The sequence below is a fragment of the Toxotes jaculatrix genome, chromosome 5, assembly GCF_017976425.1.
Source record: "Toxotes jaculatrix isolate fToxJac2 chromosome 5, fToxJac2.pri, whole genome shotgun sequence".
NCBI lineage: Eukaryota > Metazoa > Chordata > Actinopteri > Toxotidae > Toxotes > Toxotes jaculatrix.
In genome coordinates, this window is record NC_054398.1 from 14,976,970 (window position 1) to 15,099,626 (window position 122,657).

The following is a 122,657-nucleotide window of genomic DNA, read 5'->3' on the forward strand; positions in this document are numbered from 1 at the left end:
GGATGGATTGTCCTAAAATTTTATTGAGGAGTAGACCCATGATAATAATAAAATTACATAGGACTGCCAATTCATATTACAAATAAAACCTACTTTACTGCACAGATATTAGTAGGATTGACTCCAAACTTTTACATCCAATAATGGCCATATTTGCCAGAAATAATGACAATTTAAAAGGAATTAGTGTATTAAAATGTGAAATGGAGCGAGTTGTGGGATTGGTAGGAGCAGCTGGCTCAGCTGGGAAACTTTAAAGTCAATGTGTGTGGTCAAAGTAATAAAGAAAGAGAGCTAGAAGCAACTGGGGCTAAAGATGACCCATGAAAAACTTGCTAGCAAGCAGTACCATAATGCTGACGGGTCACTGGTTAGATTGGTTAGGAATCAATTTTATTTGTGTCTTTTTGGAATTAGCCTTGTAATGTTTTCCACAAGCAAAATGTGAGTTGACGTATGTGATAAAAATTAAAGGGTCTGCTTGTAGGAGGCAACAGCAAAAGCTACATGCATCAGATTTCCTGTGCAGCTTGAGAATAAATGCCTGACCACTGTTTCCCCACTGCTGCCAGTGCATGAAAGCTGCAAAGAGATTTCGGGCCCCCATAATTTGTTTGCACCTGCAAAAACTTGAGCTTTTTGCCTCAGCTATTGTGACACGATGGGACAAAACGAGGGGCAGGATGTAGCCCCTGCAGCTGTGCATACAGGACAACACTGCAGGACACTAGTAAAGTTCAACAACCAAGCAGATAGAAGCCAAGACATAAAAGGGCTGTGAAGAATCCAGACTGGCTGCTTATTTTCCAACACCCAAACACTGGCAGGCATTCACCTTTAAACGCACATAACGCAAATAATTGGACAAAGACTGTGAATCAGCTTGTTGTGATTACATTCTCTCTGTGCTTGTGTGTTATCATCACCCTGCATTTACACAGGTCAAGGATGGATAACCAGAGTTTGGATGGAGGGAAAACATTGGTTCAGATAGGAAGCTATTCCAAGACACAGAGAGTCTTGTGTTGTACCTCTGCCACAGAGAGATACAGCATTTCAGCTAAAAGCATACTAAACAGAGTGGTGCTAACACAGCAGTAACAGTGATGAATATAATGAGTTTTCTAATACAGAAGTGGTAGCTTAAACATTATTACATTAATCCACATACTCCTAAGAAAATGAAAATAAATGTGATTCATACAATTTTATAATTTTAAGTTTACTTAGAGACAAAACTGGAGTACTTATTTCCATTATTTGAATAAAATGCAAAACAAAAAAAAAATGCAATAATTGTTTTTATGACAGTGAATGCAAATATAAGGCATAAAGTCAACATTTTCATTGTTTCAGAGTCTGATTAGTTGTAAATTACAATAAATTAAACTGCCAAAAAGGCATTTCACATATTGTGGAGTTAAACCTTATCTAATTTCATATTCATAAACTGAATATTTAGATAGACCTCTTCTTTTTGTGCAGAATTTCAGAAGCAGGAAATTAAAACGGCAGCTGTTTTATTGAGATAAGCCTCAGTTGTTGTTTTTTTCATGCATTTATGACATCTCGCATGCTAATGGAGTCATGGCTGTTCACCAACATGTTGTCTTAAACCCTGTCAGGTGCAAAATTGTGATGAACGTTCATGGTCTAAAACAGTTATTCATTCACAAATGTTCCTCCCTGAAATTTGGCTTGATGTGCTGTGTCCTTCACTGAGATCAGTTCTGTTTAGCAGCAGAGCTAATTATTTGTCTCGCAGTCTGCACACACACTGTCTAGTTTGGTCCATGTCTGGAATTAAACAGTGTGCATAATTCTCACTGGATTGCAGTCTGGCTGAAAGAAAAAAATAATAATAAATGGAAGAAACTCACCTTCTCTGCTTAAAATGAGAAAGGAGATTCTGTAATGAGGGTTTACACATTCAAGTCCAGTCCTCTGTGTGCATGAACAGGCCAATTTGCAGGCTTCCTGCATTCATATTGTTACTGACTGTAATGCCACAGTGTGTCTGAGCCCCACATATCACCTCTTAATAGAATTTTTTGAATTCATGCTCACACCTTACAAAGACAGTGCTGCCGGATGCACCTCCCCCCTCTTTTTAAATGCCAAGCATGTACATGAAACACAAATCTTAGTCTAATTGTGTTTTTACTGAGTACCGTGGGACTCTTACTGGTTAACTGTGTAACATTTCTCTCCTTGTATAGCCTTTCATTGAATACAAGTTAAACCTGGGGCAGTAGCAGAAGTTCCGTTTTTAACACTAAACAATGCACAACAGTAAACAATCTTAATTCATTTTCGATGCAGCCAGTGAAATCAGCTACATGTGTTTCAGGTCAAAATACCACATCAACAAGACAAGTCCACACTGAAGGATATGCATATGGCGTATATGAATTCTTAAATGGATATTAGTTATTATTTCAGCCAGGTGATGCCTGGCTGAAATAATGTCTTATGGCATGTGGAGAGTACAATAAGAGGGCTGTCTCGTTCAAAGAAGCAGATAGACATTAGTATTTGTTACAGCTGGTAGTTGTCCATCATGTCTCAAGTCAACATAGCAGAACCAAAGCAGCACATGAACTACAGTTTGTTATGGAACAATTACAAGAGCATATATACAGCTGAGAACATACTGTATACTGCCATATATCTGAATTTAATCTATCAGTTTAAAGCTAAATAACTTCCTTTGTTCTTTTAGGGAGAATTTGTGAAGAAAAAACAATTAAGAACATGGTTCCTTTCAACTCAAACGTAGTCACCTGTTATAATTGCATATTAGGACAATGCATTATTTTCTCAATTAATCCTTTCTGTTTGATCTAAAACTAAAAGTCTGGTTATGTCTGACCAAAAGTCTGAAACCTAAAGATGCTCAGGGTATTATCACATGAGGCAAAGAAAAGCCTCACATCTGACAGGATTAACAACAGGGAATGTTTTGTATTTTTGCCTGAAAAATGATTCCACAACAGTCAACTCCACCTGACAAAGGACAAGACAAAATACAATTAGCAGAAAAATTGCCATGTCTCTTTCAGGTGATACAAGATCACAGGGGGAAACTGCCCTGTCAAATCTTTCTGAGGCGGCCAAACACAATGCAGTGTGACACCTCGGAAATAAGATGCAGGGCTCGCTGGGACGAGCTAATTGTTATGCTGCAAGAGTTCAAAAGGCAACTGGAAGGTCAGCAACAGCATATGATGTTTACTAATCTGTGTCTGACTCAGAAATACTGCAATTGCTGACTAGTTTCCCAGATTTCTTTCATGATATCATCCACTCCCCACATGTGGTCAGTTATTGAGAACCATTTAAGGATGAAGGATCTTTATGAACGTATGTCCAGAGGAGAAAAGAAAAAAAGAAAAAAAAAAGGCCTCAAGTCATTATCATCCACACAAACCTGAACTGACCTGAGAAACAAAACTTTGAGAATAAAAACACACAGGTAGTGAAACTTAGTCACTGCAGCTGAAATTACGATTGTCCTTTAACAAGAAGGCAACAGTGAACTTTTGATCCTATAGAGGGGAAGTACAGCATGTGATAATGTGATGAAATCACCAGTAAGTGAAGCAAGATTTGAATGACCCCTCCGCATCCGCTGAACTTACAGTTAATCATGTTGCAGAAATCTTGCAGCAATTTACCAGTAACTCTGTGACCTGAAAGTCTGAATAAATCAATCAGTTTTTCTGTATATATATTTATTCTTTTTTTATTCTTTCTTTATTGCAATGTTTTTTTCTGCCGATATATAATTTGGGTTTTATTTGCTGAGGCAGGCTGAATTTAACAGAATTTTATAATGGACTAAATGGCAGAGAGCCCCAAGGGCTGGCATTAATGAATGCCTCTTTCATTTGTTGCTAAAATAGTTACATGGCTGACTGTCACTGGTTTGATCTGTGAAATGCAGAAACTGAACTGCCACACGCACGCACACACACACGCAGAAGAAATCAAAGTGTTTTATTAATCCAGTGATATGTAAAGCAGATCTGTTGTGATAACTCGCCATAATACCTCAGCAAGGCAGCGTCTACACCAGCTGTGTTTGAGATGGGGCCTGCATCCGGCACCTCTAAAACCATTCTTTTCACAATGGGGTGTCACTCTTTCATGTTCTTCTGTTACATCAATGTAAAATATGCTGCCTCTCAGTGGCCATCTGGAGAGGGCAAGTCTGAGCTGTGATAGTAAACGAGTGGATTACAGGGGTCAGTTTCTTGCTGGATGCACAGGGGGATGATGTAATGTGACAGCTCTGTCCGGTAGCTGTGTGAAAATAACATCAACTGCACCAGCGTTTAATAGGAGGTGAAATCACAGGCTCACTTTAAGAGGTTTTAACTATCAGCTCTGCATTTCTGCTGGCCTGTCAGACTAAACTGGTCATTCTGCTGCTTCAGTCAGATACTGTAAGTTCCCTGCCCTCCCTGGTGTGACGGATTTTCTTGATCAGAGGGGAACTGGAGCAGAGAGAGAACCAGTCATGTTGTAAAGAGTGGAGGCTTGAGAAGCTGGAGAGGAAGGGGTGGCAGTATTTTCCTGCATGCAGTCTGATCCTAAAACACAGGTGCAGCCTCCATGCCTTTGAGCATAACCCCCCCCCCCCCCCCCCCCCCCCCTCTCCCTGCTGCAAAGTGTTTGTCCATTTGATCCTCCATTAAATCCAGATTATTATGGATTTGTCTTTTTCCAACCTGTGATTTGCAAAGATGGGGAACAGATAAAGGTTATCTGGTGAGGGTGCAGCTCTGACAGTGGGGCTATTAGTTGTCAATCAGTGTCAGAAATGAATAAAACAATGTGCACATGGAGCTGCAATTCAATTCGGTTTTTAAATCGTATTTCTTTTATCAAAATGTGCAGAAACAAAACGCAACACCCTGAGATAAGGGCAGAAAAGGAGGTAGGAAACATATCTTTCACTGCCTATCAAGAAAATGACACTTGTTTCAAAGCAATGCTGAGAATGCATGGGTTTAGTTTCACTGGCTTTACAAAAATAAGAGTCTGCAACAGTCAGTTTTGGCTTTGGTTTTATGTGCAGCTGCGACCTACTCGCACTCTTATATCTCTGAAAGCCTCGGAGAAAGAGAGGGGGGAAAAAAAGAACTGGTATAAATGATGGGGGTTCATAGCTGAGATTTGAGGCTCCCAGCGGCGTCATGCAGAGCCGATCATTGTCTCTCTCACACTTTCTAACTAGCCATTTCACAACATCCAGACAGCGGATCGGGCCGTACGCAGCAGCAGCAGCGGCAGCAGCAGCGGCAGCAGCAGCAGTTTTGCCCTCAGGGCTTTTTTCTCCCCGACGTCGACCATAACTAACAATTTGGATTCAACGCGCGGATGAGGGCAATTACCTACTGGACGTAATCTATCATAATGTCTCCATTTCCGATCGACTGATAGTCAAACGAGTTAAGCAATGGCTGAAGAGATCTGAGTCCGCCGGGTGGCTGTTTAAATGAAGCCCAACTAAAGAGAGAGAGAGAAAAAAAAGAACACACTTTCATTTCATTGCAGAGCAGACTTGGAGAAGCCGATCGGTGGACATCATGTACAGATTGGCGGATTTTACCCTCAGAAAACCACTGAGTGGGTTTGATTTCGGATTACTGTGACACACAGGACGCGTTTTTTTAAGGGGGAGATTTTTTTTTAAGGAGTCTGCTTCCTCTCGCTCCTGTTCGCTGTCCTCCGGGTTCCTGCAGGACTCCAGAGTCGCGGAGAGCCCATGCAGTCGCCAAGGTTGGTTTATCCTATTTGTTCGAGACTTCTTTTGAATTTTAACCAACATTGTTTTAGTTTATTTTTACGCGAGAGTCTTATCATATCTTGCTTTGCTTGCTGGGTTGCCAAACTATATCTGTATGTCCTAAAAATGTCTATTTGTCAGATCTGTACAGTCAGATGAGCTGAATTTCTGCATTGTTAAGAACTTGATCTTTTTGCTGCTGTCACGCGAGAAACTGGTAGAAAGCTGAATTTGTAAATGCAGTTTATTATAAAAACTGCTTTCACTTGACTCTTGCCTGTTTAAGGTGAAAGCATAGAGAGTTCACGCCATGCAGCGCAGTTTTATTTATCGTATTATCCACATTAATTGCATTTATTCCCAACTAAAATTACCACTGAGGCTACTTTGATCTAACATGACATAAACGGTGATCTTCCTCAGAGCAGCGCAACAGGGCAAACGAGCCTGCAGAATGGCTGCAGAATTTCACCTTTTAAATCCTAATTGCATGACAGCTGTAATTAGACCAATAACCGAGCTGTCCATAAAGCTCAAATTTAATGACAGGTTTGGTTGTCCTCATAATGCCATGTGCGTTTGTGTCATGATTTGAGGTTTCATATCAGAGCTTCACACCAAGCGCCATCTGTTGGAAAAGAGGATCAGTCCTCTAGCTGTGACTGTCAAGACAGCCGCACAGAAAAAAAAAATGCAGGCTGGTGCACACAGTTCAACACTGCGCGGAAGCGATGGAGCAGTCCACCAATATTTTACTTACATTACACGTCTGTTGTAATCTCTGCTATCACTGGGTGATAGCAGAGATTTAAAACAGCACACAATAAAACGTGATTGGATTATACCTGCTGGATTTATGGGCATGTTTTATTGTCGCCTTTACCTGTTACAGCATGTGGAACACATGGTCTGCCTGATGTGTCTCTATATCGTTTCTATGCAAATATTTTCTCACTTAAAAATGATTTGTCATTTCACTACCTGGCCATGTAAAAATCCCACAGGTAAAACTCAAGCAGTTAAAAGCAATCAAACAATTTGTTGAAACATCAGACACTAATACCATTATCCAAAAGCCAAAAATATAGACCTAACATAGACCAAAGGCCTGATGAGAGAAGGCTTTTGAAGAGAAGAGCTCCTAAAACCTAATCTGGATTGGAGGTCAAAATGGTAATAGGTAAAATTGTAGCCCTTCTGATTAGGGCTACAATAAGGGGGCTGCAGCTAATGATTGTTTTCACTAATGATGGTAAAATGGTTAAAGAAAAAAAAAAAAAACGGTCCATTACAATTTATCATAACTCAAGCTGACATGTTCAAATTGCTCCTTTTGTCCACCAAACAGCCCAAACCCAAGGACATCATTCAATTTGCAGTGATGTAAAACTGAGAAAAACAATGAATCCTTGCATTAGAGAAGCTGGAACCAGACAATGTTCGACATTTCTGCCTGATAAATGACCGAGCTGGTGCAATTGATTATCAAAATAGCTGATGAACAATTTTATATTGATCGACCATCAATCGACTAATCATTTTAAACACTAATTAGAATAATTCGATATTTCTGATGCGGGATAAGGAGTAAATAGGACTGCTCTGACTAAAGAAATGGGTCATGGACTTTAAAATAATTATCCACTGACATATATGAAGAATCTGTCAAATTATTTGTTTTTCCAGTTTTACTGTCATTTTGCAGATGAATGCAGTCATGCATAAGTATCTCTAAACATCTTGAGCTTATCAAAGACAAAAGCTTAATTGTGACTATCATGATATCGGAGATGTTATTATCATTTAACAATTAACTATTGTTAAACGATAATAACATTAATTCAACAATTAATTATTAGCTTATTGCTCATGTACGTGCCACAAAAATGACTAATAGTTTACCAAATACTTAACAACCACTTAGTGGACTAATTGGGGGCAAACATATTAATGTACGGAACATGTGTAAACATATTGTACCTTTGTGTGCAAAGTCACTGCAACAGGTGAACACATTTGGTCTACAAGCTATCTGCACCATCTATTTTTCAGATATGACATACAGACACCGTGACTCTGAGGTTTTTCTACCAACAATCGACCAACACTAGAACCAGTCACACTTAGGGAGTATCTACATCTAAGCCTAGTCTTGTGTTATTACGACATTTTGATTCCTGACTTTGCTTCTCCATCCACACTGTCGCTGCTAAAAGCCAAAAATGTTCCACAATTCATCAAAACATATCACCGAGCAGCTTATACCTTTCAGCTGCAGTCATTCATTTCATATACGAGTGCCTGGTAGATTGGAGCTGGAAATCAGTCTGCACAGGGCCACCCTTGTTGAAAACATGCGCAGGCTCAGACCTCATTGTACACGAACGTATCCATCATCCATGAGAGGGACAGCAATCACAAAGACATTCACCGCTCAATGGAAAACTACTGTATAGCCAGCCACAACCCGAGTACGCGGCCATCTGTGTGGTAGTATTTTGGTTTAAATGGCAGTAAAAGACACCAGTAATGTGCCATTTGTACAGCTCAAAGGCAGTCAAAAGAGGGGGTATTATGCCTTTTAGAGGAGGGGATCACCGCCCGCATTCAAGTCATTTAAAGCAACATGCAAAAAATACTCTCATTACATGTAAAATGTCTACTCTCTAGTATTAAAAAACGGACTTAAGAATCAAAAGTGAGAGGACTTCTTGTGGTAATTTTCTCTTCATTGATGTGTTAACCTGTAAGAATGTACTTTGGTTTTGACTTTGGTTAATTCACATACTGTTGGGTGCTTTAAACTACAGCAGGGCATCATATTTTATGATTCACATGAGTATTTTGCTCGTTTAACAACCTGACGATGAGTTTACATTATATAATTACAGGCATACTACACATAACAGTTCTTAAATGCCTATTCTGATATTCTTTACACCTAATATCTTTAAATGTGGTGGAACAGCATATAGACCATCACGTAGCGAGACATTTACAGAAAATATAATTGAAGACTTTAGTGAATAAATGCTCTATAATGCAAGTTTTCATTTGGTGTCTAGTCAAACATTTTGCAGGGAGGTGGGGGTGAGCTGGGGACTTGTCACTGTCACTATTTCTAAAATTATTGCTGAGGCCCTGATTCTGTCTGAAGTGTAGGTGGCAAAAGCACTCCACAAAGTCTCCAAAAATGGGAAAGAGAGATTCATTTAGCCTATGTTTAAAATCATACTTACGAAGCCTAGCTGTTTGCTGGTTTCACAGTGTTAAAAGAAAGGATTTGATGCTTGTCTTTGTTATGTACGACAACAAATGGAATATCTTTTGGTTTTGAACTGTTGTTTTGGACAAAACAACTAATTGAGAAAATAATTGGCAAATTAATTGATAATGACAGTAATCATTAATTGCAGTTCTCATCATATCTAAACTATATTTTCAGCTTCTTCCATGAGGCCATTTACACTGGGTGAAACACTCAGACTCAAGACTCCATGTTTTTGTGGCTGCGCCATTTCACCAAATGAAAATACTGTTGCTGGTCATTTTGTATAGTTTATCCAACATTCAGCCTGATATATTTGGAAACTGGAAAAAGACTGTTGGGGTGCACGGCATAAGTTTGACCCAGCAAGTAGTTGTAGAGTTTGAAGAGGTTAACTTGGCTTGTAGCCACCATTTTAGATTCATGTAAATATGTCATAGCAGTTTTAAACATGGCAGTGAATAGTAATACAAAGAGGAAAAAGTTGGTGATTGACAGCTCCCTGAGAATTAAAGTGGTGTTTGTTTTTATTGCTGGTTGTTTTCCTCCTCTTTGCTCTGCATTAATCCCCTGACACATACTCTGTGAAGGGAGGACGCTGGTTTCCTTTTCAGGTTGTGCCTCCACATTGAGGTGACTGTTGTGATCCTAGCAGCAAATCAAACCTCTCTTATATGGCGCTGCGTACCGCCACTTTGTGGGTCGTGAAGACTCGGTCGTCGTCGAACAAGTCTGCACATTGAGGTGTAATTTGAAACTTTGGAGAGGGGGGTTTAAGGGCAGAACAGGCAGCCGTGATTGGTTCCGTGCTCTCCGCTGCCCCACAGAGGCTGCACCTTCTCGACACTCCCTAAAAAGATAGGTTGCCTGGCTGCCTTCAGCCGTTTGCCCCGCACTGAGTGTTAGCTAGCTAACTCGGCTGCAGGCATTGAGTTAACTCTCATACCGAACAGGGCAAAAAGAAAAAAAAAAACAAAACAACAACAACAACAATAACAACTTCTTACCTGGTAGTGATGAGAGGACGGGACAAACTTCTTTTATGGACTTTTTTGAGTTTTCTCAACCAGGACTTAGTGGCTCTAACTCTTCTCCTGTGTCTTTCCTCGATTCGGTTTGACCAGGGAGAGGAGTGAAGTGCGACCCCGAGCTGGATGGATGGTTATGGGGAAAAGAGGAAGACCCTCGGCGCTTGAAGTGTGCAGAGTCCTCGCCGTGTTTCTCTCACTCTTCCCATCCGGTAAGAAACTACGTTTTACTGTTTAGGTTAAACAGTCGACCAGCTTGCATGTTTTACATAGATGCGGTTCACATACTACGGGGTTGAAGTTTATAAATCGGAGCGTAGAGTCCCCCACAAGTTACTGGCGTTCACCAACAGCAAGCGTCTTTTTCACGTTGGGCAGCAAAGTTGCCAGGTCCGGTCACTATTTATCAGCCGGCCGAAATATTTCAAGGGATGTTATAATTTAACATTTACGTAGTGCAAATAAATATAACGAAGTGTGCGCTAAAGTCCTTACGTTGTCATAAACATAGCTAAATATTTATAATTTGCTGTAGTTATCTGTTAGAATTCCACCAAACTCAGTACAAAAAGACAGATAAAAATGTATGGGGAAGTGTTTTCTTGCAGACGTGTGGAAAAAGGTTGAAGGTTTGGAAAATATGACAACAGGCGTGAAAGTGAACAAGCTTGCCATTACATCATTAAAAAAATGTGACTAATCTCGGTCGGTTTAGTCCGGGGGTTTTTATTTTATTTTACTAGAGAAAGACAAAGAACACTCAGAGGTGTTCTTGGTGCTGCTGCAGCTCTCAGACCTTGTTTTCTTTGGGGGATGGGGCATGCCTCAGTATTTCACATTAGCCTCTTGAAAGTAACTGTTTTGTTCCAACCTTTAGTTTGGTCAAGCCAGGAGAACTGTTTTTTTTTTAATTAGTTTTATTTATTACCAGTGAAACTTGAAGAAAAAGTGTGTTTGTAGAGATTGTGATGGTTTGGAATGTGTGTTACAATGTTTTAAAGCCCACTAATACTGCTATTTTTGAGAAGAAAAGCTCCAGTGAGCAAAAAAAAAACAAAAAACACAAGAACATTCCCATTCAAATGTAGCACTGCTGAGCCACTGTAATATTATAGGCAGCCCGGTTGTTGTGTTTAAATTGACTTAATATCCTTGTAATGTGTCAACAACATGACTGCACTGGGTCACTTTTTGCAGTGGAGACACCTCATTCACTGACCGTTCACGTTTGCCAAACCCTTATCAGTTTCCCTCTTAACTCACTTACCTTCAAACAACAACGTGATAATGCACTGATAGTTGAGATCAAGATTAGTTTATTGCCATCTATCAAATGGGTGGTAAATGGAGAGGCGGTGTGGGGGTTGGAGAGAGCTGCGGTGAAGCTTTGAGGAAGGATATTGTTTAAAGTGTGACTTCAAAGTGTTGATATGGCTTCTCCCCTCCAGACGCACTGGGAGAAACTTCTCACAGCCTATTCAAATAAATGCTCTGTTAGTCGATAGTAATACTAGTCAAACATGGTGTCGCAACAGGGCATCCTGAGAAATATTTGAAGAACATTTGTGTAAAGAGTTGGCCGGATGTGGCATTAAAGCTGGAGACAACAATCTACAGTCAGGCAGCGGTTATTATCACTAAAGGTTTAGATTAGGATCCCAGTAGTTTTGCTTGTACATAAACCAAAAGCCTTTGGGTGTGAAAGAGAAGTACACAACAAACAGAGAGGTTACCTTATATCCAGGCTGACCTGAGGGAGGTTCACACCTGTTTACTTCCTACTAAAAGGCATTGTTTCCTGGGGTAGAATGTATAGATTTGTATAAAAAAATAGATGTTATTTGAAAATGTTCATGGTGCTTGAACAACACACTAAAGCAACATACAAAGATTGTTTTGGTATTTTTTTAGTTTTCATATGCAAGAAAAGTAGGAAGACATTTGGCACTGCAGCCTTTAAGAGAAACAACAATGCGTGTGAGGCTATTAGACATAAGTTGGAATTCAAGTTATTTTAGATTCACTGTTATGTAAATTTGTAGTTTCAAACCATCATAAGTAAGTGTATTTATAGCTTGTGTCTGTATACTTGTGTCATGGCAGCCTCTGGTTTGTTTCTTTTGTTCACATGGTGTCTGGTTTCTCCCTGACAGTGAGTCTGCAGTGCAAGATCCTCAAGTGTAACTCAGAATTTTGGGCCTCCACTTCGAACTCTGGACCGGAGGAGGAGTTTTGCACAGCGCTGCGAGCATATAACAGTTGCGTACGCCGGACCGCACGCACCTGCAGGGGCGACTTGGCGTACCACTCCGCCCAGCATGGCATAGAGGATCTAATGACCCAACACAACTGCTCCAAGGAGGGGCCGACATCCCAACCACGTGCCCGGGTGCCGCTTCCTCCTCCACCTCCTCCGCTCCTGCCCGACAGCCAGGAGCGTTCCGATGGCCCGGAAGTGTGCCACTATGAGCGCAGTCTTCCACGCAACACATCGCCGCCCAACTACACTCACTGTGGCTTCTTCGGCGACCCGCACCTCCGAACCTTTGGAGATGACTTCCAGACGTGTAAGGTGGAAGGAGCCTGGCCGCTCATCCACAACAAATACCTGTCTGTCCAGGTGACCAACACTCCTGTAGTCCCGGGGTCTTTGGCCACCGCCACAAGCAAGGTGAGGATCTTCTCTGTTCATCTTGTGAGCATGTTTGGGTCAGAAACTATAAATCTTATGTCACTGTTTTGTCTACAAGGGCTATATGCTGGTTCTAGCTTCTCTAATGTGAAGTTTATCTGTATTTTGTATCACTATATTGAATATGTATGGTATTTGGACTGTTGATCTGACCTAAAAAAGCAGTTCAAAGACTTGTGCTCTGTGAAACTGGGAAAAATTGGCATTTTTTAAAAAAAACATTTAATGACATTTTCCAGGCTAAACTGTTAAAAAAAAACGAGAGACAAATTCATCTGTAATGAAAATAATGTTTAGTTGGTATAAAGCTGTAGTGATATTACTTTAGCTGTCAGTGACAAAAAAAAAAAATCACACTTTTTTGTTAGTTTTAGGTCCTTGAGTGTCACTGCTACAGCAGAATATCAAGCTGTTCATATTTTTGTATGCATGAGCCTCCTCTTTCATGTGGTCAGACTGTGAGAGCTGCTGTGGGGCTGGTTTTCTGTCAGACTGTGGACTCTGGTTAGTGTTTGGATGAGTTCCATAATGACAGATGAAGAAGCTCAGCCCAGCACAATTGCTAAGATCTTGATAAGCTTTATAAATGATATGTTAGTGTTATAGCGGCAGTGCTGCATCAAATGTTAACACGAGGCTCCATTTTCACTTTTCACTGTGGACAGCTCAGACTGATGTTTGGCCTACTTTAGGGTATATCCATACGGAGAACAGTCAAATGCTGTGTCTGCACAGAACTGTTGGATATTTTTCTTTACATCATGAGATATTTTTCTTCTATGGCTTTATCAGCAGTGCGTAGCTCATTATTGTTATTTTGTTTAATGGTACGTTGGTTTGTTTGGGTGGCTGTCCCTAAAAAAGGCTTTCAGTAGAACTTTAGGTCAAAAACAAAGGAGTAGGAGTATTTGTAGTTGGCAAATTCCCTTAGAGTTGGTCCAGTTTTGGCAAAGTTTTGACAGCAATGATTGTGGTCCTCAGTCACTTTGCAGAGTATCATAACTCGAGTGTTTAGACTAGGGTATAAGAGGACTTTGTCCTTAATCACATTTGTAGAAAGTATAATTTTCTGTAATCAAGGTTTCTTAATGATACTCTATTAAGCATTCATGTGTTGCTTTAGCTTTTAAAGTAATGACATTTTTATATTGCTGTTCTTGGAAGCAAATGAGACAGCTTTTTTAAGATCTTGATTCTGGACAAAGGGAAAACAAGGCAGGAGCCAGTGCCACCTGTGCAAACAAGGCCCTTCTGGTAAAAGATCTGCATTTGCAGAGCTCTTGTGTTGGTACATTGCTCTCGCTACAGCAAATAAAACTGTCTGGTTATTTCCATCTTCATTCTGATGGAGGGATAATAGAGGCATTTTTTCTTTTGTTTGTTTTCATTAAAAGCTCAAAAAATTATCCAGGGGAAAAAAAAAAAAAAAAACAGAAGCTGATGTAGGTGGGAAATGTTAGCCGAAGGTAAAGGAAATCGAGGCAGAACTGGTGCAACAGATGAATTGTCAAGCTAAGAGAGTATTCTGTAGACTCCCCCTGTCCCCTCTGTCCCAAGCGAGCAGACATCAGAGTCCCTAGGCTGTCCTGTGTATCGCTGCTCTGACAATGGCTCATTGGTGTCCTGATGAAACCAAGCTTGCAGAGTCCTGACCAGTCTCACTTAATTAGCTACAGAGTATATCGCTTCGTCCTGGCCCGACGCCACTCCCTGGAGCATAGTTCTGGGGTTCACAGGCAGGTTTTTCAGCGCCATGAATGGATCGTCTTTGTGTCTGCAAACTGAGGCCTGATTTTACATGGCCGAGACTCATGTTTTTTGAGGGCGTTTACCTTGGCCTCCCCCATGTTGAGCCAACGCTGAAATGTGACACTTAAGTTGGATAGATGGCACATATTGCACAAACTTTCTCTTAATGCAAACATATTTTTAAAGCTGATGTGTACATTCACTGGAGTGTACTAGTTTTATGCATCAGAGCGCAGCAGCTAACGACTGCATATGCGCCTCTCTGAGAAGCTTTACGTCAGAGAGACATGATCATGTTTGTAAATTTTTTTAAATGTCATTTCTCTTGTGCCTTTCGTCCTGCAGCTGACAATCATCTTTAAGAACTTCCAAGAATGTGTGGACCAGAAGATGTACCACGCAGAGACAGATGAACTGCCAGCTGCCTTTGCAGATGGCTCCAAGAACGGAGGGGATCGGCACGGAGCGAACACCCTGCGCGTGGTGGAGAAGGTTCCCGGGCAGCACGTGGAGATTCAGGCCAGGTACATCGGAACAACCATCGTGGTCCGGCAGGTAGGCCGCTACCTGACCTTTGCTGTGAGGATGCCAGAGGAAGTTGTGAATTCGGTGGAGGAAGGCGATAACCAGGACTTGTACCTGTGTCTTCACGGCTGTCCTGCCAACCAGCGCATCGACTTCAGGAACTTCAGGGCTCGAGCAGCGGAGGCTCACAGCGCAGGCAGGACCAGGAGTGGCACCACGGCGCACGGCTTCACCTACCAGTCTGCAAAGGCCAAGTGCAAAGAGCGACTCCCAGTGGAGGATCTGTATTTTCAGTCCTGCGTGTTTGACCTCCTGTCCTCTGGAGACATTAACTTCACCATGGCAGCCTACTACGCCTTTGAGGATGTAAAAATGCTCCATTCAAACAGCAACAGATACCACATCTTTGAAAAGGATGCTTTTACAAGTAATGCAGCACCGAGGGGCAAAGATTTACTTTCTCTCTTCCTCATCAACCTCCTCGCTGTCTTATTGTGGATTGAGTGTTGCACAGTTCATCTATAGTCCCTTTACAACAGTATCCTCATGGTGTATCCGTCAGTGAGTGTTAGAGTACCATCGCTGTGTCGTACATCGGCTCCTCTCTTCTGCTCTGGTTCTGCGTCGTGACCTGGGCCTTGCCAGTAAGGTCACCCCAGCCCTAAGTCTCATTTTAGTTGTATTGTCATGTCTTGACTTCAGTCTAATGACAAGGGGAGTCCACCTATCATCACGTGTATTTAGCTGGTTCATGGGACTGGTCTTTGAAGAGAGCAGCGGTGAGAGAGCCCAGCTACTCCAAAGCTCAGGATATCCACCTGGGATTAAATCCCACATTCTCACCGGGGCCGCATGCCTATGGGAAGCCGGACAAGATGATCTTTTGCAGAAAGAGGAGTTTGCTGATCCTCCCTCCCCCCCGATCCCCCTCATTGGTGCCAAGCCAGTGAAGCTCTCTGTGGCTCATGTGGCGAAGCTAGAGGACCTGACAGGGGCTTTTGTTAACCTAAGGCCAGAAGCAGCTCTATGTTTGATTAGTTTCCAGCTTTGGAAAAGCCTGAGCCTTGTGGAGGAAGCACTCAGCCAAAAGGATGTCAGAGCAGCGTCTCCAGTTGTCTGCTGTGGAGATTAATGGGTCATATTGTTAGGTTATATGTACGCGCGTGTGTGTACGTGTGTGAGTGCATTAGTAAAATATGTGTGCAGAATTCAGTGTCTGTGGTTAATTTTGTGTGTGTTTGCGGGTGCAGGAGTTCCCAGAAATGAGATAACAAACCTCCAAGTGGGAGAAATCCGTCCCCATGTCTTTTTGTCGCACCCAAAATTTCTACAGCAGCAGAGGAGACGAGGCGCTCCGCAGTCTGTTCAAATGGACGCTATCTGCCAAGTAGCAAATCCCAAAAGGGAACCGATAAAAATAATCTCTTTTCATCTGTACGTCCCTTCCAGTGTCATACAGCCTTTCCCTCCATTGTTTGAGCTGACACGTTGATCAGACAGTGTTTGTGTTTTAAGTCTGTAATGTGAATGTAGCTAAAAAGAAAGCAAAAGAACAAACTTAGTTAAGGGGCACTCAGTGTTTACACAGTGTAGATCAACCGGTCAAACTATGACACCTCTTTGAGAGAGTTTTGTGAATTTAACTCTCCATTTCAAGTAACAGTGGTGTAGATACTGTTAGTACTAACTGTAAAGACGTCACCTCTCGTCAGTTTAGCATTTTATAGACTACCAGTGTGCTGACCTGACTGTGGCTTATTGAGTAAATGATAAGCAGATGTCTGTAGACGTGATTTCATGGCTTAAGTCATTGCCAAAGAACAAGCCCTTGTGCCAACATTTCCTCAACAACTGAATTTTCATCTTACAGTCTTAAACAGTTCACATTAGGGGGATTCTTAATTGTATATAAGTCGTGTTTGTGGGTGAATTTGCGGTACGCTGAAAAGTCACACACACACTGTAAAAGCAGCATTTGTCTCTTTTTTGCAGTCTCACCTTTCTTTTCTCTTTTGCTTGTGTTTCATGATAACACTCCTCACTACGAGAGGTTTCCATATGAACTTTGGCTCTCGGCTGCAGTGTCTGCTAATGTGTAAGTCGTCCCTGTAGATACTGTTACTACTCGGGCACAGTTTGACGGTCATTTATCCTTTACACTGAAGTATTTGGCAGGCCTTACTACTGCTATTTGGAATATGTATTGGTGCAGTTTGACAGCTACACAAAAAAAATCACACAAAAATGATTGTAATGTTGAATCTTGTGTTAATAGATGTAATTTGTATTGTGAGTTTTACAGTATATGGTTCTACATGTGTAATGTGAGATTGTACATATGTTTTGTGAGTTGACGAGTTTAAAATTTGTATATTACCAGTTGTGTTTTGAATTTATCACTCAAGTTTTTGTACATCTGATGCTTTGGTGAATGTGAAATTTTTTTTTTTTTTTTTTGAAAAGGGATTCTTGCAAAAACATGAACACCACAGAACAGAATATTCTAAAACAGCATTTACACTTTAGTCTTTGTAGAGATGTTGGTTGTCATCACTTTTTGCTTACTTGGTCGCAGATGAAGTACAAACACCTTGAATAAACCGTGAATGCAAGGGAATGTAGAAAGTGTTCTGGGGCGTTCATGTTTTTGAGTTTAAAGCACTTTATGTTTATTTTTTTCTTTTATTTAGCTCTTATTTTGTTTGGAATTCTGTGTCAGACTTGTAATGGTTAAAAAGAATTACAAAAAAAAAACATAGCTGAATGGGAAATGCCAGAAAGATCAAACTGTGTTTGTATGTAAAGCAGATGTGGTGCCACACGCCAGCTGTTTATAATGTAAATTATTTATTGAATAAAAGAAAACGTCTTGTTAATGAGGTGCCCTTCTGTCTCGTTCCCTGTTGGTGTGAGCATTTTTTGAAAAGTCACCCTGTGTGTTGTCTTGCCATGATTAGCGGTGTGTGACTGCCCCCTGCTGCAGAGATGTTGAGGTGAACGTGAGCAGATGTTAAATCTTAAAACTTTGACTTAAGAGGCAAAAACCTCATAGTAAAAAGTCAATTCCAAAAGTTGGAATTGAGTTTTGAAAATGCCCTCAGTCAGTCATTGAATCAGTCAATAGCAAACCTCCAAAGCTGTCATCTCAGGTTCATCCACACCTTATCATGATTAAGTTATTATATCCAAGATTATAGAACAGTTTCTACAAGATGTTGGAAACATTCCTTTGGGATTGTGGTCCACAGTGAATTATCATGTGGGAAGCAGACATTAGAAGATGGTAAGTTGTGGCCATAAAAAGATGCACATGGTCAGCAACAATACTCCGACTGTGGCATTCAAACCATGATTCACTGGTATTAAGGAGCTTAACATGTGCCAAGAAAACATTCCCCACACCATTACACCACCACCACCATTAGCCTGGACTGTTGGGTTACCAAATTCTGAGCTTACTATGTGTGTGACTCAGCACAAAATCCAGACTCACCAGACCAGGCTACGTTTCTCCAGTCTGCAGCTGTCCAGTTTTTGGTGAGCCATTGTCCTCTGACCTCTCTCATCAACAAGGCGTTTCCGTCCACGGTCAAAGTCACTGAGATCACTTTTTTTTTTTCCCCAGTCTGATGTGACATGAGCATTAACTGAAGCTGCTGACCTGTATCTGCGTGACTTCAGGCTTTGCACTGCTGCCACATGAATGGATGATCAGATAATTGTGAACAGGTGTTTCTAATGAAGTGCTCGGTGAGTGTGTGCTTTGTGTGAACAGGACACGAACATGTTGTATTCATGCAATGTTACTTCATTCCTTTTTTTTAAATGTAGGACGTGTGAGTATTTGAACAGACTTTTTATCTTCTATCAGTTTACCATCATTTGTTTTATAAATATGTGAAGCTGCTGCCTCTCCTTGTCTCTCCTAACTTACTTACTGATGGAGACCCCCTCGTGCCATCAAAGCTGGTTAATTCTGACATATAAAAGATTTTTTAAAATTGTTACACACACCAGCCCTGAAAATCGATTGCCTTTCTGTCTTTGCAGAAAATATTATACAATGATGCATTTATGAAAGTTTAAATGTATTTATCAGATATTTTTAATCAGTTCAGCCACAAGGAGACGCAAATAGACAAACTTTCATTGTGTAACAAAGTTTATTACATATGTCCAAACATATGTACAGCACATTTCTCACGAAGAGTGGTTTTGTCACAAATATAAATTATTTAGACTTTCTTAAAGAACATATGATACAGGAACTGTAGCTTGCTTAATGTGGAAGAAAAGATGTGCTGGCTGATCACTGCAACAGGTCGGCTAAGTGCCCCGGACACAAAACGCACATGATTTCTTTTATATCAATGTTTGTAGTTTCCCCTCAAATCATCGACTCTTTCAGAAATCACAGAACCACATTATAAATTACCAGAATACGTGGTCCCTTCAAGGAGATTTCACTGAATTATATTTTTAGCCTTTCAAAGCAATTTCCTTAAAATGCAACTGTTGAATACTACATCGTGCCTGTCTTAGACCCCAGTACTGTCCATGAACCAATGTACAGTATGATAATACACACATAAATAAGGCACAAATGGAGAAGCATTAAAAAAAAAAAACAAAAACAAAAACAAATGAGGGCCAGAGCAGGACCAGATTTGGCACAGGAAAAGAGTGACCAAAGGTAATAAACATAATGACATATCATCAGTGACTTCCTGATAACCCTTTAACAACCTGCCAGCGCCCGCACAACCGTCAGTGAATCAAAAATATTGCAGAACCATAGATTAGGACAGAAAATGTTTTTTTTATCACGTAGTATTTTCAGACATGTTTGAGTACTTACATAGGAGGAAAGATGGGTGAATTAATGAAACTACACTGAAGTACCATCATAATACTGAGAGGCAAAAAATAAAGGATTTTTCTAAGTTATAGTGTTATGAACCTTTCTACAAGTTGTTGCAATAAATACTGCTAACAAAGCTTCCATTTCATTGGGCCTACTAAGAGGAAAGTGATTAAAGTGAACAAAGCAAGAAGACTGCAATGATTTATATAGATGCACAGTTAAAGAAATAATGATTATTTGTACACGTGAGAAATGTGAATTTGTTAAAACCTTTTTTTTTTCCCTCAAACTATCTGCTGAGTGTTTCGAGGAAACATACTGGCTTGATTGATCATTCAAATTTCATAAAGAACTAGGCCGCCCCCCGTCACGCCATCATTTTAACCTGCATGGTGAAACCCCATGATTCGGTTCAGCTACATGTTCAAGATAAACGTTTAAAGGTGCAGATGATAACACATTACACATTCTTTTGTACTGAAATCTTCTAATGACATCATTTGCAAGACTTAAAGCTAAACACAAGAAAAAAAAAAAGTCCATGTCATGGTTCCTTTGGGAATAATCCCATACATTTACCATTCAAAAAGGCCAAAACCTTCAGGCACTTTTAGGATTAAGATCAGTCATCAGTTTGTGCATCCTAAATTCTCCTTAGAAAATAGTCCATGGGACTAAGCATCCATAAGCATTCCACTCAGTCTTACCATGACTGACTGATCGAGTCAATTCATTTAAATAAAGATGCTTGTTTTAGTATTTTTCCATCGTGAAGATGAGAGGAGGAAACAAAGTTCTTCCTTCAGGGCACAAATCATTCACAGCCACAGTCACTGGGGGGGTATCAGGGCGAGCAAAATAGTTTGGCTTTGCTGGTAAAGAGGGTACATGTTGATTCCCTTTCCAACTGTGAGCTTATGATTGGCGAGTCCAGACTTGTCCATCAGCAGCAATATGTGGCTTTGACCCTGGACGAAACACCCAGATCACTTTCTTAGCCAGCACTGGCAGACTTTATGTTTTCCTATTGTTCCAGTTTGGGTCTGCGGCAACGTTCGGCTCTACGGGTCGCTCGAGTGGCGAGCGGGAGTCCTGGGGAGACTTCTGAGTCTGCGGGGATCGAGGGTCCAACAGCGGAGGAGGTTTGTCAGGGTGGAAGGGCCTGCTGTAGTGCTCCGACCCAGGTGGACCTGCTGGCCTGTGCTCCGGCATCCTCCTGAAGTCCTGCAGGGGGCCATCTCGTCCCTGGTGGTAGTTGGGACGGAATTCATCAGGACGTCTTCTTTTGGGGTCTGGATGTCTGAAATATTCATCACAAGTTTTTTTTTTTTTTTTTTAAAACCATAAACAACAACAACAACAACTACAAAACTAAACACAAATATATCCCCAGGTTTGAATAACCCTCACCTGTCGTAGTAGGGTCTGTGACCCCTGTGGTCCCGGTCGTTGCTGTACTGCTCATATGGCCTTTTTCGAGGGGAGCTGTTGTTGCGGTAACTGCCTGAGCTGCGATACGTGTCCCCGTGCGGACGACGGTCACCATAGTGATCCTTGTAGCGATGCGGGTCATATGGATGATGTCGGTCTCCCTGCCATGACTGGTTGCTGTTCCCGGGGTAACTGTATTTACGGTCCCTCTGCCAGTCTCCTCGATCTGTAATGAAACATGAATAAGTTCATATTAACTGACCAATTTTTGTTTTTTCTTATTGAAAATGTTTCACTGTTCAGAAAATGACACCTAAGCCTCAAGCAAAGCAAATCTATTCACGCTTACCATCACTGCCAAAGTGCCGTTTACTAGAATTGTATGGTTCTCTGTGGTGCCCGTGGGGACCTGGCTGAGTCGGGTGAGGTGTGGGTTTGGAGGATGGCTGTGTACCCATGGAGTCTCGACTAGAACCAGAGGGTTCTGGTCTGAAAGATTTTACCCTCCCTGCGGGATCATCCTTCTTCTTCTGCTCCTTCTGGAAATGTCACGGGATGAGTTCAGTGTTGGTGACATACAAGAGGTCACGTTGACTTCAGAAGTCTTAATAAACCAGTGAGTTAACAACTTGAGACAGAAGCATCTTACCTCCTCCTCGTGCAATCGCTTCTTCTGTGCCATTTTATAAAGCTTGTGAAGCTTCCTTGCACCAAACTCTGTAAACTTAGACACAAAAATCCAGAGGTTTCTGCCAAAAAAAGACACAAAATAATCATTAGCTTAGAGTTGTACAGGTCGGGCATCGTGGTTCATTTCACAAAGATCATATCCTATCATCTTACCTTCGCCATATTTTGACATGTTCTGGGTCACTGTAGGCTTTAAGGCACTCTGTGATTCGGTCTCCAATCTTCAGTAGGCATGTGCGTGTGTGCTGGAGCTGCTCCTGGTCGGAGAGACCCTCGTCTGGTTTATCCAGCTGCTTCAGGGCCTTTTTCACCGGCCTCATGCGCTCTTTACACTACACGCATACACAAATTGGTTGGGTTACTGAAATGCACTGCTTGTTGGACTCCATGAATTAAAGAAAAAAACAAAATATACACAAGTCTGCAGCCATGGTCTTCTTACTTATTACTGATTGAACTCTGTGGGCTTAATCTTTAAATGAGAAATTAAAAAAAAACAAAGAAAGAGAAACTCACAATACTGAAAGTTTCCTGGTCGAGCTCATCATCCTCCTTTCCTTCAATGGGAATGGGCTCAGACCCAGCTGTGATGTGAACTGGACCTTGAGTCTTCTTCCCTTTGGCTCCTTTGGCCTGACAGACAAAAATACCAGACATCAGGACAATTAATCCACATCAGCTATTCACATCTTTAATAGATTATTCACAGGGTGGGGATACAAAGGCAGAAGGCCTCGACTTTCGAACCACATTCCTTTAACTATGTTAAATTTTAATGCTATAATGATGTGCAGCGTACCAAAGATTACCATACATTATTATTAATATATATATATATGAATAACCTCACATCCATGTAAACTTAAAACACTTATCTTTAATACCTTTTCTTTTCTGGGCTTGGTGCCCCTCTTTTCTTTGTCCCCGTCCTTCTCCTTTTTAGGAGTTCCCTGTTTTTCTTTGTTCTCTTTGTTATCCTTTTTCTTTTGTCTTTTCTTGGTGGGGGACTTCTCTGTTCCATCATCCTGCTCAAACATGAAAAAAAAAAAAGACAATGCAAGTTCAGCACTATACTGAATGTACTACTACTCTAGAAATAAGGCTGAATTTTACTTCTCTGTTGTGGCGTTGCAGTGATTACTTTGTAGTTTCCCCACTTCACAGGATCTGATTTATAGTTTGGTGTGTAATTCATCCACTGACTGTTGTAGCATTAATGCAACACTAGATGGAAACATGGTGCACTTTAAGGCAATTTTGTGTATTTTAGGTACCTGAAGTAATGCCTATTTTTATTTCTCCTACCTACAGCGGGGATGGGAAATAAAAAGTTTCCACATAGCCCCTTTTTGTAGTGACATTTTTAGGAGGAGCGCAGATGCTTCAGTGGGATCCTACTCATACTACAGAGCCATCACATGTACTTTAGACACCGCAAAACCTGGACACAGAGGTATAACTCAGCCTATACCCAACCAGGTGACATTCATGGCTGACCTTGACCTCGCCCTCTTCTGATGGGTTGTCGGACAGGCGGGGGGAGGAGATGTCGTTGCCCTGCTCATCCTTGAGAATCTTGTTCTCCTTTTTCACCCGGGGCTTCCTCTTCTTCACTTTGACCTTTAGAGGAAGAGATTGCATGAGCGACGTGGGAGGTTTAGCAGCTTTGTGCACAGATCAAAGACAAACTTCATGTGGTGCAAACAGTATGGATGAGCGGCTCCGTTATTAATAGCGGCATACCTCCTCCCCTGTTTTAGACACGTCTGTATTGTCTTGTTCTTTTTTCAGCAGCTTGAGAAGATACTCAGCTCTCGCCTGCAACTGCTTGGCCTGAGGCTTCTTGCTTGGGTCGTCTGGGAGAATCTGCACAGAGGGTAGCAAATGTTAGACTGTTTCATTCATCTTCTCATAGATACACCCGATTTAAAGAGGTGCTGAGAATGTCAGTGCCAGTTCTAATGAAGATGAATAGAGGAATCAAACTGCATACACATTTTTGAAGCAACTTTTTTTTTTTAAGGTGTTTTTCAAAGCTTTTACAATAACTCCACAAGCTAGTTCTGGTGCTTTTATATTTCTATTTTCCTTCATTATTCCTCATTATTGAACAACTACCTCCTATTATGTGTTTACGGTAGATTTTAGAGATTTACCTTATCAGCCAGTTTAAGGTCAGGATCTGTCTTTATCAGATCCCAGTTGCCGAAGCCGTGCTCGTAGATTCCAAGCAGGAGCTGAATGTCATCCTGCAGATCCCAGTCCACATCAAAGTGGGCTACCTTGACTCTGCATGTCAGCTTGAATCTGTGGGAAACAGAGTGTTGTCAAATTTACTCTGGAACACAGATTCACCTTTCCTCAACATCTTATCTTGAGCATAACACAAAGCCCACGCGCTCCTTTATATTTGGAGTGGTATCTTACTTATTTCTCTCTGCAGGGTTGGAGGGCACTGCTTTGTGCAGTGGCTCAAACTCTTCCTCGTGCTGGATGATGGACTTGGCATTGACCTGCACTCCTGAGATCTTGATATTAATCCCTCGCCGCTTCCCAGGACCTTTGGCTGGAATAATAACAGGCGTCATTTCTGTGCCTGGAAAATACTTTGATCTGAAAGAACTCTAAACAAGTAAAAAAACCAACATACCTTCAACTGGGTTCTCTTTGAGGTGTTCCTCGTGCTCCTGCACTGCAGTCACACAGCTAGTATGAATCAGTTCACCAAGTCTCTTTAGGTCTGCTATGGATTTATCCACCAGCTCGGAGTCTCGGGCGATGGCCTCTAACCTGAATACAAAAACGATGGTTCATCAGAGAACTTAACTGGTCATACACAGGGAATCGATTGATCTAGGCATACACTGATTAATAATATAATTTAATAGCATGTTTACCTTTCAAGTGGAGACCCAAATTTCTTGTATGCCTTAATGAACCTGTTAACAATATTATTATGAATACATTATTCATTTTGATCACAAAAAGACACACAAATGCATCTGAACTTCACTATAATACAAAAAAAAAACAAAAAAACAGTTTGCAGAATAGTTTACCTGCGGATCTCGGCATCAGTGAAGCCCTCTACGTTGTTTTTGCGGGCTCGAGGTCTGCCCCTCTTCTTTGGCTTCTTGTCGTCATCACTATCATCCGTCTCGCTCTCAGAGCCTGAAGATCGGTGCTTCAGCTTGGAGCCAACGTCACTATCACTGTCATTGGCCTGAGCCTGAAAGACACAACGACCAAAGTGTGACTTAAGGAGTGACCTGAATCAAAACCTGAGAAGTTGGTTGGCACATCTCTTAAATACTGGTGTTATCAGTGCTGGAAAACAGGCAAAAAATTAATACATTTGTAAATTCTCCTCTAACCCTCTTGTTGGAGCTCCTGCTCCTGGGCAGCATGAAGATGTCCTCCATCTCCCGCTGCTTCTCCTCCTCCTCGATTTTGCGTCGCTGCTCCTCAGGGATGATTTCCTCCCAATCCCGCACAGACTTCTCCTCAAACTCTGGAGTACTCTCTTCCATGCTGGAGAAATTGGCCACCTGTAGCAACAAGCAAGAGAGAAAAGAATCAGTTGAAAGGGAGGGGTTTCAGATTTTGGATTTTAGATCAGGGTCTGAAATTAGGTCTTGAGGTACTGAACTATAATTTAACAAAGAAAACATCTTGATACCTTGAACTGAGAAAGAAGTTCATCTGTAGCACTTGAGCCCTGGTCACTTTCTCTTGTTTCAGCCAACCTCAGGATCTCTTCAATATCCATCTCCTACAGAAACCAAGAAAGTCTGGTTTAAGTTTCAAAATATACAACAAGTATCTCTAATGCAGGATTATTCACTTGTTGTGATACCTGTGGTTCAGACTCCTCTCCTTCTGCCTCTTTGAAAAGATCCTCTGCACCAAACTTGAGAATAGCAGTCAGTTCTTCTTTATTGAATGGGTTCGAACTGTGCAAAAAATAAAGTGGCATTGTTGAACACACTTCAGCCTCTCAACATTAAATGAAATCAGTATGTGAAAAACCGTAATTCATTTTTTACATCTTACTTAGTGTTTCCTGAGTTGCTGTCCAGTACAGTTCGACCAGTGGTGTCCATTCTCTGAATGACAAGATGGTCCAAAACCATCTTCTTCTTCGCCCTCTCAATGATGTCCTCCTCCACTGTTCCTTTGGTGACCAGTCGGTATATATTCACCTATACAGGGAGCGCACAGATATATATTTACACAATTATCTTACTAATTATGCGGCATATCTATAATGACAGTCATGGATTTGAGCCGTGGATTACCTGTTTCTTCTGGCCGATCCTGTGAGCCCTGGCTTGTGCCTGCAGGTCGTTTTGAGGGTTCCAGTCAGAGTCAAAGATGACTACAGTGTCTGCTGAGGCCAAGTTAATCCCCAAACCTCCAGCTCTGGTGGACAACAGGAAGCAGAAGTCCTACAAAGAAGATGAAACTGTTACTATAGATCTCAAATTCCTCCATGTAATCATGTTATGAGACCCTTTTTGCATCATACACCACATCTGCTACTGCTTTCAAATCAAGTCATACCCAAAAAAAAAAAAAAAAAAATTGGCATTTGACAATTTTAATGCAAATAAATAAAACACAAAAAACGCTAAAGTATTTTATTTCCTGCAGAATGGACAAATATTTAGAGTCAAATCAAGTTTCCAGACTTGCAATATCTCTGTTAGTATCAGTTAGTAGCATTAAATTAGAATACATACCTCTGAGCCTTCGGCATTAAAGTGGTCGAGTGCTTGCTTTCGGATTTCTCCCTTTATGGAACCGTCCAATCGCTGAAGAGGAGAGAGGCAAAACAGAGAGCTTTAACCTTTGAATATTTCCTGGCCATCTATCTGCTATCTGCTTGGCATCACTCTTGCTTTACATGTCATTGTACCCCGTCTATATGCTCAGACTGTTCGCAGCAGTATACTGCACAGACTAAGTCAGCAAAAACAACCCGAGTCGAGTGACTTGCAGGAGTCCGGCTGGTCTTCAGTAGAAAATAACTTGTTGATATAAATAACCACATGAACTCTCAGCCAGGCGGAGTATGTGTGCAACAACACTGACATCTGATACCCGACCGAGTCAAACCCGCCCAACACAACCACCCCACAAGCCCCTTCGCTGTAAACACCAATATATACCTGTCAAGTCAAAACCTGAAGTCTGATTTCTGTCACCTTAGATGCAAGTGATTACACTTATTAGAGAAATAGAACCAAATGGAAGTATGATTATCATCAACAAGGTGACAGCACCATACTGTGCATCTATGGGGAAGTTGTGGTCAACAACAGGCCACACAGACTGCCTTGTTTCATGCTCCATTACATACTTCCTTTTGTGCACCAGACCAGCAACCACAAAATCATGTCAGGTGGTACTGATTTTTAGGTGTTGATTCAGACCACAGCCTCACTCAGGCCAACTATAATGGCACAGAGTGGACCCAACTGTCCCCTAACACAACATATGGTTGAGCAAAATCTGAATTCAACCCAAAAACTGTGCAAATCGGACCTGGAATGGGTAGCGGTTCTTGGCAAGGTATTCAGCCAGAATGTCCAACATCCTGACCATCTGGGAGAAGATCAGGACTCGGTTGCCTCTTTCTCTGAGTCTGGTCAGCAGCTTGTCCAGCAGCACCAGCTTCCCACTGCCCCTCACTAGACTCTGTGACACACAAAGTTATGGAATTAACACTGTAAATCATGAATAACAAACTAACACTGAGGTATCTGTTGGGACGGTTCTGTTTTCTTTTATGCTAAGTCACAACTAGTTTCCTTTATAGAGCAGAGTTATCCTGAGGTAATGCTCGGAGCTATAAAGAGGGTTCATAAAGGGACTCACCTGCAGGTGTTCCTGTTGTGATTCAGTTTCACCTTCCTCGGGCTGTTTAATGAGGAAACAATGGTTGCAGCATTTTTTGAGCTCCATTACGATGTTCAGGAAGCCGGCGGAGCTGCCCCGGGTGCCTTTGGCAAGAGCTTTGTAATTCCTTGTTAAAATCCACCTGGAAATATTCAGGAACAAATTAAGTTAATGGAGAGAAGAAATGCAGCTACTGTACGATGTGAAAGACAGATGCAATAAAAAGGTTAAAAAAAATAAACAGAAATAAAATCATACTTGTAAAATTGCTTCTGCTGTGCAGTCATGTCTACGCGGAGGATTTGTTCCACTTTGGCAGGCAGAGATTTTTCCACATCCTTCTTGACACGTCGGAGAAGGAAGGGCTCGAGGACTTTGTGAAGACTCTGATAGCCATTTTCCCTTCCTTTCCCGTGTTCGTCCTCAAAATCCTCCCAGGAATCAAACCTGCAGTGCACAACAGAGATAATAAATATCACTCATCTCTGGCTGGGAATTCAAACTGATGCTTTTGTTTGGTATCGTATTCATCGTACAAACCGGGACGTACTTGTCGGGCATGAGGAAGTGCAACAGTGACCAGAGCTCTTTGAGGGAGTTCTGCAGCGGCGTGCCAGTAATGAGGAGTCTGTGGTTGGACCTGAACTCCATTAATGTTTTGTACAGCAGGGAGTCATCATTCTTCAGCCTGTGAGCTTCATCCACACCAAGGAACGCCCAGTTAATGTTCCCAAGCACACCCTGGAGACAAGTATTAAGACGTCGTAAGTTATGATTCTGATTCTCTCCATGTAAACTGTGTAGTAAAAATATACTGCAAACATAACACCTACCTTGTCTTTAAGTAGAATTTCATAAGTGGTTAATAGTGCATTGAAACGGATTCTTTTCGTCTGATGGTTCACCCACTCGTAGTCTCGGATCTACACAAAACAGAAGTAAGTTAATGTAACTAAGTCTGGAAATACCACTAAGTTAAAAAACCCCTCCAGATTAATCCAACCTACCGTTTTCCTGCTCATGACGTCACCGAGGTAGACCACCACATTCATGTCAGGGGCCCAGGTCTCAAACTCCCTCTGCCAGGAAGTGAGTGTGGACAGAGGCACCACCAATAAGAAGGGTCCGTACAGCTGATGCTGGTGGAACAGGTAGGACAGGAAGGAGATGGTCTGGATGGTCTTTCCTAGTCCCATCTCATCGGCGAGAATAACACTATTACACCTGAGGTGGAAGAAGAACATAAGCGGATGTTTTTTTTTTCCTTTTCCCTTCTCATTTTCACTGAGTCTTTTTCAAATAAGGTAACTCTAACTAACACACATTATTTTGCAGTACCTGCACCAGGAGTGAGCCAGCCAGTTCAACCCATCCAGCTGATAATCTCTCAGCTCCAGGTTCTCATCTCCAATATATGAAGGTTGTTTCTTCAGAGCAACAAACCTTGGCCTTTGTTTTAACACCTGAAATAACAGTTAGAAGCAGATATCTTCAGTCATGAGCAAAAAAATCTCACTATGTCATATTTAGCTTTTAATAATTCAATGTTAAAAGTAAAGACAGGACAGTTTTGATTCTTACTTTGCAGTCTTTAGAGGGGACAGTTTTGCTGGAGTTTCGGTTCATGAAGCTGTCTATGCAGTGCTGAAACTTCTTTCTGACCAAAGCTCCATCTTCCCAGCTGCACTCTGAATAGGGTAACCCCATCCACTTACACAGATACTCTGGCTCATTGGAGGATGGTGTCTTGTGACTATGAGCTGTTCAAAATGCAGACAAATCATTAGATTATAAATGATTGCAACAAAAAGTAATGCGAGTTGAGGTGAAATAGAAGAAACAGGACTTACAGGGAAAGTCAGAGGATCCTGGCGTCTTTCCTGTTTTTGTTGCTGTTGATAATAAAATTCATTTTAATAAAGGTTAGGCGCAACATGCATATTGTATATTTAAAAAAATATCCATGCACCACTAACAGCAAATACATTTCATGATGACGTCTTACCGATGACTCGCTCCACAATCTGAAACTGCTTGTTCAAGTCAGCGGTGAGCTCCTGTTGGCAGTTATGAAATTCTACATCTTCAGGAGACGCCCTCCTCAACCTACAAACAAGCAGAACATAAACAGTGAAACTTTCTAAAAAGAAGTACATTTGCAAATAAGATGTTAATGCCAAGACAAAGATTTTCACCATGAATTGAGCTCTTCGCTTTTCTTTTTGTAGTTGTCCAGTTTCTTTAGTCCCTTAACCTTTTGCTGTGTCAGAGAGTCCATGCTCTCCCATGTGTTGTGGATGTAGGACCAGCCCTTCCACTTAATGAGATACTGAGTCTCCCCCTCATCTTTCTCTTGGTCAAAGCCCTCACATGGGTCCCCATTTTCCTCTATAGCATAGACAGTAGTGGAAGCTCCCGTGGCTAGAAGAACACACAAAAAATGTTAGACTGTGCTAGGGTGGATTTGGATGAGAAACAACATGGCTTTCAAACTAGTGAGAGACAAGTGAAAATGCATCACCTCCTTTTTTGCCTGTCCTGGTGTCCATGACCTTCTCGATGGTCTCACTGTCATCGTCCTGCTGCTCTTCACCTGCGTCTCCTGTCATTTCTATCAGGTCATCGGAGTCTGTTTCAAAGTCGTGTTGGTCCTCTTTATAACTGTAACACAACAGAAAGATAGGGGATGACTATTGATGTACAGGTGACAGTCATATCAATAAAGCAGCTTTTTACTACTTGTTGTGATGGAAAACTAAAACTAAATGTTCCTGTCTAACACTTCAATGGAAAGGGAAACTTAGAAACCCAAAAAAAAAAATCTTTGGAAGGAACAAAAAATATCAGAAGGTTAAGAAATGCACCTTTTGACTTTTGTTGCACCCCTTCTTCGAGTCTGTCTCTTTGGAGTGTCTTCCTCATCGTCATCATCATCGTCGTCGTCGTCATCGTCATCATCTTCTTCAGCTGACGACTCTGGTTTCCTGGACTTTCTTCCTTTCTGAGAGAGCTGCTTTTTGACTGTTGATGATTTGGTCTGAGGTCTGTAAAACACAGAGTTAAGCAGACAAGCATGCAAACCACTTAGAGATAAGGAACTAATCTCCTGTATCACTGTCAAAGTGATTAGTTTTAAGATTAGATTGAGTTTCAAATTTTAAGTTTTATATTTTAGACCAGATGTTTAGAACATCAGGCTGAAGGATTCAGGTATATACTTCACACCAGAGTAAGGGGAAAATATATAATCAAACAACTGTTCACACAATATGGAATGATTTCGAGATGACCAGTGGGTAGCTGTCTGATGGCCAGGCTTCGCTACACTCTTACCTTCTAGCAGGAAGTCGTCTGGATCTAACTTTTTTCTCTTCCTGCTCACTGTCTGTACTGTCGGAAGCCTCCTCCTCCTCCTCCTCCTCTTCATCATTTGAGTCATCATCTTTCCAGATATTTCTTACAACAAAGAAATGCCACAAGTTCACCCTCAAGGCCCATCACTGCTACAACCAATTTATAATTTCATGAAATCCTGGCCATGGGGTGTTTAGCACAACCCAATTTGATCAGGGATAAGCCACTGATCTGACCAATCAAATTTGATGCAAATGTTTAAATATCACCTGGCTGGCTGAAACTAGCTGAGCCCATTCTAAACCAAACAGATACCCATTTACAAATAAGCATTAAATGATAAGAATCACAATATGAACACGCACCGTCCAACATAATGACACAAACAGACATGAACCGTGAAAAAACTACAGTATGGATCGGGTGTTAAATAACAAAAAATCTTGTTAACAAAAAAGTTCTGCAGAAGTGTTTCAACATGGCAGAATTCAAAAGGATTTATAAGAATATGGTGCTTTACTATAAAATAAATTATAAATAATAATAATAATAAATAATAATAAAACAATATAAATCCCCCAAAAATGTTCACACTCTTCATACTTACTCCTTTTTCTTAGACCGTGATGTTTTTCTCTTGGGGCTTTCACCCTCTGAATCACTGCTACCCTGTAAACACAGTCAACACAGCAGACGCACATTTCGTGAAGACCTGTTTCCATATGAAATGTATAAGCATTTCCACATAATATCCACTAGATGGCACAAGCAGCTGATGCGTACAGAGATAACTGTGCACAGCCAGGCCAGGCCGCAAATTGTCTGTTATTGTTTCATTGTTCATCTTCAAGCTATCATTCACATCTGCTTACCCCAGCGCCAATGTTTAAACGAGCCGGCTCCTGTCTACTGCGATTTGATCTCCTGACCCCATACACATCTGGATGTTCTTCCCACATCTGTAATCAAAGAAAAGCTGCTGTCATAAAGCCACAGACTTTCTGGTGCACTATGCAAATACATTGTGGCCCAGTTTCATTCTAATTTGTAAGTATGCGCTTTAGGGCTACAGTTAACGATTACTTTCATTATCACTTATGCTGCTGATTATTGTCTTAATTATGGGACAAACCGTTTAGTCTATGAAATACCAAGAAATAGTGGCAAAAGTCCCAGGTTCCCAGAACCTAAGGCAATGTTTCGAGAGATGTCTTATTTTGTAACTGAAACCACAACTGAAATTACTGCAATTATAAATCAGTTAACATAATAGTTGCAAGTAATTTTTCTGTTGGTCATTATTCATTTTCAGTTCTAATGTGTTCTTGTATTATACCGTTTTGCAGTATACAATATTTGCAGTTTTGCTGTTTTAGCATACAAAATTAACATACTTTCAGGGTAAAAGGGAATGTGTGTAATGAATGTAAATCAAAACTACAATTTCAGAATACCATAAAGATTTTACAGAAAATATCTAATGCTTATTTTTTCTGTTTTCCTGGGTGTTATCTTACCACCACCCACAATTTACTATATTTTTTTTTTTTGCCTTGCTGTCTTGCTATTTTTTTTTTTTTTTTTAATGTAATTCTGTCAGTTCTCCTTACTAATATGAACACACTACAGACTTGTACATATTATTATAATTGTGATCTAGTTTGGACCTGGGACACAGCTACAGTCTAACACAAATAAAAAGATAATATAGCTGAAGTAAAACTTGCATAACTAAGGAAGCTACTACAACTGTCCAACACAGCAAACCCTCATAATCACATTATGAGCCTAATTACACAAATAAAGTTAACCGCTATTAGAGGACAGGAACCATAATCTGCTTTAGAAACAGTACACCGCACAAGACTTAAGTATGTCTCTAAAGTTCAGTGACCTTTACCTTCTTCACATCTGCCAGACGCTCCTTCTTTCTAACTGGCTTGTCTTTGACTTCTGAAGTGGTTTGCTGGGATTTGGACTCTGCGGATTCGCTCTCTGACTCTGAGTGACTCTCTGACTCAGAGGAGCTGTTTGACTCAGAGTTGTGGGATCTCCTCCTCTCACTGCCATGCTCGCTCTCTGACTGACTTCCGGACTCCGACGCAGAGTGGTTGGATTCTTCTGAAGCTGAATTGCTACAGGAACAAAAAAATGTTCATTCTTTCGATTTTTCTGTGCATTTGTATGCTGGACTAATGCTTAATAAAATGCTGTACACCCAACTACAATATGGCAAAAATGTGAGTGGATAGTCACAGCAACTTGAAAGTGTCTTAAAATTCAAAACACAAAGGGCACATGCTCTCACTTGGACATGGAGAAACTGGAAAAGCCTGATACATGAGTAAATAGTGACTCCTAGCCGAGAGACCTCATTACATCATGCACCGTGTTCCTTACTCAGCTAACAGTCTTATAATAACCTCATTCTAAGTCACACAAATCCTCTTACAGTAATTTTGAAAAACCTCAGTTCACAGACTTGCTTTCAACTCTAAAATAACGAGTTAAAACTGGGACAAACTGGAATTTGACAAGGCGTCACTTATCTGAGTGGTTACCCTCTATTAACCAGCAAATTAAGTAAAAAACAAAATACTACATTGATCATAATCGCTTAATTGCCTAGAAACATTAAGATTAAATTTTCTGAAAGACTCAGAATCATGGTTGATAAATAAATATGTATCAATGAGTCCAGTACCCACACTACTATTTCCAAAGTTTTTTAGCTTTACAATGATGATATAATGACGGCCAAATTTGATACATATGCATGAATTTTGCATACAATAAATACTAAAAGCTAAAATACTACAAAAATAAACTGGAAGAAATGTCTATGGTGACCTCTCCTGTCTGGATTTATCTACATGCAATATTTAATCTGGACACACGGGGGAGCTACACCCATTCACAATAAATCTCCAACAATCACTGCTTTACATTTGTTTTGCAAAGACATGTGGCCTTATGTCTTACAAAGATTAAAATTTGGATATGGGTTTTATTCCTTATTTCATGCATTAGGTAGCTTTTTATTAACAGTATCACTCTTATTTTGAAATCTAAAAGGACTAAATGAGTAAAGAATAACCGTATATGTATTTTATAATTTATACAACTACGGGAATGATAATGAAAGGAAACATGAATAAACGGATGTGAACTAAATCATTCCTACATAACCTTTTTTTTTTTTTTTAAAGAGTTCACAACCTGTCCTTTTCACAGCGTCAATGACCAAACTCGGAAGTGCATGGCTCCTTCCGCTTTAAGTGAGGTCAAACATGGGTGGGACAAAAACATAATCTCGAATTACTATTGGCTGACGTGTTGCTAGGTGGAAATCTAGCCTATAGCAGCGCGGTGTGCAGGCTTTCCCAAGGTCTGAACTGTTCCTGTTCCTCCTCCATGTAGTTCAGAGCTGAGTTTTAATACAGATAGTTGAGCAAGCTGGGCACACAAAGCAAGGGCCATTTTGTGACTCAGGAGAGCATGTATACACCACTTTACTAAGCTATAATGTTACATAAAGTCACCAGATTTTCTGTTGCTTATTCTGCTCTGCATACCCGTAGTGATCATCTGTCTGTATGAAGAAGTTGGGCTGTCATCAGCAGCAGAGGACATATTTCACTCACACCTAAAAATACTAAAATGGCTGCCACCAGATCACACACACACAAAAAAAAACTACAAGTGTGATGTAACCTGCTGCAGTGTACAGTCAGTAAATGTTATGAGGGTGATAACCTGCATTTAGCATCCAAACTTCTCTTGTGTCTTCATCTAAAAAATATATTGCTATCCGGCTGTATTATTTATTGTGTAAACATGGCAATTCTAAAAGTAAGAACCTAAGCTGAGATACAGCACTGTTGCAATTAATACAACCAATCTTTTTTTGAATAATGGCTAGCCACTTGTTGTTTCTGCATTCCTGAATTGTCCTGACACCATGCAAATGATCTGATATTAGTTTTTAAAATCATCTTTATTGATCAAAATGTAATGTTTCCACTGATCGTGATATATGAAGAAGAATTACCTGAGGATGATAAATACACACTTGCAAATGTTGACACTTTATAATAAGAAAAGCAGAAAATGTTATAAAAACCGTCACCATATTTAGGTGTCCAAACTTTTGACCATAGGGCCTTTGTAATCTACCTGATAAGTAATACAAATAAAGCCATTTAAATAGAAATTAACATTTGTTAGCTGTAACATTCAAAAGCATCAGACAAGATCAAAACAGATGCTTCAATTAAAACACCAAACACTATATAGCAGATTAACATCTGATTTATATAGAAGGCCTTTTAAACTTATCTGATACTGAAAAAATGACAGTAAATGTATGTGATAGGTGCCATCAGTGGATAAAATAAGTAATCAATCAATAATTCTAATTGTAAACAATCAATCATTCTGTCTCAGAGAAACATTTAAATTGAAACTGTCCATTCACAAAAGGCCCCGAAAACCAAAGTAAAAATAGCCCTCTCCTGAAAACAAATATAAAGCTGAGGGTTAAAATAGTATTACATAAGCATGTGAACACTGACATAACTTTATAAGAGTTAAGTAGGAGTAGTTTTCAGAGAATTTTACTGACCATCTAAAACAAAATTTGTTTACAAGGCATTAAGATCTTGATTAATCTTGATTTTAATGAGAAGAAATAACCAGGCACAAACAAACTTGGATTTCCTGTCACTTGGTCAAAACTTTAAGTACAGGTTCAAATAAAAACTATAGATCTGTATAAAAATGAAAACTGTAGCCACATGCATACTGATTTCAGGTCAAAGAGCTAACGACAAAGTACGATATCTTTAACACATCAAAAAGTCTGAGGATATTAATGACCACAAGTAACACCAAAACATTGTGTCTGAAATGAGTAAAAACGAAACAACAACGTTGTTAAAATGGTGCATTGCAGTACCAACTAGTAAGACAAGGTCATATTACATTATAGCGACAGGACATCAAACATTTGTGACAAATCATTTGCTACATTATACAGGACAAATGAGTTTTCCTGTGGTCTAACACATTCATCTTGAGGGCAATGATCTCTTAACACAGGCCTGAAACCTCAGTATTGAGTTAAGAAATGGTAGGAAAATCAGGGTGTGGCTATTAAACAATAGCAAGGTCATTCATGACACTGGTGCACTTCATCAAAACCACGTCGCAAATGTATACACAGGTGATCAACCATGCTTGACAAGGTAAACAATCAAACCAGATATGGGAAAGGTAAAAAGTATAAGGATCATACCTTGATGCATTGCTTTGAGTCGATCCTTCATCTTCTTGTTTTTTACTTTTATTCTTCATCATCGTAGTATCCTAAAAATCGTTGATAGGATGATCTTTTGTCCTGGTATTTACTGTCAAAAAGTTACAGGAAGCATGAAGTATCATACAAGTCCCACAAGACTGCCTTTGCTCAGATGGCAGTTAAAACCCAGGCGGTGCGACACGAGGACAGAAAAGGGTATTAAATCGAAAGATTTGAGGATCATTACTTACATCGCTAATTTAAATACAAGTAAGAAAAATGACAGGTGCTGTTACAATTAGTTAAATATCCAACGCATGTCTGTCAATATAGTCCACGGATCAAGCCGCATGCAATTAATTCTAACTGCGTCATCAGATGAAGGATTAGAAAAATAAGATTTCAGGATGAGAAAATCAGTAAATTAAGGACTACACAATGTAAACATACCAATTCAATGTGGAGAAAGGTGGTAGCCTAAAAATGAACTATTAGATTCACGTTCGCTCTATCACAGGGTTTAAATATTTATCCGACTCGAATAAGAATAACGAATTGTAAAAATAATAACTTAACAATAAATTGCCAAAAAAGAGCTTTGTTTCAAAAAGCTTGTAGGCCTGTACAGTCTTCATCTACTGTCAGACTCAGAGCGACAGAGGCGAGCAGCACACTAAAAATGGAGGCGCGCCATGGCTGCCAGAGCCCAGTATGGAAAACAACGACAAGCACTCCCCCAGCACAGACGGCTCCTACGGCTCGACAAATCAACCCAAAAAACCACACAAATTGCCAAAATTTCCGTTAAAACATCGATCGCACGATCACAGCCCTCAAATTTTCATCAAAATCAAGCGGTCTCGATCGAAAAACGGCAAGAGAAACGGTCTGACGAAAGCCCATGGCACCCTTCCCAAGGCTCAGCCGCCATCTAGAGCTCCTTCCTAGCTCTGAAAGCTTTGCCTTTGATTGACGTTATTTCCATTTACCCCACACTCAGGTGATGTTTAAGTCCCACCCCTTTTATTATGTTTAAATTTTGCTTTTATATAAACTTACATACATTCTCAGCCCCAGGACACAAGCCTAACAATTAAATCTTTCTCCCCACTTCATAGAAAGATAAAAATACTGAGAGGCTGTAAAAGTATATAATTTTTTTCCTTTGCAGCAATTGCATCACTTCCTGCTCAGACAGGAAGGAGAACAACCAGGAGCCATTTTAGAGAGCCCTTGGAGACCATTTCTGGTCAGACCAAAACTCTTTTATGTATCTTACACAAATGAGTGTATTCTCCCACTGTTTTAAATGAATCAATAAAAGATTTTACAAAGGGCCTAATTACAGCGTAAAGGTGGATTTTCAGTGACAGTTTTCCCTTTATCTCGTCAATTGAGGTGATAATTTCCTTTGTGGTGAAATACCAGACATTACTACAGGAGATTCATCAACCCAGTACAAAACGTAAACACTAACGCTAGCTCATAATTTCATGGGCGAACCTAAATGATTAGTGACACAAAGTCAATGCAATCCAAAAGCATTTGCTGCCTGGATTAACTGAAATATTAAAACCAACTGCCAAGCTAAAGGACGTCAACGTTATCAAGATATTACGCCAAATATCCTCTTTGATATTCTGGTGAATTAGCTAATGAAACAAAGCCAAGAAAAAAAATACGAGGACATACACTTTATTTAAAAACAACATTTGAATATCAAATGTACAAATGCTGGTTTTGTTTCCCAGAAACAACAGTGTAACTTTTCAACAAGTCCACTATACAGCCAGCAACGGTGTTCCAGTGTCCACGTTGTTGTAAAAAATAAAAATCCAAACGTCAAAGTCCGGTCAGAAAAAAAGGTTTCATCTTGTCAAAATTTGGCTAACTGCCAAATCCCTTGCCATCTTCACGTTAAACAACGCTGTCTCCACTTCAGCAATATCCAGTTGAATGGGGTCTTGATAGGATAAAAAAAGAAGGAACAGTTGTAAGCCCACAATGCAACTGAAACGAGTGTCCAGCAGATAGAGAAGGCATGCTAAACTTGACTAAAATGTAGATAGTTAAGTAACATACGTGGCTAGCTTTCAGTTGCGTTAGCTAGCATTGTGCAAGCGCTTATGTTACTCTGAAATACAAACACTTGTAAGACTACACAATTGTCAAAAAATTAAAAAAAATAATAACTTCCTCCTCTCTTAAAATTTTATTAAAAGTTTCCATATTAACGATGTATAGAACGCAAACTACAGAATAGAGTGGGTTCATTTTAAAATGGTATTCATTTTAGTGTCTAGTGTCTAACAGCCAAACTTTGATATACTTAATTCCACTTAAACATACACAATACAACCTTTTAATTCATCACATGGAAATCAATAAATTGGTTTGGCTGAAGCTCCCACAACTGGGATTTGCTAGCATGAAGTTTTACAGTGAGAAGTGCAACAAGCTACACTGATAATGTAGTTGCTATCAAAATTTTGTAGGGCTCTGCATTGATGTATTGTTTGGTGAATTCTTAGTAATCGGCAAAATGAAGTCTGAGTTGAGCAAATGTTCCTAGAATTTGCAAAAAAAAATTCATCAGCTGACCACCAGGGGCATGAGTCTGGAGTTAGCCTAATTCACATCATGCGTTATGCGTAAAAAATTAATTACGCAACAGCTGTGACGTTCAAACAAATTAAGATCAAAACAACAAAACACTGGAATGTGAGCACACAATGCTGTATGCAAAATAAAATCCACTGCCTGAATTGACAGAATGATTACCAGAGTCGCCCAAAGCAAAGACATGACTGACCCAAAGATGGACAATATAATAGCATCCAATAACTAATAAAGCAACCCTTGAAACAATGGTACATTACTTACATCCCAAAAAAAAGTCCCTCATATCTCTTAAAGCACTGAAATATGGCAGTAAAATGAAAATAATTGTGACACGACATTCCTCATGTTGTATCAGGTTTTCAATATAGGCCAAAAACCTTGGTTTTCCACATAGGCCAAAAATGGATAATATAGCAACTCCTGGAGGAATGTGTCTTTTTCTATAAAGTGCCTACCAACTCAGCCAATGTCCACATAAAGCCACAGTAAAAAAAAAAAGCTTATATTTTAGTTAATAATGAAAGTAGCAAGTAAGGAAAATTGTTATACACGTACTACCTTAAAGTTACTTTTACAAACTTATGCTTCGTTTATCTAAGTCTTTTGCTAGCCTTTAGAACTAAAAGTGAATGACAGCAATAAATATTCCAGATAAATACGTCATTAAGGTCATCTTAAAATAGGAGGGAGGTATCCTCAACCTCTTTAAAAATCCGGACGGGATACAGAGAACATTTAATCTCTAATAAGTTAAATTTTCTATTCATATGTTCATGAGCTCAGAAAGCAGGTGAATAAATGCTCAGGTCAAACATGAAAAACTTACAGAGCTGTCTTCTTTTTCTTCAAAATTCGAAAACCTTCACACCAGTCCATGTCCCCGCTGTAGAAGAGATAAGGAACATACATGGATTAACATACATCAGACCCACGCTAAAATAGCAAATGAGTGGACCACTCTATTTGGCTGGCTTTAACTGGTTTGAAGCATTTGGGTCTTCTGATTTTACATGTTGACTGCAACTGACAAAGATGACTGACAAGAACAACTTTTTCCAGCAAACAATCTTTCAAAGTGAGGAATGTGTTGATCTCAGAGAGAAAATCCACAACCCTCTCATTCTCCAACCTTCACAGTAATAACAATTACTGATTAATAGCTCATGCTCTATACAATGAATTCTGGAAACTGATTGAGGGCCAACACAATGTAAAGCTTTGTAAGCTAATGTAAAGCTAATTTATAGCTGTGTTTTAAAATAAAATACTTTAATATCAGTAAGGGTTTTTTCAATATTTCTTTTTAGTTTTGTGTTCATTTTCAAGGACCCCATTTTCACAAATCCCTAAAGCTGAAATAACGCATCTTTTCATGCCTCTTTGCAACTTGTTATGCTTGTTTGAGGCCTACAATTCAAAATTACTATCTTCCCAATCACTGTTACTAAAAAGACTTTTGTCAGCCAACTGTTGTGATGGTTAAATCCATACTTACAACTGATTATGTGGATTATTACCTTAATAGTTATACTTGATCCTAAAGTCTTTTGAAAGGATTTGTAGCAAACTGACTCCAATGCTTTTCTTTTTTTTCCCAGGGCAGAAAAAGTAACACATGTGGTGCAGGTAGAGCATGGTCAGCGCAGCATCCAATATTTTTAACCTAAGCATGTGCGGACGTGAACAAAACATACATGGATGACAATTCCTGCACTCTATGGTTCATTCACATACTCTTGAGAAACACATGCATTTTGGAGTTGCCAATAACGAGAAAACTTTTTTTTCTTGACATTCTCTTAAAAACGTACTAAATTCATTCATATTACCCAAGTAAGCAATTAATACAGTTAACTGAATGGTTTGCCTTTCTGTTTATTTTAGCAGACTTCTAGCCTTATGCTTCTTGCTGTAAGGATTCCTGTCTATTTATATATCTACTTCTTACAAAGTAAACTACATTTGAAGATTTGAAAAAAACTACTCTTCTGTGTTCAAAGCAACCTAAGAGTTTAGAGCTATGTGAGTTTTATTTGGTTAGGCAATGTCAATGGAAAATATCCAATGATCCATCTACTAGATTGCATTTTACTCATTAACCATAGGCTGTGAATTTGTGTAAATGTTTTGAAGGTGCTAAATGGTCACAGTATTGACTATATGTATTGATCACAACAAGTAGAAATTGTTTTTCTCTTGCAAGGTAAGAAAGTTCTCATATTTTGCATATTTCCTTGGTGGAATTAAGTTAATCTCACCTTACTTCAAACTGGCCTTTAAATTCATGTTTTGTTACACACGTATCCATAGTGATATTCTTTTGGGAGCAAATAAAATTACAGCTGCCAATAAAGGCCGTGCTCTAACCATATTCGGCTGAAAGTTAGGGGTTATCTGAGAATTTTTTTTTCCAGGTGTCAAACAAAAAATGTGAGGTATGAGGACATAATGAACAATGCAGATCAAACGAAACACATGGAGCCTAATATTGGACCTGAACAAACGGATAGTGATTTCATTTGGCATTACTCTTCATAATGCCCTCTGCAGGCCATGACTACAATTGTATTTATAGAAGCTACTCTTTAGCCAATTGTACAATTACCCTTACAATGTGTAGCCATTTTACTAACTTACAAAATGGAATCAAAAAATGTAAATGTGATCAAATTTGGAAATGTTTGCAAGGGTTGTCGAATACCTGACACATGGCAGAACACGTGAAAAATGTGCTCAGTGTGACTTCGGGTCTATATACCTCTATAATATAAAACTCTAAAGAGAAAACACAACATCCACGTCTCAAGTAGTGAAATGGCATAAAAACAGCGATGAGTGAAGCTGTACAAGTCTCCTCACACCATAAAAACTGAGGCACAATCTGACGTATCTTTAGGGATTGAAACCCCCCCCGCCCCATTCACTTCTTCTAATTCAAGTCCTAGCAGCCATCTAGTGTTGCAAAATTTCATTGTTTTTAATTATGATATGTTACGAGTAAAACGTAATGAATGTCAGTTGTTTTTGATACACTGGACACCGTTATCTCAAAAAGCAAAAATCATAAAGTCTGCACGTACTTCATCAGTAAGGTAGCTAGTGGAACATGGACATACTACAAACATGAATGTTCATTAAAAATCACTGTTACAATAAAACGTAAGAAGAAATTTGTCTTTCAATATTTAAAGTGGTTAGCTCTAAAGCTATATCATTAATGTCACCATTTATACTATAGATAAAAATACTGCCAGGTGAGATATTCACACTGAAGACACCTTCTGGGCACATACTACAATTTTAGTCATGTTTCAGCATGACTAAAACTATTTTCACGATATGTCAAAGAGTACGATCGGATAAGATGGTCTTTCCCTTTCCTTTCCTTTCCCTTCTTTGTAGGAAAATTTATATGAGTTGAATTTACATATATAGTTCTGTCAAAAGGATATTTATTTGAATCTAATCAGAAAGTGTCTCTTACACAGTCAGGTATTTGATCGCCTACATATATTCCTCGTTGACATGGATAATCCCTACCAAGTCATACACTAGGGGGCAGAACTATGTTTCAGATGTGACTGTCATTGCTTCTAGTCAAAACAAACTAAGTACGAACTAATAAATAATGCACAGAAACTATATAAGAAACTGTGTTTTTCTCTATATTTTCTAGCAATAACATCAATAAGGAAGTGAAAAAATGCACTGCTCATTTAACTTTTTATTCAGTTATGTTTGTGTGGTCAGTAAAACAGTTGGTTTGATTTGACACATTTGAAGAGTTCAATGCAAAGATAACATGCAAGGAATCTTATGAAAACATTTAATCTATCTTAAGAATGATACTTACAAATCCTCATTGCAGAGCGAATCACCCAAATTCTTCAATTCACGACTCCTTGATGACAAAATGTCAACCCTTTAAAACAGAAAAATAAACATTCAGAGAGGAAATGTGACAACAGCACACCCTACTGGCTACATATATGTGGCAGTACAGACAGGGAAGCTAGTACGATCAAAAAACCCACTGAAAGGCTCGATTGGTTAATAAAAACATACCATTTAGCTCGGGTAAGATGATCTCCTTTCTTCTTTTACGCAATTTGTAAAACATCAAGAGGAATCCCTGCAAAAATACAAAACACGATTATGATTATTTTTGTAGTCACAACCAACGAAATCGCAACTTGCACTGGCATAAAAAAACAGACAGAAATGCAATATTTGGTCATTTTAAGATTATTTTCGAGGATGTTTCACAGCTCATTAACATATTAAGAAAATCATAAATAAGTCACTGCATATTTAGTCGGGAAAATGCTTCATCTTTGCGTGTCTTGGTGGCTCAAATTGCAACTAAACTTGTCTTCCAGAGTAACATCCTACTGAGGATAGCTTAGAGAGGACATTTTGTTATGTGGAGGGTGGTACTAATCCTTTGGATTTAACAATATAGTTTAAGATACAAATTTCTATTATAAAAGATTGTACAGTATCTTGTTTTATGTGTAGTATTTGCCCTCACATGTGGATAAAACAACAACCTTGTCCGTGACATCTTGATATTAAGGTGATTTTATTTCTTTATTTAATTTTAATACAGTATTTAGAGTTTCATCAAATTGATACTTGTAATGAAGCTTTTTAACAAAATCTTTCTTTACATGTCTTGCAGGTGTAATGTAACATGGAACAACAAAATTAATGTACATATTTAAATTACTTTTCCATTCAGTACCTCAAAGGGTTAAAAGCCAACACCCTATTTTGTATTTCGAAGTATATCTAAGCTTTTATAACATATAGAACCTTTATTTGACAAAGAAATCAAGTATAGTTTAAATGTAGTGCCTGGAAAGCAAGAATAGTCATCAATAGTCATTTTCTGAGCTTTTTGTTAACTTGTCACAATTTATTTAACTATTTTAAATAATAAGTTTTAAGCATCTAACACTTACTTAAATCTTGTCATAAACTACATTTGTACACACTGTGGTAAGATGAGGTGAAAAACTGTCGATTTTTTAAGATTTTTTTGATTTATAATTCGATGAAAAACCTCAAAAAACGAATATACTGAAAATAAACAAAAATATGCACAAGCTTGTTGTATTGATGTCAATCATTCTCAATACAACATTTAAAAAACGAAACATTTGCTTATTTTTGTCGTTTTTGTCGAGCAAATTCAGACAAGGGCATTTGCCCTTTCAAGGACAAAGCAAATTTTAAATGCGTAGGTTGAAATAACTCGAAACAGGTCGAGAACAAATGTGCTTGTCCAAATATGAACTAAGTTAACTTGAAACAAAGCTGACAAACATGTAAATTCCGTCAACTAAATCACAATTAAATGCAGTTTAGACTCTGTAGACCGTTTTCTTTATTCTTCGCTAACAACACACCATGGCCATTTTTACAACACTGCGTCTAACTGTCGTTCTTTCCACCATATTGCCATACACCCCTGACTCGTATTTTACAGCTATTAATGTACGATTACTCGCAAGTTCTTACCCATTATCCAGGCCGTGTCTATCCCCCGTCGTCTGCCACGGCCAGTGTCGCATTTTTGGCCGATTTTGGTCGTTTTGGTGGGTCTTTTGGCCGCATCGTTCCGCCCTCCCCGCTCTTCGTTCTCGACGCCTTGCTCCTCTGTTGTGTATGTCCTCCTCTCCGCCTCTGCCTGAGCTGATATCCTAAAACGGCTCAGCCCACTTTCCTCTCAACGTAAGCCAAACTCCACTTCCTCTCCAGCCCCATCTAGCTAGCGTTAGCAGCCCACTGAAAAAACACCGAAACTCTTCTTGCCGGAACCCGAAGTCACGGCAACACATTTGAAACCTTTGTTGTTGTTGTTTTGGAGAACACTACATGTTAAGAAAAACACGTTTTATATTTTTATTCTAAAGGAATACAATATGCTGGCTTAGCTGTTAAATCAAATCGAGCTAAAATAGATGTTTGTAAATGTGAATGGGCACTGTAAACAAGTAAGCCGTGTGACCTTTTTAACATATTAAATTTTTAGGGAAAATATGTATGGTTTTGTAAAAACATACTGGTACCTGTGTGCTATGGTAAGTGGTACTACACTACTGTAAATATACAGATAGGCCTACATGTTTGTTAAGGGGTAGAAAAAACATATCCTCACCAGTGTGTCTGCCTCCAGCCTTCCCTCTCATTTGTATGGTACATGCCAGTGCTCAAAACACAATTATCCCCAGGTACATCATATATTGTGTGTAATAACCAGTGTCTTGCCAGGAACACAAGCCTTCTTTGAACTTTTTCCTTCACTAGGACCTTGCCAGGTAGTGCATTTATGTGCTGTCAATAACATGTTAATTCAGTAGTTTATGTATAACAAAGTAGAGACATCAGACTTACAGCTTCCAAGTAAAAATGCAGGCTTCCTGATTGCCGCAATTTACAGTGCTGACAGAATGACTGAGGCCAAGCACCACTCCATTTTGGAGTAAAATGCCATGCACAGAGGGATTTTCCCCCCATTGTTTGTTTGTTTTTAATGGTTTTGTACTTAACTAAAAATGTATTTTTACAGATATGGTATGTGATAGTGTGACTGGAAATCTGCTTCAGGGTTAAGACTTGACCGAATTAATGAAATGAATCTTAATATTTATCTTGCCTGGAAAAGTTTGGAAAGAATAGAATCAAAAGTCTAACGGGGACAACCAAACTTGGCAAAATTTGGCTCTTTAGTCTCTGCAGCTTTTGTTGGACAATCTGTGGGGTCTGTGGTATGCACTCCACCCCCATCACTGGCCAATGAGGTGTTCGCCACGACAGCGCATGCTCTTTGCTGTGGAAGATTTCTTTAAAAAGATCCTCAGCCTAGCAACAGGAGTGCCCAGCGAGTGTATTACAAGCCCACACGTTACCAGTGAAGTGAGCGATCACAGCTTTACATTGACTGACTGGCTGGAGGAGTTTGAATAGGGAAGTCTTTATCCAACAAATTAGTTTGTTCACAAGTCACATGAATATTGTAATATGATTGTGTTTTTAGAGATGTAGAATTGGACACTTTGAACACCTAGTCAAAATCTCCCCACTTAGAGCACCAGTTTGGTTTCAGCAAAGGCAGATTATTAATTATGTTGATCAAATTGTTGGAGCACAGATTTACGCTGGTAGCCCGCAGGGACAGCTTTTACAGAATATGGGCTTCATGTTTACAATAATATGACTAGTATCACTTTCTATAACACATGAACACACTATGAACTCACACTAACCTGCAGCAAAGATCAAGATAGGAGCAAGGAGTTATCATAAAGCATTTCTTTGTCAGAAGGGGAAGGCCGAAATGCAGCCACTTCTTTGATAAAGACAAAAGCAGTTAACACTTGCAGAAGGGTGTGGCTTAACACATTGCAGCAACAGGCAGGATTGCACTCATGGGTGTTGAATTTCAGATTAAAGCATACACGTCATGTTAAACTGCAAATAATCTTTGACAGTTGACATAAGAACAGGTAGGCTGTGTTATTATGTTTACTTTTCTCTTAGCAAGACAAATGACTCTGTTTGCCGGTGTGGTTATGGTGTTCAACAAAGAGCTTATGAGAGTTAAATGGTCAAATTGTGGAGGTTAATGGTAAAGTATGTCCTCAGAAATGTGCCACTCTTGTCCTTTGGAGGAACAAGAGTGGCACATATCAGAATATCCAACAGAATCTCTCAATTCTGTAACTATTTTGTTGTGTTAATTCAGTTTTGACAGCTAACCCAAAAATGAAACACAAAACCCACCATACTGTGTTGTAGGCCATTTTAAAGCAGTGTAACACGATCCTGTAGTCACAGTCTGAGCTGCTTCTCTGTGCAAAGTTCAGGCCGTCCTCTCAGAATGTGACAACCCCCTTCAGCTAAAGATTTGTATCACCCTTTTAGTGGAAACAAAATCATGCATCACAGAGGGAAAATTTCCTTGATGAGCAGCAAATCTGCATGCAGAGGTATTTTGTGGTAGACTGTGACAGTGGTTTTGTGTGCATGTCAGTCTACAGTTTGTACCTCCCTTGGAAGCTCATCTGAAATCTTAATAGGGCAACAAATCTATTTTAAAACAAATTTCAGCTACCGTCTTATTAACTGAGTAATGTTACAGATCCTAAAGGCCTGCTCAAACCAGTCTGAGCTGAATTTCGACCTTTGTGCTAAAGGAAAATGCAGGCTCCCTTGTTATTTTGTGCTGCCATCTGGTGGCCTTTGATCAAACCAAATAGCTCTCACATGCATGAGTGAAGAAGAAGGCCAGCAGTCCCAGTAGTGGGTGTACAGAACTGAGACCAGACATCAAAACAGACTTAACTAGACAGTCTTTCTTTTGTCTTTGTTTTCAAATAAAGGGAAGACCTACAGGTTTGCACACTGCAAGAAATGCTCAATGACTCTAATGCTGTTAAAATAAATCAGATATTGTGTCCTGTTTGTCTAAGAGAGAGACAAAGACAGAGATGGATTTTGTGTTTTCTTTAAGTCGGTGGATTTGTGTAATTATTTTCACCGTCACTGATCAAGTGACTGCTTATCACTTTATTGTCTCGTCAAGATTTTTCCTTTTTCCTGTAGTCTGTGCTGCCCTTGGAAAATTGTGTCTGCCCTGGCCCATGCGTAAACGGAGAAATGCTGCCTTCATAGTTGTCGGACATTTCTCAACTACCCTCAAATGTAACTCTAACTGGTCAGAGATGTTAACATGGTCTGTGACACCAAAGCCTTGAAGATGTGTCAACCTACTGTTCAACCTTAGACGCTCTGTCAAAAACAGTAAAGTAGAATTGTATTCTATTTTGTTTAAAGTTTTATGTAGACTACAGTACCATTTTCAGTGTTTTGTTATGTTTTGTTAGACATCATTGTTTTAATGCTGATATAGGCACACCTGTAGCACGTGTCCTCCTCTATATTTTGCTGCATTCATAAAAAAAGAATGGACCATAGGACCTAATATCGAAGAAAAATGCAGTGCAATCATATGCCATGAGCAATTATTCAACCTCCCGAGCAAGATGAAGTTTAGTGCAATACTACACATCATGTGTGTATTACCAACAGGTCATATCCCTCAGTCACTCTTGTTATTCTACTTTTGAGCTGCTATAAAAAGTCAATTTCCAACATAGGCATTAGGAAATACGAGGCTGTCCTGAAGGCAACACAAGCCCACATAATGCTCCTCTTCAGCACCAGGAACAGTGGGCTAGCCTGCAGAGCTGTTCCTGAGGCGGATAATCCCTATCTCTACACGAAGTCCTAATGCAATCAGGAAGGAGCTGCTGTAACTCACCTAAACGAAAACAGGTTTGGGGAGCAAATGCGAGTCACGGCCTAGACGTCCACCGCTGCGAAAAGCTCGGACGGAGCACAGAGATGGATATTTGCGCTTCACATTTTCTTTATTGTGTACATAGCAAAATCTGACGTTGTTAAGCCGCTTCTCTATAATGTGACAGCTGCTGTCACGTTTCATCTAAGTTTGGAGAAAATACTTACTGAAAATCCATCTGGAGTTTTATTTTTTTATTTATATATATATATATATTTTCTTTTCAACACAATGGTTACATTCAATCTGGCTCTAACTTTTATTATTGCGGCTCTTTGGCGGGTCAGTGGCGAACCACAAACTATTTCTGCGCCCGCGATGCAGTTAAATTCAACAACAGCATCCATCATCAGCGAAGATGAACTGACGAATAATGCCACAGATGCTGCCGTGGGATCCCGGATTTCATCTCTAATGACGCATCTTCCAACTCTGAAAAACATTGTTATTTTCATCTGCGTGCTAACAGCTGCTCTCATCTCATGCCTGGTCATCAAAGTGGTCAGGTAGGCAGGCTGACACAAATGTTTCTCTTAGATGACCTCTAATAAACAGGCTTACAGTATAAATGTCGCTTTGTGAATTAAGTGCTCCTGGTAAATTAATCGATGAGGAGCATGTGGTTGTGTTAGGCTCCCTGTGACGGTGGAAGCCAAGAGGAAAGCTGTGGGGCCTATTAATAATGTTCCTACTAATAATGTTCTGTCATTTGAATAGTTGTTTCAGTAGTATTTTATCTGAAGACAATATGAGGCTAGTAAAACTATACTAACAGCCAGTTTGAACATAAATATGGCTATAAAAACTCAAAATTGATCAATTTAATCTACTCCAGCTGGAAAAACTAAAGTAGGTTTACAGCCAAAGTTGTACGCTCGGTCAGCTCGTAAGGTGTGATTGCATTTCTCGTGCTCATCTCATGTTTTACACGTTTCCCTTCCCACAGATCCGGGAGACGAATCAGAAAAACACGAAAATATGATATTATAACGACACCTGCAGAGCGCGTTGAGATGGCCCCGCTTAATGAAGAGAATGATGATGAAGATGACTCAACTCTCTTTGATGTCAAATACAGGTTTGTTCTTTTTAAATCCCGTAAGCAATAAGACGTCCCTGCAACAGATATTCATGTAAATCTAAGACCAAAGAAAACCTTTCCTTTATTTCTTCTGTTTCTTTTGCCCAAATGAGAACGATTGTGGACGTCTACTCATTGAGAATGTAATGTAATGTAATTTAAACTGCTCTGTCCCTAAAGAAATATTGTAGTGTATCTTAAGGGTATGAACCCATCCAACATATTAAACTTTAAATATCAGTGCAGATTTTTTTTTTAAATGGACCTATTAAAAATATGCTGTCCTGGTATTACTGATCCTACAGTTTCGCCTTTTTCTCAATGGCTCTACTTATCTCATGTGTTATCATTTTAGTCATAAAGCATTTTAACCTTGATTTGCCTATGCAAAGAAACTTGTAACATTTAGTTGTGGCAAAGTTAATTTGCCTGTGTTCCTGAAGCAGCTGCTCTTACTACTGCTTAGGTCTGAAGCATTGAGATGCAATACAAAAACACATTGATAGAATGGAAATAATTGCATGAAAATATTCATTTAAAACAGGTATTTGAACTGCTTTTTTTTCTTGATGAAACACTATTATAAAGGAACAGTTTTTAAGTTGAAATCCATTGTTGACATTAGGTTTCACCCTTCCGTCCATTCGATTGTTCTTTAGCACACAACCACTTCCTCAAAGGAAGATATGACGTCCTGTTTACCTGTTTCTTGACTTCTGAGTCAGACAGGACTCTGTAGGCGAGCATGTTTCCTCCTCTACATGTGGACCCCTTTCTAAACTAACTGAGAGTTTTCACTTGTTATTTTTTAATTTTTTGTTTGTTTGCAGGTGAATTTCAGTGTGGACATCAATATTTGATGACTCCTGTTTTGCCCGGGACAACTCAAGTGATTTCTTTCTTTTTTTTTTTTTTTGTTGTCAAGTCTTACCAAATCAGCAACTTCATATGCTGCCTGTGCATGGCTTTTATCTGTCTTTCAAGGAGTGGAGCCGCATGGATATCATTGTTTGCTGCTTTACTAATGCTTCTGTCATGTTGTCCAAATAACCTGCCCAATTCTTTCCAGTTTTAAAGAAGGTATGACCCACCCGCATACGAATGCAGGGTTAATCACACCTTTTTGTGATTTACTATGAAGAATCTAGTTATATACACAGTAATTGATATTTTTAACTAAACATTAATACCAAATATATCTCTATCTACTAACTACTTTCTTGTGCATATATACTGTTGAAGGATTTCTGCCATTATGTACGGAGTAAGCGTATATATTTTTTTACTGTGTGTTGTTGAGACATTCCTATTTTGCTGCTATCTCAGCTGAAATTTTAAGTTTTCAAATTTAATTAGAAGCTCAAAGAATATCATCAATATATATTTGTAAGGTGTTTATGGAATACATCCATATGCTGTGAATGTGAACGCTGTTGTAATCAGGTGTGTTCAATCATGTGACGTTGTCAAAGTATCTAACCCAGTGTCTTACCTAATGAATCAAAACAATGTTATATCATCATATAATGTCAAGTTGCTCACAGTTATCCTCAAAATCTGGTATCTCTTGTTTGAGATAGTACATGAAAAGCTAGTCCAGTATTATGTAAAATCTCCCACAATCATGTCTATTAATGGTTCACTGACTGTTGTAATGTTTAACTTTAAGGTCATTTGTTTCCTGAAGAGTTGCCTCCTTGTGCCATACGGACTCTGGTAGAGAGGGTCTCTGTTGCTTCAGTTGGGTGTAATATTTTTCATAAATGGGTCACATCGTGTAAGCCATTCTCATCAAATGTGATTTTCCTGGGCTCTGGATTTATCAAATGTACTAGTTTGGCTGCAGTGGAAGCTGGCTGAGCCAAATCAGTACAAACACCAGCCAAGTATCTCAGTACATTAAGTAAAACCAAAGTAAATAAGTAAAGGCAACATTCATAGGCTTTTACAGAGTTCGTACAACATTGGCATTGACCTTTGATGGACATATTTTTTTAGATTTGGCTGGAAAATTGAGGTTAGTATGAAAAATGAACAATAGTTGGTTTGTCATGTTTGTTATATCTTTAATTCAAATACAAAATTATTAACCAAACGTCTGATCAAAATAAAGAGAGGAATAGCAGAGGACTCCACAAACCTTCCTTATATACACCTGCACCCCAAAATGTAATTACAATAATGCAGAGTGCACCTAGATTAGGTTTCTGCAGCAAATAATGTGAGTGAGGGTGTTGTAGGTGACCTTCTGTTTTAATCCAAACTGTTATTTGATAGTGCACCATGGCCTACAGGTGCAGCTGTTTTCAAATGACCTCCATTCCTGGTTAAAGGAAAAAAAAGAAAAGAAAATGTATTGGCCAATCTTGTAAAACCAATTCAGCCTGTTCTTTCCAGGAGGAAAGAACAATGAGTGTTTCTCTTTTGTTAAAAACAAACGTTATTGACATCCACAGAAGACTGGATACACGTATTGTCACTGTTTAATATACAAGTGGTAAGCAGGAGTGTGTGTGTGATAATGTCTGATAAGGTTCTTGAATCATTCATCGAGTCAGATGTGAATCAAACTTTCATCCATATTTTTGATAGAATGTTCTTCTGTTCTGTTGTGTACCTTTAGTAGACTGTTGGCTATTTCATGTGCTTTTCCACCACTGTTCGTTTCAGTACTGTGTCATATTTAACTTCAGTCTTTCACTGTCCATGCAGAGGAGAACTGCAGCTCCATTTATGTGCCTCTGCTTAATTTGTCTCAGCCGTGTGTGTCACCCTTGTCGTGTTATCATTTTTCCATCTTGGCAACATCTTTTATTTCATCTTTGGTTGTGTGTGGTGAAATTGTGGAAAAACCCTGCTCATTTTAAGATGCTAATTCTGGACTACTAGTAGAACTGAATCATCTGCTGCATAAAGTTTCTCTTGTAAAATGAATCAAAGTCAGCGTGGTAGTTATTTGAAAATTGTAGCTAATTTAAACAAAAAAAAAAAGTGTTTAAATTGTTTTGGAAGTTTATTGAAAACAAGCCGCTGCTTGGTTTCTGTGTTATGTGTACCCACGGCTGTTTCCTCAGTTTCCATTTCTTTGAAACACTACTGAAATAAAACCACTTCCTTTGAAGAGTTAAATCGTTTTAAGGAAAAGCTTTGAAGTGTTATTTTTTTTTTTCCATTCTGATTCTTTGTGTATTTTCTGCCACAGAAAAGTACATTCACCTTGTCATAACTGCACAATTTGAGTGTCTTTGAGTCATTCAGAATATTTTCAAAACAAAATTTGAAAGGTACTCAAGTTGTATGCATTAAGACAAGACAAATATGCAAAAGCTAACATTTGTTTGCTGGAATTTTGACCTTCAACACAAGTTAACAACAGTACACATGAGAAAAAGTAAGATAAAACTATACAACACAATCCTCATAGTCTCACAGCACAACTACCATGTCAGTAGAATGTTTTCTAAACTGAGGCAAATTGCAGGCTCTGGGTCAATTAACTTAATAGTGTTGGTCACAGAATGCATCTATTTTTGCCGAGAGCTCAGATGGGCTTTCACAAATAAACCTTTCATTGCTTCAAACTGCTGACGTCTCTAGTACAACTTTCAAGTCTATTCTTAACTTAATTGGCAACTTAATAAGGCCAACATGCAAGTCAACAGGCGCATCCTGTCAAAACAGCACTTTTTTGGACAAATCACATGTCTGGGAGCACACTGAGAGGCTACTTGTTTAGCCGCTGAGCTCTTGGAATATTTCACATACTTCGGTTAATTTTTATTAACGGAGGCATTTAGCTGCAGAAAAAATACCCAAAGAGTTTGGCATAAGATCCAGTGTCAGGACAACTACTAAAAAAAACAAAACAAAAAAATAAAAACACAACAACTGAACTTTGAGACCTTTACTTGATAGTACAAAAAAGTAATCTAAACTAGCATTAAACTGATGTAGAGTATTGGTATTGTATAGGAGTTTCATCCCTGACTATAACTACATACAAACAAATCTGCAATAAAATGTACTTTTTTGCACATTCTGTTTAGGTTTTTTGTGTGTCTATTCATATCTGGGTTTCAGAAGTGAATAACACTATTAAGACAATCATGTAACTATTTTTCCATATATCCCATGCTGTCATGTAACTCGGATAAACCCTGGATTTTTTTTAAATAGTCAAATTTATTGATCATAGGCACAAATACTGGCAGCTTCATCAAATCCACAAATACCTGCATCAACGTATATTGGTTGAACACTAACCTAAAACACACTATACAAGTATAATTCATATATCATTTCAAGTGAATGAAGGCATACAATTTACCAGCTCTTCCTCCGCTCAGTGTTATTGCACTGAAACCATTGCTAACTGTGACTAGAAACTTATTTAAAGCACATTGTGGGACTCATTTCTTACAGTATTTGTAAGAATATCACCAATACATTCATTACAAAAGGAACAAAAAAAAGGCAAAGCACCTCTTTCTACCACCATACATTTACAGTCTGACGCCACTACTTACATTTTCAGTGCAGAATAGGGCTGGTGTTCTTTGAGAAAAGTTTACAGAGTGGGTTTACTAAGTCTGTGTAAACATTCTTATGTGAACAGCTGCTACACTCCATTCTTTATCCTCACAGAAGCTGAGAACAATTCAGCATGCTTCCATTTCTTCATTTGGCTCTCGAGGTAACCTAACATTATCACACGGGCAGTTCTGGTCTGAACTGTGAATTTTTGCTTATGAATGACCTGTTTTAATATGATAAGAAGCTACAAAAGCATATATTTAAAATGTTCTCTATCAGAAGTTATCACAAGTCAAATATCATGGCAGCTCTTGTAAAAAGAGCCTAATCAAAAGGGTTCATCATATTAAAAACACATCTGAACATTTTTTTTCTCTTATCATCACTCTCCCTCAGTATTAAGTGCTTCCATCTTGTGGCCCAACCAGTGACTCACATGAACCATTAACTCAGTAGCTCCTTCATGCTGTTGGCATTCTGGGTAAATCGCAATGCCCTCTTGCAATTTACCCAAGAGGGTGTTGTAGATTTTATATGATAGGGCTCTTAGTGGAGCCCTATCATATCATGAAGTGGGAATATTAGTTTATGGCTTCTAATGGCTACTTTAAAAATGTTTTGAATCCTTAATTCATAACTTATAACCATACTGGGAACTTACTTTAAAACTGTCTGTTTAAGGAAAACAAGGGTTCAACAGATGGACATGACAGTATCTCTATGAGGAGTTGGGCTTCACCAGCAAAAGGGAGCTAGACAAAAGTCTCATTATTTTAAAGGTTGCCATAGAAACCTCATTAAAAGGTGAAACACACCAGTGAATCGAGTCACTAAAAGGGCTTGAAATAGAAAAAAGTTCATTCCAATTACTGAAAATAAGTTAATTCAAGTTTCATAAAAGTACAGTTACAAGAAAACTGTTTGTAACAACATCTTCTCAGTCAAGACAGTGGTTTCCATGGTGATCTGACATCGGCTATTTGCTCTGGAGCTCCTTCTGTGGTCCCCTCTCAGGAACACAGGCCCCAGTGTGGAGCCGCAGCGCCCCCTGTCTGTGCAATGTGCTCAGGGTCCTGAACTCCAAAGGCATGGTGTGAGGACTAGAGCTGGAGGTGTACTCATATTTTAGAGTATCGTAGTAATGGTACTTAACTGGTTTGCCCTGTGGGTCGAGTGGAAAGGGCCAGAAGCCGTAAAGATGGATCTCCTCACAGAAGCGAGTGGCCATCGTGTACATGAGGAGGCCAGTGGTCGGACGCTTGATGTGGACATTGTTGGTCAGCCAATACCTGTTGACAAAGACACACAGTATGTCATTAGCTAAAACAGAAAAAACGGTAAGAGCAAGAATATGTTCTCTAGTTAGCACCGTGATGACAGTATTCACTAGGAAGCAACACTTATCTCCTTCTGTAAGACCTTCTTCCCTCTGGGTTTTTATATTAAGCCAGATATACAGTATGCTGGAGAACACACACACACAGAGGAGCTGAATTCTAAAAATGTCACACAAGTAAAAATTCAGAGTTTGTTGGATATGTTTCTCTGTAGTGGACCAGTGAATTGCCCTTTCAAAGAACTGTCTCCTCACAGATAATCAATAAGTGACCTTTCCTTTTCTTCTTCTTTTTCCTCAGTGGATGTACTGCAAAAAAATCTCAGCCATCTCAATCATTTAGTCTTGTAGTCCTAAAATCTTACTTCTCAACTCATGCTGAAGCAGCTGGTAGAGTACTTCATAGTAAATTTTGATGAAAAAGTTGAGTTTAAATCAGTTACCACAAAAAAACAAAAACAAACAACAAACACCAAATAGTCTCTGGTTGTAGCTTGTGCATTTTTTTAAAACCATTTTTTGGTTTAAGTCATTTTTTGACTCACTTGAAGCCCTGCTCTTAACACAGTAAAACAAAGTTATCCCACACATTTCCAGTTCAAAACATACTGGCACAAGATTATTGAATCTAGTGTAATTTCCCAGATACCAGTGCAGCCATCTGCACAGGAAACAAATCAACTCTTTTGGTCTAGTAGTAAGACAAAGACACAGCTGAAGTAATGGAAACTGTGCAGTGTAAAATGATTTATCTCACCACACTGGCAGAGCGTTAACTCTTAACTGAAACAACTCCTGAAGGCTGAATTTGAGATTAGCTCAGGTGGATATTTTATTTTTTGCAAAGTGCACATATGTTCTTTTACTGCAGCAGACAAAACTGAACACAGCACACACTACAGCTGCTGAGCACAATTATTTTCCTGCACTTTAGGTGACCTATGAGCTCCTGTGACAGCGAGATGCCACATGCTGCCCTCGGGAGCAGCTTCAGGGGCAGGTGGTTCACCGCCCCAGCTTCGTTTTCCTTTCCAGTCACTAGCCCATTATCCCAGCCTTGACGCTCTTGCTGCCTTCTCCAGCTCACCTAACGCTCTGTGTGGTTAGTGTGGAAGGTCGTGTTGAGATGCAGAGGTTGTACTATTTAAAGCAGTTCGTGTGTCGCGAAGGGCAAACAGTGGGCAAGTTTACAATCCAACCAAACGCTAGAGCAGGTGAGAAGCATCCCAAAGACGATCTAATTATCAGTGAAATCAGTGATATGGCATCTGGTTATAATGAACATAAGAGAACCTTTGTTTTCTACTGTACTGTGATGGGGATTTAAAGTTCTTCTTACTGAGAAAAGGACAAGGTCAGAGGGAGCATTTATAAGACACCACTATAAAAAGGACAAAGGCAGACGTTTGATCTGCAAGAAAAATTCAGGCAAATAATTTCCGCTGATCTCGCAGACTCTTAGCTTCTAAAAATCATGTCCCAGGGTTAGAGTTAGCCCTTTGCAATACCGAGTGTTATTTGGGGCATACAAAATGGCATAATTTGGACACTGACCAGCGGTTTTTAGGCTTTTAACAAGGCACGAAAGATCCGGAGCAGAGTCTGGTTGTGATGAGAGAGAGAGCCAAGGACAGCAAAAAAAAAAAAATTGCAGAGCGGGATTTTATAAAAGCCTGAAGGCAGTGGAGGTTGTATATGACAGATATGCAAAAAGCACTGCTCAAAAAAAGATCCTTGACCTGCTCTAAAATTAATCATCACAAATAATAAGGATTAACTAAATGTACACACTAAACAAGTCGTGTTACACCACAGTACAACAGCTTTGCTTATTATCAGTGCTATTCCTGAGCCCCTGCAGAGACCTTTCAACAACGGAGTCTAAATAAGTTTGGAGCTAACAAATGGAAAGTGGCACAAATTGATCTCTTCACAAATTAATATATTCACTGAAAACCATTTTAATAAATGTTGACTGTAAATCAGTGTCAACATCTGTGTAAAAGATCAAGGATGAACACCTGTTCAAACAGTGAGAAATAAGCCTCAATTAAAGGACATTTTGAGAAATACGCCAATTTGCTTTCTTGATGAGAGTCAGATGAGAAGATCAGTAGCATGAGGAACAGTTTATCCATCCAGCAAACGTCATGGTGAAGTCACTGCACCCGGCTGTTGTTCACCCAGAAATAGTTAAAGCAAGTCCCAGTCAGTGTAAATACAAACTGTGGTTTTTAGTCACACCAGTGGCATGGTTCTAGTCTGTCTGTAAGGCGGTTAGTCCAAGACTGAAATATCTCAACATGCTAAATATCAGTATGTTAGCATTATCACTGATGTTAGTAGTTACATTTAACGCCTCACAGAGCTGCAAGAAGGATGTAGGCTACTAGTTGTATTACATTTCTGCTCAAGTGTGGATCAAACAAACAAGACATAACAGTAATCAGGGAGCGTCTGGGATGTAGGTATAATTTCACACTTAGCACATAGTCAGGTGAACTTCATCCCTGGTCCCAGTCTTTAAGCTAAGCTACTGGAGTGGTATCTAATTGTGTACAAGAAAGCAAATAAATGTACTTTCCAAAATATCCAACTATTCCCTTACAAGAGACAAAACTGATCCAAGTCTACAAATAAAATCTAAACTGTGTCATTCATTTTAGAATCAAACACACATTTCACACTTAATTAAGATAGATTTGGTGAGACACCTCGAGTGAGGAGACAAAAGCTTTCTCACACTGACTGCCCCCAGTGATCAGTTTTAATCCTCCTTTTAAAAATAGCCACCTGGGCTGCAGATTAGAGTTTGCCAACCCCTTGATTATGCTGCTCACAGGTGTTCTTATGAGACACAGCACACCGGGAGCACGAGGCTAAGAGACTGAGCTGTATCTTACCCTCTGACAGCATGGAGAAGGCGCAGCGAGGGGAAGGCGGTGCGTACGTCCACAGTGTGCAGCAGGATGAGGCGAAGGGCCCACTCCACGCGCTCCTCTCCCCCCTTGGCCATAAAGGCCGGGATCCACAGCACGCTGCCGCTGAGGCTTCGAAGCCGCTGCAAGAAGCGATCCCTCCATTCTTCACTGACCAGGTCCTGGAAGGCCCGCTGGACCACTGAGGGGTTCATGGTCACCAAGTTGGTCTTCCACCCCACGTCCCAAGAGTACTCCTCCACTGGTGCCAGGTTACACCTTAGGAAAAGCAACTCAGTGTCAGTGGCAGCAGTGACAATATTTCCTATCTTATAGGAGTACACGGTTTATCAATGAATAAACAGCATGAAGAGCAGCCAACACAGCCTGTATTTCATTAGCAGGGACAGGTCGATTGTCTAGTTAACACTCCTACAAGTTTCTCTTTCAATTTACATTTAGTGACTGATAAAAGCTATGACAGAGTGAGCACTCACAAATTCCCCTCTTACATTTTTCTTTTTTTTTGAAACACATGCTGAGGAAAGCAGAGATCAAGATGTCTCTGTGCATGTAATGAGTTAATGTAAAAAAATCAAATAAATAAGAGTAAAATTTGTAGGCATCCTAAATCATCCTGATTTCAATGGACTTTTGCTCCTGGCTGTAGAATTTCAAGAGACTTGATACAAAGACATCGAGGACAGCCTGGTCCTTTGTTTTGTTTAAACTAGGACATGTGAAGGTGGGTGACAAGTTAAAGGAAAACCCTGAATAAAGGATTGGAGAAAAATTAATTCTTCCAAATATGAAAACGATGAGAAACATATGCAGTTCAGAGTTTGCCATTCTGGAAAGTTTGGACTTAAAAGCCAAGAATGTTCACTTTACAATGATACCAATCATACTATAATCAAACATTAAGAAACGCTGAAAAGTGCCAATAAGTGGAATTTGGGGAGCTGACTACAGGGTATGCTGTTCTAGTGCCTCATGGTGGCCCAGTACTATAAGCTGCTTTTATTTTATTTTATTTTCCTTATGATTTATCATCCATCTGTATGTCCCCCAAGTCAAGGCATTTGCCCAGCAGAAACTTGTATCAGCAGTGAAACAGAGCAGAAACACAAGTGAAATTCAGCAGAACAGCAGAATTTTTTTTTATTAACATTAACCTCATCCTCTAAGTAAATGCCAGGAAACACAAAGCTGTTAATTATCCTCGTGGTGAAGCATCTCTGTTCTCTAGAGCGTGGCAGGAAAGCACACCATGAGTGCTTTTTGCAAAATATCTTAGCATACACTAATTCACACGTTGGTGTCAACTTGGCCTCGTGTTCCAATGCAAAGCACACATCTCCAACACATTGGCTTTTTCAACTTTGCGACAAAGCATTTTTTCCTTTTGTTTAGTTTAAGAAGCAGGATAATTTTCTCGGCCCTTAAAGGGACAGTTCAGTCTTCAGTTTATCTGCACAATCCAAAACCACCAATATTTGGACATACATGGCTTTCACCAGACAGTAGGGGTTTTGATCCAGTACCAAGAAATACCAGGGCCAGAATCACCAATATCCATATGGATAATGATACTTTTTATTATTAAAAGAAGCTAATGGATTGTCACGTGGGGGAGAAACACGATTTACGAGCAGAACACATCATTAATAGGCTACCTCCGGATAGATTTGAATTACCTCCAGATAATTAGCAAACACAGACGTTTCATTTCACAATTAACTGTTAAATACTTAATCACATGCCTGTTAAAACACAAGACAGTTTCCAATAGTAAATAACAAATATTTCTTGTGCGAATTCTCAGAAATAAGGGGGCTGATTGATGTGTGCTTGCACACAACGGCAGCAGAGAAGCAAAGAGTACATGCACTAACTTATGTTTCCAGAATGTTAATGTAACATGATCCATTTTTTATTTGGCATCAGTCCTATTGACGCCAGTATCACTATTCAAAACAGCTGTGCTCTTATACAGCTTAATGGAAAATGTCAGTATAGCATGTCTGTTAATATACCTACTTGAGGAAACACTGAGCTAAAATCATTGATAACTAGTAACCCCAAACACTGTCAACCTACTTTGCGGAAACCAAACACAGGGGAGAGAACTATATTTAGCTGAGACCTATCTGATCCGTGAATGCCAGAGTAAATTCCTCAGCTTCCCAAAATGCCACATTTCCTGTTGTGTGCCTTCAGCCAACCATTACCGCCATGCCCCGGCATTATTATCATGCTGCTACAGTCTAGAAATCATGACCTCTCCTCTCCTCATCAGCATAACTTTGCAGCAAGACAAGATAGAAGAAGACAACAGAATCAATTTCAGCATTAAAAAAAAAGGGACATGGAGACATTTTGAGGCCAATTCAGCTATCGATCAATCAGCTCAGTGAGGTGCAACCACAGACAGCTACTTCCTGCTCTGTTTATACAACAGCACTGATTTACGAGAGGATGTTTTTTCACAATAGACACCTCTGCAGGTAGTGCGTGTTTTGTTAGACGGTTTTAGTTGTACACAGAATCCCAACCAGAACACTTAGACAGATTTAGCTTTCGTCCAATGACAAGTATGAATAGTCATAAACAACCCACTCCATGACTCTTTTGCTTACACCCAAAACAGAGCCGGCTGATGGCTTCACAAACAGAGTTCTTCTGTAAATGAGGGCAGGACCCCTGAGAGTACCGGTGTGTATCTCTGAAAAGCACAATACGTTGTTGCCTGGTGCAAAAGCTTTTCAAAATGTCAATTTCATGTATAATCATGCATTTAATTGCTCTCATTCTGACGGTTTGTTTCCAACTTAAAATAATTAAAAAGCTTTGACAGCTTTTTCAAAAGTGGAATTAATATATTTCCAACTGTGTGGGCACCGACTCCAAACCTGAATTAAACTAAGAACTCGAGACAGTCATTATCATTCCAATGTGAATAATGCTCTCAGTAAAAGTGAGATAAACCAAAAAACTGAAACTAATTTGCTAATCCATTTCAATTACAGTCCACTTTTTGACTTGCAGGTTTAAGGATTTTTTTTTTCCAAGTGGAAGATTTCCAACCCTGAAATCACTTATGCTGTTTCTGTGAGGGGGGAAAAAAAAATACCTGATAACAAAGTCATGAGAGTCAATCTCAGGCCCACAGCTGCTGTTCAGCAGGATCCCAGAGTTCCCCACAATGGCACAGCGCCTGTGATGTTGGTTCTTCATGGGGGATACAGTTGGCAAAAGACGGTAGAGATTTTCTGAGATGTTTGTAGTGCTGTGGCGATCAAAAACATAGTGGATGATATCCCCTGGTTTCAGAGTGCCCTTCAGAATCGAGATATCTCTCTCCGGATCGAGGAATCTCAAAATATTCTTCCTGTAAAAAGAGAAGATATAGACTAGGTATGAAGGACTCTGCTTGGTCAAGTGTAAAAACCTTGACAACAGAGATAATTGGGGAGAATTCTGAACCTGCCTGATGAGTTTGGAGAGGGTCTTGTTGAAGGTCCAGTGGTTTGACGAGAGGTTGGCAGTGTTATTGTACCCGGGACGATGATGGTTTATATCTATGCTCAGTCTTGTCAAAGCAGTCGGATCCACGTGTGCAGCAGCCTTTCTAAATGAGGATAAAAAGTCATGTTATTGACACACAATGCTGATCTTTAACATTCTGATCAAACAGGAGCAAGAGGAGTGTTATTTGTGTGAAATTCTGCCTGTCTTCCACCAATGAAAGGATTTTAATGTAGAGTTTTTCCTACCCGAATCTAGGCTGTCTTTTTTTGGACAGATTTAAAGCCCTCTGAGACAAATTTGGAACTTTGGGATTGTAATTAAGCACATTTATGAAGTACCGTGCTTACATAAATGCAAATTTAACTTAGTATTACTATTTTATTCTTTATACCTTTTCTCCAGTGTGTTTCAGAGAGAAATATTGTACTTTTTACCGCACTACACTTATTTTACTGCTTTAGTAGTCACTTATACTGAATATTAAGATTTTACATACAAAGATCAACTTAATATTAACTTAAATATAATGCACTGCTACAGATTAATGTATGACTAATCTGACAGTATAATAAAGTAGATCGAATCAGCTCCACCTCAGCTACAAGTAAATACTATTTACACTAATTTACTGCATCAGTAAGAGGGATTTAATGATAAAATAACACCCACAGGTGCCATTTTCTCTAGTTTTCTGTACTTTTGATACTTTAAATATGTTTTATTGACAATCATTCAAGCAAGGCTTTTTCTCGTAAGGGAGCATTTCTGCACAGAGGTGCTACTGCTTCTGTTTCAGAATCTGAATACTCGCTCCACCACTGTATGTAAACAAAAGTGACTTTCCCGGACGAAGTTTAGAATAATGTGAATGCAATGAAGTGACATTAAACACGGCTTTTTCAAAAACCTTTAGTTTGGATTTATCATCATGGCAGATGTTGCCCCTATCACACGGGTACCACCACATCGATGGGTATTTATAGCAAAAGTAACGAGACACTCACTGTGAATGACTCACTGTTTTTTCAAGGCTGCAAAGGCAGCAAATGACCTGATAACTGAAAATTATACGGATGCAGCAGTTAGTTCCCCACTGGTGGTCTATAACTATATGTGTATATGTATGCGTATGTGTCTGTGTGTAAAGATAATTGGATTTCAGACCGTTTGGGTTTAGGAATGAGCCTCTGCAAGTTCATTTTCTTTGAATGTCCAGTATTCCTAGGAAAAAAAAAAGGGATTTAGTTTGAATTATGAATCATACACTGCAGCCTGTATTCCTAGTTGTTAATGGACAGATGCTTCAAATCCTTTCTGTAATCATTTCTTGTAACAACAATGCACCCACTGTATTCACTACCAGGCGTGCTTTACGTCCTTCTTTTAACATAGAATGAAGGTGAAAGGCACACATCAAGGTATTTTTAGAGCAATCCACTGTGGGCCCATTTGCTGATGTAATGAGGAGAAATGTGGCCTTAATGGAGCCCCATTATACGGAAAGGAGGTTTTTCTTTTCACAGGGAAGTGAGCAATCTTTCCACAGGGATGTTGAATGCGCCAGGCAAGATGCATTTACAGCAAACATACTGTATATAAATTTAGATTTTTCAGCATCAGACCTATTTTGCAATCATGACCTTGGCCACATCTGATCAAATTATGACAAGCTGCCAGCAGCTGCCTGAAACTGAAGCAGGAGAGTGCTGCTCTGACGGACAGGCTGGCTGTTCGCACTCATTTTACAAACCTGGCGATCTTTAGATATATTGTTATAAATACATTAAGCTGCATTTATGCAGAGGTGCAATTGGTTCTGGTTCTTCTCCCACGGCAAATCACAAACCAATATGACCTCATTACAGCGCAAGCCACAGCCGGGTAATTGCATTCAAAACAAAGTGTTCTTGCTGAAAGGGAAATGTGAGAATCCAAAAAGATTCAGAGAGAAAATAAAGTATTCAGGTAACACCACATCTTTACAGCTGTGAGAATAATAATGAGAACAAGTGTGGCACTGTTGGGGTCTGGTTTGGTTTTTACATGTGACAGAAGTGTTCTGATGCTAAATTAAGAAGGTGTTTTTCTTGCAGGTCAAATGCAAGTGGGGCATGTGTGTGACTTGGAAGATTTTTTTGCTGCACTGCTCAACATTTCAAAGTCTGAAAAATGAAAAAGAAAAGAAGAGGAAAACCTCTTTTGTTCTCAATCTGTTGCCCCCCCCCCCCCCCCCCCCCCCACAATTCTCCTCCTGCCTGTCTTTCTCTCTCACACAAACTCAACACACACACACACACACACACACACACACACACACACACACACTCACTCCCTCTTATAGTGTAAATGTATCCTATCCCGCATGCAGGCTGCTGCAAGACAAATAGCCTAATCCTTGGAGACCCAGGCAGGCTGCTGTCGGAACAGCTGCTACTACTGCACCCAAGTGTTACAAATGAAGAAACAAACCAACCACACACACACACACACACACAATCCACATTTAACTGCAAACTTCAATTCATATCCAATAAACTCATTTTTTCCACTCGTTTACTCCTTTTTCTCCACTTCATGGATTAAATCCTCTAAGAAATCCTGAAAGAAATAAGGTGCTGGACAAGATAACAAGACAGACCACACTAAACACAAACGCACACACTCACACGCACACACATACATACTCTCTCTCTCTCTCTCTCTCTCTCTCTCTCTCTCTTCCTCACACAAACATAATGTATGGATAAATTACGTTGGGTTACTTACGCAGTTTCTTCCTCCACTTCTGCAATATCATCAATTATCAAAACCACAACCAGCAGCGTTACAAAGCCGAACAACAGCGTGCGGAATACAAGCGGCATGGCTGAGGGGGAGGCTGCAGCCGGGAGTCCCTCCTTTCAGCAGACACCGTGTCACATTAACCCTCTTGTGTTTTCCATTTATAAATCGAAAATCCGCTCAGTCATCTTTCCCTTTGTTCTTATCGCCGGAGTCGGACACTCCCAGGCAAGCTGCGGTCCTCTCTCCCCCCCTGCCAACTACCCTCCTCCACCACCAACCACCACCACCACCTTCTGATGATTGCCGTGTGTCTGTTTCCCGACGGGGCGACGCTGCTGCCTTCTCCACTGTTACCCCTATTCCCCAGTCAAACTTTGAAAGCGTGCACTTGCAGAGCCTGCCATGGGAACAGCGTGATGTAGCCCACATGCAGCCTTAAAGGCGTAGGGGCCAACTCAACCTCCGATCCCCCACCCCCAGCGACTTTGATTGCACTCTCCAGGTGTTGTTGCCTCTCAGAGAGGAGGTGCAAGACTGCGGTGTATGCACACAGCCAGACAGGTGTGTGTGAGGCAGGTTTGCACCAAGTAGGATACTCACGTCCAAGCGCAGGGGGGTGGAGGAATCAGCAGAGTGCAGCTTTTATCGGCTGGGGATGTTTGGCCTGATGTAGCCTACATTTTAACATAGAGGTCAAAGCTTCAACGAAGCTTATGTGGTCACTAAACACACTGAGGGTAATGGGGACATCTTTTTATAGCGCTGGTTAGGTGGAAAACTAACAAAGTTCATTACTTTACACTTATACTTTCCACTCCACTTCAGAGGGTAATATTACTCCAACACATTTATTTCACAGCTTTGGTTACTGGTTTCTTTGCAGATAAAGACTGTTGAAGATTAAACCAGTGGTCATCATCTCTTTTGGGTTGTGACTCCTTCCAAAAAAAAAAAAAAAAAGACATGCAGTGTGTAGTTGGGGCATGGTGTTACATTTCAGATGAGTTGTGAGCAGTTTCCTCTTTGCATTTGTTTGATGAACTGGAGGTGTAAAATAAGTCATTATTGCCCCCCATCATGATATTTGTATTTTTATTTGAGTAGGATTTTGAATTTAGGACTTTTATAATGTGACTGGTATTTATACTTAAATGACGAATCTGAATACTGATGCAGAGTAATACTGATGCAGAGTACTGATGCAAATCAGTCAGACCACACTGCAGGATGTCTAGGGAGAGGTTTGATAGTCATTTTCAGATTCTGTAGCTGTTAAAATGTGAGCTGTTAACTTCAGTTATTGGGAGGAAGTTGGGATGAAAGTAACATGGCTTCCTTTTTTCTTCCATTATGAGGTGAAATATTCCCAAAAAACAATAAATGTTGGGCACTGCTGTGGTTTCAAAAAATGTTTTTGAAGCTCACATTTCTCAGTTCATTTGCATTGCTGAGGGAATTTCATTTTTAATTTTTTCATGTAGAAAATGGCAGGACTGCTGATCGTGGAAAAAGAAATGCATCAGGCCATATGTCTTTGTGTTACTCTTACTACCACTGGCTCTGCTGTGTCTAGACTTTTCTTTGAGCATATACAAGTACATTTTTTTTTTTAAAAGCTTATGTTTATCCTGAAACGGCTGGTGGGGCATGTTTGCTCTTTCTTACAGTTTGTTGCTAAGATGCTTGCTTCACCTTAAGCAGATAAAATGTTGGAGTTACACCAAAGACCCATTTCACTTAGAGCAACAGTTTACGCCACAGTTCACTAACCGCAGCTTAATTAACTAGTGACTGAGCACTGAATAAACCCATGTTAACATTTTAATTATGTATAAGCTACAAATGTTTGTCCAAAGGCCATTCTGATTATAGGAGCCACATCAGTTACATTGAAGTCTATCAGTTTAAGTAATTACAATTCACCCACATTTAGGCGGTTGTTGTTTCAGTACTTTCTTCATAAAGAACTAAAATGTTAAATAAAATTGATCTTTGCAGTATGTCATAGTTAAACTGACTACAGTTTATACATTTGTTCATCATCGGCATCATTGTCATCTTTCCGGACTTTCCCATCATCCTTCTTGCTTGTTGGACATTGTATTGGCTTTTTGTATTATTATCTATTTGCTGACTATGAGTGAAACATACTTGATAGTTAATGGCATGCATGACACGTGGGTAGTTGGTGTTTAATTGCAAATGAAGTATCAACTGGTCAAAGCAAATCTTAAGCGTTAGCTCTGTCTGTTTTTAAATTTCATGCATACATTATCTGCACAATTGTATTTCATAGACGCGAATAAAGGGCTAATTTACATAAAGTGAAAAGTGCAGCTGGAGCCTTGAGAGCACACATAATGACAAGAATAATCATAATCATATTTACCCTGGTAATAATATCTAATGCTGATTCATTATTCACATTTTGCGTTTTGCATTTACATTTTAAATTGGCCACACTGATTTGACACTTCATGTGTTTTCTTAAATGCATCCCACATTTACATTCATCTTCTGTGTTGTTGTTGAAAAATCTGTGTCCAAGCATGAAAATCTAAATGTCAGCAGGCTGAATTCAGTCACTCTAGCAGATTCATACCCACAGAAACATATAGAGTGCGTCGCTGAACATAAGTCAAAGTTGTCCACTGAGGATTTATTGCTTTAATTTTTCTGATAGTTTGTTGTGTAACAGTTCATCCTACTAAGGCACCCATTAGGCTAATTGTCGCCTCTTGATTAAAGGAGAAAACTCATGCCTGCAGCAGCTTCTATTTCGAGGTTGGTGGCTTTTTGTGAGCGAGTGTGTCTGTGTGTGTTTTGACTTTCAACAAGGACACTTTCCCAGAGACTCGCAGTTGTACCTTGCGGTTCTTTGATGTGACGAGCATCAGGAGTGAGGTGTGTATCAGAGAGTATTGTTAACTGAGGCAGATGCTGCTGATACCGTAGCTGTTGTCATGCACAAGCTTTTTTGTCTTGTTGAAGAGTGTCATTGTGCTATTGTTAGACTTTACAACCACCTGACAACTACACACGCACACTGACACCATCAAACACACTATACACTTAGTTTTCAAAGCATGCTATATTTACATTTACAAGAGCTTAGAAATAGTGATAGTGATTATGACATGTTTTGATAAGAGGCTGTTTCTGTGGGTGCGTACAGTACAAACGTTAAAATTTTGAATAAAGTTGTAATTTATTATTTATTGTTTACATGGTATAAATTATTTATTTAAGCCCAGTGAGATATTTGATTTAATGAAAATTTTGAGATTCATTTCAGTCCAGCAGAATAATATTTTTCTGTATTTGTTAAAGCTTGAAGATGACAAGGAAATTGCACTTTGGTAAATATTTGTGCTGCTTTTGTGGGTGTTTTGCAAAAAAAAAAAAAAAAAAAAAGCCTTCTTTCTGGCTCAGTTGTTAGAACTGCAGAGGGGCTTCATCTTTTTTTGCCTCTGAATGTCTACACCCCTTATTGGATTGAATTTCTGTCTTTTTTCATTCTATCTTCTTTGGCTTGTAAATATATTGACAGGTGTGTTTTGTATAGGTTTTTTGAGAGAATAAAAACCAAACCAAATATCCTGCAAGAACACTGGAGGTGGCAGCTTTCCTGAAAATGACAAAGTCTATAAAAAGAAAGCAAAAAATATTCACACTTAAACTCATTTTCTGAAAAATTATTTATTTCCAGAGTAAAATAAATGATATGTTGCCATACAAAAAGTGTAAGAAAAGGGACAATGTCAAAACTGTAACTGCAGAGAGATGAGAAGAGTAGCAGGTCGTATGTGTTGAGTCGCGTTAAAGAGTTCTTCAGATACACGTCCAGGAATAAATTCAGTGTTGTTCACTTTGTTTGACCTTGCGCACACAGCCTCCTGTAGCATTTCTGCAGCCTTTATCCCAAATAGTACAGGCCTAGCTTGAAGACACAGACTGTTTTGTTTCCCCGCCCCCCCCCACTGATGTACCATTCTACTTTCATTGCTATGAATTGTCCCAAATCTTTTGTGACATCAGACACACACATCTCAGACAATTAGATTATATATAATTTATACCATCCTTTCAAACACAATCTAATAAAACATTCTGGGCCTAATGAAATAAATATATTACTCCTAATTTTTTTTACTTGAATGTCAAAACACATAAAAATATTACTCTTGATTTTTGTCTTTGCTCTTTCACCACTAGGTGCAAAAGTTAAAAGAACATATAATTAACATTCTTTATTGAATAATCCCTTATTAAGACATATTAGGCTGAATACGCTCTGCAGATGTAAAAAAAATGTGGAAATGAAACAAACTGCTATAATGAAAAACAAACCTGCAGTCTGACAAGACTAGTAATAAACATGGACGTATCAGATATGAATTGCACATTTGCACCTATGAGACAAGACTTCAGTCTAGTCTAAGCAGTATCAAAAACCCTATGATCCAGCAAGAGAACAAGAAACCGAACAGTGCATGATGACATGAAAACACTATCTTGTTTAAAGTTATTAAACTTGATTTTATGACAGTTAAAACATCTAATAGGCCACTATAATAACCGCCTCAAAGTGTTTCTGTTCTCTTTTTACAAGAAACCTTCCTGGATCAAAATAAAATGCATGAACTGATTAACTATTAGTCTGTAAACACTTGGCAACTTTTAAATATGTATAACTGAAGAACCACCCAAACTTTAATTTTTTTTTTTAAATCATAAAAATCTCACTTTCGAGAGTGACAGACAGAACACACAGTGCACTGACTGGAAGGAAACTGTCATTTTTCACACAGATCACTGGGATCATGACAGACCTAAAACAATATGGCAACTATAGTTGTAGTAGCATCATTTTCACTCACTAATAATCAACTAGGACTGCGCCAGACAGTACTGTAGAGGTCTTCTACCACCAAGTCAACACAGGAATTCACCAGCAACACTGGACAACACCTCGCTGATAACGTAAACGACTAAAAATGGACCCTTTCGAAAGTTTGCTGAGGACATGGAGCAAAGTGGAGCGCAGCGTCTCCTATGACCTGAACGGGCCGTTAAATAGATCGCCTTTATGAAAAACGTTTTGTTCCATTCCTTTCAGGAAAAGAAGAATAAAATCATAAAATATTCCTTTGAGGGAATATGAATGTCCTTTTCTTACTTTACTAACTATAAAACGGACTCCATATTTTCACAAAACTCGTGGTCCTCTAGGTTATATATAAACTTTGTCCTGTCCACTAGTTTGGGGCCGTCTGTGAGAGAGGGGTAAAACTCAGTCGGTGTCATGTGGCCCTCGTGACTTTTGATGTACTTCTTGTAGTTCCTGCGTAAGCAATACCACGTGGTGGTGTAGAGGAGGAAGGCAACGCCCTTCAGGATGATGGCAAGGCTCACGTACAGATGCCTGTAGGCTACATTGTCGTAAAGCAGGCAAGCACCCTTATCGCCGCAGTCTGAACTCCAGAAAAGGCAAGTAGAGTCGATCCCAGCACCAAAGATCAGAGGAGGGGGGATGAATCCTGTAAAACAATGACCCCACAAACTCATTCTGTTTCCATTAAAATGACTTTACTCAGTTCTGGGTTAAGGTGAAATGATTAGTTGGCCCTTTTTTTCTTTTACTGATTCTTCTATTTCTTTTCATGATTTCATCTCTATACCCAAACACAGTATACTTGTGCCAACAGCCTTAGTGGATCACTTCTCGAATTTAAGACCACTGCTCACCTGACCAATTCTCAAGGCTGTTTAACCCCAGGGGTAAATGTTGAACTTGGGATGTCTCCCAGTAATTTGCACCTTGTAAAGGGAATAAATTACTATAATTATTCTAAATTAAAGGATTTTTAGATTTGAATGTCTCATCCCTCTGCGCAGTTTTAAACTTTATATGTTCATTTGATTTTGTTGGCAAGAGTGGCTTCTTATTTACCTTACAGATATAATAATGATACACAGAAATAGCTCAGAAAACAGGAGCAACAGCAGAAGAGTTATAGAGCCTGTCCTAATACCAACACTTCTCATAAAGAAGTTTATGACATGATGAATTTAGCTTGAATATTATTATTAAAATCCAAACACTACACAGTTATGGCAGAACCTCCACAGCTGGTTATTGCTTTACATCTAAATCTATTCTTCATGATATCTCATATCAGACACTGTCAACATAAATATTAAATATAATATCCTTTTGTCAGTGATGTCAGTTAGAAAAATGTTCTTTCCCATAACACTTCCCAAACACAGAAATCCTTCAAAATAATATCACACTACGTCTCTTTAACGTACAGTATGCCTATGTGCTTCTTGATAACTCGATTTAGATTTTCTTAGCCCCATTTCTACTCCAACCATCCTAACCTGTACGTAATGTAATGCTGTACGGTTAATCCAGTTTATTTGTTCTCAGTGTGGAAATAAACAAAACCAATAAAGCATCTGAGGCTGATCGAGCCATGTATGTGTGTGAGCGGCGAGATTATCTCAGCGTGTCCCAGTGAGGCCTGGTAAACCTCTGCACACTGTGGCAAGTACTGCAAGTGTGAGTACAGACCCAGAGTGTCTGAAATTAATGTGTTATCTGATAAAAGCTGTTAAACAGTTCTTACCGAGGAGTCGTAGCAAAAGAAACAACACTCCAAGTGCATATGATTTCAGTTCCGGGCTCACGGTCCTCCAAGAGAAACAGACAGAATAAATTATTATGTTTTATTTTGAAAATGCATTCTGTGAATGATCAAACGTGTTCATGTGTTCTTCACAAACACTGCACCCTCATATGTTTATATCCACATACCTGATTAGGATGATGACAGAGGGGGTCTGGGCCATGGCTCCGACCAGGCTGCAGGCGCAGATCACGCACAGGAAGATGAGGAAAGCCTCCTGACAGCCTGGCATCGGACATTTCCCCGGAACCGCTGTGGCGAATTTGTTTTCAGAGGATATACAAGCACATCCAGTCAGGTTCTGTGAATGAAATTACAGGGAACACATGTTATATCTGGTGCACACTTAGACGAAAGTCTGGTATCAATGCAGTGGAACTAAATGATCTGCACTTAAAAAAGAAAAACAACATTGGTGCTAAGACTACTGCAGTGAGACAGCAGTAATAGTGAAATTTTGCACTGCTGAGCTGAAAGCAATTCTCTCCGCATGTGATTTGAAAACAGGAGACATTAATCTGCAGTCGGCATCTGATCTCAGAGCAGCCACAGTACCAGTTCATTGCCCAGCGAGTGCTAGCTGATGACAGATCTATGAAATACTGGGACTTCTTTTTTTTTTTTACTTTGAACAAAAAAACGTGTATTTTTAATGATTTCAAAGAAAAGTTTGCATCATCTGCAATTAAAATGGTAGTTTCTCTGCAGTACAATCAGGTAGATTCCATTTTTCTTATGCGAGATTACTCTTAGTGATCACAAAGCAATCATAGGGTGAAGACCTGAGAGATATTTGACGTAGTTTGAGCCCTCCCTGTTCGGGAACAGCCGGCAAAGCAGGAGGACAGGTAGGTGACACCGTTGGAGCCGCACACAGGGCTGATGGAGGAGGTGAAGCAGTTGCAGTGACTGATGCACTGAGCTTCAGGTTTCTCGCCCACCCGCAGAGTCCTGAACGAAGACACAGAAAAACCTGAGCATTTTTTCCCACTGTAAGTACCAACTCTATCTGTACAAGGTACAAACAAAATCCCTTTAATCCCCTTATCAGTGATACTATGGGTCTCTGGTTCACTTTTAACATCTCCATGGAAACAGCACTGCACAGCTGTACCTGCAGCTGGAGCAGACTGGGTTCAGGCTATCAAACCGAAAAGTAGTAAAAACCAAAAGTCAATATTTCTACATGACCACCATATGGACAAAAATCCTGCTTTCACATTGAAGAAAAAATAAATAAAGGCAACAATAAACCTGGGTATCATACCTTTATACTTCTTTGGTACAGACAAAAATGTGTCTTTTGTTGTTGGGCAAAAACATTGATACTATTTAAATGGATCCATGCAAATCGTCCCCTAACGCAAGAACTGTCTGAGTTTTTCCTGTGAAGAAGATCAACACCAAAATAAAAGAAAATGACAACAGCTTTCTGGATCAATAGTAGCCTCTGATGATATAATCTGGACTGGAGGGCGCCTGATGTTTCTACGCAACACACAACACAAGTTGATTTGCTTGTGCACAATATTAAGTGAGGGATTGATTATTCCCTTCTTTATTTCTGTTGTTTTTCCTATAATACAGTTGTTTGAACATTGTTGTGATGAAATAAAATAATTATTAAAAAAACCTGTCAAGTATTAAAAGCTGGCACCGAATGTCTGCTTGTTAGTCTTGTTTACTTCTTTGTTAACCAGACATTTACTGATTTAAATCATAATTGTACTCATTTTATTTCGTTATTTTATATGTGATCTGTTTGTTTAGTCATTGTGTTAAGACAACATTTATACAAAGCATCATTCTGGTATAAGTACTAAAACTTAAACCCTATATCAGCGCTAATATATTGTGTTTCTTGTCTATTATTATTATTATTGTTATTGTTATTAATATTATTATTATTATTATTATTGTTTGTCTATTTATATATATAAAGAGAGGGTGATCCATCTTAACTAATGAAATATAATAAATGTGTCTGTAAAACAAGAGCAAGTAGTTACAGTTGACCAGTGAGTTAAGACAAATGACCAGCTGCATGATAATTTTGCTCTGAAACTCTTTGGTCAGACTGGTGACTAGTCCAGTGAAGGCTGCTGAATTCACATTCAGTCTGTACAGCAACACAAGGCCACTTTCTGCATAGAAAATCTTTTTTATGGACTCGATGACATGACACAAAGTTGTCAGAATAAAAAGTAAGCCTACTGTGACTAGCAGTGATAGGAATTTTTATTTACACTTTTAGACTCTCAGTAAAGTCCTCTAACCTTGGCTGCAGTGTTACTTTTCACTGCTATGATGTTGTTAACTTCTCATATTAATTTATTAGGATAACTGTGTCCTTATGATGGGACGCAAATGCTAAGAATGCTTTTATTTCACAACCTGGGGCATTAAAACACTGTAATCATCAGGTTTGTACAACAGTATATAATTACACATCATCTATAGTTTGTTAATTATCATCTAAAGTGTATCCCCCTCTGCTGATCCTTTTTGGCTTGTAAGCCTCTTAAAATGAAGAAATGTGGTTCTCTCTTACTCGTTGCCGTACGTGACCGTCACTCCTGCGACGGGGCCGGTGTCACAGCCCAGGAAGAGGAAAGAGACGTAGCAGGCAGTGGATATCAGGTTGACCAACATGGCCATGCGGATAGCTCCCAGTGCAGACAGGTTCAGCTTCTTCACCAGCAAACCACCCATGAAGATCCCCAGACATGCGCACGGAATAGCTGTCATACCTTAAAAAGAAAATGTCCCCAAACCGGTTTATTATGCTGGTAAACTACAGTGCATGACTAAGCATGTGTGAGCTTGTGCCTCTTTGCTCTGAATACAAACCTAACAGCTGGTTAGCTGAGGTGGTGGTGAGGTTGAACTGCTGCTCGAGGTATTTCCCCAGAAAGGCTGCAAAGCCAGCCACAACAGCGATCTCCATGCAGGCCGCCAGGATGATGCAGGTGAAGACTGGGTTCGACAGGAGGTGCTTGGTAACCTTGGGAATCACTAGTCAGACAGAAATAATAAGGAATGATGACCATTAATATACTAGGGTACTTGTAGCAGGACAGACAGGATTCTTTGGTTGTTTTTTGTTTTGTGATTTTTGGCACCTGTTCTGATCTCATTTGCCTAAGTTTGTTTGCCAATAAATTATAAACCAACAAAATCTCAATGGATAAAATGCAGAGTTCTAAAAACATTTTTCTCCTTTTTTTTCTACATTTGTACAAAACAGACACATCTGAGCTAACTATGTAACAGCAAATGTTCATTATGTTGAGTGCCTCTACCTCTAAAACATGAAAGCAGCTTCAGTAGAGGAAAAACTGCAACTAAGTACATTTACTCAAGTACAAGTACTTTTGTGGTACTTTTTGAGTACTTCTACTTGACACAACTATTACAGATATCAGAAGGAAACATTATACTTTTTTCTTTTTAACTACACTGCATTTATTTCACAGATGACATGACAAGCTACTTTGGATGATTTTACACACACATGTGTCAAGTCAATAAAATATGATGCCGTTTTATAGATTAAACTACCAAACATGATAAAAAAAATAGACAGGGAAAACTATGCAAAATGTGTGAGTACGTTTTCCTGATAGAATTTTAAATTTGCAGAATTGTTACTTGTGATAGAGTATTTTTACACTTTTACTTAATTAAAGGAGCTGAACACTTCTTCCTCTTAAACTAATCAATATAGGATATGTATTATAAATCTGAATTGAAATTTGAATGATGTGAATGTTCCTTTCATAAAAACACTTCAGTAATGCAGTGGATCTTGTGTGCTCACCCCTGAGTTGCTGACAGCAGGTGGGGCTGTTGGCAGGCTCGTGGTTGCGTACAACCCCATTGCTGGGCTTTGGAGTCTCATAGTCTGGATTCAGAGGGGGAGGAAGCATAACCTGCTCGCTGTCTGCCCCCTCCTCTTTCTCCTTGGTCGGCAGCGACTGAGGGAAGCCGAACATCAAGAGAGCTGAGCAAAAGAGTAAGGCACCGCACAGGAGGAAGCCTGCCCACCAGGCCCCGATCCACCGCGGGTCGTCTGGAGTGATGCCCAGCTTACCTGTGGAGAGGCACAGCAGAAGTCAATAAACTACATGCACAGAGAAATAATGCAACACTGGAGAAATATTAAACTCACTGGTGTCTATGAAGATAGCATCCACATAGAATTTGGTGCAGAGGGAGCCAAGGATGAAGCCACAGGCAGGTCCAAACACCAGCGTAGAAAAGAGGATTCCTGCACAGAAAGGACAAGCATATACCAACTTTGGTTTGGTCTAATTTCATTCATCTGTCTCTTTCAGAAATATGTTTCTAGAGACAAAAACAAGCAGTACAATTTTGTTAGAACAGCAATGACTATTGTACGGCATATATCACCAACTAAAATCACTGGATGCTGGTGCGACAAAGACAAACTTCCTGCTCTGTTGGGACAGGTGTTATTTTATTTTAAAAATGCATTAATACCTTCAAATCAACATTTTATCATGAATGAAGAGCAAAGAGCCTATTTTATAAAGTAACCAACATCATTCAAAGGCCAGGTGATGTTTGAGACATAATGTGAGTTTCTAACTTGCAAGTCTTCCTTGCTTTTATGTAGCTTTTCCAGAAGGCAGAGGGTGAAGCACGACAGCAAACAGGGAAACCTTTTGGCTGTCATGAAAGATCAAATCAGCCCGTTAAAACCACAAGGCAAGTGCAGCAGTGGTTGCAGCACACACTGTGACTGTGCTCGTTATGATCACATGGTTAGGCCTTCTCACCCTCGCTGGGTAACACACTGAACAAACAAACATAAACACACACTGTGAGGAAGACACCTGACAACAGAAACCAGTGATTTTTGCCCCAGTCTGCTCTGGTGGGCAGCTGGAGATAAAAATGTTGAGCTTGATCAAAAATCCTCATTAGAGTGCTGTCAGCGGGGTGAAAGTCTGGCACTGTGACTCAGACTGCAGGCAGATAATGAAGACTCAAAGCTCAATTTGGGAGACAAATTTCTCCCTGTCTGTATGTCCTGTGATTTGTGTTATTATTAGACTGCAGTACCAGAGTGGTGGACTGTATCTTGGCGCACAATGACAAACCAGATCTCCGTCTAAGTTTGACCAATCACAAGAACTGGCGATGCTAGCTTCGAATTAACATCAAAATAAAACACAATTTTCTCTGCTAACGCAGCTTCCTCCTCCCACTTTGCAGCATCAGTAACATCCCTTTTTACTGGCTGCAGGTTGGTCTGATCATCGCTGCTATCAGCACGGCGTCTCCAGTAAGATGTTGTTCGACTGCCAGGAGCAGCCACTTAATGAACAAGCGTGGAAACTGTGACTAAGCTCTGTATGTCTCTGCAAGTGCCCAGAGTGAATGCACAGCCTGCTTCCTGCCTTGACCACCCACATAGGAAGGGAGTCAACACATTCACATAATTGTAGCCTCATTCGCATCATAGTTTATCCTTCATATAAAGGAAATGGTTCACAGATTCGTTAGGTGCGGCTCACTACCTATAAAGTGGTATAAACAGGCTCATTTAGGCAAGGAGAGGAGTGAAACAAAAGAAAGGGGGTTTTCAAAGCGGGATGGGGATATAATGTGTTGTTCTCTTTTTCACACAACTGAAACATATTTGCGGTTAACAGTCGGACCAGCACGGAAATGAACAAAGATACAGATGTGCGTTCACAAGACGTCAGAGCATGACAGCTTCCTTCTGCTAGCTTCTATGGTTTTGTAATATGTAAAGAAGGGAGGTAGCAGGCTAAAGCTAATTTCCTCTGCTAACAGTGTGAAAGCAAGACTGCCACAACTGAAATTACAATTTAAAACAAACTGAAACAACAGCGTTTAACCACATCCAGCATACAGTATACAGAAAGAGGGATTCATATACCCTGCCAAAAAAACACACACGCAACACAGAAAGGTGTTGTTGTGGCACATCAGGGAGTGTTTACTAGACGACAGTGCAAATGTGCAGTTTAACAGCACTTTCATGAAACAAGGCTGCAGTCGCTGTGTGACTAGCAAATTTGCCTGTGGTGTTGCAAATGAGGCCTGTGCACTCGCTGGTTTGAGTGTTTCCTTAGAAACTGAGTGTTGTCTTCTCATAGCAACAACATCACAACCACTTTCACCACAGGAAACCTCAAAGAGGAAATTCAGTTAGAGAAAACACCTTCCAGGAGATGACGGCTAAGCAATAGCCCACAAGTCCAGGACCATGGAGGGGATAAATGTTTCCACTGAGATCAATGCCTCCCTCCCCCAGTTGCTTTAAGAAACGCTGTCTCCTTGATGATAACATTGTGCCACAGTGCGTGTCTCACATGTGGAAGAGATCCCTAATCTAAGAAAGACCATGCCTCCTTATCAATCTGCTGCAAATGAGCAAGATAGGAGGGCGAGTACGGTTTTGAAGTTGGTGATAATGTCCTCATGAACGATTAATTAAAATATTTTTGATAGCTTTTTTATTTTTTTGTCTTAAGGTCAAAGCCAGCAGAGGAAAAGAATGCAGCAAGCTGAGTCTTTCACAATGGGATTAAGCTGGCATGAACAGGAACTGGATCTTGTAGTCAAAACATAATCAAAGTATCAAAGTACAACACTGCTTCAGTATGGTCACCCCCCCCCCCCCCAATTCCACAAGAACCTAATCTACTTAATGAAATATTTTTTTTTTTCACAAGTTGCTACATGGACAAACAGAGAGACCGGATCTTAAATATCACAAAGTTCTGTCTTTAACTGTCCAGTCTGACTTAAGGAAATAGCTTTTTCATTATATTTCAGAGACTAGATGCAAAGAAGGATAAGATTAGCCTAGCTTAAAAAATGGAAGCGAGGGGAACAGCTAAAGCATGAAGACTGAAAGTTCAGGCTTCATGCTAAGCTAAGCTATAGCTAGCAGCTGGTTAGCTTATCTTACCAAAAAGACTGTTAACAGAAATCCACCCATATAGCTCAATCATTAACACATCTTGTTTGTTTAAGTTGTAGTTTTGTGTGGGTGTTATGTGGTTGACTATTTCATGGCACAAAAACTTTTTTGGATATATATGTTTTGGATAGATTCGACTGCAAACGGAAATCCACCCATAAAGCTCGATCATTAACGATCATCAATTAACTTTATTTAAAGACAGAAAAAGCAAGCTGTCAAGTTGTTAATTTGTGTGGGTATTTTGTGGTTGACTATCAGTTTGTTAAATTAACATGGCACAAAACTTTTGTGCCATGTTAATTTAACAAACTGATTTGACACGAGATATAACTAATTATGACGTAGTTATTATAGTGTTTTGCTTTGGATATATTCGTCTATGTAGACACCTGTGGGTACAAGAGCAGAGCAGATGAGGTAAATGGCATGTGACCATAAATCTGAGCTAGGCTTCATTCCCCTGGGCACATATTGACAAGCTTGGTTACTTTTATTACAAACTTCTCTTTCTCGTCAACCTTGGTGCTTCCTCCTAATCTCATTTCAAATAGCCAACTGTCAATGTAGTTGGAGACCCTTGCTCTCAGGTCAAAAATAAAAAGACAACTGTGTCTGCACAAGCTGTAATGGTGCACATTTCAGGTTTTTCATGAGAGGATTAAAAAGAAAAAATCTACGTTAAGCACATTAAATCTCCATGAAGGACAATACACGACCATAGCCGAGGGTAATCTTTGTAATACACTACTTTTCCAAACTGCCTCTAAATCCCTTTTCCCTTCCAGCAGCCCTGTTCCGAGATAAGTACAAAACAAACTAATTTGTCCATGTTGTAGTTTGCCTGAGCCTTTTAGGATCCTGTGAATTATACTCTCAGGGGAGCATGTCAGATGTAATTCAATAACAAAGCTGGGCTCCAGTGTTTTTGTCTCTCACTAATTTGTTTAGAGACCGAGAGAAAAGACTGGGAAAGCTACTGTCCACGAGGCCTGTCCTTTTCCAGATATTAATTAACCCACAGATGCATCCCATAACCTACACGCAACCATTTGGAAAGTTGACTTTAAATAAGCGCTGGATACACAAATGCCCATGCCCTTCAAAGAACATGGAGGGCTGTTTTGGTATCTTGTGCAAACTGTAGATCATATGTGCCTCCTATCTTCACACATTTCCACATAACCATGTGACCTCATAAAAGCACCTGCATCTTATAGACTTGTAATGGCTGAGCTGAAACACTGTGCAAGGATTAATCTACAACTGAGGAGATGATAACATTGGTAGGCTGGGCTGCACTCTTCATAACATCATTCCTGAGATTAACGTGGAGACAGGTGAAACCAAGTTAGAGGCTGATTTAATGCCATTCGAAACAGATACAAAGACCTGCACAAAGCTAACAGGCCCCCCGTCGCAACGTTTTGTCTCTTTTGTCCCTGTAAACCAAATGTTTGAGATTATAAACCAACACAGTGTGAGGTTAAACAGAAAAGCTCATGGCAATCAAAATGTCAGATGCAGTACAGCTGCACCGTCCTCAGTTCATTTCCTGCTCTCACTGTACAAAGGGAATTCCTTCTCCTCCTCCATTAATCCTGCTCAAGTTGGCTCAGTAATCCCCTGAGCTAAATAAGAGCAGAGGGACATTGCGACGTGGGAGGCCAAACAACAGCTTGTGCCACTTTTACGTGGGGCCAGACTGAAACTGAGAGTGAGCTAAATGATTACTAAAGATAAAGCCAAGTCCCAGTGTCTCAGCTTTCCACCTCTGGGGCCTAAATGTGAATTTATGTCAGAAGGTGAATCGAGAGCAGGGACAAAAAGGAGTTTTGGGGACAGAGGAACTGCATAGAGCAGGCACAAGATTTTAAGGCTGTTTTAAAAGTAAGCATACAAACTTTAAGACTATGAGATTTATAGAGCTTTCAAACAAAAGCCCTCTCTTCCTCCCCTGCTGTACATCAGGTCATAACTTCCTCTGTGCTGAAGTGTAAAAAACATTTTTATGATTGAAGAGACTCAGGAGAAGGACTGACTCAAACAGGCCAGAGATGTCAGAACTAGCACAGGCTACATCCTGCATGTTCACTGAAGCAGGCTGGCATCACTCACACTGACAGTTACAAAAAAGATTCACGCAATTTACTACAACACCTTAAATCAGACCTTAGATTAGACATCACACCTTACAACTAGCCATTTGCTTTCTGGTAAAACGCTTCCTCCGCTCTCAACAACAGATAATTATAGCAGGAGGCTAAAGAGTGTAGAAAAGACAAACCAAAGAAGGAAATGTGTAGTGGTCGGGTTTCTTTAGCAATCAGCTAACGTCATCTCATATTTCAGCTCAAACGAACCACGGTGTGAAAAGAAACCGTCATCTTCCACGCTAGTGAATTGTAGGTAAAAAAAAAATCTCTAAATGTCTAGGATTTGCAGTTTCTACGTGCTATCACAGTGACATCAACTTATGTCTTAGTACTCCATTCATAAGTAAATAGCTATTCAAGCTAGCCATTACATAATCTCTCTGGTTCTCAAATTACTGTTTGTTAAATCTGCTAATAACAAAGACAGACTCTGCTAAACATATTGTACGATGATCATAGTGCTCAGTTTACCAGTACCAACTGTGTCAATTTCATGAAAAATGAATAAAATAAAACTTGAAATACTCAGGGAGTATTTTATCTGCTTGTCCAGTTTCTGTAAAGTTTTGTCTCTTCCCGTTTCTTCATTGTACTTTTTTTTGCTGTCACGTCTGATCTCCATCTCAAAGTCATTTGTCTTCAGGCACTCTGAGGGGAACTGACAAAATTCTTATCTCACATTTCTTAAAGAATATCTATCTGAGGCACCACTTCTCCTATCTTTGGACAATACTACTGACACTCTAATCTGGCACTCTTGCTCAGTGGCATGATCAGAGAATAACTTCAGTTTGTGCAGATAGCTGTTATGCAATGTCAGTGCCTTTCACGGCGACAGGATTAATAACAAACAGGTAAAAGTCATGCAAAAGTCGCCTCTAAGGTGAAGCCTATTTTGATGAGGTACAGAGGAGATTAATGGCTACCAAATCTTCAGTGATCCATAAGTAAGCACTAACAGCATTAGACAGCAGCTCTCACCCCAGGAAGTGGAGCCTCAGCCCACCTGAGTGGCTTTTAGTATCAACGTCAACATGAGTTGTCAAGGAAAAAAATATTCACAGTGAAGTCAGGAAGTAGTACAGGGTATATGTAAAAACCCTATAGAACAAACATCTGTACCATTATACATTGTGTGTGTGTGTGTGTGCGTGTGTGATGCATTAAGATTCGATCAATGGACAAAATCCCAAAATTTATTATCATATATGACAAAGAAAAGGACTAAAATAATTATGAACAGATGGTGATAATTTCTGTGTTGATGAACTAATTGACTACCAACTTATTGGTCCAGCTCTGCATTGAGTGAGAAAAGAAAAAAACAAAACAAAACAGTGGTTGGTTTGTTGGTCAGCTGTACCCTATAGTAACCTTGTTGACTCTACACAGCCATGACCTAAATAACACACCAAAGCTTAAAGTAGGCTTTCAACTCACATTCAAATGCCATTACATCAGGATCATCCTACTTTAACTTCCGCTTACGTCAAAACATCTAAAATTTGAAACTGGCCCTCTGCACACGTCCGCCTGTGATGTGACATCAAAACATAGAAAACAGTGACTTCTAACTTGCACTGGAGCAGACGAATGCTGAACCGGTTTCACTGAGGCCATATGGTTGCTATATAAAAAGTGCAGCTTACAGACACGTTTAAAACTATTAGCATTTTGACCCTGAGGATGAGCGGCGGGGTTACTGCAGAGCGTCGTCCAGGCTACGGCTGACCGACACACCGGCTTCTCAGCGGCTCACTTCCCCTCAACACCCTGTCATGTTAAGCCGAGCTCTGGCTCAATCTAAGCCTCTGAGAGGTCGCGGCCTGAAATGGGAGGTCAATGTCGGGCCTTGCTGAAGGCTTCACTCCCTCATATCAGCAGCCTATTTTAACAGACTCCTGATATAAGTCTAGACTGCTGATAACAGATTATTTTTACGTAGCAGCACAATCAAGTGACTTTCACTGAGAAGACTGTACATGCCTTTGGTGTTCTACTACATCATCTTCTGTAATTTAACATCAAACAGCACTGTTTTATGCAGACACCTGCAATGCCACTGCATTACAACTAACTGAATAATCAAAATTCTTATGAACTGTTTTATATCGGATGTAAGAAAAAAACTGTAAATGCTGACTGAAGATCTGCTGTGCCCAACAGATCTCTGTCCTGTTTTATAATTCAAGGGCTGTGACAACCGAGCTGCCACATCCCATGACTCTTTGGATGACAATACACGGAAAAATCACTTAAGTAAAAATACACTGCCTCGGGATGGGAAGAAGAAAAAATGTTCTCTGAAACAGTCCTGTCACGGCAATAAATGCTTTTTTTAATCCAAACAAACAAAAAAAAAAATCCATGTCCGGCCATCTTACATTATGTAAGACGAAGTAAGGCCAGCTTATTAAATTTGGGGGAAAGAACGCAGTATGAGTGTGTTTATTTATGGTGCGTCTAATTAGAGATAAATACTAGATCCTGATAATAAATGCAGAGAAAAGGTCAGGTCAACAAATGGACGTGAGGGAAATTAAAAGTTGTAATGATTGTTTTAAAAGCATCTGTTGCATTTAGTCTAAACCAAACTCTTTAAATTAAAACAAGGCAGGTTCACAAAACTCCCACATGGAGGAAGACCTGCCAACCTCACACTTTTCCATTTCTCGCACTTGCATGAACAGTTCAATATTTCGGTGCCGCTTTTATTTTACAGGTCCAGTGTTTTTCTGCTAATTTCTTGGAAGCTCAGATTTCACTCAGTAATTACTCATATTCCCAAGAAAGGCTCACACAATTTTGTACTAATTACTCATTATATTCAAGTTTTTAAGAAAAAAATAGGACATTATGTAGTAGGTAAGTGCAAGATAGTTCAAAAAGAGAGGTCAGTATCTTTCAGAGTTTTCCAGACTATCAAAAACTGGTCAAATTTAATAAAAGCACCCGCAAGGCTGCATTAAAATACTAGTTATAATACTAATGCTAGTTATAGTTGCTTATATTATTTTCAAATTATTTTTTTTGTCAAGTGTTGAGGTGTATTGTTTCTAATCCTACTTTCTGTAAACTTTCTTACTCTAAAGAAGTAGTAAGCGTTTCTTGTGTGTATATACATTCTTCTTCTACCTTGTAGGTCAGTAGCATTAGGCTACTTTAACCTGACATGCAGTAACTTAATCTTTGAGTCCAATTAACCTTGTGTCATCACACTTCAACTATTCCAGGAAGCAGTAAAAGCCCTAATTAACCTAAATGGCATCAGTATTAGTTTGCACTGTCTGGAGTTCATTTGTTTTTGTTTAATGTCCTATGGATTTAAATCCACACTCCTAATTAATGAGCTGATCGTCATTGTTGGTAACACAACGATAAACGCTTCTCTGTCTCTATGAGTCAACAGTGCCAGGTCTTTTCTGTGCAAGGCTAACGATTTTCAAATATTACAGTAATGCAAGCTTCAGCTGCTGTTGCAATAATAATGATGGTCTTTCTGTGCCATAAAATTACATAAACAGAGCAGCTATGTTTTCAAACAGGGCACTGATGTGATGTTGGAAGCTCAGAGGACTCGGTCAGTCTGCCAACTTGTGAACACCGGGTCAGCGAAGCAGAGACAAAGACACACACGCACAGAGACAGAGAGAGACAGAAGGACGGATAGATAGTGGGTAGGAGTTAATGTAACAGAGCAAAGGCCTGTCATTCTGCCTGTCTACAGTGATCTGTTTGTAATACTGCTTTAGATGTTTGCTTGGAGCTGGGACGGAGCTACACACAGTCTCCATTGTTGGGCAGTTGGGTGGTAGGATGAGGGCATGGAGGAGAAAGGCCACAAGACCAGAGCGTATACGTCTCTCCACTGGAGAGCCGCAGCTGCTCTATTGAAGACAAGGAGCTCAGAGAGGTTTGGGACTGTCTGACAGCAGCTGGTAACAGCTTCTACAGCGGGTGGCTTGGCCTAATTATCAGGATAGAGATGCCAACAGCCTGTTTCCCTGCTTTCTCCAGGAACATGTGAGAAGCAGGCGCACAATATACAGCTGATTGTACAACACCATGTCCGCCACCGACTATAATGGAGCACTAACTGCACTTCATTCTGAGGAAGAGGAGAATCAAGCCAAATCGAGGCCAAATGTGGGAGGTGTTTCGAGGAGGAGAAAAAGCTGAATGAGAAGTAAACACCCATAAGCCTGGGTGATATGGCTGAAATCAGAATAGAGAAATTAAAATTATTTTTTTTCTGATATTCATTGATATCACAATATGGCAAATAATGGAAAAAAAACACAAAAATTAATTTACAGTCTACTTAGGTTTAGCTTCAACGTTTTTAAGTAACTAAAGAACTAGAACTCAAAGATTCATCTCACATCTACAATCACCATTTGTTTGTTACACTATGAGTTCACAACACACAGCTGCAACCTGAAAATCACATAAACAGCAGACAATACAGTATGTAAGTAAGTGTTGATTAAACAGGCACATGACACACTGCAATTACAGCAGCTTAATTACTTTGCACATCTTCAGTCACTAGCTACTCTTTTCAGATACTGCAGGTTCAGATTCAGAACATGTGAACTTAAATTGTTTTTATGATATGCATAAAAGTTCAACTGGGAGATTATGACTACTGGAATTTATAAGACAGGATTAATTTGACATTTTTTTCCCTCTGTTCTGCAAAAACACATATCCGTGTGCAAATGTTGTGCTAAAGCACTGTGCTTATTGTCTAATCTTTGACAGAGTACAGACACCAACACCAAATCACAATTAGTCATCCCTTTTTGAATCCTGTGAATATTTTCTACAGTGATCTTTGCTGAGAAAAAAAAAAAAGACTGTGAAAAATATTCAATGAGATATTTGTTTGCCACAGGGCCTAGTGAATACAGGCATTTTACTGAGTGAGGACCAGGCCCTAAACAAAAACCAACTATTTGAAATGCATCTCTATTCGTATATCCATACTCTTCACATATTTAAAACTAGAAGATGAAGAGAGAACAGCCATGCTAGCTAAATACTAACACCAGCAAGCTAACATGCTCGCAACAACAATGCTGACATGTTGTTTAGCAAAAGCATTACTTTACCATGTCTACTCTCTTAGTTCAGTGTCTTAGTATGCTAACGTTTGCTAAATAGCACTAAACAAAAATACACCTAAGGCTGATGGGAATTCAGTGGGATTTATATCTACAATTGTTTGATTTTCGACGTGGTCAGACGGCACGTTGGAAGAACTAGTTTGGACAGACCATAAACCAACCCTTAGTTTTGCAGATATTTGGTCATTAACCAAAGACCTGGACAAACTGAAATGTTGACCTCATTGTGGTGCTAGAGAAAAAGTCAGGGGATCACCAAAGTCAGTTTTCACACATTGCTAACATGGCTAAAAACATCAGTAACTTATTTGGTAACACAACAACGTTATTTTAATCATATCATCACAATGTGAATCGTGTAAAAGTCACCATAAATTAGTATTTGGTTATTGCCAACAACCCAAAAACTGGGGATTCACATTATACAATAAAAAAAATCCCACTGGATAACAGTTCAATTTACAATTTTAAGGTTTCTGTAACACTGAAAAACGAGCTGTACTGTGGCAGGAAAAACATTTAACTCTATTATCAAATGGAGCATGACATGGCTGGATTAAAGTTAAGACTCACTTCTGTTTGCTGAGTAAATAAAAGTCGACTGCATCAAATATTTTATTATAATTACTGCCCACCTATTGATCACTGTCCGTTCAATTAGGCACTGTTATCCTCACTCTCTGCCATCAGTGATATGGGGATTAAATGCTGAACATGCTTCTGAGTAATCCTAGGAGCCCACAGAGCAACCACTTACACACCACTCAATCAATGAGGCTTGGGATTTGTGGTAAAGCCATGGGTGCTGTGTGAATTTGTATTTCCTGAGCAAAGTCCTTGTCCAAGGTCAGGACTGCTCATTTTTCAGAATAAAAAAATGAGCAGTTAAGTGTAGGCAAGTGCATGATGGGAGCTGACCAGCAGAGTCTTCATCCGTGTGAAGACCCGGCCAAGCAGAGAAACAGCTGCATCCTCCAGCACATGAGCAGAGGAAGGACTAAGCATCTCAATCCAATAGTAATGGAAAAAAAAAAGTCTAACAAACAACCGTTTCTGTGGTAACAGCTTGCTGGTGCCACTGTATCTATGATTTGTCTCCTCCCATCTCTTATCCCCATGCTCCTCCCCCAGTGGATGACAAAAAAAATCCCCTTTTTAATCAGCAGTGACAGAGCCTGACCCAGATTGCCTCGAGAAGGCTGCATCGTGGTGTGGTGAGGTTTACCGAGGCCACATGGATTCATGATGGAGAGGAAAAGGTGCCACAAGCATGTTTACGCCAAAATACAAGCCACGATTATGCAGGGCGATACACAGAGCACCTTTCAGGCTACTGAGCCTCATCTCCACTGCTGCAGATGGCAATCTGGGAAAAAAAAAAAACAAGAAACATGCTTGTGGCAATAGCCAGAAGCTTCAACATACGGCTCCACAGGCTCTGGTGAGTTGGCCTGAGGGTCTTGTATCTGATTTCCAATGCTGATCCGTTTCATACAGAGGTCTGACCTATTTACTGGTTTCCAAACTCACACTTTTTCATTTCCCTGGTGGTCCAGAGAAGCTGGCCTCCATCATCAGTGGAACTTTAAAAATGAGGGTCAACTTCTCCAGACGGACCAGTGCTGGGGCCGGTTTCTCAAAGATATTTCAGACTGGTCTGTAGTGTTAGATCAGCCTTGATTTTGCTCTTAGATTAGTTTAATGCAGACTGACTTGTTTTAAGCCAAAAAAAGCTACCCACCCTTTCCCCAGGCTAACTCACAGTTAGGAGCTATGTTTCCATGGTAACAATCAATAACACCTGCTGACCAGTGGCACCAAGGGCAAAAAAAAATCCTACTCAAGATAGTTAAGAACTAGACAGCTTTGCACAACTGATGAATATGGGCCTCAGTTTGAAGTCTGACTTATTAGTTTGATCTAAGCCAGAGTAAAAATCTGTCTTTGTCGGCTGACATGAAGCAGCACGATTAAAGCTGCTCTCCGCTGCTTGTGGACAACAGGCTGTCAGGGTCCCTCCAGCTACACTCTGCTAAGTTAACCAGTGCACGTCAAGAAATGGCCACACTTATGGGAAATATGCCAGGGTGAAAAACACCGGAATTTTCCTTAAAGTCATTTTAGTAGAGGCTGCAGATTTCATCAGAGTTCATTTCAACACCTGGAACACAGGTGTCCACAGCTGAGCAATATATACAAAATTAATGTTGCTACAATTAAAAGAAATAAAGACGTGAAAAGATAAGTATCTGATACATATAAAAAAATGACATAATAAAAGATGTAGGGCTGCAATAACCATTTATTTGCATAGTTGATTGATATATATTATATTCATATAGTGTTTTTATCCAGAGGGCTTTGCCTCTCATTCCGGCACATACACACTCACCAGTGGCTACCCTTCAAGACACTGGGTAAGCCATGAGCATCTTGCTCAGGGACACTTTGTCACGAAAACAGCCAGGGATCGACCCCCACACACGTTACTGGATGACCCAGTCTACCTCCTGAGTCACAGTTTCTCTAACTGTACCCTCTTTTTCACATCTTGTTTTTGAGATATTTTTCATTTAAACACTAGCCAAGCTCTATGTAAAGAATAGGTGCTGAGAGAATATGATGATAAAATGTTTGATCTGTTGCTTCACAGAACTGGTTTATAAATGTTTATCTGTTTTCCTCTGTGTTGTCAAAAACAAAACAAAATGGGGAATTTACTTTTGGGTGTGTACATCGGATCTGGCATCCAACCGACAGGACCAGACAGTCTGTAGCAAAACATGCATTGACATAATAACAGAGTCGCTGCCATACTATCCAACAAAAACAGCAGATTGACTGGGGGAGGTGATTCACTTCAGACGAGGGGCCAGATGACAAGTCCTTCTTAGACTACTACACAGCCCAACACACAGCAGAAATGTGGGAATGTAAGAAAAAAAAAATCAACCTTGTGCCACACCCATGTGAGGTTACTTTAACATTCTCAGATAGTTCTGCAAAGCCACCCTATCTGATTGATATCATATCTGCATGTAAACAAACAAGTCGTCAATCAGCTCTTGTCATCTTCAAACAGTGGCTACGGAAAAATCAAAAATTATTGACAGTGGACAAATTTGCTCAGCATGTTTTTCCTCATCACTGCACAGGACTGAGAGATGACCTTATTAGATACGAAGAAGGGCGACAGAGTCAAATCAAATAACTCCCTCTGCTTAAATTTAATGAAACTTTGACTTGGGGCCGTCACTAATCAATCACTATGGCTTCCCATTTGCCAGAGAAGGAGCTCTGTGAAGTGTGCAGCCTCCCTCTGCACAGCTCAGTTCCTTTCTGACTTCTTTACATGATGTCATACACAGAGTATTTGGGGATAATTACTGATTAGCACTGAGACAGCAGCAGCATGTTGTTGACCAGTTGGATACAAGATAATCTCATGTTCACTGCCCTCTCTACCCTCTAGGACCAGACTAAAAGTAACAGCGCGGTGGGTGGCGGCCACTGCGTTCGGCCCCGCAGCACCATGTAAACGCCTCTGGATCATTCTGCTCGCAGCACTGCAGGCTGTTGAGCCTCCTGTCACACATAGCGGAAAGACAAGCCCGCACAGTTCATTACAGTGATGCAGAGGAGCAGCGGCTGGCTGATGAACGTTTTACTGCAACACCGTTTATCATCTTGAGATAAAACAAACTGGTGTTGCTAGGCAAACTCAGCATGCAGCTTATGGCACGGACGGAAAAACCCATTTAGAATCTAATCCTTCAAGATGACATTAACATGCGCTGAGTTTAAGTAGCTTATATAAACGCCCTACTGCAGCAACTGTTTGGAGTCAGAGCATTTTAGCAGGAATGTTGACAAGTCTCTCGAGGATCCCTCGGAGACCTTTGTCACTGTGCCTACAGCCATTGGTTTCCCTAATAAACCTCAAGCTAAATTTATCACTGCATAGCTGAATTGAGCATAATGTGATGACATACAGAAAATTGCTGGATGTAAGTTTGAAAAAATGCACAGTGGCTTCGGAGAAAGACAGTGCGGAAGATAAAATACAAACCAGTGGTTGGCAGCAAAATGCAGAGATATGTAAAGGCAAATTTTTTTATACTTCTACTCTCCAGGTAGAGGCAGTTATCTTGTCACAGGCCACAGCGGAAAAAAAGGACATTTGTGTTTTCCCACAGCGCCTCTGTCATTCCTAGTTTGGTAGTTTGGCACAGAGAGGGAGAGGGAGAGGGAGAGAGAGAGAGAGAGAGAGAGAGAGAGAGAGAGAGAGAGAGAGAGAGAGTATGTCTTCTATAGTCCCTCTGACAGGCTTGTGTTCACCAATAAAATTCTGAGGCACTTCAGGCGCTCGGCTGCTGTGCTGCTGAGTCCAGAGATTGCTGTCCGTCATTTGGTGTATGAAGTTGTAAAGTCCAACTGAAATCACTATTAGTCATCCCTTCTCGTAGTCAAAAATCATAAATGATTAAAAGACAAGTTCTAACACTAAGACGTATTTTTATTTGTATGAATGAAGGCGACTTTAGTTAGGTAGCGGAAGTGGGTTGTTCAAAGTAAGGCTCTTTTTTTGTTGTGCAAATGGCCGCTGTCTGGCAAGCAGTTAGTCAATGACAGACCACTGACGTTAATGCCTTATGCAAATACAATTTAAACTCAACTCATTTGATTGACATGCAAAGACATTCTCAGATTATGTAGATAGAGAACCAACGACAATCCAAATGCAAAAATGGGGGATGCCGCCATGAGACCAACTTTAAACTTCTTTATAACAACTTAGATAAGGCTGTGTCACTCAGTAAAAGAAGCTACTGTGGAAAGTTGTACTTTAAGCTTCCCCTTTATCAGCACTTTTGAATCTGATCATGCATTTCTTATATTTATTATGCAACAAGAAATGTCCACATGTCAAATTCTGGACATAAAAAGTGACGACACTGATGAATTAATTAATGTCATACTTTCAAACTCCCTGCATATGTACCGTACCACAGGCACTCCATAGTGTACATTACAGTTTAATGAAGAAATCCCAGGCTGTTTAAAAGCCTCTGAAGCCTGCAGAGGCGGCTGGGTGGAGATTGTCCTGTACGACACACAACATCAGCTCTAAACCCTTCTCTGTGTGTCCTGTACAGTGTATTTATGCGGCCGGGGGTCCTGTGGGAAGAGCCAGAATTAGCAGTGGATAGTGAAAGGTCATAGAGCAGCGGGAATGGAGATCCTGTTGACGCAATCTGTCCAATCATATTTGTTTCCTTTGGCCAGAGACGAGCACCTACGTCTAGACTCAGGAAACAAACCAAAACAACACAATTCCATAAAATACATGTGTTTATGTTTGGCTCTGCTCTTAAGGCGGCTTTTTGACAGCGGTGGTGATGTCATTCAAACCGGTTTCCTCAGAACTCTGAGGTACTTCCTTTTAAGAAGAACATGCACCACTTAGCAGCACGAGCGCCTACAAAAATCTTAACAGTGACAGTGAACATATCTTAACCGGAGAGAGCGACAAAGACAAAGAGCTCTCTGAAGAGGAAGGGCAGACTGTGCCTGAGTATGTTTTACAGTTGTTTAAACAGCAGTAAGCCATGTCTGCTGCTGTATACTCTGTGAAAGCAGACAGTCCGAGCCTCAGGAGGAGTTGTTTTTCACAGGCCTGTGTGGTATGCATGTGCGTCCCGGCCCACTCAGACCCACCTCATGGCTGGCTGGTTGGCATTCCTGCCTCACTCTGTAATTATGGCTCTTCTCCAGGCCTCTGGGCTCTGCTCACCCTGCACCGCCGTACTCCTAAGAGGACAGGGTGCCGCCTCTGTTGAAGGCGCACACTTTTCACCTGGCCATTTAGCTCAGGCTCTAATTTTAACAATAACACATTGCCGGGTGAGAATGTGCTTTGACAACAGCAGTGTGCAACAGTTGCAGTGGAAAAAAAAAACAACACCAACAAAAAAAAACAAAAAAACAAAACATAGCTACAGTTAGACTTGGAGTCATGTATCTTAAATCAGGGTTAATCATGATGTTTTTAACCATGGGGTGAAGTTATGTGATAACAAATATGTAAAATCAATTAGAGAATTGCAGTGAAGCAAAGTACTTACTTGCACACCACTCAGTGTGTGAAAAAAGCTTTAACACTTAATGCTTTGAAAGAGCCTACACACTGAACAGCACACAGATACTTGCAGAGGAAGGTGCAGAGGAAGTTTTAGTGTACGTGGTCATATAGCACATATTTCTGCAGCCGTTAGATGTGTAAGTATAAAGCTTCTGGTCTCAGTTTTGAAGGGCGATTTCCTCTGTGATTTCTGTCTAACGGCTGCGTCAACCTCTCCGCAGAGACAAAATAACCCGAAAAACATGATTGGCGGGTTTACTTTCATGTTATGAAAATCTGATAATAAAACTTTATTTAAATTAAGTGTGATGTTGATGTGCTAATGCACATGGACTTATTGACTGGAGTTAAAAATGAGTGAATGAAGACTGAAACCAAAGCCAACTGAATTTGCAGAAAACCAACAGAAAATAAGCAAATATTTTGAAAAGGTGTTTCGAAACTCAACTTTGCGTTGCCACTTCAGCAATGTCAGCATGTTGACGTAAACCAATGAATAATCCAAATACATTATCGGTATGTGAAAAGAAATCTCACAGACTTTCAGACAATCTACTCCATTCATGCAGCTGGGGGCACATGACATGCCTGCAGCAGAAGGATTAGGACGATCAGCTGAGCGCGACTCAATACCACATTGTTCCTCGCTGCTCACCGCTTGTTTTTCCTCCAACTCTCCTTGCAGCTTATCGGAGGGAGACAGAACCAAATCTCTCCCCCCTTATGCTCGCCAAACTTCAATCACTCGCAGCCCACTTCTCACTGTAAACTGCTCACAAGCCACTATAGTGGTGCCAGAATGTCAGAGGCTTTTGTTGCTGCTTTTTCATGCTCTTTATTGTTTCAAACAAAGCTCTAGGTGCTTTTTTGTAAAAACAGCTCATGTTCGGGACAAATAAATACAGCGCATGGCAATTAAGAAAATCAGCTTTGGGCTTGAGATTACAGACTGCACACTGCTGCCTTTGTTTGCAGGTCACATCTGTGTTTGAGTGACAAAAGGCAGCCACACAGCATGCTGCTGTGTGAATGTATCAGAAAGGGTGTGTGCCAGCCCGAACTCATCCTCCATTCAGGCTACCATTGTCTCTGCTCCTCGCTGATAACAAAAAAACAAAACACACACTATGCAAACACATCTCATCTACTCCATCAAAGGCAGATGTGGTTGTCTGGACAACAAATTAAAGGCAGGTCACACTCAAAACAAAGAAATGTGCCACACAGGAATGTTAGCCTCTTAAAAAGTTACTGTTTTTAACTCTAAACAAATAGTTTTGGGGAAGTATGCTTCGTCTCTCGCTTGCCAAGACTTAAATGAGAAGACTGATATCAATCTCATGTCTGTATGGTAAATATGTAGCTGGAGCAAGCAGCCAGTTAGCTTAGCTTAGCATAATTACAGCTCCATGCCAGACTAGCTCTTTCCCCATGTTTACAGTCTTTGTGCCAAGTTAAGCTAACCGTTTGCTGGCTCCAGCAACATGAAAGCGGCATCAATTTTCCCATCAAACTGTAGGCAGGGAAAGCAAATAATCATACTTTCCAAAATGTCCAACTATTTCCTTAATATGTGTTGGTCGTCAGAGAAAACCTCAATATGAGAAGATGTGTTTAACACAGTAACATATCTCACTGGGTAGTTGTTCCTTTAAACTATCTGACATAGATTCACAGCCAGAGCTAATGCTCCAGAAGTGAAGATCCTTCATGGCTTAATGAAAAAAGTATCAAAGCTTCCTTCTGTATATCAAAATATATATCACAGCAAATACATATCCCTAAGCAGCAGGTGTGCATTCAGAATTTTGCACAGAAAGCACTTTGAATGCACCTTTAAACCTCAAAGAGCCACATCAGCAACATCTTGCCTTTGAGAGAGGACTGAGCGAAGCAGAGACGTTTCACCTGTATCTATCCTCTTTGCCTCTGAAACCTCTGTAATGGAGATTAAAAGGCTGTGATGATGTGCTCACCTGGCACTCACGTGAACAGGCCTGTGCTTGAACAAAGGGAGATGGTGTGCAGCAGAAAAGCACAAATACAGTCTACATACATACTGTGTTGACTCAGGCTATGCAAACATCACACCTGATGGCGATGAACAAACACAATTCATGGCTGACTTTCAGTTATATAAGTTTCAGTTTGGGAAATCAGTGTGCTGCAGCGCAAAGATTTTCCAGAGTTTCCAGTGTGATAATCATCTGTTTCCTTGAGCACTGCTTATCTTTGACAGTAATTTCAGTCAGCCAACGAATCTCAAACCTTCCTTTGTAGTGGGCTTTGACAAACTGTCTTTGCCTTTTTTTCCCCCCAACAGATCAGGTGAAATCTGGATTTTGAACATTTTGTTTATACAGTTTTATAAATATGACTCACCTATATATAGAGAGGAGTCTTTCTTCTTCACATGATCATCAATATAGGACACCCCTAGAGGCTGCACCGGCGTGGCTCCGATCCCCAGCAGGACCTGGGCTCCAATCAGCAGCAGGTACATCATGTTGGTATTGGCCTTGTTGGCGCACAATGCGTCCTCTGCCAGCTGAGCGTCACTGCTGCTGGTGTTGGAGCAAACGTCCCGACCCACGTCACTCCTCCACATTTCCCCTATCTCGTACTGATTTGTTAGAAATTCCGGGAGAGCTGAGAGAAGGGCGCCGAGCGCCATGACGATGCCCCCGCAGCCTATCAGACGGGGGCGATGTGCTTTGGCCCCAAAGTAACTGACAAACAGGATCAGCGCCAGGTTGCCTATCTCAAAGCTGCTGGCTATCACTCCGACATCAGCACTTTGCAGGTTGAACCGGCGCTCCAGGGTGGTCAGCACACTCACCTGAAAACAACAACACAAAATCAAACCAAGGTCAGGGGAATGAGGAAAGAATGTGGAACAAAATAAAAAAAAAACACAAGGGTGTGGAAATCTCACGTCAAAAATCATCATACGACTTACCAAAGCATAACTATAAGCATTTCAACTCTATGAGCCCCATTTACACTTGGCATGAATGTGTGCTCTGTTAAAGCAGGTGATAAAACACACAGAACACACTGTGATCGAACATGATCAGCAAATTGAAGGCCACCTTACTCTGCCTGTTCCTGATAGCTTAAGCAAGCCCAGCAAAAGCTAGTAGTAGCAGCAGCTAGCACATCTTCCCTCACAAAAAGCGAAAAGGAATGATGCCCATCTACAAGTCTGCCAGCTCCACCCAAGGTCTGACTACAAGAATGGAGATGGCAAGAACGCGTAATACTACCAGGGGTAAATGCAAAGGTCTGTGGATCGGATGTCATTATCCACATGCAGATCACACATCAATGCCAGGTGTAAACAGGGCCTGTTTTTGATTCTTTTGGACATGCTGCTGGGGAAATTATCAGTCATGCAGTTGTAAATGGTGCCTTTTCCACTGGAATATCCTGAAAGAGAAGTTGTTCAGATGTTCCACACTGTGTCTCCTCCCTGCCAACGGGCCTCTGTTTCTGATTAACTGTACACAGCAACATTTACTTCCACAGCTTTAGTTAGAATGACTCGTCACAAGCTTCCCTCTCTTTCACCAGCTGTCATCCACACAAGAATCAGAGCCTACCAGTAACTTCCAGCTGTGAAGCAAACACAGCAGAATGGTTGTTCACAATACAGTACAGTCAGATGTGATTCAGAGGTCAGTGATTAAATACTGTTGGGTAGTAAAGCATTTATCAAATGAAGCATATTCAGTCTGCTGTAAAGCAAAGCAAGGATGTCTGTGCTCTGTGCCATGTGAACCGCAGAGTCACATTTAAACTGTTATCAAGCTATTTTCAGATCTGCCCCAAACTATCTTTGAAAGGGCATCACAGTTTTCCATTTCCCAACTGGCTCCTTTAAAGAGTTTTGATTGAGCTCTAAAAAAAGAAGGATCCTGCCAACACAAACATCCCGTTCTGAAAAAAGTGACTTCATTGCAAGATAAATCAACTTGCGGTTTTGTTTTTGGAACATTTTTCCATCAAGTGCTCAATTATGCCAATTTAATGTAGACTGTGGATTTGAACTGGAGCAGAAGTTATTTAAACAACAAAATGGCTTTTGAGGCTCCAAAAGGCTCAGTGCTTCTGGGGCCAAATGTGAAAGTGACTTTTGCATGCAAAATGCAACTACCACTTGAATTCCACCTCTAACTTTACATCAAGCATCATACTTTGTCACATATAAAATATCAGACAGTAACAGGTAAGCTACGCTTTGGAGTTATAATGAGAAAATTTACTCTGCTTTTTGATAATACAATCGGTCCTGAAGCAGAGAAGAAACCCTCTACCCTTCAGTCCCAACTGATGCCCGGTATTATGATGATCTGTTTCTAAAAATGCCTGTCCTGTTTGAGACAAGATTTCATGCACAACAGGCGAGTAGAAAAGGAGATGTCATTGCCAACAATGACAAATATTGCACAGCCTCTTTACTTTGTCACTGCCGTTTACGAATAAAAAAACAAAAAAACAAAAGCCGTCCTCTGTGACTTTTAGGAGCCAGAAGTGACAGCAGGTCCTTCTTGCAGCTGCTCTGAACACAACTGCAATGACTCCTTCACTACAGATCAAGGCACAGGGAGGATGATTGTTGGGAGTCGTTCGTGCCGGTGTCCTTCTGCGATGTAGGGTGGATGGAAAACTTCAGAATGAGTCATGACGTTTCTGCGCCTTGGGCGGCTCTTTCTCACAAACGCGAACACACTGGACGGGCGGCGTTTACGCCTGGCTGGCTCCACCCCAGCTGGGATCTGATAGCAACGTTTGCCTCATGCTGTTCTTAGAAACGAAGCCAAGCCCAAACACCCTGTTGACATTGTAGCTTTAGCTCTACACAGACACTGGTGCTGCAATAAAGTATAGAAGAGGGAATGAAGCCATTATCTAATCAGATCCCATCCCGTTATGGGAGGCCTGAGCAAGCGTGTGTGACAGGCAGCTTCTGCAGTGGAAACACTCCGGATGAGTTAAGCTCCCGTCGCCAGGTTCAACATGTTTGTGCGCTTTCACTGTGACTTAAACAGGCAGCCTTCCAGGAGGATTAAAACCAGAATAAATTATATAGGAAAAAGCGAGTGGATTGCAGACCGGTTGGTGGTCACAGCCGCATTTTGTCCAGATGACAACTTATACAGTGGAAATGTTTAATCAGTTGCATGGCAACAAAACAAACCTCGTCATGCAGCGTGACATCCCATCCCCAAAACAGAAGAGCGAGTCTTGTCTGAGAACAAAGAATCCAAACTTCCACAGACTTATTTCAGGATGTACTGACAGGGTCTGCATTATCAGCAAGCAGAAAACGCTGCTCAACGCTGACATTCACCTCAGCACATTAAGGTTTAAGACTGACGTGGAAGTGCTGGAACGGTGCTATTTCTGAAAGCACCGCAGCTATAAGCGAAGCCTTGGCTATTTAGAATCATTTCTCCTCTGTTTTATGAGGTGTGACTTACTGAAGGTTGACTGAAGGTCAGCTAAACGCACTGTTGCTAACTGTTCTGAGTGAGCTATTTTAGAAGAAGCTACATCTACAGCCTTATCTATACAGCATATTTCCTACTTTTTGAATTTAGGAGGGAAGTTTGCACATTTTTTTCAGGCTTAGCTTGTGTTCGCCAGAAAAAAAGTACAGACACACAAGGAACAGTAGATTTTGAATTAACTATTAACTACACCAACGTCACTTTGATTGATTTTCAAATTTTCACCACTTTCTCCAGAGCACCTGGCGTCGGGGGCCCTGCTAATGGCTACACCTGTGCACTGTTTAATTGAAAAAGGGCCCAAGGCTGACACCGATAATAAATATTATGTCTGTATATTAACCTGAAATAAAACTGCATCGTTTAACATCTCAGAATAAATTTAATTAATGGATAAATAAAATGACTAGGTATTATCTAATGACTAATAAGATTTATTGGACAAATATGTGTATTTCATTGGAACACAACCATCAATACTGATATTTAATATAGTCTTAAAAAGACGATAATGTTCCTGTTCAACAGTTTGGGCTTCTCCCTCCAACACTCAGCTGATTCAGTGCGACTGCAGTTTGACAGGTTTGCTCAGCTGAGACGAACACAGTTCAGGCTCAGGTGTTAGTTGCGCTTTGCAGCTCGAGCCCTAGAGTGTCAGATTTGGTTCTTATCAGGGAAGTGTTACAATAACCAACAGAGCTTAGACCCTCAGGTGCTGCGTTCACAGAAGTCACATATAGAGCATCCCAGCTTTTTATACATAATAAATCATCTAAAGTTAACTGCAACACCTGTGACAGCATGCTTGAAAGTAAAGCGTGTGACGTCAGAAAGCTGCTATGCTAAATTTTCACGTAATACATTTTGTAGTTTTTCAGTGGTTAAAACAAGAGAACTCCACTGACCATACTGTAACTTGTGTAGAATCTAGATGACACATTCAGGTTATCAGTAATCACATTAGTTTTACGATAAGTGAACCTCTAAATTTTAAGAGTACTTAAGAGCACGACTAGGGCTCCAACAAACAACTATTTTCACTATCACTATGAAATATCACAAAACTGTGAAAAATGCTGATTAATAACTTCCCAGAGCCCAGGGTGGAGTCTTCAGGTTCCTTGTTTAAGCTGACAATCAGCTCACAGCCAAAAGATATTCAGTTTACTACCATGTAAGACAACAAACAGCAGCCAGACCTGCTATTTGTGAAGGTGGAAAGAGGGAATGTCTGCCCTCTTTGGCTTGAGAAATGGCTGAAATAAATAATAATATATCGATTAATCATTTTAGCTAAACTTTTTACTGGAGTAAAAAATAGGGATTAAAGTGAGCTGTGATGAAAAATCTATGAAATGAATTCTTGATTCACATAAATTTAATCTGCAACTATTTTGATAATTGACAAATCATGTCATTAGGAAGCAAAAAGTAGAGATAAAATGAAACAATTTCTCTGGTTTCATCTTCTCAGAGGTGAGTTTTTGCTGCTTCTCTTTGTAATACATCATAGTAAATTGAGAACCTTTGGATTTCAGACTGTTGTCCAGACAAAAAAACATTTGAAGATGTCACCTTGGATTCTGGGATGTTATGTCTGCAACTTTTTTTTCACTTTTTTTCCTTTGACATTTTTCAGATAAAGTTGAGTCAATTGAAAAAGTAACAATTGGATTAATCAGTATTGAAAATAATTGTAAATTGTAGCCCTAATGTCCATTAGCCAAGTCATCAACAGCAGAAAAGAAATGATCATTAAATTATTTGCTTCAGATGTAAAATTTTAATGGCCTTCAAAACACTCCCATCAAAAACCGTACCAAAGTGAATTTCCGAGAAGTGAGAAAATGAATCAGGAAACACTGACGATATTATACTTAGATCTATACTTCTACGAAATTTGCGAGTTCTGCAGCATGTCGCTAAGTGTCTTGTACCCTAAGCAGCTCACAGAAAGCAATGGGGCCATGATAGTTGAGTTTTGTCCCCTCGCTGCCAGCAAACACTCTTAAGTCCCATCATCCAATCAGAGACACCTGAGTCGCTCATGTAGGTTGATTCCAGTTCACCAGATTGTCACTGAACCAGATATCTAAACGTCCTGCCCATGTAAGTAACGCTCTGTGTAAATGAGCTTTGTTCTGCTGATGAACACGAACAGGCCAGCGAGCCTTGTGTGTTTGTGTAAGTAAATGATTCAAAAACCTCACCTGAAACTCCTGGTCTACTATTCAAACTGTCTGAGCAGGTGTGCAAAAAACCAAACGTGCCATAAAAAAGCAGAAGTGTGAGGCCTGTCTTATCAGAAATAAATGATAAAGAGGAAGAACATCCTCTTTAGGAAACTGACTGTGATGGCATTGCCGTGCTCTGTTGCTGCTCCGAGCTGCACAAAGCTTGATGCTCAGCAGGTCCACGAACAGAGAAGATAAGATGTTCCACTCCAAATATGGCCAAGGCATTTAGGGTTTAGTCTATTAATTGCAACTGAGCTGAGGAAACAGTGGGATTCTTGGAGAATAAACATTGCTAATGTCGAAACTAAATGTTCACAGTGGCTGCCTGAGGCTGTGTGGCTCCTCTGGGACACTTTGAGGAATATTTTGGAGCACGTCAGGGAGCTTTGTCCCACAAAATCTATATTAGCATCTCTGCATGCTTCCAGACTTTTCTGATTTGATTTTTTTTCCCATGGCAATGGGATCATAACGATACTAATTTTTAGAAAGAACAGACCTAAACCCGTATTAGTCACCATGGTTGCTTTTGTTATCCCTGTGAGTAATAGTAAAACTGAAAGAGGAGTAAAACTAGAAAATGGGAAAAAGGAGGAATGGAAGGGGGATGTCCTTGACCTTGAATTACATTTTGGCTAAAAAATCAGCCAATTACTGCCTCCCTAAATATCTATTATTATTTCTACTATTATTAGTGCCAGCCAAAGATTAAAAGGTCACCCTTTGGTTTCCATAGAAATGGTTAAAAATCGGCTCAGTCTGATTTGTGATACACTAAAACACAGATTAGACACAACGGCAGTGAAGCAATGGGATATTTCCTTACAACAAAAACTAACACGGGACAGTTGAGCAGAATGAAATCTGTCCCACAGGCTGTACTTCACCGTGCAGAAGACAGGTTTCTACCTCGTGTCGTTGAACAGCTGCACGTTTAGATCAGAGCGTGCAGAGAAACAAAAGTAAATAAGTAAATTAATTAATTAATTAATTAATCAAAACCTTCCCAAACCCAAAGCCCCGACCCGGGTAAGACAAGTCTGACTACGACCTCGAGCAGCAGGGTCTCCGGTTCACAGTGACGGTGCAGGCAGTGTGAGTCCCGCTTTCATGAGTTCGGGTTGTGTTGCACTCACCAGGTATGCTCCGACGGTGCCCTGTGCCAACATGAGGGCGCATTCCGATATCAAGAATATCTTGATATTTGAGAAGCATGATGAGTTTTTGCGGAGGCCGTCTGCTTCCAGCATGTCCCCGCCGCTCCGGTCCGAGTCCCGGTGCTTCTTCACCTGCATCCTCCCTTTACTTTACCCACACAGCACTGCGAGAAGCCGAAACACACAGGAGACGGTGACCGAAGGAGTGCACTGGTAGGTGCAGTGTTTTCGCGTTCCCCTGAAGACTACATTCGCGGTCCTCCTTGTCGCTGGGTCTACTGCTACAATAAATTGTCCCCTTTCATCTGACAGGCTACGGAACACACATCCAAACTCCGCGGGGCTCTGCCGGTCGTCTGCGCCTAAACATTACCTCCTCGTCGACGAGCAGGAACATGTGAACTCCCTGAAGGTGTTTGCAAAGGCACAAGTGAAACACGGGCGCGCAAATCTCTGTCAGATTGCATCTTTCCGTCGCGGTGTTTTGCAGTGTTTTTTTTTCGCTCTGCAGGTGAAGGTTTGGGTTACAAGCTTCTTCCTGTTCACTTCTAACTCCTGCAGCCGCAACGGACTGCCATGGTCCTTTGCGGACAGTGACTGCTCTCTGTCTCTGAGCTCCCCACCTCCCTCTCTCTCCCTCTTTCGCTACTACTCTCCTCCAGTGTACGCACATGCACGGCCCTAGAGGCGCTGTGTAGCAGCATCACAAGTCTGCTCAACTTGCCTCTGACTTAAAACATCACTACAATAGTCCTGTTGGGCCCCATTAATATGTGTGTGTGTGTGTGTGTGTGTGTGTGTGTGTGTGTGTGTGTGTCTGTGTGTGTGTGTGTGTGTGTGTGCGTGTAGTGCTGCACAGCGGGTTTAAAGCGACTTACTGCCATTTTCTGATCTGTAATTTTTCCACATTAAGAATTACAGTACATTCAGGAAGTACTCAGATCCCTTCACTTTTTCTCCCCCCACATTTTATGTTACAGCCTTATGCTAAACTCGTTTCAAACCACACTCATTTTGCCAGAATGACAAAACAAAAACAGATTTTTTTTTTTTTGAAATTTTAGCCAAAAGGTTGAAAAGGAAAAAGTGAAATATCATTTTGATATAAGTATTCAGAGCCTTTTCCTGTGACACTTGAAATTTTGCTCAGGTGCTTCCTATTTCTCTCGATCATCTTGATTGTCATTCTTTTGGCTGGAGCCCACCTGTGGTAAATTCAACAGATTGGATTTGATCTGGAAAGGCACACATCTGTCTATATTAGGTCTCACAGAGCTCAGAGACAGGATTGTGTTGAGGCACAGATCTGGGGTAGGCACAGTGGCCTTCGTAATTCTTAAAAGGAAGGAGTTTGGACTCTTACTAGAGCTGGCTGCCTAGCTAACTGGAAGAGAACCCAATGGCCACTCTGGCTGAATTACAGATATCCTGTGTGGTGATGGGAGAAACGTACAGAAGGAGCAACTATCACTGCAGCACTCCACCAATGTGGGCTATATGGCAGAGTGACTCCTCAGTGAAAGACACATGAAAGCCTGCCTGTTAGCAAAAAAGCACCTTAAAGTTGCTCAGACTGTGAGAAACAAGATTGTCTGGTCTGATGAAACCAAGATTGAACTGTTTGGCCTCAATTCTAAGCGTCATGTTTGAACTCTCAGAATTGATGCTAAAGCTGCTACAGCACCCTTGATGCTACGCTGCTACAATCCAAGATGGATTCTCTTAAGAGAGAAAAATTTGGGAACTATGATGACTGATGGTATCGACAGTTTAAACTATTAGTTTAAACTATTAGTCGACTATCAAAATAGGTGCTGCTTGTATCTGTTGTACGACTAACAGATTAATTAACTTATCATTGCAGCTTTTGCTTTTTAACAGTGCTTTGGTGAAGGAGCTGTGATGATTGCACACTACGTTTCCAACATTCATTATTGGATTATCATGTTGTCAGCATGTCTAGGATGAGGTATTGCAGTGGCTATGATGTAATGCGACCACATAATGTGATGATGATGGGGTGGAACTAAACAGGATGATCAACAAATGTTGTGTAAAGGCTGCGAGGGTTTTCAGCAACAGCTGTTTGCACAGTTTTGGATACAGCAGCAACAACAGCAGCATGAGGACAAGTAAAGGTCAAGGAGATGAGCTGGTAATTGGTGAAGGGTGAAATATGGTTTTGAACCAAAGAGAACATTTACGAACTGGTAAAAAACACCACAGTGACATGCAAGGAGTTTACAGGGTTATTATTAGATTTATTGGATATTTTAGATCAATGCCAACAGAGCTGAGTTGTTTAGGAGAATTTTTTCATTCATTATCTTGTTTGAAATGTTAATTGAAATAGTTAATACTCAAGGTTCTTAATAATAAATATACAGTTTGAGAGACTGTATTTATGGATGTAGGATAAATCTATTATCATTGTCAAATAATATGATTTTTATGATGTTCTCAGGTCAAGAGGTCATTTTAGTTCTTATGAATAAACAAATGATAGGAAGATACATTTACATTACTGGCATTTGGAGAGAGGCGGGGTACACACTGAACAGTTTCAGTATCACAGGGCTGATGTATGGATACACATTCACACCTGCACATCTTTGTGGGAGGAAGCTGGAGAGCCCTGAGGAAACCCACATGGGCAAGAAGAGAACACACAAACTCCACAGAGAAGGAACCTGGCCGTCCAGCAGGTTCAAACCCAGAACCTTCTTACAACAGTTCTAACCACTGCACCATCCTGCCACCCTACATGAGAACAAATTCCTTTCTAAGAAATGACAACATCGTCCTCTAGTAAAACACAAAAATCAATTTGAGTCAACAGCATGAACATAAAGTTAACCTTTAACCCCAGGACAGTGAACACTACCTATATGATGCTGTCAGAAATACAAAATTTTGTCTATTTGACCCACAGTTCCACTTTTATAGTAAACCCAGAGGATCTGAAAGCAACTCTTTCCCACTTCCTAAGAGCAAAAGATGAACTGATCACCAAGTGATCACTGCAAGATTTAACAGTTGACTGTGATTCAGGCCGGCCCCCTCACTCTTTTGGCAGGTATCCAATGCAAAGTGATCATTAATCGTAGACGCTCCCTCACTCTCGGTCAGCGCACTCCCACACAGAAATCCTTCCTACACTTCTGCATGTTGCTTCCTACGTTCAGCCTGCTGGGAAAAGCAAAAACATAGACCGTCAAGCTGACAGTTTTAGTCTCAGAGGCTTGAATCAGACAAACTGTGTGTTACAGTGTAAAAATCCTACTGAGCGCAGATGTGCCAAAACTGAGACAAGTATGTAAATATTGAAAGCTAAATGAACAGTGTTATGAGAAATGTAAATCTTACATACAACAGAGTGGTTTTGGCCATATGTTAAAGTTCTCCGAAACCAGGCAAAGATTAATGGTTCAAAGACTCTGAAACCTACACAGGTGCAGCAGTAACACGTGTGTTTTTGTGTTCAGAACTTTTACTGAACGTACTCATCATTCAGCAGCAGTGACTCCATCACCTCACAGTGTTCTTTCCTGAATAATACATCTCTAACCATACGGTTCCCAACCTTTTTTAGCTTGTGACCCCTGAAGGTACAGTCGTGCTTTAACTGAAGTGCTCTAGTCAGTTTGAAGTTGGGTGGAGCTATGATGGTAATTGCATGATGACACCAAAGTCTGTGAATTTTTTTTTTTTCAATGAGCGAGCTACGATGCTTTAAATATTTTGGAGCACCCTGTGGAGTTTTTTTTTTTTTTTTTTTTTTTTTTACCACAAAATCTACTGTACACTAAAGTCTGCATGCTGTCAGATTTTTCTGTTTTGGTGATTTCACTGAAAAGCGTAATAAAAATACAAAAATGGGTCTTATAAAAAGAGAGAACATATTTAAAACCTTATTTGTTATACTGATCTGAGTAATTGTGAGCAATAGTGAAAGAGTGAGTAAACCTGCACAAGCTTTACACACATTACTAGTGTGTGTGCTTCTGTGTGTGTGTGTGTGTGCGTGCCTGCGTGCGTGCGTGCGTGTGTGTGTGTGTGTACCACTGTTTACATACAGTGGATGTGCAGGGACATGAGTCAGGTAGTAACAGGCAGTGGGCGGTGACGGCTCGGACCGGTGCCAGGAATGTATGAATGGAAAAGCCTGCTGAGCATTGTTCTGCCCTCTGAAACAACTACTATTTATAGGATTTGGAAAAGGGTGGACTATGGAAAAGAAGCCCAGCCCCGTCTGCTGGGAGACGATGGGAAATGGGAAAAGTCTGAAGAATAAGTGGGAGTACGCACACAACGCTGGACGGTAACTTTTCCTGTTTAAACTTTTTAGGGAAACATACCCTCACTACCTGTTATTTCACATTGTTTACTAAAGAAAAATTACTTTCTGTGCTTTCAACACCCACCACGGCTCAAAAAATACAGCTGTTTGTTTCATTTTTACTCCATTATATAATGCAGAAAGGTCATTGTGGAGCACATGGTCTCTAGTTGTTGTGGTCCAAGTTGTGTGATCAGTGTTCTTAGTGTAACTGACTGTTTTGCGCTGACTGAGTAAATAAAATTTACACTGTAGACATTATACACTCACCAAGCACTTTATTAGGAACACCATATAGGGCTGGGTAGGGCCTCCCCTTGCTCTCAGTTCTTCATGGCATGGATTCCACAAGATGTTGGAAACTTTCCTTTGAGATTGTGCTGCATGTTGACATGATTACAATTTTCTGCAGATTTGGCAGCCGCACAGTCAAGCTGTGAATCTCCCCATCCCAAACCAGTTCTGTTGCATTCAGATCTGGTGACTGGAGAAGCCATGGAAGTACACTGTCATGTTCAAAGAGCCATTTTGAGACAGCGTTTGCTTTGTGACATGGTGAATCATGCTGGAAAAGTAACCATAAAAAGATGGTAAATTGCACATGGTCAGTAACAATACTCAAAAAGGCTGTGACGTTCAAACCATGGCTGATTGGAATTAAAGGGCCCAACATGAAAGAGAGAAGAAAACATTCCCCATATCTTTATACTGCCACCACCAGCAGCCTGAACTGTTAACACAAGGAAGGTTGGATCCATGCTGCTGACACAATTTCTGACCCAGCTTCACCAGACCAGGCTACCTTTCTCCAGTTTTCAGCTGCCCAGTTTTGGTGAGCCTGTGCCCACAGCAGCCTCAGATTTCTGTTCTTAGTTGACAGGATGTGGTGGTGTGGAGATGCTCTTCAGGTCACCACAGTTGTAAAGAGTGGTTGTCTTAGCTACCGTAGCCTTGCTGTTAGCTCCAACCAGTCTGGCCACTCTCCTCTGACCTCTCACATCCCAAAAGACGCTTCTGTTCACAGAACTGCTGCTCACGGGATGTTTTTTGTTTTTGGCTCCATTCGGAGTAAAGCGCTCTAGAGACTGTTGTGTGTAAAAATCCCAGGACATCAGCAGTTTCAGAAATACTCAAATAAACCTGTCTGGATCCATCAATCATGCCACAGTTAAAGTAACTGAGATCACATTTTTCCCCATTGAGATGTTTGATGTGAACATTAACTGAAGCATTGCTGCCACATAATAATTGGCTGATAGGATAAATTGCATGAATAAGCAGATGTACAGTGTATATTGGTGTGAGAGTATATTGACATTGTTCAGTGTTACAAATAGATTCTAATTTAACTTGTATCTACTTAGTCAATGCTCCTAGATCTGATGCATCAGCATTCTCAGTATCACTTTCACAACACACATCACATACTTGGTGCATGAAACTAGTTATATCCTCAGAAACATGAAGTGAGCAGAGCAACTCTGCCAACAGTGGAGTATGTTTTGTAAAAACTTTCAGTCTTGCTGAACTTGTTAATGTGTAAATGTGTTTTCAAGAGTCACCTGTAGACAAGAAGAAACCCGTACAAGCTGCAGAAGTGAATACTTGGATATAGTCTTTTAAAATCCTCAAATGAAATCAGAGATTTCAGTTTCTGCAGCTCATTCCATTTGCAGGGACGTAATCCCTGAGCCCAGTTCTCCCAAGGTCAGTTTGAACATGAAGTACAGCTAAAGTATCCTGAGACCTGACATTGTGTGTTTTTATATAAGAGTGATGAGGCAGTTTTTACAGTAGAGACTTACAGATAAATAACTTATAACGCAGTTTCCTTTTGTCAGTTATGGAAGACCATACCATCTTTTCATATAAGACTCAGCAGATTGTGAGTTTACATGTCAAGGCCTTGATGTGTCCAGTATTTTTCACATATTTAAGTCCACAGCACCAACAGCACTGGAACTGGTTCAAAACAAATCTTTTCTGTGTAATTATTTCCTTTGTTTTTCCACTTTTTTTCTCACACAGTTCCAGTGTGGAAAGAGACATAAACCATTGCTTTCACAAAACCAATAATGTCTGTGACTTTTCACAGCTCGCTGCACTTTTGGTCCCACACAGGGTTTCACCTCCAGTAAAAGGCTCAGGACAGTCTCCCCTCGTCTGTGTTACCTGCAGCTGTCAGGCCTAGTTTTTGTCTCTGTGCTGCTACAGAAAACTCCAACACAAAACCCGACCTGCACATGAACAACATCTGCAGCTCTCTGTTTTTATCCGACTCAGTGCAGATTCAAAACAGATCTTGTTGAGTTGGGCGTTCGTTTGCACAGTCCTCGTCTCATCTGTCATTAGATCTCAGCATCCATCTGAAAATCTTCAGCCCAGCTCTTACGCTGCAGCAGTTGCCATGGAAACAGTTCCGGGAGGACATGGGCAGCAGGCTCCGTGCGGAGGGACTTTGTACACATCTTGTGAACTTATCAACAGATTTAATTGGTGTTGAAGTGAAATGTGTGACTTAATATAAAAACACTGATCATTATTGGTAACTGCTAACTCTGTGTCTCCTTTGCTACTTGGTGCTTTTCTCTCTTTGTAATCTACTTACAAGTTTTGTTGTACTATGTCCCTACAATCTGAGTGAAGATGATTCAACCTGTTATTTGCAAAATTATTGGACAAACCCAAAAAAAACTTTCTCAAAAGAAATGTACATATAAACCTTGATTGTCCTTTAAATGAGCTGTAATTTAGCTTAGCAGCTAGCATAAAGACTGTTTGCAGAGGGAAACAGCTACAGTGACTCTCTTTAAAGCAGAGCAAAAATCTGGCAGCACCAATAAAGCTCACTGATCAACATAGTACATTTTGTTGCTTTAATCATGCATTATTAATATCATGCATTATTATAAATATAATATGTTATACAGATGTGATCTGGTGGAAAGCAGCTCTCCATGAATTCCACTGCATGTCCAGACTGTGTAAGCTTCCTGCCTCAGTTTGGACTCAGAGCTGTCTCCTGCAGACTGAGGCTCAGTCAGTCTGGTCTCAGGTGCTGCATCAGCTAACAATGCAGCTCACAGATACTAAAGGACAATGATCAGTGGAAAAAACCCAACATGTTTCCTGCAGGCACAAGTCACATTCACATACCTGAATTCACAACCCTGTGTGGAAGGTAAGCAGTGACTTCAGTCTCATTTACTCTCATCATGTGCCAAGCAAAAGAACAAAGACGCAGTTTTAAGATACAACTTCAGCTGCTGGAATGGAGCCACTCGTTTAAGAGCCATCTGTGTCAGGTGTTTGATTTTCTTTTAATTGAATTCCTTTTGTGCCACTTCACAGACTTTCCAACCAGCTCTGACTGTTTGTTCTCTCAGTATGAGATCAGAATTTTCATCCCAGATTTCTTATAATACTGACAAGAGGGAGAGTAAGTGAGGGTCAGACTCAAACAGAGCAGAATTTGCCTACCAATTTAATGCCACGGTCCATTTGCTTGCAGTCACGCAGACTGACCAGGAGTGAAGTTACACCTCAAACCAAATTTTCCCTTCAGACATCAGCAGAGATCTTCAGGACACATAAATACTGCATGGATGTTAGGACAGTGAAATGGCATGTGCAGCTTCAACGGGGAGTTACTAAAATGTCACGAGGCACTTTTTGTGATTGTGTTTCTTCTAAATATAGAGTGCTGCTGTCTGTTCTACATTTTCAACCATTTCATGCTGCAGCCCTGCTGTCTATTTTTACACTGGTATCAATAGAGAGGGCAGAGTGTGGTTTTAAAATAGAGTAATATCATCTGCACTGCTGGCGAGAGGGTTACAAACATAGCACATGTAAAGCAACATGGTCCAGTTTTCTCCCAAGGGTAAATAAAGCCATGGGAGGTGTGTATGTGTGTGTGTATTTCTAGATGCAACCTCTCCTCATGAGGCTGAAGAGCCTGCCAGTCACTCAGCTTTTATCTAAATGATCCTTTCCTGGAACATGTGATGTTCAAAACACAGAAAAGTTACTCCACCCAGCAGGGGTGGCATTTTGAGAAATACCAGTACATATTTGTTGACATCTCTGTGAGGACATTTTAAACACCAGCTCAACCTGCTTCATGAGAATGTCACAGAAAACTTCCAGTGTAACACCAACATTTGCAAGGGAAAAAAATGCAAGGCTGCTGAAACCAGATAGACAAGTCAGACGGCATCCACACAGAGTCAGTGAAGAAGAGGTAGTGCTGTGGGCCAGGTGAGCATGGGAAAAAACACACATAAAAAGTTTTGAGTTACAAGTGGGGTAAGATGGAAACAATGGCAGGACAAAGGAGATTGCCCCGGGGAGCCTTCGAGAGGACGTTTCAGCAAGATTTTGACTAGTCACAGTTTGTTTTTGTGTTTCACATCAGCCTCCGTTTGTCTGTCAAAACAATATTTCCAAACATGAACAATTCGCTCCCAAAGCGAGAAGCCACAGAGTTGAGGCGCTTTGATATCATCAACATGTACAACCTGGAGCGACTGCACTGGAACTTTATTGACTCATGTTCAAGCTTTTATGACCTTATGAGCCTCATTTTAAAGTTATTATGTTTATTTGATAGTTGCAGTAACGGGACAGACAGGAGAGAGAGAGTAGAGGAGTGACATGTTGTTAAGTGTCCAGCCAGCCGTGAGTCAAACTAGGGACCTGCTGCTCAGGGTATTACACCCATGTGGTACACGCCCTAGCCGCTGGGCTATTTGCTGCTTATTTATTGTCACAGGATAATTCCATGTTTACTTTACAAAATGTCCCAAAGCTGAGGGTGAACAGATCTGATCACTGAAATTCAGCAGAAGTTAAATAGCTTCTTAAAAGAATTATTGTGCAGTGTGTATCTTATGTTTACAAGCAAAACCTTATGTAACCTTAAGAAGCAGTCACATGCATGGATCACATTCTTACCACAATGTGCCACAGTTGAGTCCAAACATATTTTGTCTGCCCCCTGAAGCACAATCATATGTCTGGTGGTATTTAATGAACACAGAGATTGCCTGAGCTCTTGTGTAGCATTGCTTGTTCATTCACATTTACTTCATCATGCGCTTTCTGGGCCTAATGACCTCGAGTAGCACCTCAGCCAATATTTTCTTCTGCTTCGTGATATGGCAGAAATTTCATTTTGCCACTCCAGATTTTGTAAATCATACTCTGTACGTTATTTAATTATGGAGTAGCACAGGAATTTTGAACACTTTGTGGATATTTTTTAGCCAACAGCTAACCTGATGCTGGAGTTTTGAAGCACTATCTTAATATTTAAAAGTTAATGTTAAAGTTAGATAAAAAATCTGATACAATACATTTGCTGATTTTTTTTTTCAAAAGATAAACATTTTTGAAACGGATGCCTACATTTGTTTTTAGAAGAGTTGTGAGCAAGAAACGTCCTGACAGCTGAAGGATAATCTTGTCAGTTCTCTCTGGTGAACAAACTATGTAACTATTTCTAAATAAGTCAAAAAGTAGCTTTGATATTTCTGTTCTGCATTTTTTTGTTACTTATCGGCAGTCATACACACAGATCTTGATACATCTGCAACAAGCTGATAAAGGCTGATATATTAACTCTGACTGTTTCTCAGTGACAGTCCATTGAACAGTTATCATTTAGTGACTGCAAAACTCTTTTTCATCATCAACATCACATTTGCTTGTTGGTGTGGAAACACAGAGATTTATTTATTTATTTATTTGCTGAAAAAATAGTTTCAAATTTTAATTTATTGCAGAAAGTTGAGGTTGCTAAAATCCTCAAATTCCCACAGAAAGTACAGAGGCCTCTGTGTCCTCCCTGTTGGCATCAGCCCTAACTGCATGCCCACATGATGATAACTGACTAGAGGAAACCATCTCTTTCTCTCTTTAAAGTTACTGGACTGAAATGTCACTAAATGCCTTAGGCAAAAATAAAGAGAACACAGCTCTCTCCAGCAGCTTGAGAGTCGATGGTTAGGGGTAGAAACTTTTTGTGGAAGAAGTATACATTTTGTCATGTGACCTCTTCTTTGAAATGTGAATTACTGCAGACCTATAATCCTGCTAATTAAAGCCTTCTTGCTATAGCTCAGCAATAACTGGCAACCGTGGAGGAGAATACTCATAAATCAAACACTGCCATTCTGGACTTAAAGGGGAAGTTAAAGCAAAACTTTGTTTTAGATGGGTGAGGCTATCCACATGGGACTTGACAGCTGCCCTCATGAGAAACAGAAATCAGCACTACCTCTGCAGTATGGTCTAAAACAGGCAAGAAACAGTCCATTTTAACAGCAAAGCAGTTTTGTAGGATTCATCCTTTCACTCAGCAGATTTCATCGCTCCTTTTGCAAGGGAGATATTTTAGTCGCTGACATTTTGATTGTCATTGTTTGGCATGCGGTGGGCTGATAATTCACGTTGAAAAGCTGACTAATTAGGCACCACATCCGAAAGGCTCTCTGTCACTGGAGGCTGTCCAGAGTTAAGATGATTTCATGCAACGGAGGAGATAATTCACTTGCAAATTTTGCTCAGCATAGCACAAGAGATGCATGTAACTGTTCTGGCCCCACGATGGTATTCCTAGGCTTCATCAGAGATCAGTCTCCCAATTTCAATACTTGCGTTTCATGTTGTTATTGGAACATTTGTTCTGATAACAACTGGCATATTTCATGATGTCTTCAGCTGAGATTTTTAAGATTTTAAGGACTAGACTGAAATTTCTGTTCTGGCATGGCTCAAAATGGGCAAAAAGATCCTCATCGATTTCTCTCTCAAGCCATGACGTCTTGCATAACATGGAACGTGTTGTTGCCCAAGTCTTTCTCACGCCCATTTACATACAGTAACCCCAGTAACTGTATGCCAATAAACAGGAAGCTACCCAGTGTGTGAAGTTTCCTGCATACACCCAGCAGTAATCTGGTATTACTTTGATCTACAGCAAATTTTAGTCCCAAAAAAAAAAAAAAAAAAATCATGAATACATAAAAAGAACCTTTACCAAAAACAATAAATGCTATCCAGTCAGTTTTTATGACAGTTTGAAGGTCAGCACCTTGATTTTGTTGTGGCATCTTGAAGTCTTCATGGACTGCATAATGTCCCTTCAACTCCTGACTGATCATTTAAAATTCAACACAGTTCAGAGCTGAGCTTAAGAAGATTTGGAGGTGGACGCCACTTGTGCCATTACAAAAACAAAACAAAACAAAAACAAACAAAAAGGCCTTTTTTTCTTCACAAGCTGTGAACAGAAAAGTCATGTCATGTCATCATCTGCCGCTTATCTGGGTCCAGGCCCAGGTTGCGACTGCCGCCCAGTCCATAGTGCACCGAAGTCCTACGGCACCTCCCACAGGTGGTGGGCCCATGGGAGGTGGTGCCGTGCAGAGTGAGGCTCAAACCCACATCCCTGAAAGATTGAGTCTCATGTTCTGCCAACTGGGCTAACTGGGCAGCTGAACAGAAAAGTTTCCTTAATAATCCGTCATGTTTTCATATACACTAATGTTAAAATTGTGAATGTGTTGCTAAAACAGTGTGCTGGTATATCTATAATTGTCCTTTAAAAAAGTGGTTTAGGTGTGGGAAACATTCAGTGGCTCTCCTACCCCGGGGCACATACTGAGAGGAAACATGGGAGTGATGGAGAGGACATTATGTGAATTTCTGAAGAACCTTCCGGGACCATTACAAACCACTTACCATATTTATGCCATGAAATATTCAGGCAGCACTTTCCCCAGTAAGCACACAGCCATTCTTGAAGTCAAATGCAAACAAACTAAAAGCAACATGTGAACATATGGTCACTTGACAAACTCACTCGCAGAGGGACAGCAGCCTGGAAAAGATGTTTTTTCATTGAGGATGTTTGCAAAGTGGAGGCAGTGCTGTACTTGCCATTTAGTCACATGCTTTATATGATGTAAAGGGATTAAATATGATCATATCTGCACAGACAACAACTAAAACTTGCTATATTTTTAATCAGATTCAAGCTAGAAACAGATTTTAGTTGAGGACATTGCAAAGGATTAGAGTTGTTTAACAACCACTTTTCATATTTGCTAGTTTTTGTTTAGAGAGGCCTCTTTCCTTCTCTTTCCCTGCCAATGCTGGCAAGGATAGAGGGGGAATTATTTCAGTCTCCGTATATAAAAGGTGCCCTAGTCTTTCTTCCTCATCCTGTAATTCTGATGGTGCGAGTCTGAAAGCTTCCTTCCTGTCTGGGAAATGACATGCTAATGGGCTGCTCTTCCCTCTTCTCCAGTCCTGTATCACAGCTGTCTAATGAGAGCATCAGTGTATAAGTGCCTGCTGCTGCTGATGGATGCCTTTGGTTTTATCAGCTCCAAGCAACTGATACTAGCAGTCCTGAAGATATAATCTTTTTTACGTTGGACTGAAATGCTCCATCTGCCTTTGTCTGCAGAGGGCTAAATATAGATTTCTGTTCTGCATCTTTAGATGATACAAATATTCTCAATTAAAATTGCATTGTTTTGCAAAATGCTAACTGAAATTGCATGTTCAGTCTAAATATTCCTGCTCATATGGTGCATATACTGTTTAAAGCTGCTCTGATTATTTTTTAGCCATGCTATTGGCTAAAAAATAATAAGAGTGAAAAGTCTCAATAAATGTTGGATGGATGGCTATGATATTTGGTACAGACATTTGTGTTCCTCACAGGATGAATTGTAGTAACTTGTCATGATGCAAATGCCTGCAAAACTGTGTATCTTGTCTTGTTCTACTTCCTGTCTTTGTCTTGTTTCCCTCCATTTGTGATTGTCTGCCCCGCCCTAATTGGTTTCACCTGTTGCCCACTGCCTGGTGTATTTAAGTCTCGTTATTTGCCTGTGTTCTTGTTGGCTTGTCTGTGTTCCATGCCCGAGTCTGTTTCCTTGCCTGAGTGTGTGTCTTCCCCGTGATCGTTTCCGTACCTGTGTCTTGCATTTTTTTTCCCCACCTCATGGACTTACCTTGGTTTCCTCTGTTTGCAAATAAGAACGTTTTGTATTTTTGTTTGGTTTGGTCTCTGAGTATTTTTCTCCGGTGTGGATGATTTTTGGTTGTTTGACTTTTGTTCCCTGGCCCTGGACACTTCCAGTGATTTTTGGTTCAATAAAAGACTTGAAGTTACTCCTAGCCTGTCTTGGGGGTTATTGCTTTTGGGTCCTGGCCTGATCCCTAGTCTTAGCATAACAGCTCCCTGCTGCTGTAACAGGAAACTGATGACACATTTGATAACTTTTTAAAATGATATTTCAGTGCTGTGTGTCAGCAGCTTGTATGGTTGTATGGTCGTCTCTGAGAGGTGAAAAATATTTTCAGAGGGTCTGAACCATCTCATAAACCTAGGCTCCCTGGACTTTGTGGAATGTGGATATGTCGACTTTACCTGCGCCCTACGACACACTTAAATTGCATAACAGTCTTTAAAGTGAGCTGAACATGAATGTAAATTTAGTGTGTACACATCTCTGACGAGCTGAGCGGCATACCACCGCTTCACTTGGTTCAGTTTTATCCTTCTCTATTTAAAGTGTCACATTTCAAGCTGAATTGCAAATTGAGTGTAAATTTAAGCTGGGCCTGCCATCTGATGTCTTTTATCGAGAGGATAGTTTTCGGTTTATTTCCTTATTGCACAGGGAAACAGGGAAAAGTGGAATTATCACACGCATAAAGTGAGTCTAAGTTAAGTCCATAAGAAGATTTATTTGCATAAGCACACATAGTCGACGCAGCTTCCTGTGAAACAGCTTTTGATGAAAAGACCTTGTTGAGGGAATAACTACTGCAACACTGAATGTTGCTGAGGTCTTCATTTACTCTAATTTCTTATGGAAAAACCATATTTTTGAACACATTAATATGTTTGGTATTAACCTAAATACCTAGAGTAATACCTGGTTCTTTTGAAATGATTAAACTACCAAATTTCTCTCTTTTCAAAGTACCGCCAGGCATTAAAATACTAAGGGATGTAAATTAGTTATGGAACAAGTAAGATAGAGATGCCTTGCTTCATTAAATCCTTAAAAATTCCACTTGACATGTCAAACATGACATTAATTGCACTGACAGTTACACATCACATGCTGGAAACCACAAGACCCTCAGTTTCATAGTTTGGTACAGCTCAGTTTGCTTCGCTGCCACTTACTGTAAAAAAAAACTGTGAGCGTCCACCATCAGCACCGAAGCACAATTCTATAAGTTGTGTTACTTACAATGATTAAATGAACTGTCTTGGCTATGACATTTGTCATTTAACAACATTTTTCACTTTAGTGTGATGTCCCCTGTAGTGGACTGATTGATATCCACTGAGGACAGTGACAGAAGAATGGCACTTCAGAGCTTTGAAGAAGTAAATAATGTAATTTTCTGAAGCTACAACGATTTTCAGTTTTACAGTCTGTCATGAGACAAGTTTCATTTCTCTGATGAATTGCCCCCCCCCCCCCCATCATTCTGAAAGCACAGTAAGTAAATAAATTACTTATGGACATATGCCTTGTTTTGGTCCCATATCAATTTGTTTTGGAATACCTGCCTTCTCAATTTCTGTGCCTTGGGAATGAAAACATTTATCACCAGTGTAATATCTCTGGCTATGAAATTTCATGAATATGGCACCTTCAGCGGCCGGGAAACTTTATGTTCCTCTGATATGCGTGATGAATTTCACACAGACATGTCGTGATGATGAAGGTCACTGATGCTGACAGCCTGGGAAATGTGAGGACTGGTTTATTCACATCATTAAAAAAGCAACTGGACTTGATGATAAACATGCACACTCTCAAAGGTGAATAGTTTTCAGCACAGTAATTTGTTAGTTTTTTAATTTTGGGGTTATGTACTGTATATCTTGTGATGCCTTTCTCTATGATATAACCTACGTGTGCATATAGTTCATGAAAGCAACTGCATGCATTAATGTCTCATAGTTTTAATGAGTCAGTGCCACCCATGCTAACACCTCTCATAATGATAAACAGAGATATTTAAAGACCACATGAAAAGCTCTACTTCCATTACATTGTGTTCCCAATTATATTCACATTTTTCAAAGTGCAGTCACAGTTAATGCACCAGTAAACAAGGATAAAGGATGATAACTACAAATACAGACATTTCCAACTTACATACATGCCAATTACTATAAGTAATGAGCACGTGTATCATATGAAGCAGCAAAGATGCTTAGTGTTTACTGTGTTCTCCAACAAAACCTCTGGGTTTTTCCTAATATTTTTTATAGTCTGTGCAAAATTTATGCCAGAACATCAGTCATAACCATCATATATAACATGGAAACAGCCAAAATATATGAATACCCATCTTCTCTGAGCTTCCAGCCCTAGAATAATATTATTTATACAAGATAAGAGAGAGGAAATGGTAGTGGAGATAGATGATATGAGTGGTCTCTGTGAGCTGGTTTTATACTGTAAAGTCTGGAACAAGTATGGAACAAATCAGAGGTTCATGCACTGAACATGTAACCTGATTTGATCATGTGTGATTTTTCCTTAGTATTAGAAGTATTTGCCTTCATGCACTTTGTTTACATGCACACAAGAAACAGGCTTACCAAGAGAATTTACATTAAGACAGGAAATTGTAGCACACAGCGGAGTATAAAGCTGGATAAGACAGACAGACACACACACACACACACACACACGCACACACAGTGTGTCTATAACCAGCCAATTATCTGGGGGGTCTGTTTCTGTTCAGCCAATCAGTGTCCATTCTGACTCCTCTGCCTTTTTTGGCTACAGGAAGCAAAATAAAGTCATCTGTTGTGGAAGACATTTATTGGAATCTACTTCCCCCTTGTGGTTGTTTTAAGGAGGCAACAAAAGGAGTCTTTGTTAGACTAGATTGAAGTTAAGAAAAGAAAAAAACTATTGTCCTAGTTTTCCTTTAGACTCCATTTTACAGCCTTATTGCAGGTAAACCTTGTTTTCACTTAAGTAAAAAAGCAATACAGTAATGTATAAATACAGCCTTAAAAGAAATAGTCCTGCATTTAAAAATGTTACTTGAGTAAAAGTTTATCAGAAAAATGCACTTGAAGTATCAGAAGTAAAAGTAAAATGACCTCTGTGATTGTATCATCAGATGATACCTGCGATGCATTAATGTATAAGCAGAGTTTTACTGTTGTAGCTGATAGTGGTGAAGTTAACTATTTTCTAAGCTTTTGGGTAGTGTAATGTTTAACAATAAATGCCCCATGGTTTTTTAAATGTAAAATCTTAATTTAAAAAGTAACTATTGCTGTAAGATAAATGTAGTGAAGTTCAAAGTATTAATTATAGTAATTTCCCTCTAAACTTTACTGGTACAGAAGTACGAAGTAGCATAACACCTGAATTCTCCCCACCTGCATTCTCAGGACCTTTTACAGAGGCGTGGTGGAGAGTGTTCTGACATACCGCATGTCCACTTAGTGCTCCAGCTGCAGTATGGCGGACAGAAAAGTCTGACAGAGAATAGTCAGGGGGACAGAGATTATTGGGGTTTCCCTCCCCTCTGCCCAAGATCTCTTCCGGAGCCGTTGCAGAGCAGAGCAGAGCTCTGTGCTAAGTTAAGTTTAGTTACACCCTCTCCACAGATTTTTGAACTGTTACCTTCGGGCAAAAGATACCTGAGCAAAGGCAGAACCTCAAGACTCATCAACAGCTTCCTACCACAAGCTGTTAGATTACTGAACAGCTGAATCACAGACATATCCACCAAAGACAGCTTAAATGGGTGTTTTACCCGGCACTGGACACTTTTTATGCACAGCACCGGCACTTTATTGAAAGCAGTGGCGGTTTTTGGCACGGGCGAACCAGGCAGCCGCGGCAACACATGGGGGGCGGCACCACCACGTGAAAAAAAAATCATCTGCACCGCTAAGCTGTTTCCTATTATCTATCATATTACTGTGTGGGGAATTGGCAAATTGGCGCCGTCCCCATCTCCCAGCATGCAGCACCAGCGTATGCATGTAGAAACGGCACCCTGACTCAGGTTAGTGGTTAGGTTGGAAGAGTGTGAGAGTCGCCCGTAGCGATGGTCCTCTGACACTCGAGGCTCCGACACATGCTCGGTAGCTCATAAGGCAGATGTATTGAACCACTGTGCCGAGGTGTGGTTTGGTCACTGATGTTTGAAGCAGGTGAGTGCTTCGGACGTCATACGAATCACCTGATTGGTTCGGTTTGTCATGTGAATCACGTGGCGGTATTGAGTGTGTTTAGAGATAGGACACCTCAATACAGTGGCGGTCATTTGAATTTTTCTTTGCAGAGTAGGTCTTTTTCTCGCGGTTGTTAGGTGTTTTGAGAGTTAGTAGTGTTGATAGTGTATTTTTGGAGAATCAGTGTAGATAGAGCAATAGATATATAAATTAGATAGACCGATAGATATAGATATAGATAAAGAGTTATATAGTTAGGTATATAGATACGTAATCCTAAATAAGGTTAGATATAGATAAGACATATAGATTCATTACATATAAATACACACACACAAACCCACCCGCAGCCTCATCTGTGCCGTCTGAATGGGTTTTTTCCAAGGCTGGGGAAATAGTTTGTAAAAGAAGAAACCGATTGAGTCCAAAAACTGTAGAAAAACTGTTGTTTCTTAATAAAAGCTCATAAACAGTTACACAAGCACACTCACTGCCCTGTTCTTCAAGCACACCCTCTTTACCCACGTACACATAAACCTCTTTACCAACAAAGCCCAAAACATACCATGGTATAATCTGTATTTGCACCAGTACCAGAAAATTACATCTGTTTGTATTTGTAGAGCACATTTCGTGAATGTACCAGCACCATTTCAATGTTTCACAACACAAAATATAAATGAAGATTATGTGGGATTACAATCAGCCATGCAAAATAACAAACATGGTCTTCTATTATTATTAGTAGTAGTATTAGTATGAGTATTATTATTAATCCACTTGAAACCACATTATCATCTGGTGCAGTCAAACAGAAAAGTACTATTTATCTAGTTCCATGACAGTCAGAGTCAGAGTGTGGGAGCCATCCCCATCTCCCAGCATGCCCCAGCAGCATATGCATGTATAGATGGCACCCTGACTGAGATGAGAGTGCAAAGGCTCTTGGACCTGCTCGGTGGGAATATGTGTTGTCAACCAGAGTACTCATTGTTGCATCACCTATTAACCTGTCCATAACTGTTGGCTGTGTGCATTGTTCTGTTTGAATGTCAGCCACCATGGGGAAGTTGCTTAAGTCCCCTGAGTGAAGCTGCAGCTCATCAACAGATCTATGAAGCATGCTGTCCTCCTCAGAAATTCCAACTGTTAAATCAGAAAAAATGCAGTTAAATTACAGAAACTATCAGGATTTCAATGATTTGTTTTTTTTTTTTTTTTTTTTTTTTTTTTGAAAGCAAACTTTACTGTACTTTACTTTACTTTTCTTGTTATCTGTGAAACTAACCTGCTGGCCAATGGGATGATCATCATATGAATCCTCCTTGTCAAAGATGAGATCAGGTTCCCTCTCCATCAAGTCTATTACCTACTGACAAGACAGGTGACAAACAGCTATGAACATAAAATCACTCAGTCATCTCTGTTCACTAAAGAGGTTATTGTACTGAAGAGGAAAACCAAAACCAGTTGGTAAATGATCCACTGACCTGTACTCATTGTGGGCATTGTGGGTAAATGGATTGCTGTGTAGAATACTATAAAAGCGGCACCGCGACAGAAGGGAGGGGCGGCGGGCATTGTGGGTAAATGGATTGGCATAAGGGATAAACGTGTGATTCGTTTACTCCGCCCACCTCTCTGTGCTATATTAACCGCTGTCAGCCGGCAGCAGCGTCCTCCGCCCCACATGGAGCAGAACGTTTCGACACCGCTGTTTCACTGAGGATGGATGCCAACATCATCGTTATGGGGACAGAGAGCGTCGGGAAGTCAGGTACAAAAAAAATCTAACATGTCTTCAGAGGAGGTATGCTTATATTGTAGATGTCTCTGATGCACATAGTGAGTAAAAATGTTTGTTTTTGTTGTCTTTTCACAGCATTGACCGTTCGTCTCTTAACCCGGCGATTCATTGGAGAGTATGGAGATATTGGTAAGTGTCCGGTCTTTTTTACAGATTAACATCGATGAAACGCAGCCTTTAAAGGGAATCAAACTTCATCATGAACTTTTTTTCCTGCAGAGTCCATCTACAGTCACAGTTTTATGGTCGATAGTAGAGAGATCACTCTCAACATTTGGGATTCACCTTATTCAGAGGTAACGAAAAACTAAACTACTCTGCAGGAGTCAAATAATAGTAGAAATATTCCATTACAAGTTAAATTTCTTCATTCATATTTTACTTAAATAAAAGTTCAGTTAAAATGTGCCATAAGTATTAAAATGTATCGCCCAATAGTTCATTTCACGCTGTTGTTTATATTGTTAGGTATATTACAATGCAGCCTTAACATAAACAGTATCTAAATGTTGCAGCTGGTGATCCATTGAGTAGTTTCACCTAAAACAGCAAATAATATTTTGGAACACCATCATATGTTTTATGTGTAAAATCTAAATCTGCATTGTAACTATAACAGTAAAATAAATTAACTTCAGTAAAAAGTACAATATTTCCCTCTGATAAGTAGTGATGTAGTATAGTAAGTATAAGTAACAAAATGGAAAAACTCAACATATTTTCCACAAGGTGTGTTGCTGTAGGTGAACTTAAATGTGTGATTTCACAGGATTCGTCCATGGAGATGTCACTCTTTGAGAAAAAGGTCCAGTGGGCTGACGGCTACGTCCTCGTCTACAGCATCTGTGACAGGGCCAGTTTCAACAGCGTCAGCAGGCTCATTCAGACCATCAAGTCCACCAAAGACTACCTGAACTCAGACAAAGTGCCCATAGTGATCGTGGGTAACAAGAGGGACCTGCACCACAGGCGGACAGTGCTGAGCGAGGAGGGCCGGCTGCTGGCTCTCAACACAGACTGCTACTTCTACGAGGTGTCGGCGGCCGAGAACTACCACAGCGTGCTCATGGTGTTTCACGGGCTGGTGGACAGGATGAAGGATGCCAAGCTGACCACAAAGAGGCCTCTGAGGTTCAAGGGCATAGTGAAAAGCATGTCTGCAGTGTTTGCCAGGAGACGGACAGACTCCTTTTAAGTAAGGACCATGACAGAGGCAGAAGGCGTTCTCTCTGAGTCTGCATTGTGGGTGTTGGACTGTATGAATATCACAGTCTGTCAGTGAAATGTTACCAGGTGTATCACATGCTACTGTGTCAAAGGTAACAATGAAGCCTCCAGAGGCAGAGACGCTACAGAGATGGGAGCTGCTTTTACTAAAAAAAGTGTGGAAAGATTCTAGAGAAGAGAAAAAAAACATTAAAATTCAGAAAACATGGAGAAAATGCAATGGAACAGAGGTTATACATATTTTTTGTTGACAGTTGCACTTCAAGCTACACAAGACTAATGAAATTACATAAATTAGTCTTTCTCATTTTACAGATATTTGACAAGTAATGTGTCATTGTGTGCCAGAAGGTATGCAGTATGTTGTGTTTTATGTTTTACAGATTGGAGTAAATTCTATGCACAAATGAAATGTGCCTTTACTTTTGATGCACACACCAAAGATTAAAAAAAAAAAAATTAAAACCACAAGTGAGACCTTTGTATTGCTAGAAAGAAAAAAGGGACTTAGAAATGTCCTGCTTAATACTATAACTAATTCTTGGAAGTAAAATGGACATATTTGTATTTATTTATGTCATCGATTATATGTCATATCATGGAAAGTATTGTTTCCCTAAACCCTGTTTTACAGTTTATGAGGATTTTAATAAAACATAAAATGTGCACAAACAGGATTTTCATTTGATTTTAAAATTCAAATGTTTATTTATTTATTGATCCCTTGGATGAAATGTATCCCATAAGGAGTGATGATAAAGGGTCAGCTTCAGATCAGCGAGGCTTAATCTGGAAGAGACTCGGACTCTTGCTCAAGGGCACTTCAACAGGATGGATGCTATGTAATGTAAACCAGGGCTTACTGACTTGAACCAAGGTCTGGATGAAAGTTGATCTTCTTATCATACTATCACAAAAAAAAAAAACCCTCTCATGACTCAGCAGTACATCAGTTTCTGCATTAACACACACACAGTATCAATAGATATTTATTTGATAAAAGCAATCCACCAAGAAGGGTACTATAGTTTTAGATAACTTCCATGCCGTTTTTTTAAACAACTGTCTGACTGTTTTGCTTGATTCCACACATTTATCACACATTAATACCATGGGACCAGGTAATGGCCCTGCTCAGGCATGTTTGCTGTTATCACATGAAAAATGTTCTTTAAAAAGAAGTTAAACATTTCTTGAAGCTGCTATGATCAGTGTCTTCATAATAACTGCATTAAATGGCAATGTGAA

The 122,657-nt window shown here is 40.1% G+C and overlaps 6 protein-coding genes across 7 annotated transcripts; 3 read left to right on the forward strand and 3 right to left on the reverse strand.

Moving 5' to 3' along the window:
• The first annotated feature begins 5,270 nt into the window (after nt 1-5,270).
• Nucleotides 5,271-17,793, forward strand: rgma (repulsive guidance molecule BMP co-receptor a). Its single transcript, XM_041038896.1, has 4 exons — nt 5,271-5,787; nt 10,187-10,302; nt 12,244-12,761; nt 14,877-17,793. The coding sequence occupies exons 1-4, from the start codon at nt 5,774-5,776 to the stop codon at nt 15,579-15,581; spliced, it is 1,353 nt and encodes a 450-aa protein (XP_040894830.1). The 5' UTR covers nt 5,271-5,773; the 3' UTR covers nt 15,582-17,793.
• A 2,328-nt stretch (nt 17,794-20,121) lies between these two features.
• On the reverse strand, nt 20,122-45,315 carry chd2 (chromodomain helicase DNA binding protein 2). 2 transcript variants are annotated; one of them, XM_041038523.1, is made up of 42 exons: nt 44,741-45,315; nt 43,283-43,349; nt 43,071-43,139; nt 40,044-40,100; nt 36,593-38,558; nt 33,197-33,431; nt 32,169-32,255; nt 31,904-31,965; nt 31,276-31,398; nt 30,807-30,986; nt 30,464-30,603; nt 30,138-30,363; nt 29,948-30,048; nt 29,793-29,834; nt 29,524-29,702; nt 29,281-29,405; nt 28,950-29,166; nt 28,776-28,865; nt 28,493-28,683; nt 28,201-28,389; nt 27,922-28,084; nt 27,589-27,741; nt 26,784-26,855; nt 26,340-26,489; nt 26,095-26,243; nt 25,898-25,994; nt 25,721-25,813; nt 25,416-25,589; nt 25,101-25,270; nt 24,939-24,980; nt 24,692-24,831; nt 24,469-24,607; nt 24,198-24,348; nt 23,785-23,907; nt 23,539-23,661; nt 22,926-23,066; nt 22,558-22,674; nt 22,195-22,373; nt 22,001-22,100; nt 21,701-21,890; nt 21,331-21,577; nt 20,122-21,220 (listed from the first exon to the last, which is right to left on the reverse strand). In XM_041038523.1, exons 5-42 carry the CDS (start codon nt 36,652-36,654, stop codon nt 20,935-20,937), a joined length of 5,448 nt encoding a protein of 1,815 aa, XP_040894457.1. In that variant the 5' UTR covers nt 36,655-38,558; nt 40,044-40,100; nt 43,071-43,139; nt 43,283-43,349; nt 44,741-45,315; the 3' UTR covers nt 20,122-20,934. The 2 variants fall into 2 exon arrangements, with proteins under 2 accessions (XP_040894457.1, XP_040894459.1); XM_041038525.1 differs by lacking the exon at nt 31,276-31,398 and having other exon boundaries at nt 44,741-45,314.
• Nucleotides 45,316-46,789: 1,474 nt separating this feature from the next.
• Nucleotides 46,790-51,790, forward strand: fam174b (family with sequence similarity 174 member B). The gene is made up of 3 exons (XM_041038399.1): nt 46,790-49,090; nt 49,531-49,662; nt 50,496-51,790. Exons 1-3 carry the CDS (start codon nt 48,816-48,818, stop codon nt 50,497-50,499), a joined length of 411 nt encoding a protein of 136 aa, XP_040894333.1. The 5' UTR covers nt 46,790-48,815; the 3' UTR covers nt 50,500-51,790.
• A 1,147-nt stretch (nt 51,791-52,937) lies between these two features.
• Nucleotides 52,938-65,010, reverse strand: st8sia2 (ST8 alpha-N-acetyl-neuraminide alpha-2,8-sialyltransferase 2). The gene is made up of 6 exons (XM_041038397.1): nt 64,750-65,010; nt 63,148-63,204; nt 61,943-62,083; nt 61,586-61,843; nt 58,438-58,731; nt 52,938-55,487 (listed from the first exon to the last, which is right to left on the reverse strand). Exons 1-6 carry the CDS (start codon nt 64,845-64,847, stop codon nt 55,175-55,177), a joined length of 1,161 nt encoding a protein of 386 aa, XP_040894331.1. The 5' UTR covers nt 64,848-65,010; the 3' UTR covers nt 52,938-55,174.
• Nucleotides 65,011-68,450: 3,440 nt separating this feature from the next.
• slco3a1 (solute carrier organic anion transporter family, member 3A1) lies at nt 68,451-101,414 on the reverse strand. Its single transcript, XM_041038733.1, has 10 exons — nt 100,758-101,414; nt 94,254-94,710; nt 75,634-75,732; nt 75,283-75,555; nt 74,313-74,477; nt 74,014-74,212; nt 72,245-72,413; nt 71,591-71,763; nt 71,403-71,467; nt 68,451-70,307 (listed from the first exon to the last, which is right to left on the reverse strand). Exons 1-10 carry the CDS (start codon nt 100,914-100,916, stop codon nt 69,955-69,957), a joined length of 2,112 nt encoding a protein of 703 aa, XP_040894667.1. The 5' UTR covers nt 100,917-101,414; the 3' UTR covers nt 68,451-69,954.
• Nucleotides 101,415-120,072: 18,658 nt separating this feature from the next.
• si:dkeyp-59c12.1 lies at nt 120,073-121,670 on the forward strand. Its single transcript, XM_041038757.1, has 4 exons — nt 120,073-120,152; nt 120,258-120,311; nt 120,402-120,478; nt 120,952-121,670. The coding sequence occupies exons 1-4, from the start codon at nt 120,104-120,106 to the stop codon at nt 121,375-121,377; spliced, it is 606 nt and encodes a 201-aa protein (XP_040894691.1). The 5' UTR covers nt 120,073-120,103; the 3' UTR covers nt 121,378-121,670.
• The last annotated feature ends 987 nt before the right edge of the window (nt 121,671-122,657 follow it).

Excerpts from the sequence above, each read along its gene's own strand:
- st8sia2 (XM_041038397.1), bottom strand. The coding sequence starts at position 64,847 with ATGCCGCTTGTATTCCGCACGCTGTTGTTCGGCTTTGTAACGCTGCTG. Across the intron at positions 63,205-64,749 it reads GAAGTGGAGGAAGAAACTGC|GAATACTGGACATTCAAAGA; the intron begins GTAAGTAACCCA and ends TTTTTTTCCTAG. Across the intron at positions 62,084-63,147 it reads CTCATTCCTAAACCCAAACG|AAAGGCTGCTGCACACGTGG; the intron begins GTCTGAAATCCA and ends ATCCTCATTTAG.
- slco3a1 (XM_041038733.1), bottom strand. The coding sequence starts at position 100,916 with ATGCAGGTGAAGAAGCACCGGGACTCGGACCGGAGCGGCGGGGACATG. Across the intron at positions 75,733-94,253 it reads AGACTCCTCTCTATATATAG|GAATCCTCTTTTCTACGCTG; the intron begins GTGAGTCATATT and ends CTTTCTGTGCAG. Across the intron at positions 71,764-72,244 it reads CTACGTCAAATATCTCTCAG|AACCTGACTGGATGTGCTTG; the intron begins GTCTTCACCCTA and ends TTTCATTCACAG.
- chd2 (XM_041038523.1), bottom strand. The coding sequence starts at position 36,654 with ATGATGAAGAATAAAAGTAAAAAACAAGAAGATGAAGGATCGACTCAA. Across the intron at positions 31,966-32,168 it reads GTTTAAACATTGGCGCTGGG|GGTAGCAGTGATTCAGAGGG; the intron begins GTAAGCAGATGT and ends CTGTGTTTACAG. Across the intron at positions 23,908-24,197 it reads ACCTTAAACTGGCTGATAAG|ATTCTCCCAGACGACCCAAG; the intron begins GTAAATCTCTAA and ends CCCTCTGTGCAG.
- si:dkeyp-59c12.1 (XM_041038757.1), top strand. The coding sequence starts at position 120,104 with ATGGATGCCAACATCATCGTTATGGGGACAGAGAGCGTCGGGAAGTCA. Across the intron at positions 120,153-120,257 it reads AGAGAGCGTCGGGAAGTCAG|CATTGACCGTTCGTCTCTTA; the intron begins GTACAAAAAAAA and ends GTCTTTTCACAG. Across the intron at positions 120,479-120,951 it reads GGGATTCACCTTATTCAGAG|GATTCGTCCATGGAGATGTC; the intron begins GTAACGAAAAAC and ends GTGATTTCACAG.
- rgma (XM_041038896.1), top strand. Across the intron at positions 10,303-12,243 it reads TCTCTCACTCTTCCCATCCG|TGAGTCTGCAGTGCAAGATC; the intron begins GTAAGAAACTAC and ends TCTCCCTGACAG. Across the intron at positions 12,762-14,876 it reads TGGCCACCGCCACAAGCAAG|CTGACAATCATCTTTAAGAA; the intron begins GTGAGGATCTTC and ends TTCGTCCTGCAG.
- fam174b (XM_041038399.1), top strand. The coding sequence starts at position 48,816 with ATGGTTACATTCAATCTGGCTCTAACTTTTATTATTGCGGCTCTTTGG. Across the intron at positions 49,091-49,530 it reads CTGGTCATCAAAGTGGTCAG|ATCCGGGAGACGAATCAGAA; the intron begins GTAGGCAGGCTG and ends CCCTTCCCACAG.